Source organism: Camarhynchus parvulus, chromosome 1 (genome assembly GCF_901933205.1).
Source record: "Camarhynchus parvulus chromosome 1, STF_HiC, whole genome shotgun sequence".
Lineage (NCBI taxonomy): Eukaryota > Metazoa > Chordata > Aves > Passeriformes > Thraupidae > Camarhynchus > Camarhynchus parvulus.
The window spans coordinates 3,679,394-3,823,572 of NC_044571.1; the positions used below are offsets into that span (position 1 = coordinate 3,679,394).

Sequence of the window (144,179 nt, forward strand, 5' to 3'; positions counted from 1 at the left end):
CTACAAGGCAGCCCAATGTGTCTCAGTCTGTTGTTGCACTTCACAGCTCAGAAATTAAAAAGTGCTGAGCTCACCTCTCCCGTGACTGGCTCAATTTCTGAATGTTGAGTAAATACCTTTACCTTGCTAAGTGGAAGAGATTCCACTTTGTGAATAAACTGAATGTAGAAAATAAACCTAGATAGGGCCTCTTGAAGTATCAAGCCCATTTCATGCTTCCTACCTCCAGCCAATGTTGTGTGTAACATTAATTCTAACTGGCTCTGTTCAAAAACCAGGCATGCAAGGGAAAAAAGGCCCCAGCAGCTGTGGTTGAGAACTGCCAAACTTCACTTATCAGTCCATAAATATATTTTAAAGAAGGGATTTAGCAATAGTGACAACTCCTGCTGTTCACGGACCTTCTTATGTGTGAGTCCTTACACTGATAAGGGTTTTCCCTCTCCAGCAGACTGCTCTGTCCTGATCCATGCCCTATCCCTGCCCATCCTGCACAGCAGAGGCATTTTTGTGCCCTTTGAGAGAGAGAGGAATCCCAACAGGCATTTGCATGAGGGAAGAGCAGAGATGAAGTGAGTTCATACTTGTTTCCTCTTTTGGCAGCCACTAACTATGCATCACTTGACCTGGTGACTTTAGCTTCCTTTTACTGGAATATGTTATGTGTAATTACTGTCAACACAGCAATAAAAAGGTTTCTGGATAAAGTGGAAAGAAAGGGTTTGGATGTCTCAACTTGATTATTCTTTTTCCTGTAAAATGTCTGGCAAAATTTGGGACTGCTACAACACAAAGATCAGAGGTTGTTCTGGGGGCTGTGCGCTATCTAAAAGATGAAAGACAAATAGGAGAGAAGCTCTTCTGAACCTCAGCTTTTTGCTGTTACAGAGACCAAGAAAAAGAATAATCCAGCAGCTCCCCCAGTCCCAGCAGCACTGCTGGGTGATGCTTGGTGGCTGGGGTCTCATTTTTGGCCAAACTAGCTCTCTGCAGCTGGGGTAGGAGAAAAGGATGGGATCCCTAAGGTCCTCCCAGAGGTTAATACTGATAGGGATGTTACCTCAGCCCTTTTGAAGCTGGGAGCCTTCTAAATCCATTATCTGAACAAGGATTTAGGGAAGAGACTCCCCGAGAATTTGCCCTTAACCTCCCCAAACTCACTGAAGTAAAGTAAGGGAACAAATCTACTTAAAACGTCCTTATCTCTCCACATCACAAGTTGTAATTGTGGATCTTCTAAATCACATTAATTCTCTTGCCTGTACAGAGATTGAAAATTGTTAGCTGGTAATTATGATGTCTTTTTACCTTCTAATTAAGAGGGGAACTGCCACAGGTAAGCGCCAGGTAACATCTGAATGCTCCACATCTTCACATCCTCTGCAGAGCTGAGCCAGTCAAGGACTCAAAGCCCAGAACATTCTTCAGGCTTTCAAAAGTTTAGGGAGTTTGGCTTAAACTGAGAATGGCTTTCTTTACAAGTCTGTCCAAGTTAAGGACACAGCTCTGAATTAAATCCATCAAAACTCTTTGGGCAGACAGAAGAATTGACACATATATTTGGGTGATTGGTTTTTGGGCTGTATTTTTTTAGGATGGAAGATGACTCACACTGTACAGTAAGTCATGTCTTGTAACTCTCCTGAGAAAAGACTCAATTTTTCAAATGATATTTGATATCTTTGTGACAACGACAGCGATAAGATTTTGTTGGTGCCATTGACTCATTCCTCTTGCATGGGAAAAATGGTTAGGCTGTAACAAAGGCCCTCAGGCCCAGATCTTTAAAGGTATTTTGTTGATTAACTACCCACAGCCATTAGCTTCTTAATTAAAAGGAAAGAAGGCATACTAATGGGAGTTCAGCTGTGGAAACTGTCTCTTTAGATTTTTTCTTGGGCAAATTAGCTGATAAGTCTGAGATGACCAGTCATCCATCATCCAGCATCTGGGGCTGTGCTTGTTAAATCTATTGCTACCATGCCTATAATCACAGCATATTCTCTGTGATTAAGGCTGTGATCCAGATTCTCTCCTGATTTCTAGGATTCAAAAGCACACATCCTTCTGAAACAAAAGCTTTCCATTTGAAATCAACGTTCTTGATTTCACCTTCAACATGGACTTTTTTTTTGTTGCAGAAAGTTTGTGTGAAATTGTTTCTTCTATTTAAAAATTCATAGTGTAAAACCTGCAAGAGGCAGAGGTTTCACTTCACTGTATCAATTTCAAGTGCTGGGAAACTTCAGTTTTTGCAGTCACAGTCAAAATTCAAATATATTCTACCAAGCAGAGCAGTTCTGCTCTGATGGAATGTGGAATGCTGTTCCAGGCACAACCATATTTTCATTTTGATCTTTTTGGATTTGATTTGAATCAAATTTTGACTGAATAATACAGCAGTCTGAGGAGAGCTCTTCCCCTGCACTCTGTGGTACCTCTTGAAAGGAGTTTGGAGCCAGGGGAGGGTCAGGCTCTGCTCCCAGGTGACAAGTGACAGGAGAAGAGGAAATGGCCTCAGGCTGTGCCATGGGAGGCTCAGGTTGCACATCAGGAGGATTTCTCCATGGAAAGGATGGTCAGACCCTGGAAGGGGCTGCCCAGGGAAGTTTGGAGTCCCCATCCCTGGAGGTGGCCAAGGAAGGCCAGGAGGTGGCACTCAGTGCTCTGGGCTGGGGACAAGGTGGGCATCAGGCACAGCTGGGACTTGATGGGCTGGGAGAGCTTTTCCAGCTAAAGGATTTTGTGGTTCTGTCTCTTCTGGAGCAATTCTGTGCTTCTGATCAAACTTTGCAGGCACTGAGAGGGAAAGGGGTAGCTCAAAACTAAAATATGGTGCCATCAGACAGCATAAAACAGGGTATAAAGAAACTTTTTGGTGGGACCAAAAGCAAAGCAAGACTGTGCAGTTGTGTGTCGCTGTCAGTGACAAAGACTGAGCACAAAATCATCTCTCTCCTTGTACAAATACAGCACCAGAGGGGCACCTCTCCTGTGAGGAAAGGTTGAGAAAGTTTGGGCTCCTCAGCTTGAAGAGAAGACTTCAGAGCCCCTTCCAGGGGGCTCCAAGAGAGCTGGAGAGGGATTTTTCACATGTAGTGACAGAACAAGGGGGAATGGATTCAAACTGACAGAGCGCAGGGATGGGTGGGATATCGGACAGAAATTCTTCCCTGTGAGGGTGGTGAGGTCCAGGCACAGGTTGCCCAAGAGGTTGTGGACTCCTCATCCCTGGAATTGAAAGCTCTTTGGGGCTCTGAGCAACCTGACCTACTGGAACATTCCATGCCCGTGACAGGGGTTTGGAACAAGATGATCTTTAAGGTCCTTCCAACCCAAATAATTCCAGGACTTTACCACACACTTCTCCAGTTATGGATTGCTCAGTCTGGCACAGAAGAGCCATCTTCAGTCCCCTTAAACAGGTGAAGCTCCTTGGAAGCCTGAGAGCCTTTCTGTTCCAGCACCCAGCTCAGATTCTCTTCTCTTCTCTCTGCTGAATTTTTCAGGTAAGTGGGAGTAAAAGGCAGTAAAATTGCAGTCATATGCCAGCAGACAAGATTGAACACACACTGAGTGCAGACTTGATGAATAAGAAGGTGGTATTTTAATAGTCAATTTTCAGAATATAATGGCTCTTGAAAATAGATTGCTTAGAATATTTTCTGTACTTAGAAGTGCTACTACTTAGCTGTGCACTTAAGTAAAAGCAGAACTTTGGGGCACCTTTAAATTGAGGGATTGCCATGGGTTAGAAAGGCTGACAGGGAAAGGGGTACCTCAAAACTAAAATGTGGTGCCATCAGACAGCATAAATGGCAGGGTATAAATAAAACAACTACTGGAGTTACCTTTATTGTAAGAACCTTTTGAAAAGCTCAGCTTGCTGCTGCATTCCCACAACTTGGGATTTGTCTATTTAAGATGGATTTGGAGGCATCTGTGTGTCTGTGTTTGTAAACTGAATAATTAAGTTCAGCAGGTCCACACTGAGAAGGAGGAGAGCCACAGAGCATTACAGCCCAAAGTTCTCATCTGGACTGCTCTAGCTAGCTACAGAAATTTTCTGCAGTGTATGACATGCAAAGCTGGGAGGCAGGGAACAAGATTTAGAGGGAGAGAGAGACCAGCTGCATCTCTGCAGGTCAAAGGCTTTCCCTGGGAGAGGGGAGCCCTGTGCTCACTCAGGAACCTGTCTGAGGGCAGATAATGCACCTTGTACTGTGCCTGCATGCCACAAAATGTTCAAGTTGTCCTCAGAGGAGTGTCACTGCTTGGAGGGCACTGTCACACCTCAGCATTGTTCCCCTAAAGAGGCACCAGGCTGGGTGCTGTGTTTCCAGAGTGCCACCTCCCAGACACAGCTCAGCGTGCCCTCCAGGGTGCCTCTCTTAAACTGTGACCTCCTCCAAACAGATCAGAAAATAAGAATTTTCTATGTTCTCCTGCAGCATTTTGTGCAAAGAGCTTTCTCTGCTGACCTGCTTCTCGGGGTACACAGCCTGATTTATCACCAGGAGATTTTCTGCTTGGATTTGACACATTTATTTTCATGGTGAAGAGTGAGACCGATGAGATTCCCCTCAGAGTCAAAGAGACCTGAACAGATTTCCTCTCAGTTTTCTGTGTCCCTTCCCATGAGATTGGGAGCCCTTTGATCAGCAATACTCTGTTAATAATTTATGTTAGCATTGTGCCTTGGATCCATAAGCTGACAGACCAGTGGCACTCCTGTCAGAACAGGAATACTAATGCAATACACCCACAATTGCTCTTCCCTGGAAAACGGTGTCACATGAAACACAGCTTCTTCAGGGGCTAAACTTCATCATCATCATCTTTATTTTGGGTCCTCACAGGGCAGCTCCTGAAGCTGCTCGTGCAATGAACTCTTACCATGTTTGTTGCCTGCTTGGGCCACTCACACCAAAAACTGGGACAATTCATGCTAATTTTAAAAAATGCCAGATGCTGGTGGAGGTCCTGGGAATAGTGGTATCAAGAAAGAGGCAAAAATTGTGTTCAGTACCTCAGATTTCCTGTTTTGTTTCCCAGGAGGGTAAATTTTCTTTTCTCCTCCTTTTCTGGCCAACACACTTGTAGAAGCCCTTATTATTTTTCACATCCCTTGCCAAATTCAGCTCCAATTCTGCTTCAGCTGTCCTGATCCCATCCCTACATATTTGGCCAGAATCCCTAAAATATTCCCAGGATACACACCCTGGTTCCTGTGGAGCCTCCTCATCCTCAGACGAAGGAGCCCAGCCGCTCCTGCCTCTCCAGCTCCAAGGGAAAATGTGATTTCTCATCAAATTTATTTCCCTGCCTCTATTAATACTGGCCCTGAAGACAGATGTTGGCGAAGAAATGAGGCTGCTGCAAGGTAGTCCCCGGAAGTGGGAGGGGTTGTCAAGCTTCTTGGACTTTCCAATATAATACTTTAACTTTTTTATTGATTTGAGAAAAATTTGAGGGAGTTAAGTGCATTGCCAGAGCTAATTGAACCTATATTTCTTCACAGATACGTGAGTCAGAGCATCTGAGTGTGTATTGCCAAATATAGCGATTGTGCTCCATCAAAAGACGGATGCTGGAGCACAACAGCACACATCCCAAAGTCTTGCTTTAATTAACCATTCAGAGAAATGATAGAAAGGGCTGTTTTCCGTGTATCTGTGGAAAAAATGCTGTATATTTGAGCAGGAACGGCAGCAAGACTGATGAGACAGAGAGGAAAGGCAGGGGGGAGCAGAGCAGAGATTCTCTGCCTGGTTTAAAGGATCACAGGATATTAAGAGGTTAGAAAAGGATTTTAAAGATCATCTTGCCCCATCCCTTGTGCCATGGGACACCTTCCACCATTCCAGGCTGCTCAAGGCTCCGACCTGGCTCTGAACACTGCCAGGTTGAGGCATCTTTAAATTGAGGGATTGCCATGGGTTAGAAAGGCTGACAGGGAAAGGGGTACCTCAAAACTAAAATGTGGTGCCATCAGACAGCATAAAGGGCAGGGTATAAATAAAACAACTACTGGAGTTACCTCTATTGTAAGAACCTTTTGAACCATCCAAAACCTCCCTGGCCAGCCTGTTCCAGTGCCTCACCATTCTCACCGTAAGAAAAAAAAAAAAAAGTTCCCCATTTAATTTATTCATCTGATCTGCCGCAATAATTCCCCATTGCCAGGCTGCGTCCAGCACACCTGGAGTTCGTGGCTCTCCCTGTGGGGATGCCCGAAGCCTATGGTGCCGGGCACTCGGGGAAGTGCGGAGGGAAGGGGGAGGAGTAGGAAGACGAGGAAAAGGAGGAAGAAAAGAAGGAAAAGGAGGACGAAAAGGAGGAAAAAAACGAGGAGGATGAGGAGGAGGAGGACGCGGGGAGCGCTGCCGGCCGTGAGGGCTCTGAGGGCCGCCAGGGGGCGCCGCGCGCTCTCGGGATCGCGGGGAGCGCGGGGATTGGGTGGGGCCCGCGCGCGCGCGGCGCTGATTGGCCGGCGCGGGCCGGGCCGGGCGCGCGGCGCCGCTTCTTAACGGGCGCGTCGCGGGCGTGGCGGGAGCGCTGAGCGCCGGTGGGGCCGCTGCCACTGTCGCACCGGGACACTGTCGCGACATGAGCGAGGTGAGCCGGGCTGAGCGGGAACTGGGGGAGCAGGACAGGGCAGGACGGAGGGTCAGTGTCACGACACTGCGGGCAGCCGGGGAGGGAGCGCTGCGGAGGTCCCCTGCGGGGGTCTCAGCATCTCCTGTTCAGCGCATCCCCCACAGGTGTGTGCGCACCTGCAGAGCATAAAGCAAGGGGGGTTGTCCTTTGGAGTCTTAATTATAAATCCGGGATAATTTCTCGTACCTACCCAGCGCTTTCCTGTGTAAAAAAGAGGGTTTAATTAAGTTGTGGGAAAGTTGCCTGCTAGAGCTCATGGAAAAAGCCGCTCTGGTTTTGGTTGGGTGCTGATGTAAACTTTGTAAGTAGTGTCCTGAGAGGGATTACAATCGAGGCGAAAAAATGTAAATAGTGCCAAACATGTAAGGATCACTTGTACCCTTGTAAATAAATGAGCTGGAATTTTGCACTTGTGGGGTTTTCTGCTTGCTTTTTTTTTTTTTTCCTCTGCAGTGGAAAAGTTCAAACTAGAAAATTTTTAGTTAAATGTATTGTTAGACGGAACGACTCCTTAGGTTCAGCTGAGAGATCCCACATTCTCCAGCTCAGCTCATTCTTTGGGAGTCAGCAGAGGTACCTGTAACCCAGCACCTATTTTTGGAGGCTGTTTGTTACAAAACACCTGCTACTCCATTAACAAATGGGATTTTCCTTTTTTTAGAAGCAAAATTGAGAGTGACACGGGATAAGCTGTGACTGCTGCTGTGCGGGTGTTACACTCAGCTGTGGAGGTGCAAAGCAGGGATGAAAAGCAGGAGCGGCCTGGGCTGTGGTGCAGGGATTTGTGAGGAGCAGCTCACTTTTTGGCTTTCAGGTCATGCCAGGTGGGGAGAGCAGAGGAAATCCTCATCTCTGCTGCCTGCAGGGATCAGGCACAGGGATCTCTTCATAAGAATCCCCTCCTCTGCTGCTGCCTGTATTTCTGTCACCTGGCTGGAGTTCCTGCAGTGTTGGTTTGGGGTTTTGCTGCCTTTTTTGTTTTGTTTCAGCCGCTGTGACTTTGCTGCCCAGGTTGGCTGAAGTGTGCTGTGAGATGCAGCAGCACTAAAATTTACTTTAAATTTATAATTTGGGGGAAAATCTTAAGAGGAGTGATGCTTGGGTGGTACTGCTGTAACTATATGAGACATTTTTATCCCAGCTTTCTGCTGGTTGTATTTGCTCCGTAATTACTTTTCATAATTTGAATTAGACTGATTGCGTTTTGAATTTGAAGAGACTCAGTGAAGATAAAGATCCTCCCTGCCACCAGCACAGGGGTTCTTTATTCCAGTGCATTTGTTTGTGCCTGACAGGGCAAACCACTGGAGCTGGGAGATGTTTCCCTGGTGCAGAGCTGCGTCCTGTGCCTGTGACTCTGAGCGCTGTCTTCAGTGCTGCTGTCATTCCCCTGACAAAATTGGGGAGTTAATCACCCTCAGCTCCAGTGAAGAAAAGCCTCCCTGCTGTTCCTTGCTGTCAGCTCTTCCCCAAAAGGCAGACGAGAGCAACTACACCACCCCAAACCATCTCGCTGCAAAAGATTGTTAAAAAATGAGGCAAAAAAATACCCTGAGCAGGAGGAAAGCTCTTGGATAACTATTAGCTGTTGGAGGGGTCTCAGTGGTATTAGCTTGTAATGCCGCAACTGAAAGATATTATTTTTGGCTTAATCTGATAAAAAAATAGATCAGAGGATGGGGTGATTGAAAAGAAGCTCAATTAGAGCCTTCAATAGCTTATCCCACATACAGCAGTGTTGGGAGGGTGGGAAGGTGGTTTTTCTTGCTTTATGTTACCAATTGCCTGGATTTGAGGAGCGCTGGAAATGCGGTCACAGAAATCTCAGAAAAGAGCTTTCATCTCCCTGAGTTATTTACCGAGACTTTACATGAATTCTCATTTTATGCTTCAAGCAAAATTAACTTCTTTCCTGTTTATGGGCAGTGATTAGGGTGATTTATGAGTGTGGTGAGGCTCTTCAACAGGTTGTGCAGAGCACCTGTGGCTGCCCCTGGATCCCTGGAAGTGCTCAGGGAGAGGATGGATGTGGCTCTGAGCAACCTGGGATAGGGGGAGGTGTCCCTGCCCGTGGCAAGGGGTGGAACAAGATGATTTTTAAGGTCCATTTTGTAATCACCAGTCTCCTGGAGGAAAAAGCTGAAAAGGAAGCAGTTATTCATCTGCCTGCAGTACATTTCTATTTTCTAGCAGCTAGCTTATATTTTTTTAGGAAGGATAAGGACGTTGCCTGTAGGAAGAACATTACATTCCTTTCTCTGCGGTATTTGTCTGAAAATGTGTTTAATGAGTTCCTTCTGCTGGGCGGAAGTCTGGCCCTGTAAGTAGCCATTGGGAATGTGAGGTGTAAGAGGTGACCTAGTGGCTTTGGAAATTGTGATTTATGCTTCCTGCTGCCTGGCTTGGTGGCAGACATGGATGGGAATTCCTTGGGAATATCAGTGTACATTGAAATGCATCTTTAGCTGTGAAAGTCTGTCCTCAAGTATCTGGGGAGCCTTTTCTGTAGGTCTGTGGCTGTTCTCTGTTGTTTTTAATGAGCCTGGAGAGGGGAGCTGTGTTGAAAAATACCAGCTGCTGTCAATGAGCAGCCAGGAGAGGCAGCCTGGCTTCCATAAAAGATCTCCAGTCCCACAGGCTGAACTGGGGGAAGAGATCTTGGGTGATGTACCCACAGACCAGTGCCAAACCTTTATTCACAGTCAGCAGTTGTACCAGTGAGCCTCTGGACTCACATCTGGCACAAACTCCATTCACCACAGGGACTCCTGTCGTCTGGTCACTCATTTAACTACCCTGACACATTGCAGATGATGTTGGGTCCTGGTATTCCCCTGCCATGAGGCTTCACAAGAAGCATTCAATCACACAGACATTTTTATGATGTTCACTCCTGCCTTCCGTGTGGAATGTTCGTGGTTGTCATCAGGAATCAGCTCTGGGCTTAGGCAGGAGAGCACTTACACAATGTGGTCTCACAGCCCTGGGTGCTGCTCCAGTGGCTCAGGGATGAGGAGTCCCCAGCAGAGATTGCCTTGGATGCATTTATTTCCTTTTGATTTTAAAGGGTCAGAGTGCTGTTGCTGGTGTAGGGGACAAGCTCAGCTTTAATACATCTTATTTAGGTGTGTGACTTCAGGAGAGCCATTTGGGAAATCTCTTTTTGATTGCCTGAGGCACCTATGATTGAAGAACATGTCCTGGAAGAGCCTCATGCAATGTGAGTGAAGTGCAGCACTGATTGCCAGGGTGCTGATGTGCACCCTGTGAGTGGTGTGTACTTTGAGCCAGCAGCCTTTTATCTTTGAGAATCAGCCTGCTGACCAGACAGCAGCAAGAATATTCTGGCTTTCCTTTGGAAACAGGTGTCAAGCAAGCAGGCACATGAAATTCAGAGAGCTGTTAGGGTCTGACTCTTGCTTGGGAAGGTGAAAAGCTGGAGACTTGATGTCTGCATAAATGCAGAATTTTTGGTCAGGCTTTGAAAGCAAAGAACGCTAAATTTTTGCTTCTTTGAGGTACACCAGGTTCTTTCCTTTTGCCTTAGGGTGGCTTTGCAGCCCCTGCTGTGCTGTGCCCACCTTCAACAGGATCATGGAGGGTGTTTGTGCGCCCTGTAACTGGGAGGTGCAGGGTGTTCCTGGGGGATGAGCTGCTCATGCAGCTCTGCTCTGCAGCCTGGAGAGCTGAATCTTTGCTTTGCAGCTCAGACCAGCCTCACTGGCAGGTGTGTAGGCAGCCAGCTCAGCAGAAATGCAGGCTGACATGCGGTAACTCTGGGGTTAAAGATGTTCTTCTGCAAAAGGAGCTTCACCAGTGCCTGGGGTGTGTCTGTAACACACATATCAGCAAGGTGGCCTCCGCCTTCCAGACAAGTGATACCCCATGGTTTGGGCAGTCCCACAGCCCAAAGAAAAAGTGTCCTTTTCTTGAGGGAGAGCCTGAAGCATGTGCCTGTCCCTCTGGACAGGTGTGTTCAGCAGGAGGATGAGGAATGTGTGAAATGTTAGGTGCAAGTGGAGGTTTTTGGCTGGAACTGTGTCTGCTTCAGGTGGTTAAATGGTAAAACTGGGGTTCTCCCTGGGTTGTTCTCCTGAATTCCCTTGAAACCATTCTATTGAAATGGTGTTTAGCATCCTGGAACCACATAAACACAAGGGATGATTACACAACCATAATCTTGATGGCACTAAACCAGAGAACTGTTGTTTTAAGGGAAGAACACACCACATTTGTGTAGAGGAGCTCCCATTCTCTGCTCTGGTGTTTCCAGCCCTGGTGGGTGTCTGAGCCAGCCCCTCACCTTAGCAGGGCCCTTCTGGTTGCATTTTTCAGATATTGCCACGACCCCAATTGTTAATTTTTTCCCTTATCGTACTCCACAGTAGGTACAAACACTGTGCAGCTCTATAAAACCCCAGCAAGAACATGGCAGAGAGGAGGAGGAGGAAATTCTGCAGCTGTTCCAGGATGGGGGTGGGATCGATAAGCACATGAACATCAGTTTTTAATTTTAACTCACATCTATTTATTAGCTGAGTGGTAAATTGCAGCTCAAAAGAGGAGGAAGAAGGGAGAACAATAAGTTTTACATCTGTCACTTTGCCTACTCTTTCCATCAGTGTGGTTTCAGTGGGATCAAGCATCTTCTAAAATAGCACTTAGAAGTGATGTTGGAAATTGATCTTAATTTGATGACACTGGCAGAAGCTCACGGGTTTTCTTGCCATGTATAGAATGCCAACAGATTCAGGCAACACACTAAAAAAGAACATTTAGTTTTAATAGTGTGCTTTGATAGCATGTTTCCTTGTAAAAGAGTAACTTACTCCAACCTTCATGCTGCAGGACTTGACAGTACAATATAATTTCACCAAAGGAATATTAGTTTCTTGTCCAATATCCCTAAATTTGTAATGAATTGGCAAGCTTATAGGAGTCATCATCCAACAGTTATTACATTATCTAGATCATGCTAGTGATGAAATGTGAAGCAGCAGTTAACTTCAGCAAGAACAGCAGTGGCATTTCCATTAAAGGTTTCTGGGTTTTTTTGTTATGTTTTGTTTTTTGTAATTTGAATAAAATATTTGATTTCCAAACTGCCATTTGCTCTTGTCTGTCTCAGTTTTTTGTAGGGATGGCTTGGAAAATGTGTTTGTATGTTTTGCTTCTAACTCTGCTATGGAAGAGCTTGTAACAGGGTGGGCTAAACACTGGATATGTCAATCCTGACATCCCACTGGCTGAAGAGGATGGGGGAAAGCAATTCCTTCCTTCAGCCTCTCACTTGGCAACAGAACCTTAAATTCCCTGAGCCATGTACCACATTCTCTGCACAGGGTCTTCTCATGAAGATAAACATACATTCCCCCTCTTTCTAAGGGAACATCTTCTGTTTCTTCTGTTGTTTGGGTATTGGATTTCTAAATAAATTAAAAAACCATGGTAGATACCTATGAACTAGGTCAAATCATAAATAATCCCTTTTTAACTTTGTCCTCTATTTTTAATTCAGAAAACCAATCTCTAGTTCTCTTATAAGAAAAAGAGGTGGAAGGCAGACTATAAACATTAGTCTTGTTAGGAATATAAATGGCAAGCAACTGCAAAGGAAATCAGTTGTGAAATATTATAAATGACAGGATTTGGGGTCACAGTTTATCCCCACTCTCCGTGTCTGCTTCCTCTAAGTCTTAGAGGTAAATTGGGCAAGTGTCACACAGAGCAGGTCCTTGGCTGGTGCTGTCTCACCTCATCAGTTCATACCAAGAGGGATAAAGCCTTATTTATGCACTAATGTGGAATTTGGAGGGAGAAGCACAAGTTTAGTCAGAGAAGAAATGAAAATTGTCTGCCTACATGACTTGAATATTAGTTACAGCTGAACTGTCTTCCCTCTTGAAGAGAAAAGTATTACTTTATAGACACTGAATGTTCTTGCATTCTCACCTTAGTCTAGAGTGCATGAAATATGACCTTAACCAGTGGTGTAGCTGACACTGTGAGTGCTGTAACAGTAGACAGAATAATGTTAGAGAGCTCTTTTGTGAGAGATGAAAGTAAGAAGCAAAAGGAAAAAGAAGAAAGTAAAAAAAAAAAAAAAAAAAAAAACAAAACTTGCACAATCTGGTGTCCTTCTGTCTGACCTTGGAGACCTCAGAGATCCCTGGGCTGAGACAAGGAGCTCCTGAGAAGGGTGGCATCAAATCTTGGAAACACAGACTCTAGCTCTGCCAAAAAGCTTGGAGGTGTGTATTTAATATCTTTAACATTGAGTTTGAGTGTCCAAATGCCTGACAGGAAGGTCTGAGCTGCTTTGTCACCAGCCTCACCTGGTGTTTCTTGGCTGGCAGTTGGATTCTTGGTGGGTTGTGTGGCCACAGCTACTGAATGGTGCCAGCAGAAGTGGAAAGCTGCAACAGCAGAACCAGAAAAACATGAGATGTGATCAATTTATGATGGTTTAAGCTTGGGAGGAGTGAGCAGGGCTGTGGAGGTTCATGATGGATCACTGCACAACAGGAATCTTCTAAAGGTAAAAGGGAGAGATCCCTTTGGGGATCCTGGCTGGCTGCACACACTGGTGTGGGTGCATTTGTAGGGATTTTGGGTGCACCTTTTCTGGGAATGATGGAGCACAGTTCCGAAATGCCCAAGCCAGCTCTGACCAGGACTGACCCTAGAAATAGGACAAATCCTGCTAAATCAGCTTGAGAGGAGCTCATGGGCTCTTCTGGAGTGAATCAGGGGGTGGAAGAGATCTTAAAAGAAGACTTGGGGTCTGCACAGCTTCAGAATCCCTGGGCAGAGTGTTGGGGAACTGACAGCACCCACTGCTAATATCTGGGGATGATTTTGCATCTCTGTGTCTCCACTGTGACCAACAAAATCAGCCTGGTTACCCAGCAGGTACCACAATCTCAACAGCCTTTTCCCAAAATACAAGTGTGTAACAGCAGGTGAAGCAAAAATTAATAGATCTGAAGACATCAGTGATTTCTTGAGGACTTTGAGAATATTAGACCTTTTCCTAGTGACACTCAGGACATGAAGGAAGACCAGTGGTTTGTGGGAATGGTTTTCACTGACATCAGAGCATTTTCCCATGGAATGTTTGCCTCACCAGGCAGTAGGGTGAGGTTGGTTTGGCCAGGTGAGTATCAGGGTGCAATGCCTAGATAAATAAGAAAACACATTTTAAAAGGCTGAAGTCCATGTTTAGGTGAGAGGGTACAGAGGCAGAAAAATAACCCTTACAAAAATCACAAGTGTGTTCTCCATTTGAATTGTAGTGATTTTCATTCTCTAGCCTTAATGTTTCAAGAAAGAGTGTTCTTTTTTTCTCTTGGGGATCTTTCTCTTTTTCCCTTGGAGAAAAAAGGCTTGTCTTTGCAATAGCCAGCATTAAATTACTCTTGTATTAAAATACTGAGTAGTCTGCATGTTGACTGTAAAGCACATAATTTTAACATTAATGGAAATGCTCTGAATAATGATTTTTATTTGAACTTTTTACTGTAGTGTTCCAGGAGGAAATCTGTACGACATGGAAATCTGTTTCTTGGAATTCTAAAAGAGTACTTATAAAATGTGAGGTCAGAGGATAAACTGGCAGAAATTAGAAGCATTAAGTTGATGGGAAGGAGGAGGAGGAAGGATGGCTGGGCAGGCAGATGACATGGCGGGGGAAATGAGCCATGTGGCTTCATGGCTGCTTCACACTTATCACTGCTGCAGTCAGAGCTGACAGATACACACCCCTGGAAGAGAGCAAACATATTGTTGGCTTGGCACATTTGAGGGTGCATGTGCCAGCACACATGTGCTGCAGTTTAAGCAGGGCAGCCAAATGCCTAAGGCAGGCCAGCTTGATGCCAATTTTAATTTGCCAGTCAGACTTGGCTAGTTATCACTTCTTTCCTTCAGCATATTTTGCAAGCTACTGGAGAGCACTAACACCCAAAGCAAGCTGAATGAACATCTCAGATTACAGGAGATCCTCTCTTTCTCACAGGGCTTTTATTCTGAGCTTTGCTTTGTATTCCTTCTGTGGATCAAAAGCTTTGTGCTCTTCTGTCCTGGAATTGGACTTGGGAGATGCATCTGCAGGCGTGGGAACATTGGTAGCAAAGCTTCTACTTTAATATTGTGAATTGCAGAGAACCCAAATTGCAAATTACCTGAATTCTAGCAATAGGTTTTGCAGTCATGCCATGTAAGTCTTTAATAGATGTTTTTGTCTGACTGCAGTGTGTCAGGCAGCACAGCTGGATCTAAATCTGCTTTCTGCAAGGAACTTCTAAGGAACCTGTGTTCTCTCTAGTCACAGGATAAGTATGGGAGACTATTACCAAAATGCATGACTTTTCTTGTAGGAGCACATTTTTAACGGCATTGCAGGATGTTTTGCCATGTTCATGTGTGAATGAGGTGTAAATGGTTTTTCTTTTATTTCATATGCAAGGCACAAAGTGCAGAATGGAGCCTGGTTCATAGTGTGAGACTGAAGACAGAATGAAAGAGGGCTACATGGAGAAACATGCAAGTTTTTATTGAACTTGAATTGGAAAACACAGTTTATAGAATCACAGAATGGTTTGGGTTGGAAAGGACCTTAAAGATCTTTTCATTCCAACCCTGCCATGGGCAGGGACAGCTTTCACTATCCCAAGTTGCTCCAAGCCCTGTCCCACTTGGCCTTGGACAATTCCAGGGATGGGGCATCCACAGATTCTCTGGCCAGCCAGTGCCAGGGCCTCCCCACCCTCACAGGGATGGATTTATTCTTAGGGCAGGTAACCTGGTCTGTCTCTGCTGGGGCCGGGGAACCTGGCAGCTCTTACAGCTTTTCTGTGAAAATTCCTTTCTTATCTTCTCTGCTGCTGTTAGCAATGAAATGGATTACAGCAACAATTTCCCTGAGCAGCTGCAGGGTCCTCAGAGTTTGTGATTTGTGGAAATCCCAATTTTCTGTCCATCTCTTGGACAGAGGCAGTGACCTGACTTGTCTTCTGCTAGCTACATGTGAGCTTATTTGATCTCTGTCCCTGATTCGTGGCCATTAAGGTGACCTTGTGCCTCACCCTGCCCATTTTCCTTTCACTGTGGCAGATTTCTTTCTAATCCCTTGGCTGTTGTTTTTCCTCCCAGTGCCAAGAGCTCTGCTCTGAACCACATCCCCCCCCGTAACAAAGCATCTCCTCTAAAGCTCTCAGCAGGTCACTCCCCATCCAGATGGGAACAATGCTGGACAAATCCTCTATTGAGCAATGCCTTGCATCAAGGGCACCTCCAGCAGCCCATCCTGGGTCCTGCTGGCAGGGATGTGCCTGTGGCATGGAGCCAGGGGTGCCAGCTTTGTGTCATCCCCCTGGGCAAGGCTGTGCTGCCAAGGCTGGGCACAGTCACCATCCAGAGATTGCCTGGTGCTGGAGTGACCTGGAGAAGTTCCTGCCATCCCAGCAGATGGCTGGGTGTCGGAACCCAGGACACCCCTCTGGCTGTCCTGAGCAGCCAAGGCCCCTGCCAGGGGGCTCAGAGACCCTGGCACAGAGCACAAGGTGCCTGTGGTTTTGATTATGACCTGTGGAGCAAATTACCAGCCTTAGATGAAGATCTGCAAGCCACAACAGTTGAAGTAGAATGATAGTGAATTTATCACGGGGTGAAAAAATAGATTTTTGGGGTTTTTAGAATGGAGGTTCAGGGGGAAAGATGGAGAAATCTGGGCGTGTCCAGCCTTTCTCATGTCAGGCTCTTTAGCTTGTCAGAATGACCCTGAGAAGAGTTAGAAAGTCTCTTTTCTCAGCCTGGTGCTTGAAGAAGGAGTCTGGGCTTTTAATTTCTCAGTCTCAAGGTTGTTTATTGTATCTTATCTGTAAAAATTTTCTCCTGTCCTGCCGAGGTCTGTCCAGCAGGACAGTTCAGGCCCACTGCCTGCCCCGGGCAGTGTTATGTCTTTATACTAAAAACTACGTGTACAATGTTTACAATTACTTCCCAATACCCATCACCTATGTTAGACAGTGAGCTTCTACTCTAAACCAATCTAAAAGTGCCACCATCACAGCAGAAGATGGAGGCCAAGAAGAAGAAGGATAAAGGCTGGACACACCCAGATCCCTCCATCTTGCCCCCTGAACCCCATACCAAAATCTCCAAAATCTACTTTTCCACCCCGTGATAATTTCACTATTATTCTGCCTAAACTGTTGTGGCTTGCTGATCTTCATCTAAGGTTGGTAATTTGCTCCACGGGTCATAATCAAACCCACAGGTGTTTTGGGCTCTGTGCCAGGGTCTCTGAGCCCCCTGGTAGGGGTTCTGGCTGCTCAGGACAGCCAGAGGGGTGTCCTGGGTTCCCACATTCTCCTTCTCCTTCTTGGCCTCCATCTTCTGCTGTGATGTTGGCACTTTCAGATTGGTTTAGAGTAGAAGCTCACTGTCTACCATAGGTGATAGGTATTGGAAAAATTATTGTAAACATTGTACACGTAGTTTTTATATAAAAAGATAACACCTCCCTGGGGGCAGGCAGAGTGCCTTGGACTGTCTTGCTGAATGGACCTCAGCTCAACAGGAGAAAATATTTTATAGATAAGGAACAATAAAAAACCTTGAGACCTAGAAATGAAGAGCTCTGACTCCTCCTTTGAGTGCCGGGCTGGGAAAAGAGAATTTCCAACTTTTCTCGGGGTCACTGTGACCAGCAGAAATCCCAAGAGTTGGGGGCTGCTCCAAGCCTGGGGTGGGTGCAGCAGTGGAGTCAGTGATGCAGAAACATCCCTGCCACTTGGTCTTGCTCTTGGCTTGAAAATCAAAGGCTTTGCCCCAGGCTGAAGGCAGAAAGTTCCTTTGCATGGTGGCTTGAAACTGCCATAATTAATATTTTTGGGAAATCCTGGCTGGCCCAGTTACTAGAGCAGTCTAACTGACTGTGATAATACCTGTTTAACTCTGAAATATGTAGGGAAACAGCAGGGAAGTAAGAACAGATATTTTTTTTTTAATTGTAGAACTGGAAATAAAAACATGCCAACAGGAAAAAAAATAAACCAAGCGCCAGAATTTTTGCAGTCTGGGAGGAAGCAGGCTGTTTTATTAATGACAGCCAATATGATCAGAGATGAAGCAATTTGTCAGCGCTGATATTCGCTGTGAATAATCCAAGCTGGCCCTTGAAGACAACCTCTAACTCAGTTACAGTTGGGTTTAGAGCTCAGCAAATTGCATTACCCAAAACTTCAGAAGGGCTTGGAAGAATAAAATACAAAGTAAATTTTTTGCTACAAAACCACTATCCATAATCAGTTATATTATGCCTAGGCAGGGACTCTGACCCCTTAATTTGCCTAGGACATTCTTCCTATCTGGGGATGCTGATATGAAAGGATACCCAGGATAGTGTCTGTATCCAAATGCTGTTGCCAAATCCCCAAGGATCTCTTGTTCCCAGTCAGGTGCCCTGCCTGTATTTCCCACACAATGGGACCAAGGCTGATAATTTAGGTTGCCCTGGTACAACTGTTTGTGGATCAGAGACATCAACTACACAACTGAAATGATCAACAGAAACAGTTGAAATATGTATTTCTTTTTTTAGCTGGATCATTTCAATGATTATTTTCAACACAGCTTTGCTGAAGAGTTATTTTTAACTTGAATAATTTCAGTGCTCCTATTTTCCGTATGACCTTGCAAACAATTGTTTCCAAAGAAATGAGGCCTTGGGGATGGGGAGGTGTGGCTGGATTGGGCTCTAATGGGAAGAAGGAGTTCTTAAGGCAGGTTTCCTGCCCAAAAATGCCCTTTTTGGAACTGTAATGCCAGGTCTGATGCTACCAATAGATAAGAAATAATAGGAGGAAAAAAAAGGAAGAAACCACCTTAAGACAAATATAAATAGAATAGATAAAGATAAATAAAACCAGTCAGTTTTTATTTATGCCACCTAGCTTAATCAATTTTTATGTAATTGAAATATTCCTCTTAGGTCACTTTGGAAATGGATAAAAGGAGGCCTCAGTGTAATGGGGATATGGGCTGTATCACCCATGTCCAAGGGAGAAATGAGGTCACTTTTTGGCAAGTGGTGTGAGAAGGTTTTTTTGTAGTTGATTTTACTCTCTTTGCCCTTTGCTAAACAAAACCCAACGTGCAATTCAGGGAAATTCCACAGTACCACACTGAGGTTCCAATTCCACTCATAAAAGTAATTCTGCTGAGTTGAAGACAACTCCTTGTCCATATCTGAGTTAGCCCTGTAAATAAACCATGCTGGATTGAATCTTCCAGTTCCTGCAGGAAGAAAAAAAAAAAGGGATTACTTCTCATGGCTGGCATGGTAATTAACAGGATTTGGGAAATACATTCTTGCAGCTGCTTTCAAAATTAACTTCAAAGATTCCATTAATCCCTGCCTCTGAAAAAAAAAAAAAATTGTGATTACAATGTCTTTGGAGAAATAATGTTTTAATTCAAAATATGCTAATAACTTAAATATTAAGCAAGCTACTGTTTGTGCTAATTATGTTGATTACATTTGGTGTTGGTGTAAATATTCAGTTTACAACATTATATGGAATCTGAATACAAAATCAGCAGGTTCTCACTGTGCTGATTTATAAATTACAGCGCAGCATCGGCAAAAGTGGGGCACAGCTAAAGTTCTTTTCTGCGCTATTAGAATATTTAAAACCAGCACTGTAAGTAGGTTCCTCTATCCCAGGCAGTGATTCCCTCAGCCCATTTTCATCAGATGCCTCCTAATTTATCCTGGGATCTGCCCCAGCCCTGGGCCCAGCCCAGGGAGGAGCTGGAGCTGCTGCAGAGAGCCCAGAGGAGGCTCCAGGATGAGCAGAGGGATGGAGCAGCTCTGCTGGCAGGAAAGGCTGGCACAGCTGGCATTGTTCACCTGCACAGGAGAAGCTTTGGCCTGAGCTCAGGGTGGCCTTGCAGGGCCTGCAGGAGCCCCAGGAAAGCTGGAGAGAGACAATTGCCAGGGCATGCAGGGACAGCACCCAGGGAATGGCTCCCACTGACAGAAGGAAGGCCTATATTGGATGTTAGGAAGGAATTGTTCCCTGTGATGGAAATGAGGGGCTGGGATGGAATTCCCAGAGCAGCTGTGGCTGCCCCTGGATCCCTGGCAGTGCCCAGGGCCAGGTTGGACACTGGGGCTTGGAGCAGCCTGGCACAGTGGAAGGTGTCCCTGCCATGGCAGGGGTGGGATGGGATGAGCTTTGAGGTCCCTTCCAACCCAAACCATTCCATGGTTCCAAGTGTGCTCAGCTCTGAAGGACCTCCTGCTGTCTGTGTACACTCTGAGCATTTACCTCAAGCCAGAAGTTCTGTCTGGACAAAAAATTAACAAATCATGCCTCCTAAATTGAAGCAAATGCCCTAAGCCTATGAGCATCTCTGTGATTAAGCAGTGTGCATTTTGTGTAGCCATGTAAATAAAAATGTGTGTTCCACATGGGCAATGGCTACACTGCAAACACCATTTGTAGTTATCAGAGACTCGTTAATTTTGGACAGATAATACTGTGCTTTCCAGGATGACAATGTACATAACCATGTCCCTTCAGTGACTAAAAAAAGTCCCAAAAATCCACTGTCCCTCTGTCAGCTTGAAGCCACTGCAGTTAGAATCCCATCGGCTCCTCTCAGCCCACCTGCGTAGTTTTAATTTATTAAAATAGCTGTAGGAAAGCCTTAATAAAATCAGGAACAATCAGGAGCCCAGTCAAGTAGAAAACTGTCTGACCCATGAGGATAATTACAGGAGTTGTCAGAGTGCCAGGGATCATTTAGCTTTGACAGCCAGTATGGAAAGATGGATTTTGGTGCTCTTGCTTTGGCAACATTGTGCTGCCCTGGCAAAGCAAAACAGACAGAAAACTGGTTGTGGAAAACTCCCTTGGAGTAGAGAAACATGCAGGGAGGAGGGGATACATAGGTGAGGAAGTATAAATTGATAAATAATTTTTCTTTCTGTCAGGCTGCTCAGGAAATGCAGTGTGTGATTTCTCACAGTGATGTGTAAGACAGAAGTAACAGGCAAATTATCAGATATATCCACCATTCCAGCAAAAGCTTGGCTAGGTGTTCTGTACCTGCTGCAATTCTCTTAAATGTGGCCTTTGAAGGACACTTCCATCTCATAAATATTCAGTCCCACATCTATAAAAATGTGTGGAAGAGTGGAGGAACTTGTAAAGGAGGCCCAGGTAGACGAGTGAGGAAGGTTTATTTGTGTAGTGTCTTGTGCAATTTTTATTGCTTTATCCAAGCTCCTGTCAGGGGTTCTTCAGCTCTGGCTGCAGATGTTCTTTAGGTGAGTGATGTGAGTGAACCTGTACGTCACTGAGTTGGTTTGGGATTTGCCATCTGTCTGTGCTGCAGACCAGTTTGGAGAAGAAATAATTAGAAGGAAATGAGTGAAGTGATAGAAGTTGTGCCTGGCTCTCCAGCAGGGTGCTTTATCTCTCCCAGCTGTTCATTTCCATGCTTTCTGATATATAATTCAAAAAATACTTTTTAGTGGTGCTAAAATTCCAGTCCCATTACTGGACTCCCTTGCAACTTCAGCAACCAAAATCTTTTTGTCACAGCAACCTAAGTTTCCCTGCTCTTAATTTTTATTTTTAAGCATTGTGATTTACTTTATCCATTTCTAAACCAAATTATTATTGTGTTGTGGCTAAGAGTAATGTTTTTCACACTTCAGGGTGTGAAATGCTGAGTGCCACAGTTTCAGGTTGGTCCATGACGTTAGAAAGAGGTAGTGACACAGAAATCTCCAGTAAAGGAGAACTTAACCTAAATAATCATATTGAAATCCCAAATTCTGCAGAGTGTAGCCACTCATCTCAAGTCATACTGCTTGCTTCTTGCCCCTACTTAAATTCTGGATTTTCATTTAGATTCTGATGTATCTCCTGATCATTCTGCTGTGATTGGGAAGCTTTCCTTGCTTGGAAAACACAACTCCCTAAGCAGATATTTTCAGTGACATTTTTATTGCAGAAAGATCATAAACTCCATAAATCTTTGAAATGTATTTTTTCAGTACTTTTTTTTCACATTAAGGCTGAAACAGCTGAGGTTTTTTTTTTAATGAAAGCAGAATACTGTAAAAAAATAAGGTCCTTATGAAATAGTTTAGTTGGATTCAATTTATGTTTCTTAAAGAGAAATCTTTGTATGGAGAATGGGTGGTGATGCAGAGGGAAGGCTTGCTTGGTACAGTGCTGGCAAAGCCACAACTCTTTTGTGTTGTGTATTTCCTTTTGTCACACCTTAGAGTATCAAAACAAAGCTTAGGAAAAGCTTAGGATATGCACAAATTTCCCTGCTGCTCCCCTTGCCAATACAGAACATCCTAAATAACATTTCATATGTGTCACCCCTGTCAGCCTACGCTGTCCACTTTACTGAGAATTTCCACCTGGTTCTATTCTTTTAATTCCACTCTTAGATCTTTTTTTTCCATTCTTTTATGTAGAAACACATCCTGTTGAAAATCTGCAGCCTCTGCTTTCCTGGGATTCAGCCCTTTGTACCTTGTTGACCCTGCACTGAGGCGAAGCATCAACATGATGTTATTATCTGGAAGAGCCCATTTGTCAGAACGTTCTGGCAGTTTCATGTCCCTGATCTTGGACTTTTCTGCGGCTCACCATAAAACAAACAACCCTTCTGCCCCCAAAAATTGTCTAATCAACACCTGGCTGCAATCCCTAACACTGAGGTGCTAATTAAAAGCATCGCTGAAAAGGTCAGGCTATTTCAAGACAAGAACAGAATGTAAGATTAAAGGCAAAAATTAGGCTTGGGGGTGCAGCAGGGGCTAGAAGAATGAGTCAAAAAGCTGCTGCAGTAATTTAACATTCTTCTTGAAATGTCCTCGTGGCTCAAAGTTCACTTTTGACCTCAGTTTGCTCGCCTTGGGGACTAATTTAGTACAGATTTTCGTACCACATTAACTGGCCTCAGAGAGTTGAACAAGAAAGCAAACCTGTTCTTTTCTTACTGGGATTTGGAGCATATGGCAGAAATCTTTTGAACTTCCTCTGCTGACAAATTGGGAGTCACTTTGATTTTTGGAGACATTTTTAATTATGTGTCTTTGGTGTTTTGTAAAACCACTGAGTTAAAAATTAATATAGCCCGAAGCAGTCATAAACTCTGTTTCCTCCTACGCAACATAGCAACAAAACTGTTTATCATGTTTTACTGTAAAATCATTACAGGTCTGCACTCGTGTTCATTTCAGCTCTGATGTTTCTTTGATGCCTGGTGGAAAGTTTATTCAATGTTTCTGTCCTGGTGCTTGCCTTAAAAGATGCTGTGGAATTCCAGAAGCAGTCTCTGAAGGAAGGGAGTTGGCTGCAAGTTCTAGGGGATGGGAATCCTCTGTTGGGAGGAAAGGCTGAGGGAGCTGGGGCTGTTCAGCCTATCAGATCCCAGAAATTATTATTGTATTTCAGTGATTTTAATTTCATCTGTTTTATCTGTGGATAATATCTGCTATCCCAGCATTTCATCCATTGCCTCTTGAAAATACCCCCAGTCACTCCTCCTCGTGTTTAGTCCCCTTTTGCTCTGAACCACATTAGAAAACTCAGCTTTGTTCTGCAACCTGCAGTAGCATGATGAAAGGTGATGGAAGAAAAAAGAAACTCCAGCTGCTAATAATACCAACACCTTGAAAATGTTTTGAAAAGTAGGTCCACTGAATGTATTGAAATAAAAAGACTAAAGGCTTTGCAGGAGGATGATCCCATTGTATCTGGCTTTTTCCTGAGTTTCAGTGCCTTGTTAATGAGCAGCTGATTGTGACTTTCAAATCCATTGCAGTCACTTGGAAGACAGCACAGGGCTTATAGATCAAAATCCATCTATAACTAAAGGAAAAGCTCTCAGAAGCTGGCTTGGCAGACTTTCAGGTTTCTTTCTGTACAAGTTCAGTGGTCACCAATCAAACAAATGGCTGCAGAATATTGCAACTGATTTCAGACTTAAAGAAAAATACCGTGACCTCATGAATAGAAAAACCTTAATTTACCAAACCCAAGTTTTTATTCTTTTTCTTTGACAACATTCTGCTCTCCCCGAGGGGAAATCTCGAGACATGAAATAAATGTGTGAATCCATATTCCAGCACTCCATCATAAGCAGACTGAACCTGACAGGTATAGCCTAGGGAGGAAAGAGAAGCTTTCATAAAGCTTAAGTAGCACAGCCTGAAATGCTCAGGAAATAAGACAACTTGGAAAAGCATTTAAAAATATACAGGGGAAGAATAAGGAATATAGGTATCTTTTTATTGATAGGAAAAGTAAAGTATTTTGTAAATGAACACTAAAATCTTCTTTAAAGTGCAGTTTAAAGTTGAAACATGGAATTATTAACCAGACTTTAAATAAAGGCGCAAAGCGAAACTGGCTGTTGGGGGCTGTATTGATTTCTGGCTGTTGGTAACTTATGCTTTTGTCAAAGGTGTTTATCCCTTTAGAATCCCATTCTCTGTTATTGGCCAAGTTTTTGTCTTGGCTCAGAGGCTCCAGGGAGAAAACAAATATATTTCCATTTTCCATGTCAGAGCTAAGAGCACACATGAAGGTTTTGTGCTAACCTCATGATTAGATCTATTATATACAAAAAATATCTTAGAAATACCACTGTTAGGAACGGCAAAAGACAGAAACCAACACAGAGGAGGTTTTAACCAGAAATTTTAGAGAAAATGCCTTCAGATAAATATGGCTGTATGAATTTTCTTGGGAGAATCCACATGACTGTCCAGATGTTGGTAAAAACCATTTGGCTTGCAGTGCTCCTGTACCTGTTCACTTCCCTGGTGCATGAGGATGTGCTGCCTCTGATGGCTGAGTGCAGCCGGATTTATTCTCTGATTTTAATATTCCCAGATTTTTACATGTACAACCCTAAAGGACTATTTCTTTAGTTCTACTTCAGTACCACACACAAGCATGAATAATTTTGCATAAGAAATATTAGTTTTGCCAGATCCTTTAAATACCTTAATCCACCTTGAGGTGCTTTCTCTAGGGGATACAGAATAATTTTCATAGAGTGACCATTCCTAAGCTGGGAAGTTCCTACTATTGTAACCACTCTGGGACTTTGCCCCTGTGAATATTTCTACTGCCCTGGTGGAAATACGGATTTTGCCATCTCTCACTTAGCAGAGTGATCTAAATCTGTTATTTTTCATGGAAATTCAGGAGGCTATTCTTTGGACAAAGTGGATTAAAGTGGGAAATTCCATCTTCTCTTGTGGCCAAAGCAGAAAATGAATCTTCTAGCCAAAATGAGATCTGGAGATTCTCCTTAGCCCTTCTTCTGTTGCCAGTGTATTTCTAGGGAACATTGTTATTGTGTCTTTTTAATGGCATTGTCCAAATTAACTTCAGGCTGGCTTTGACCCTTATAATTTTGTCCCTGCAAAACCTCACGACTTCCCTGTAGTCCTCCTGAGTCATGGAAGGGGAGGCACAGCAAGGAGCTGAAGAAATGAAATGCTGCAGAGTATCTCCTACCCTTGTACTGCTGGGAACCTGATTACACACATACATATCACTCATGGTGAAAATTACATCCAGGGGCACAAGCAGTGATGCAGCTGGACCTAAATCTGAGTTTTTTATATTGGAAAAGAACTCCAGGATCCCAGAGTCCAGCCTTGAAGTGGAACCAAGCATTCCTGGTTCACTAGCAGTGTCTCAAAGCAGCATTGCTTGAGGGTGAATGGATTATCCAATGTATTGAGGAGAAATTACCAGGAATTCCAAGGGGAAAATGCATGTTCAAGTGTGTTCTAACCTCTTGTTTTGTGTTTTTTTTGTCTCCCTTAACAGAGACAAGGAACCGGGGCTACAAATGGGAAAGACAAGACGTCTGGTGAGAATGGTAAGGGTTGTCTTTATTTCTGGATGGAGAATAATGAGTAAAATGGAGCCAAAATACTTTTTACTGTAGTGACAGATGTCTGTAGTGAAGGCTTTGGTATCATAAGTTATCTTTGGATTGTGTTTGAGAAACTGGAAGGGTTTCAGTGGGTTTGTTTTCTTTTTATTTGCACATTTAAACCCTTTGCTAAAGTAGAGTCTCTTTTCTGAGTGTGTATTTCAGTGTGGTTTACTTGTGGTAAACCAAAGGACTTCACAGAAGTCAGAGCAGACACAAGTGGGGCTAAAACAAGATTAGATATGTGTGAAACACCAAAAAACAAGGTGGGGTATTATGAGCTGCTCCATGAATGAGAAAAGTGAAGAGAAATAAAGTTTCAAAGGATTTGCTCGTAGAGTTTCTGTAGTCTGATTAATCCTGCCTATCTGTAGGCCCAGAACTAAGACACCAATGTTAAAATCCACTTGTTTAGAGCTCATTTGAGTGTTGCTAGAGAGAAGCTATGGATGGAGCAGGTCTCATGGAAGGACCAGATGGCAAATTCATCTCCACTTCTCCAAGGGGTGGCTCATGGGACTTTTTCAGACCTTAACAAAGGGGCTTGCAGAGACCAATGTCAGCCCTTTAAGTGGCACAAATAATTCTAATTAGTAATGCTGGGTTTTTTCCCCCCAGAAGGCAAAATGGAATTTTCACGAAAAGAGTAATTGTTTGGGGTTTTATTAGCTGAAATCTCATTTTATTTCTTACAGGAGCAGAACTACTTTACACACAAGTGATAATTGATTAAAAGCTGGTTACCATCAGACACATTTTTCAAAGGAAAATATTTTCAAATATTTTTTAATACAGCGAGCTGAAAAAGTAGCAGCATCAGAAAGAGGATTGAACTATAAAATGTGCTCTCTGCTTCTGTTTGCTCATCCAGTTCTAATTAGAAGAATGTGTTCTGTGTCCATCCCATCCCCTGAAATGCAGGAAAGATCCAAGTCCCTTCTCTGAAAAGGCTTTTCCAATGGGTCATTTCAGCAGTTATCTTGGATATGTGTTTTGGCCTTTTAAGTGTTGGTCGGAGTAGAATTTTTGGGCCATTAGAGGGAACACATACTAAAGCATTAAGAGCTTTCTTTATGGATGGTTTTCCTATTACAGGGAGGTGACTTTCCCATAAGGGCTATTTGCATAATGTTTCAGTAAATGAAATCCATAGATGATGCTCCCACTATGATAAAACACAAATTGGAGTGGAAAAAAAAAAACCCCAACAAATAAATATTTTGGCTTGTTATAATGTCTTGAATTAGTGGGAACAAATATACCCTGACAGCAAAGCAATTTGCATTTTCAAGTTAACAGGGAAGGAAAGCAAGCAAAATTATGTCAGCCATTCGGGCAGCATGGGGAGCATGTTTTTCTCTTTTCTGTTTGAGCACATTATGAACTCAGCTCATTTACCTTGAATTTCTTTCCCAAATAAAAATTTCTTCCTGAATAAAATCGTCCTGTTGTCAAGTTTAGCTTAGATTTACTGATTCTGCAGCCTTTTTAAAAGCAATTTTTTTTTCTTAGTGGGGATTTTGAGTGAGCAAGGGCTGCATCATTAATTCAAAAATATATATGGTTCTAGTTGTAGCATAATTTTATGTATAGCATACACAGACAGATGCACAGTTAATCTTGGGGAAATAGATACCAATTATTTTTTGTAATGAAATTATAGCAGAAAAGCTGTCACCTACATAAAACACAGCAGCAGCAGGGGAGATGGAATAGAGTCCTCTGATCTCCCCAGCCCACATGCTTGCATAAAAATAAAGCAGAATCAGAACTTTGAACCTGAGATTGAATGCTAAATCAAAGAAGCAGAAATGTGTAACTCTTTGTCCTTATTAGCACTGTGTGGTTCAAACTCAAGCAGTGATTTATTGCTCTGAAAATTGGGGTGTGCTGGAAGCCTACATAGACAATATAAATCCTCTGTTCCATGTTTTTCTGGCCAAAAGTCTGCAATATGTCCGTGTCTTAAATGTTATTAGCCTTTTCTTCCAAGTGTTTGTTTCCCTGTGAAAAGGAAACTTTCCCTTTTGTTTCCCTCTTGTTGAAAAGGATGGAGGGAGGAGAAACAAAAAAACTCTTTCATCCTATAAAAAGAAAGGGAAAAAAAAGGAAAAGTCATGCTCTGACAGTGTTTGCAAAGGCAAACTGGTCTGGTTGCTGTCTTTGCTCTTGTTTACAGATCAGGAAAAGCTGCTGAAAACTGGCTCAGACAACAAGCAGAGATTCTTGGCTTTTCTCAGGGTTTGGTTCACACAGTGACACACTCTGGGGTCGAGCTTTCTTCATGCATTGCAGTAGAAAATGAATTTTGGACTCGCCTCTAGGTTAGGTTGAAGCTGAAGAAAATGAAATAATGACCGTGGCAATCAGCAGTGTCCCTCTTTGAGACATGTATGGCCGTGCTGTCACCGTGCAGCGCTCAGGGAAATGCAGTCTCTGAGGATTCCTTTTATAGCAGGGGTGGTTTGGGTAGGCACAAATGCATGTCTTGTTTGACCTTCCTTGGAGAGGAACAGTCTATCCTTAATTGTGTTTAGTTCCTATCCCCACAGCAGCAGTGGCAGCTCTTAGCAAACCTCCCTTCAGCAGCAGGGATTGCTCTGCTGCACACAAGGATGGCTGAGCATGGCAGGGACCACAGAGGGTCACTGGTGCCACCTCCCTGCTCCAGCAGGGCCATCCCAGAGCACAGGGCACAGGGCTGGGTCCAGATGGCTCTGGAATGTCCCCAGGAGGAGCCCCCAGAGCCCCTCTGGTCTCTGCTCAGGGCTGGGCACTGCCCAGGGCACAAGTTGTGCCTCCTGTGCAGGGGAATTGCTGGGCTCAGGCCCTGCCCGTGGCTCTGGGGCCATTGCTGGGCCTGGAGCAGAGCCTGGGCCTGCTCTGACCTCTGCACACAGGGACAGACACAGGGACAGACACAGGGACAGACACAGGGACAGCCAGGGACAGACACAGGGACAGCCACAGGGACAGCCAGGGACAGCCACAGGGACAGACACAGGGACAGACACAGGGACAGACACAGGGATAGCCAGGGACAGCCACAGGGACAGCCACAGGGACAGCCAGGGACAGACACAGGGACAGACACAGGGACAGCCACAGGGACAGACACAGGGACAGACACAGGGACAGTCACAGGGACAGACACAGGGACAGACACAGGGCCAGGCAGGGCTGAGGCCCCTCTCTCTCCCTGGGGCTCCTCTCCAGGCTGAGCAGCCCCAGCTCCCTCAGCCTTTCCTGGGCACGGAGCTGCTCCAGGCCCTTGCTCAGCTCCAGGAGCTCCTGGCCCTGCTGTGCTGAGGAGCCAGAGCTGGGCACAGCAGCCAGAGGTGCCCCCAGGGCTGGGCACAGGGGCAGGGGCAGCCCTGACCTGCTAGCAATGCCCATCCCAGTGACCCCAGGACACTCTGCTGGCCCAGGGACAGCTTGGTGTCCCTCAGGACTCGCACATCCCTCTCCAGCAGGTCACCCCCAGCCTGTGCTGGTGCCTGGAGTTATTTATTCCCAGGTGCAGGATCTTGTATTAGCCCTGGTTGAGTTTCAGACAGTTCTTCTCTTCCCTCCTCTCCAGCCTGTCACAGTCCCCCTGAAAGCCTGCACAGCCCTTGGGGGGACCAGCTGCTCCTCCAAGCTCTGTGCCATCACCCCAAGCTCTGTGTCATGATCAGACTTGCTGAGGAGCCTTCTGCCCCTTCATCCAAGTCATTGGAGAACAAGTTAAACAATCTGGGCCCAGTATTGAGCCCATAACCTCACTGGGACTTTGAAGGATCTCAGTCTACCTGAAACTCAGAAGATTCTTAATTTGTGAAACTGCAAATGTGACCTGTAAACCTGTTCCATAATGCTGTTCTCTGTGGTAGAAAATCCAAAGAGAAGACAGCACTACTGTTCCCACACAGCTCAGTGTGGGACAAGAAGCTGTAATTTCTTTTATGCTCACCTGGTTTGATTAGTTGGGACAATCATATTTGCAGATGCAAATATGAAAACAGAATGTTCCCCCCTGACTATTCTTAGTGAATAAGTGATTCTTCTCTTTGACCTTGGCAATGTCACAAAGTTCCTTTGTAGGTTAACACTTGTCACTTCTTGTTCTGTTTCACATTGCTCTGTGTTGTGTTTTTTTTTCTTGTGGTGTAATTTGCAAGCTGCTCTCATGCAATCTACTCTTTAATAGCCCAGCACAACTGCCAGGGAAACAATTGCATCAGAAGCAATTATTTCTGTTTTCAAATTTAGAATCACTCTTTTTCCTATTAATAGATCTCGCCCTTTCTTCTCAAACTACATAAAGCATGTGATTATTAATTGGTATTAATATATTTTCTTGGAAGATGAGATTTATCATTCAGTAACATGAATATTTATGATAACAAAGTGAGTGTTTTCATGGGATGAATTCTATGCCTTGCTGGCTCTGAGTGAAATGAAAATGAGTAGGTTTTGCATGAACTGAGATGTCATGGTGGATTAATCCAATCACAGCAAGATGGTCAGTTGTATTTTCAGTTTCTTCTCATTCCCAAACACTTGTCAGTGTATGAGCTCTGCTTTAGGGCTTTCAGAAAATTATACATGAATAAATATTCTGTGTTTCATCCTGTCCATGGGATGCTTCTACATCAAAGATGAAAATACAGTATATTTAATAAAGTAAATTCTTATATTTTACATCTAAAGTGGAATCTCTTCAGTCTGAATGCTTCTAGAAAACATGAAGGGTAAGGGTAAGTAATTGCAAAGCAATTCTGTGAGAGAGAATAGAGATCTCTCTCTACGAAGCTTTCCTGGTGTAGGGATGGGCATCTTGAAGTGTTATCAACAGTCCATTCACCCACTCCCTCTACTCAAGAAATTTGGGAAATTCTGCTCACTGCACTCAGGAATAATAATAAAAAAATCTCCCCAGATCTGACAGAGTGAATATTAATCTTCATAGTTATTTATGTAGAGTGCTTAGCTTAATAGAGTTTCAATTCCTGGCTAGAAGCCAGGATCATTATTGTAGTATGGGCTAATATAAATATCTCTTTAAGAACTCAAAATTAATTTTCCACTAATATTCTCCAATGACTGCGTAAAAAAAAATGTGCTGTTTTTGGGAACAGCCCTACAAATAAACTTACTGGTGGAAAAAACGATTCTGAGGAGGGAGGGGAACACATGAGGGGAATTTGTATAAATATTCAAAGGACCTCATGGAACATGGTTTGCTGTATCTTCCCGGGCCTAGAGGTCACATTTTTTTTTAGTCCAAGGAAAGGACAGAGCCTGAAGTGCTGCATTGCAATGCTGCTGTATTTTCTTTCCCACAAAACATCACTTGTGTGGCAAGAGATGAATTTTCAGTATTGCAAGCAACTGCTGAATCAATGTAAAAAAACCCCACCCGACCCTTTCAGATTGCTGCTTTCTGATATTTCACCCCCACAGCACTAATCAGAAATTAGGATGAGGAGTATTGGATGAAGGTAATTAATATTGAGTTTTCCTGGGTGATAGGTTAAGAGCTGGCAGGGAAATTAGCCTTGCCTTGTTGTCTCTTTTCACTGTGGGGTTCTAAAATTCTCTCATCCCTTTTAAGTGGTGCTTCAAGGGATATGATCTCTCAGTAATGCATTCTCTCTTATTCTACTTTCAGCCAAATTCTGCCCTATTTCATCCAGTCTAACCAGTACTAGTGGGGATTTGGGAAGTGTAATGAGAATGATTTGTTGTACCTCATCCCACATCTCTTAAAATAAAAAGTCTGTGCCTCAGCAACATTCCCAGACGTGTCTGCAACCTCCAAATACCATAACACCTTCACAGAGCCTAAATCCAAAAGTGTCTGAACCCTCAGCATGGTTACATAAGTTGTGTTCGGTCATGTACAGATCACTGAGGCTCAGAGAGAGGTGTAAAAATCCTGTGAGAACTCAACACTGTGATCTGTAGCTGAGGGTGGATTAGATCAGAGGAGAAAAAGCCCCAAGTGAACAGTCCTAGATGAATCCCATCTCAAGGCATGGCAGAAACACTGCAGGAAATTGCTGAGTTTCAGTTCAGGTGTTTTCCTGGGCACAGCTGCACATAAAATTTGCCCAGAACCAAACCAAAGATGTCTCAGGTTCCTCCTGGCCTGGTTCTCTTCCTTTGCCCATCCTGGTGTGTTTATCAGGGAATGTTTCCATCCTTTGCCCATCTTGGTGTGTTTATCAGGGAATGTTTCCATCCCTTGCCCATCTTGGTGTGTTTATCAAGGAATGTTTCCATCCCTTGCCCATCCTGGTGTGTTTATCAGGGAATGTTCCCATCCCTTGCCCATCCTGGTGTGTTTATCAGGGAATGTTCCCATCCCTTGCCCATCCTGGTGTGTTTATCAAGGAAGGTCCCATCCCTTGCCCATCCTGGTGTGTTTATCAGGGAATGTTCCCATCCCTTGCCCATCCTGGTGTGTTTATCAAGGAAGGTCCCATCCCTTGCCCATCCTGGTGTGTTTATCAAGGAAGGTCCCATCCCTTGCCCATCCTGGTGTGTTTATCAAGGAATGTTCCCATCCCTTGCCCATCCTGGTGTGTTTATCAGGGAATGTTCCCATCCTTTGCCCATCCTGGTGTGTTTATCAGGGAATGTTCCCATCCTTTGCCCATCCTGGTGTGTTTATCAAGGAAGGTCCCATCCCTTGCCCATCCTGGTGTGTTTATCAGGGAATGTTCCCATCCCTGCAGCAGCCAGCCTGGCTCAGCTAAAGGCAGATTGAGCCTTTAATAAAAAGGCTCTGGGATTGCTCACAGATCTTCCCTGGAGAGGATGCTGAGAGGAAGAGAAGGGAATTATACATTAACTTTATTTCCTCTCCTAGGTGAATTTCCACCCAGAGGGATGCTGTGTGCTTATTTATTTGGGATGATGAAGGATTGTTCACAAAAATTCTGTGATAAGGAGTTTTTGGTGTTAATCCAGCAACAAAACTTCCGTAGTGATGATTTTTATGTGTGTTTGAGATAATGTGGGCACCTTCTGCACTGAAACTTCACCTACACCCACGTGTGTCTGTCCATGTGCACTGACCATCTGGTTTCATGGAGAGGAGCCTCTGGGGGAGTTTAATCAATGTCTGATCTAAACTGAAGTAATACTTCTGAAAGAGTAGATATTGTTATTATTTTTCTGTTATCTGTCAAGTTGGCTTTGGCACTCTGCATTACAGCTGCACCTCATCTGGTAACGAGGAGCTTTCATTTTTTAAAAGTTTAGGCAGAAGCATTAAAAAAAAAGAAAAAGATTGTATTAAAAGTTTCATCAATTAACAGCAGTGCTCTTGTAGTCTGGCTTGTGCCCTGGCTCTGGAATTCCCCACAAGTTTCCATTTTGTGTATCAAAATGATAACCACTCTCATGACTCCCAAATAAGTCCATCTTCCCACACAAAAAAAAAGAAATATCCACATGAAGGATATCTTGTCAGTATGTTGCTATATACTGTTAATTATGCAGCTTTTTCTTGCATGTTTTGTGTTTCTTTTCTTTCTTTTTTTCATGCAGAAGTCCCATAAGGAAAAAAAAAAGTGGAGCAGAACAGCCCAAGAATAGAATAAAAATTTCAGCTTTTTAGACCTGCTTTTTAAGGACTTAAAAATTGGGAAATTATTTCAAAATACAAAGCTTCTGTTATCTGGTACCTTTGACAAGGAGAATCTTCACACAGTACTCATGCTACCAGTGAATCTGTCTAGGTACTTATATGGTCCTCACCACCATAGTAACTGACAGTCTTCCCAGTATTTAAAAATAGAGATAACAATAACAATTCTTGCCCTGGTCCACCTCTTTCTTTCCAGCTTGCCAGGAGAACGACTTGATTAATTTACGGGATCTTTGTTTTGCACACAGTGCCTGCACACAGCTTGGAAACCTCATGTGCCTGCGTGGATGAGATGTTCTCAAAGCCAGTGCATCCAAAAATCCGGCTGCATTTCTAAAAATGTGAGAGATGAGCACATGTACAGGAGTTATATATATTTCTATATGGTCCCTCACAGTCTGCTCCTTTGCAGGAGGTAGAAGTCAGTAGAACTGCAGCATTTCTGCAGTGTTGAGATCAGGAGAAGCCCAAGGAAATCATCATGAGGTGCCTCATTCTGAACTTGAACACCTGAAAGGTGGTGGTAGCCTGTCACATTCATATTTTCTGGAAAAAGCCCTTTGCCCAGCATTTTTCTCCTGGGAAGCTGAGAAGCCTCAGAGAAAAGGAAAACAATAATTATCTGATTTGCTTCTCCTCTGTTTTGCTCATGTGGAATGTGTCTGGAGATTGTTTACCAACAGGTGATTGATTCATTGGTTTCATGTGAGTTGTTTTGACTTAATGGCCAATCAGGGCCAAGCTGTGTTGAGGCTCTGGAAAGAGTTTTCATTATTATCTTTTTAGCCTCCTGTAAGTATCCTTTCTCTATTCTTTAGTATAGTTTAGTGTAGCATTCTTTAATATAATACAGTATCATAAAATAATAAATTAGCTTTCAAGAACATGGAGTCAGAGTCATCATTCCTTCCTGCCACAGGGCACCCCACAAATACTGTACTAGCCCAGCTCCTTTCTGAGAAACTGTCTAGAAAATCAGCCAAGGTCATTAGGGGAAAAAATGTCAGTGATTAGAAATGAAGAAAAAATTAAATTAAGCAAAAGAAAATAAAGCTGTGGTGATGCTTTGGTGGGTTTTGCCTTTTGGATGAGTCATAAATACGCTGGAGTTTCCATCAAGTGTTAACGAGGAAAGACAGAATTGAAATGATGCCTTTGACAAGTGCCATATTTCTTCTGGAAATCAGTCTGTAATTATCAGTGAGCTGCCTGACTGTGCACCAGGGAGAAGGAGCCTTCTTTCCCTGGCTGGCACCTAACTGGCTGCCTTCCACAAATGTGCACTGCCTGGAAAATGTGGGTTTTTTGGGAGCAGGAGCCTTTAGTTGTGCTTTGGTGCTGACCCAGAGGGAGGACACAGCTCAAGCCAGCCCGTCAATAATCTTGGTAACACCTCTGAAATGAATCTGCTCCTGCATCACCAAGGGGGGTTTGGGGTGTGTCAGGATTGGGATATGGGAGCTGGAATGTTTACCTTGGGAATCCATGGAGCTGGGCTGACTGGCACAACTTGGAGATTCATCTCTCCTCGTTCCCCAGCACTAACAACACATGATTAAAAGGCTACAAGAGCTGCATATAGCTGAGCAGCATGTTTTTTTTAATTTAGTGGAAGTGAAAAATGAAAGAGGAACACAATCAATGCCCAACAGTGGTTACCAGGATTTACTGTTGTGGAAACATCACTTTTTTTTTTGACTACACACAGACCTGCTTTACTTCACACCACAGACTTTTGTTTTCTTCTGACTTTGGTTTGTAAATGGAATGAAAATACTTCCCTACTTAAGAGCTCCTCCGTTAGCAATCGGTAAATGATTAATCATATTTTTTTTTCTGAAGGTTTTTAAGATTTTAATTTGTAGCACACAGCTGTCTTCAGGCACTTAGCTCGATGCTCCAAAATTAGCTTGTAATTTGGTGTTATCAGGCTCCCTTGTGTAAGCAGGCATCAGAATTTAGAGCAGCAGGAATGTTACAGACATGATGAAAATGTGGTCCTTTGCTGAGCTGGTGGCCAGAACAAAAAGCAGGAAGGAAGTAGATGCTGCATCAGGAACCAGCACAACACTTCCCATGCTCTGAGTATTTCAGGACCTTATTTAAAATGCATAGGTTGCTTGTCTAAGGGAAGAGAGGGGTGTCTCAAAGCGCCACGTGTTTTGGGTTTCTGTTCCTCTCTCTGTAAGTTTGGGGTGAAATTCTTCATGTCTGGCTCTTTGGGTGCACATCCATGTGAGAGACGTAAAGCTCTGTTTGTTCTCAACAGAGAAAAATGTACTTTTTGGTGACTTTTTTTGTGTTTATCAGAATGATGTCCTCTGGAGAGCCTGGTGTTCATGGATCTTAATTTGATTTAGGCTTCTAATTTGCTTAGCTCTGTCAAGGCTGAGGAATTTCTGGGAAATATTAACATTACAAAATAATAAAAATAATATAATAAAGCACATCATAAATGTAAGAGTTTTTTGTCTATCTCTAGAGTTAAGTGGATGCTCAGAAGGGTATTTAAGAATGTCTGGTTTGTAGCTGGACATTTAACTTTTACTTAAATCCATCTCCATCCTTATTCAGATTTGACTTACTCTGACCATCTTGTGCCAGCTCTCACAGCCATTTTATCTGTGGAAATATGGATGTGAAAACATCCGAATATTTTCTGGCTTGAGGATTTTGTTAGCCAGGATACTGGATTTGATGGAAGCATTTGCTTTAGCCAATCACTCTTAGATTTTTCCCCCAGCCTGCAGTGGGTTAGGAATAGGAAAGACTGAGAAAAATACATATTTTCCAAAGAGGAATTTCCAAGAACAGAAGAAAGTTGAATAGCACCGGATATGGAAAAGGCATTTTGAAAGTCACAGTGGAAAAAAAAAAATAGGTCAGGGTGCTCTGGCAGCTCCTGGGAGATGGTGTTGGGTATTCCAGAGCTGGAAATCAGCTCTCAGCACTTCTCCAGGGTCTCACAGTGACATTATTTAATCACTGCTGATGAATGAGTTCTCTAACTGTATTTTGAGTATCTCATCTTTCATTCTAATTTATACCTAAAACCCCCTGAGACTGCTGGTTGACTCTAGGTGGAGAAAGCATTAATTATTCCTTAGGTTTTAGTGAAACACTGGCACTCCACAGTGTCCAATTTACTACTCCTGTAAAAGCTGCCAATAAAAGATGGACATGTACAAATATATTCATTAGCACAAACTAATTAAAACCCAGGCTAATAGCCAGGAGCACAACACGTTCCTGCAGGATTTTGGAATTCATTATGTGCCTGTGCTAATCCAACAGTAACTATCACTGCAGCTCCTAATCTAAGTTAAAGATCTCATACTGATAGATGCCTAAAATTTAGTTTATAGTGCCCACAGACACTGCAGAGAATTTCTGACCCAGGTGTCTGACAGGAAACAGGGATTGGCCATGGAGCAAATCCTGGGCTGCAGGAATTGGCTGTGGGGAAAATTCTGGGCTAGAGGAATCGTCCATGGAGCAAATTCTGGGCTGCAGGAATTAGCCATGGAACAAATTCTGGGCTACAGAAATTAACTGTGGAGAAAATTCTGGGCTACAGGAATTATGTGTGGAGAAAAGTCTGGATTACAGGAATTGGCCATGGAGCAAATTCTGGGCTGCAGGAATTAGCTGTGAGGAAAATTCTGGATTACAAGAATTGGCATGGAGCAAATTCTGGGCTACAGGAATTAACTGTGGAGAAAAGGTTACAGGAATTGGCTATGGGCAATCCTGTGCTGTTGGTGTGGTAGGAACCAATTACAGAAGGGTGCGGGGAGCGAATTAACTGTGAGAAAGGGCTACTCCTTTGTTGTGTGGGGGAGCAAAAGAGGGGGGGGGGGGGGGGGGTAGCCTGAAGAATTGTTTATTCTTCTGGCCTTTGATTTCAGAGCTGAATGTAGGTTATCAGGTGTGGTGCCTTTGAGGGAAGGTGTGGATACAGCTGTGCGTATTCCAGACCTCCAGCTGCATCCTGAGGAAAGATGGGAGCACATAAACCCCATCCTGGCTTATCCAGGTTCATAGAGCACAGGTGAGGATCAGACAACCTCCTTCTTTTCACCTCTCAGGGGACAGAACCCATCAAGGGAAGGACTTTGAGACAGAGCTGAGCTGCATCCAAGGCTGTTTGGTGTCCTGGAGCAGCCAGCAGAATAATTACCAGCAGAAAATGTGTATTTTAATATCAACTAATGGTTGTATTCATCAAGCAGACAGCTGTATTTGTCACTGGCAGAAATTTCTTGGTGACCTTTCCAATGAATCTGTTCACAACAAAACTCCATGTCTCTGGTGAGAGATCTGTGTCTGTCGTGTGAGCTCTGCCTCTGGCAGGCAAAGATGTGGAGAAATGGGGGGAAAAACATTGCTGGCTTATTTTAGCCAAGCAAGTAAGAAGACAAATGGAAGATGTGGAGGTTTGGACCTTTTCTGTCAAAGGTTGATGGATGCTGTCAGCAGAGGGCAAGACGTTGGCATTGCCAATCAATCATTCTCTCCATCAGCGCCACTTGGTCTCATCTCAGACAAACTTCTTTGGCTTAAATTCCTTCCTCTGTCAGATTAAAGAGAAAGAGATGGCTTTTGTAGACCTCAGTGGGAAGGAGTTTGGAGATTAATGGTCCATAAACAATGGTGTATATTCCTGTGCCATTTACCCAGCGGGACCAGGTGTGGGAGGCTTGGTGGGCATTGTCTGCTCTCACTGCTGGACCTCTTTGAAGCTTTTCCACAGCTATGCCAGAGAAAAGTGTCACAATTCTCGTGTAAGTATTTATGGTTTTCACAGGAGGGACCACAGAAATAAAAAGCAAAAGATTTAAGTCATGAGATGGAATCCTCCGGAGGTTCCTCAGCTCAGAACCATTCCATTATGGAAAAACATCAAAAAGAAAATGTAATTTTTGGCAATTTCCCCCCCCATTCCTCTCCATGCCACAGGCAAACCTTGGGGACAACACAGTCTAGAAGCTGTTCTCAGATGCAGCAGAGTTGTGAAGATTTTTGGTCTCTATTCATCATCTTAAGAAGATTACTGCAGCTAACATTAGCATTTTTGCTATTACATGGTGGACTGGCTGAAGTCCAGACTGAGTTGGAATTAGAATACTTATTTCTTTCCTTTTATTAGTTCTTTTTCTTCTTGCAGTAGAAGATGATGGACACAAAAAAAGCCAGTGAAGAAAGCTGCATCAAGGGATACCAGTGCTTTGTAGTTTCTCTCCACATAATTGTTTATGTGAGCTTTTAATTCCAACTCAGTTTGGTTCTAAGTTCCAAGTTTAAATGAAATTAAATATAAGCACATCCACAACTACCATTATTTTTGAGTGGGTACTATGTGAGACCACTAAGAAGTTACTGTTTTCCTCTCCAAACTATAAATATACCCAAATTTACTTGAAACTTGGCATGAAAAGATTTTATAACTGCCATAAATTTGACCATTGTTTTGAGTCTCCCACAACTCTTTGGACACCACAGTAATTTTCTGTGGCTGTAAGAAGTTTTCTGCAGGATTCTGTAGTACTGTGGTGAATATTTGGGGCTGAATTTCTTGACAGAACTTGCAGAATAGAAACCAACAATTAACCTGAGTTAGAGAGCAGCTGCTTGTGGATTTCTGGGGGTTCTGGCCTGGCAGAGTTTATTTTTTCTGGCAAAAGGCTGAGTTGATTTTTTTTTTTTTTAATTTCAGTGTAATTGCTGAGATAGGGAGTGATGCAGCCAGAGCTGCCAGCCTCATTTGCTGGTGTCAGGGATACCTTTTGTTGTTGTAAGTGATGCTGTGGGAATGTGACAAAACACTTGATAAGCTTGGCCAAGCGTGCCAGAAAACAAAACAAAAAACAAAAAGCAATGTGAACTTCCAGCCCAGGCAGTTTAAAAAACCTCCAGGGTGTTCTGCCCTCATCAGGGAGTTGTTTCAGGAGAAAATCTGATCGATTTGGTTAAAAAAAAAAAAAAAAGAAGAAAGTTTTGCTTTTTGCTAGTCTGGAGAGGCTGCACAGATTGAGGTGAGCACTAGAAAACGCTCAGATCCGTGGTGCGCATTGCCACAGCTCTCCTGGCAGTGCTTTCTGCTGGTTTTTGCAAGGCCCAAGAGACATTCACTCACAATATTGAAGTTTTAACCAGTCACTGGCTTGTGTAAGTTGATATTTTCCTGCCATTGAGGGCCCTTGTTGCAGGTAACAAGTGAGTGTGCCATGGGATGAAGGCCGTGGTGCAGTGGGATGCTCCAGGCTCAATCCAAACTCCTGCCAGGCAGGCCAGGCTGCTGTGACGGGTCAAGTCACTTATTCCTTGCTTTCTTCAGAAAACCTGAGGTTTGCCTTTCATCTTTTCCACAAGTAGGGTCTTCTCTGTCTGCCCCTCTTCCTGTCTCCCTCATTTCTCCTGTCTCACCTCTCATTCCTTCTCCTCCCCCAGAGAATTTTGCGTCTTCCCAGCAGAGTCAGGTCAAGTGCTGCTTCTCCCTCTGACTGCCTCATTTCCCCTCCTATTTTCCCAGGAAAATTTGCAGTCTGGGTCATTAGTAAAGAAAATTCATTTGCCATAAAGAAGGTTCCTGACTAGTGCTCTAATTTGGGTTCATAGTGAGCTTCTCCTTAAGTTTCTCATTCCTCTCCAGTCTCACAAACAATTTCCTAGACTAAGGAAATTAAGGAAATTCAGTTTAAGCAAGGGCCAGGTGAGGAGACACCTGGAAGGTGAGAAACACAAGTAAAAGACAAAGCAATTTTTAAAGTAGCCGAATGAGGAGAGGAGAAGGGAAAGGAAATTTCAAGGAAAGGAAATTTAAAGGGAAGGAAATTTCAAGGAAAGGAAAGGAAATTTGAAGGGAAGGAAATTTCAAGGAAAGGAAATTTAAAGGGAAGGAAATTTCAAGGAAAGGAAAGGAAATTTGAAGGGAAGGAAATTTCAAGGAAAGGAAAGGAAAGGAAATTTCAAGGAAAGGAAAGGAAAGGAAATTTCAAGGAAAGGAAATTTCAAGGAAAGGAAAGGAAAGGAAATTTCAAGGAAAGGAAATTTCAAGGAAAGGAAATTTCAAGGAAAGGAAATTTCAAGGAAAGGAAAGGAAATTTCAAGGAAAGGAAAGGAAATTTCAAGGAAAGGAAATTTCAAGGAAAGGAAATTTCAAGGAAAGGAAAGGAAAGGAAAGGAAAGGAAAGGAAAGGAAAGGAAAGGAAAGGAAAGGAAAGGAAAGGAAAGGAAAGGAAAGGAAAGGAAAGGAAAGGAAAGGAAAGGAAAGGAAAGGAAAGGAAAGGAAAGGAAAGGGAAAGGAAAAGGAAAAGGAAAAAGGGAAGTAGTTGAGTTTCCTGAGCAAAAGAGGAGAAAAAAAGAAGTAATTGGTTCTGTTTACATTCAGATCTAAAATTTGAGCAGTAAAGACAATTATTTGGGTTTTAGTGGAACAGGGACTGGGGTGTGCTGTATACTGTGCATTCTGCCCATGCCAGCACTGTGGAGGCAGTGAGGGATGTGAGTCCCAACGTAAGTCCTTCCTTGCTTGTGTTTTCTGAAGCAGAGCAGATGCATGAAAGGTTTAGTCCTTCTTCCAGATGCTTGTAAGCTTTGTCCTTGTAATCCTCAGAAGCAGGGGGAGGAAGAATGGATCTCTCTGGATCAGAAAACATGGGCTGGAGAGCTGATCTGAGGATGGGCAGCCGTGTGTGGCAGCTCAGATGCTCTTTCTGATCAGCTTTATTGAGAATCTGACATGTCTGTAAATCCAGACAGACCTTAAAAAGTGCCTGTCAGGGTTTAAAGTCACACAGGGGAAAATGTTTTCTAGAGAATTTTTAAATGACTAGCAGAGATAAGTCGAGAGAAATCCTCAACATAGAATGTGTAAAGCCCCACTCAGATTAATTTTTGTCTTGCATGTAATCATTTTAAGAGACTCAACTGTTTTCAGTTTTTTTTCCATGCTTAAATCTTCAAGAAGTCATTGGCAACTCTAAAAACACCAGCAGAGTAACATTCACTCTCTGATTTTGATCCCTTTTAAAGATTTTCCAGCTATCTGTAACTTTTATTTCATTTGGTTTACATTCCTTCACTGTTATTACATGCACTTATTTTGTTTATTGCAATCTGGACTGGTGGCAAGGCCGATTAACAGCTGCTGAACTCTGCTGGTTAAAAGCTCTCTATTCAGTTGTACACAACCTTGCCAAAATCCAATTGCTCAGGCTGAAATTTGTCATTTTGATTGCTTGCCTCAAGCAGAATTATTTTGGAAGGGTTCAGCAAAGTCATTCCAGTACTTTCCAAAAATGAGGCTTGAGCAAAATGTTAGCACATCAAGAAATTAAAAACAATTTTGGGTGGCCTTTTGTCTGACTGCTTTGAGCCTTTGTCACTTTGAACAGAAGTGTAAGTTTTGTCATCTGGGATGTGACTTTTCTATCTGTTATACAAGTCCTACATTTGTGTGGGTTCAGTGAAGCAGTTAATTATTTTTTTTCTGTGAAAACTCAACATCACTGAGCCAAATAGTAAACACTAATGCAATTAAACCAATGCTGTCTTTGAAAGGCTTAAGGAAATCATAGTTTTCCTTAATTGCTGCTACATTGAGCGATGCTTTGGCCAGGAGCTGAAGCCAGAGGCAGGGTCGTGCCCTTTCTGTGCTCCCAAAATCACCACAATTGCTTAGGAAAAAATGTGCCTCCTTGCTTGGGAGCAGAGGGTCCCAGAAACTGGAGCTGGGAGGTCGGAGGATGGGATGACAAAGGAGTTCAGCAGGGCTCCTCAGGAAGCTGGAACCACAGAGGATTAGGCAGGATTTGGTACTTTTGGGATGGGAAGCAGGATTGGGAGGGGGGAATATGGACTGGCTATGTCACCATGTTTCATTATATTAAAAGAAATGATGTAATAAAACTGTACTAAAGAAAGAGAAAGGATACATCAGAAAGCTAGAAAAGAGTGATAATAAAAACCTGTGACAGAGTCTGACACAGCTGGCTGTGATTGGCCATTAATTAAAAACAATTCACATGCTGGGTAAACAATTCTCCAAATCACATTCCAGAGGAGCAAAACATGGAGAAGCTGAGGCTTCTCATCTTGCCAGGAGAAGAAATCCTGGTGAAGGGATTTTTCATAAAATATCAAGGTGACAGGCTGAGAGGAATGTGGACTGTCTGGGCTGGAATTTTGAGGTTAGGGAATGTCCTGGAGCAGTTTTGAGGAGCAGGAGCAGCCAAATAAAGACACAACATTGCTGAGGTTTGCTGGGGGCTGTGGTGACCATCAAGGCTGGGGCAGAGCTGGGATGGATGAGGTGGAGCAGGAGCAGCCACCACATCTGAGAGCATCAGGGTTTTCTTACTGTTCCTTTCTCACCAGCTTCATGAATCCCACCCAAAAAATAGTCAAGGTCATTCCCTTTGCTGCTGATTCAGGAACAGGACAGCAGCCTCCCACCACTGCCAGTTACTCCATTAAAACTGGTGTTGATTTAGCAGTTCCAAGCAGCAGTGCTGAGGAGCCATGTGGGTGTCCATATGTTGCATCAAAATACATTTTTTGTGCTTTAAATCTAGGAAACACTGTGCTCCTAAGACCATGGGAGTTTCAATGTCAAAAATTCAAGTTGCCCACTCAATGATTCAGTTAATTTTGCCTAATGGTATCAGTTCCTTTTTGTCATTTATTAACTTTCTCGTGTTCAGCTTTGTAACCTGAATGTTCTTTTAAGATGGCTTTATGTGTGCAATAAACTTAGAGCTGAAGCAGGAGGGAAACCTTTATCCCCTGGCCTCAGTCAGATTTTCATGTCAATTAGTCTATCTGGCACAGGGTTTAATAACTTTCTAATTGCAATTGCAGCACTTAGCTAAATCAATGGCCACCCCTCCTGATAAAATTGATTTTAAATAGGCGTTGTTAAAAGGCACCAGGTGAAAACTTAGTGAGGTGAAAACCAAGATAAGATTAATAGGAAGCCTCCTTTTCTTCTAGACAGCTCATATTAATAAAACTTGCTTTTTGTTTTGTTTTGCCTTAACATGTTTTTGCATTGAAAAAAAAATTGAAGTTACAGAGGAATCTTTTTGAGGATGGGAGGATTAAAAGGGGGGACAGAAGGAGAAGGAGGCAGAGGATGACAAAGGGGATTTGTTCCAGCTCTGAGGGCTGGAAAGCAGCAAGGCTGGAGGGCCAGTGTGGTACCTCACACACCACTTCTCTGGCAGCTCAGAAATGCACCACACTTCCAGCACGTACAACCTTCCTTTGTGTCCTCAGTGTTCTGTGTGGGTTTGTTAAGTGCACCATCTGTCAGGATAATGAGACCATTTTCACTTCCCTGCTCCATAACCTCCTGATGTAGATGCAGAGCTCAGAATATGGACCTGCTTTCTCTTTCCTTTATTGGAAAAACATGCTTGCTTTTACCCACATTAAAAAAGTAATAAAATAAAAAGGTGTGTGGGTGTGATTAATCAATACACAGGCTATAAAAAGGTGGATACTCCTCCTTGCTACACACCTGAGAATAAGCCCACTGCAAGGCAGCATTAATGATCTACACTTCAGTCAGATGCTTGTCAGAACACAGAGCTGCACTCTTAGGGGAGAACAACCCCTCCACTCTTTTCTGAAATAGCAAGGAGTTCAAAAGAGAATGCTGCTGAGTCAGTGCCTAGGACCTAGAAGGTTTGGAATTCTGTTTTTTTTGTGAGGTGGGGGAAAGGGAAAAAAAATCAGAAGTAGGATTTGAAGTACTGTCGAGTGGCTTTGGAGCCTTATCTTTGCTGCTTTGGAAAGGCTTGGAAAATTACATTACCCTACAACCATCAGTCCTCACTCAATACAGAGGCTCAAGGCCGGGACAAGAAATCCCACAGAGCTTTGGTGTTGACTTGTTACAATTCCAGGCTTCAGCCTCCCTTGCCCTTCTGGATTCATCCCCCCCACTTTTATAGGATCTGCTCACTGCCATTTTTTACTCCCTTATGCTAAACAGTAAATTGTCCTATGTGACAATAGGGTCTTTTTTATTACTCTGGGACAGGAAATTAGTGGAAGAGCAGAGCTGTGCTCCAGTTCTGCATCAGAGCCAAGAGTTGTGTCCACCTCAGCATCAGTTTGCACAGCAGGGGTGGGAAAAGAAGACAACATGGCAAGGATGTGTGATGGGGCTGGATTTCTTCCATTAAGGAATGATGAAGCAGTAACTTTGTGTGCTTTGGCATGGAAGGAACATGTGAATGTGACTGTGCTGTGAAATCAGAGTTCTCTGTTGAGTGCACCCTGTTGGGGAGCTGCTCAGAGAGGTGGTCACTGTGGTTTTCTGAGCTCTGCATGCAGATCCCAGTGTGATATCAGCGTTCCTTGGCTTGGATCAGCCATGAGAATCATGGCAAAACCTTTTAAAGTGTTCTTGTCTTCTACAGATGGCCACCCAGCTCATCTGACACCCACATTTCACTCCTCCTGCATTCTCAGCGCTGTTTTGGCTGCCTTTGCCACATGCTGGGTGCAGCAGGGTTCCTTGGTTCAGCAAGGTTCCTTGGAGCACCTCCACCCCTCAGGATGGCAGCAGCCATCCCCTGGCTCACTCTTAGCTAAGCAGCTGAGCAGAGGTTTGGTGTTTGCTGTAGCTGCTGAATTCAATTACAGCTCTCTCAGAAACTGTCATTTGGCTGCTTGTTCACATGAAGCATTTGATATTGCTTGTGGTGGTGTTAGCTGTAATCCCTTATTAGAGGTATAGAAGGAGTCTTATTGATGTACACATAAAGGCACACAGTGAACACAAAGATTCACTATCTCTGAATTAAATTGAAAGGAGAGTGAGAGTGCTGATACAGTTTTTTTTTCTGTCTGTTCAACTATATTTCTATAAAAAGAAAAGAGTGTATGCACAGCGTTCAGTCAGCTCCTGAGGGAGCATGAGAGGACCCAGATCAGCTCCACAACTGGCAGCTTCCCTGGCCATCTCAGCAGAGGGAACAAATGTTCATTCTGACCCTCTGCTGAAGGTGAGCTGTTCTCTTCTTCTCCATCCCATGGGATCAGAGCACTCGGAGTTGTGAGAGAAGTTGTGCCTACCTTTATTTTATTTTCTTCCTTCCTGGAGCAAACAAGATTTCTTAGCTGCTGCAGTTTCAGTGTAGTACTTTTCATAAGGGCTAAATAATTCATTTGGTGAGAAAGAATTTGTCATGAAATAGCAGATAACTGTGTGCATCTGAAATTCTACAGTGTGTAGTTCAGGCATCACTCAGGCTCAGGCAATGTAACTCATTTAAAGAACAATACCTACATCTGAACCAGTCCCTCTGAGCTGCCTTTAACACTAATGGAGAATTAACCAGTGAAGGAAGGGATTCAAGGGTGAGATTCATGCTGCCAAAAAATGTTGGAATTGCACCCTTGGAATCCTTGCTTTTCTCCATTTCTAAACACCTGCAAGTTTGGCTTCCTTTACAGCTGGACTTGATGATCTCAAAGATCTTTTCCAATCTAAATGGTTCTGTGATTCTAAATTAGATTAAGGATTTTTTCCCCTCCTAGAAATTGGCCAGACCTTTTTACCTAGAACCTGATTTTGAAATATTTGGCTTCATGAGCTTCTGCAGGACATGTAACTTGGCTTTCCAAGTGGCTCTTGGGCACGACAGCCTGGAACACACTCACAGTACCCTGCAGCATTTAATTCCTTCTCATCCTCTTTCAGAGCCACGTTGCCACTGGATCTTAATTTATCTGCCCTGTGCTGCTGTTTCAGTGTTATCCCACATTCTCCTGAGCAGCCCCTCCTCTCTTCCTAAGAAAGTTAAGCAAGCCAGCCTGCAGGGGAAATAAACAGAGACTGTGGCTCTTTGTGTTCAGTGGAGACATGTAAACTCAAATTAATGATTCTGTTCGGGTAACAGCCCAAGCAAAAGAAAACAGTGGAAATTTCCTAGAACCAACCCTCCTGCAACAGGATTTCTTTGCTTTGTGGTGGAAAACTACAGCTGGGTGACTGCTTTCAGGAGTCAGGGATGTTAGAATTCTGTACCTTTTGTGAGAAAACTTCATTCTGTGGAACATCCAGTAAAATTCCTGGTCAGACCGAGTCTGTCCAGCACTCTGGCTGAGCTTGTGGATGCTGGAGTGAAGTGACAAAGCCAAGTGATGCAGGAGCATGTGAGACCCAGTGGCAGGCCAGGTTTCATGGTAAATTGATGTCCATCAGAGTTGCCTGGTCTTTGCTCGGGCTGAACTACCTTGGAGCTGCTCCAGAAGCCTGGATTTTACATCCATCACATCTCTGGGGCTCTCCTGAAGGGATGAGTTTGGTTTTATGGAGGGGTGACAAACTTTGTTTTGCCAAATGCTCTCCAAAAGGAATCTCTTAGAGCAGGTTTGTTCATCCCAGCCTATTTTTACCCTCTGACAATTCTGTTCTGTCACTAAAGGAGTCCAGGTATTTCCTTGGGCATTTTTAACCTCACAAGCTCCACTTCTACCCAAATATTGACTAGTTGCCTCCACAAGCATCCCCAAACTGGCAGGGTAGTGCAAGATGTTAAAAAAACATGGTACATGTATTAAAGCAGTGGCTTTTTTTGTGGTGTGATTGTGCTAAATTAATTTATCCTATTGCATCACGAGCAATGCCCACATTTGTGCAAATAAAAGCTGCATTGTTTGGCCATTATTAAAGTTGTTTGTTCCTTGCACTTAATCTGTGCAGTAGAGTGCTTCTTATTGATAATATTTACAAGGCTTAGAAGATGCTGAAATAGAATCATAGAATGGTTTGGACTGGAAGGGTTCTTCAAGCTCATCTTGTTCCAGCCACCTCTTCCATAGGAAGGGGACATCCACTGTGCCAGGCTGCTCCAAGCCCCAATGTCCAACCTGGCCTTGGACATTTCCAGGGATCCAGGGGCAGCCCCAGCTGCTCTGGGCACCCTGTGCCAGGGCCTGCCCACCCTCACAGGGAAGAATTTTTCTGCAAAATCTCCTTTGCTTCAGAATGAGATATTGAATGGCAAAGCTCAGTTCCTGTACCTTACCTCTGAGTGTGGGATTCAGTCATTTGTAATTAAAAGCTGTGATAGATTTTACAAGAGGAGAGGGTTTTCTCACTGTGACTTTCCAAGTGCTGATAAAGTAGTTTTTATTAAAATCACCCTGTAAACTTAAAATAGTCTCTCATTTGTTGCTAACAGATAAGCTGGTATCCAGTGACTCCAAGAAAATGCCTTTATTTTCCACTTTGAAGATGAGCAGGGCAAAGTTTCACTCTTCTTTGTGCATGGAAAAAACCATCTTCTGACTCCATACCACGGTGCTTTTGATTGATTCCTGTCCTTTGTGTGACTGACAGGTTTTGCTCTGTAACCCGTGCCACCTTCCCCAGCTCCTGTCACTTTGGCAGGCAGGGGTTTGATCCCCCTTTCCTGCCACTCCTGGGTGGCATGTTGTGATAGCTGCCACTTCTCTGAGCTCCTTCCCCAGCTGCTCTTCAGGGAGCATCCCTGGAAAGCAAAGCTGAGGGAGGCACTGCCACACTGGAAGATAAAATCCTCTGTTTTGTGTTTTCCTGGCGAGTGCTCTCAGGTGTCATTGGTCATCCCACAATTAGCAGTGAGTGCCAACTCATTCTGAAGCAGTTCCTCTGCAGTCTGGAGCAGGAAAGGGTTTGGAATTGCTGTGTGGTGGTACCAGTTGTGGTTTCTCTGGGTCTGGATTGAAGGCACTTGAGATGGTGTTTCATGTTCAGACTCAGGTGTTTATTATTTCTTATCAGTAAAACAGTCTCACTACTGTGAGTTCTGCAGCTTTTCATCAGAAGGCACAAAATGGCCAACAATCTCTTGTTCCAAGGTCTTTCAAGACTAAACTATCCAATGAAGAACTGACACCTGGATTATTTTCCCTTTTAACCCAATAACTGATCCCACAGAGCTGCAATGGGGACTTTCCTGCCCAATTACAAAATGCCACCCAAACCCATGGAGAAGGAGGAAGAAGAAGCATGAAGAAGAAACCCAGGACAACACCCTGTGCCCTCCATCTTGCTTCCATCCACAACATACTAAAAATCCCAAAACCTCAATTTCTCACCCAGTGATACACCTACACTGCTCTCTATAATCTGTTTCACACTTTTGTGGATTCTGGTCTATCTTGAAGTCTGGGAAACTTTCTCCATGAATGAGGGTCAGAGTCAGTGCTGCCCTGGGGGTCAGGGCACCCCAGAGCAGGCAGGGAAATATTCCTGGTGCCCTGGGTTTCCACAGTGCTGGGGGCAACATCCCTCTTAGAAAACAAAGTAGGTTGAGAGCCTTTTCTATGGTTTTGATGCAAAGTGGTGCAGAATGGTTTGAATCAAAAGGGCTCAATTCTCCTTCCCTCAGGGATCCCACCCTCTGCCACCACAGTCCCTTGGCAGAGTCTGTCTGGAACAATCCCAGCCATGCCCGTGGCTGCACCAGCTCTCAGATATTTAGGGAAGCTGTGGATGATGCCTGAGCTGTGCTGGGGCCTTGGATAATGTGCTGGTGTCGAGGTAGCCCTGAGGAAGTTCTCCCGTTGTTATTTTAAACGTTACTGCTGAAGACACTTTTGCAAAGGTCAGAGCACTGAGGGGTGGTGGAGGGGAAAGAATTTATTGTTCTGCATTTGTAACCACATTAGGGCTCCCAGCTCGGGCTGGGAGCGCCTACATGCTACCATAATAGGGAAATAACTGATCATATATTAATCGAGCAGTGGAGAGCCAGTCAGGAGGGCAGCTCGCTTCATGCACTGCTGAAATGCAGCTCCCTCCGCAGCAAAGCTGGTTAAAGGCACAGTGTTTAACTGGGGAATGAGACCTGGAAATGGCAGAGGAAATTAAAACCACCTTGTAACAATTCCCATTTCAAACTTGGCTGGAGCCTTGGGCATCACAGGCAGCTGCAGAATGAGACTTCCACAATTCTGGGCTGAATTTGTGAGGAAGATTTTGGCATCCTGACCTGCAGGAGAGGCTGAGTTAGGGCTGGGTGTGTTATCCCTGCTGCTGGCTGTGGAAACCCAGGGCACAGGGAATATTTCCCTGTCTGCTCTGGGGTGTCCTGACCCCCAGGGGAGCACTGACTCTGACCCTCATCCATGGAGAAAGTTTCCTAAACTCCAGAACAGACTGGACTCCACAAAAGTGTGAAATAGATGATAGAGAGCAGTGTAGGTGTATCACTTGGTGAGAAATTGAGGTTTTGGGGTTTTTAGTATGTTGTGGATGGAAGCAAGATGGAGGGCACAGGGTGCTGTCCTGGGTTTCTTCTTCATGCTTCTTCTTCCTCCTTCTCCATGGGTTTGGGTGGCATTTTGTAATTGGGTGGAAAAGTCCCCCTTGCAGCTCTGTGGGATCAGTTATTGGGTTAAAAGGGAAAATAATCCAGGTGTCAGTTCCTCATTGGGTAGTTCAGTCTTAAAAGACCTTGTACCAAGAGATTGTTGGCCATTTTGTGGTGCTTTTCCAGCGCGCTGAGCCTGCTGTGGGCAGCGTGCAAAACTTTAGATAAGAGAACAATAAACAAGAACCTGAAGACTGAAAAGATCCAGTGTGTCTCTCTTTCCTGACACAAGACCACTCCAGGAGGGGCTCTCCTGACAGGGGAGCCCCCTGGAGGGCCCAGTCAGTCCCAGAAGTTGGGGAATTGGTGACAGGTACCCCAGCAGGTGGGATGTGTTCTGCAGGGACCTGGCAGGAGCTGGAATCCGTGCTCCTTGGGGTCCCTTCCAGCTCAGGAAATTCTGTGATTCCACGTCAGTGCCAGCACTTGATCCCCAGCACTATTTCCCTTCAGCTCCCAGAGCTCCCACTGATTTTGCCAGTTTAGCATCCCTCAGACACAGCTTTAGTGGTAAGAGATGAGATTACAGAGCTGAAAACAGGCTGGTTTTGTTTGCTAGGTTCCCAGTTAGACTTGCACAAAGTTTGATCTCTGTGTGGGAATGTGAATTAGGGCCTCTGGTTTCATTCCCAGAATGCCTCCCATGAATTATGTACCTATCTGTGCATCAGTTATGTGTTTGTAAACCATTTTAAAAGGCTGGCAGTGATCCATTAATTACTTTGAAGATGAGGAATAATTGCTTAAACAATATTAGCATTTAAGGAAAAACAATATTTGTCTCTATATTAATTGTTGAGCAAAATCAATTCATCTGTAGTTGGCTACAATCTAGAGAATGCAATTTTTGTAAACTGAATTTCATTGCTATTCCTTTCTGTTCCATTATATTACCCCAATGTACATATTTTTGGTGCTACTTCATTTATCTTATGTCAGAAATAATATTCCTGCTCTCTAACATTATTACAACTAGGAAAAAAGAAAAATTAATCAGACATTTCAAAAGCCTCATGCTGAAATAACATTTTTAAAATTATAGAAGAACAACCATTATTTTTTACAGCAAAACTAATTTTTCAAGTTTGAGATAGCAACACCATATTCTGAAAGTAAAGGTCAATTTGTAAAATAAAAGATTCTGCTTGCCTAATAAGGTCATGTTCTTTATACCAAATTGTAATTTACAGTTGAATCAAATGATATTAATTATTTCTGGCTTGCTTTGAGTGATATTCTGGGGCCAATTGGTGTAGTTCAGATAAAAATAGATGTTACATTTAGTCTTATCATTAATGATAACCTTTATTTTTTTTCCACATGGAACCTTTGAAGTCTCAGGAGGCTGCTGAGCTCCAGGGGTTGCTTTTCAGTTTCAGAGATGGTTCCATTATGGACTTTACATTTCCCCAGCATCTTCCACCTTCAAAAACCTGAAAACAAAAGCCCCTTGTGTAAAGCTGTAATTCCCCATCATCAAGTGCCTCTCTCCTGACAAACCCAACAGGGAGCCCTGGGCTCTGAAAGGCGGCCCTGGAATGTCTGGGTTCATTCTGGAGTGACAAAACAGGAACAGCTTTGGGGATGGGGTCCTTGTCACAAAACGAGCATCTCACCCTGCAGCACTTCTGATGAGCAAGAAGGAAAATTATTGTTGTTACTCATCTAATTAGAGAAAAATTCTGTGCTTATTAATGAAGAGGCTAAATGTTTGAGGCCAGGTAAGCCCCTGGCAGTTGGGCTGGATGAGGAATTGTGTGTCCAGCAGGAGCAGGGCAGGGATTGTCCCTCTGTGCTGGGGTCCCTCCAGGGCTGGGTGCAGTTCTGCTCCTGCAGGAGAGCCCTGGAGGGGCTGGAGCGTGTCCAGGGCAGGGAACGGAGCTGGGAAGGGGCTGGAGCCCCAGGAGGGGCTGAGGGAGCTGGGAAGGGGCTGAGGCTGGAGCAAAGGAGGCTCAGGGGCCCTTGTGGCTCTGCACAAGTCCCTGCCAGGAGGGCACAGCCGGGGGGGTCGGGCTCTGCTCCCAGGGCACAGGGACAGGAGGGTTGTGGGCTTCTGCTGCCCCAGCCCTGGGGCCCAGCGCAGGGAGGAGCTGGAGCTGCTGCAGAGAGCCCAGAGGAGGCTCCAGGATGAGCAGAGGGATGGAGCAGCTCTGCTGGCAGGAAAGGCTGGCACAGCTGGCATTGTTCACCTGCACAGGAGAAGCTTTGGCTGAGCTCAGGGTGGCCTCGCAGGGCCTGAAGGAGCTGATAAAAAAGCTGGAGAGAGACAATTTCCAGGGGATGCAGGGACAGCACACAGGGAATGGCTTCCAACTAACAGAGAGTTTAGGTTTAGGTTAGATACTAGAAAAAATAATTTACTGTAAGCTTAGGGAGGAATTGTAACAGTTTGCCCAGAAATTTTATGGATGCCTCTGGATTCCTGGAAGTGTCCAAAGCCACATTGGACATTGGGGCTGGAGCAGCCTGGGATAGGGGAAGGTGTCCCTGCCATGGCAGGGGTGGCACTGGAGGATCTTTAAGGTCCCTTCCAACCCAGGCCATTCCATCTTTCTATAACTCCCCTAAAACATGAGTCTTTTACTTCCTCACTCTCAGGTAGATACAGAGGGGAAAGAGTGACCAACACCAACTCTTGGCTTTTAAACTCTTCCTTGTGAGGAGTTAAGTGTGGCCTCCACACCTCTGAGCATCCATATGCTTTCTCCAGCTGGCTGGTTGCTCTGTGGAGTCTGGGCAGACAAAATGACTCTTCCCATCACATAAAGATAATGCTGCACGTGGATGTCAACATCCATGTGATTCCTGCCCATTTTGGTCCTCTTTAATAAGGGGCTGTGCTGCCTCATTGGACAGGCTGGTGTAATAGCTTGGGATAAAGATTGTCACAGCTTCAAAAATCTTCGGGCAGTGGGAGGTAATGATCCTGCCTGAGGCAAACACTGCTTCTGGCCCTGTGATTCTGTCCCACACTCCATTGAATCTTTTTTCCCAAATGCTGCAGTTTAGCCCCTGAAAAATGCAGTATTTTTATGAGTGTATTCCATCTTTGGTCTGGTCCCATAATTCCTGTTAGATGTGAGCAGGGTGAGCAGGGGCAGAGCATGGCACCTGAGCCATGAAATGCCAGGTAGAGGCTTCAGCCCATGTGATTTTTCATGCTGAATGGTTTTCCAGAATGTGACGAACAGTTTCTGTTTCATCTGGAAGATGGGAATATCTGACAATAAAGACTGAGTCCCCTTTTCCACCTCACTAACCTTTTCCCTTCCCTGAGCAGTTTTGGGAAGGACTGGTCTGTTTAGGCTGTGTTCAAATGTAAAAAAAGACTGCTTGAAACTTTTGGCCCATAAGGAATAAGCAATGTTTCCTTTTGCCAGCCTTACCACAATTCATTTCACTTCATAGCGGAAAAGTAAATGAAAGAAATAGCTGGAGGCACATTTGTGAATAATTACATTTGAACCACATTTCTTCAGAGTTTGATGGGTAGATTTATGTGTAAGATTTTATTGTTTTCCTTCAGCTTCATTATCCATCCAGTGTTTGCCATGGATCACAAGGCGCTGTAGCAGATCATGGAGACAGCATTCTAATGCTGTTTCATCTGGAAAGGGAAAACATAGATCTTTTTTCAGCTGCAGCAGTGCAAGATGATGGGAGACTTGGAAAGCAGCTCATTAGTTGCTGCTTCAGGCAGTCCTGCTGGGATGAGTGCTGCCTGTGGTGAGGGAAAACCTGTGCCCTATAAATTGTCTCTGACTCCAGCCCTGCAGTGTGGTGGTGCTGGGGTGGGGGAGCCCCTTTTCAGCAGGAATTTGATGTTGGTCTCTGTGGCATTCACATTCTCTGAAAAAAAACCCTTCACCCAGGATTTTTCCCCTGGGAAGCTGAGAAGCCTCAGAGAAAAGGGAAACAATTTTCATCTCATTTGCTTCTCCTGTGTTTTGCTCATGTGGAATGTGTTTGGAGATTGTTTACTCACAGGTGATTGTTTCATTGGATTCTGCTGTGAGTTGTTTTCACTCTTTGGCCAATCAGAGCCAAGCTGTCTCAAGACTGGAAAGAGTAATGAGTTTTCATTATTATCTTTTTAGCATTCTCTAAGTATCCTTTCTGTATTCTTTAGCATAGTATAGTATTCTTTAATATAATACAGTATCATAAAGTAATAAATTAGCCTTCTGAGAACATGGAGTCAGATTCATCATTCCTGCCTTCATTGGGACATTTCCCAGCAAATACAGTTGTTCTCCAAGGAGTTTGCCCCACCACTGATCAGATTTGCCTCAATTGGCACCGGAGCCAGTCCATGGTTAGATGTGATTTTGGGAAATTCATTGGGTAACAATCTTTTGTTGTGGCCAATAACTGCTGGCAGTGATCAGAGCCCAGCAGGGACAGGCACTGGCTGCCCTGGTTTGTCAGGGTGTCAGAAGAGTCCAGCAAAGTATGAAGGAATCTTTCAGGGAAAGCCTTGCAATAGCTGAGTTTAGTGGGAGAGGTTAGGGGGATTTATTTATTGTGGTGCTAATGAAAGCAGATCTCCCCTCAGAAAGCAGAAAATGCAGGCCAGGGCTTATCAACCATCTCTGAATTCTGTAAAATCACAAGAAGCTCGTGAGTTTAAGTCCGCTGACAACAGTTTTGTCTTCCCTGGTTTTCTCCTGGGGGTGGGTGTAGTCCAGGTATCCTCAGATATCCATATGGGAGAAAACATCATTTAATTTAGAAAGTGAAGATACCAACAAAAGGTTGTGTGTGGCAGAAGGTGGGGAGGGAATCCTGATGCACCTTTATTGCCACATAAAGGCAGCCTGGAAGAAGGCGGTTTGTTATCAGAATGGTTGGCCCCCACCAGCAGGAATGAAAAAAATAAAATCCAGGAGTAAAACCTGTGCCATTGCTTACCTGTGCTGTGGCCTGCTGAGAGTGAGAATTTCTTGGGTTTTCAGACCATTTCCAAGCTAATTATCCCTTGTGAAAGGAAAACCAGGAGTGCATGAAAGAGGAGCATTTCTACAGGCTTGCTTTCAGCTCTCTGCAGAAATTTAATGATTTGAGGACTCAAATCCAACAGCCTGTACGCTTGAGATATGTGAACAGCTACTGACAGGTAAAAGTCACTGTGCCATGGGTGGATGTGGAGTAGGAAGGGTGCAAAAAGGCTTCAATCTTTTTATCAGTGCACTGAGGTGATTTCTAGTCTGTGCAGGTTCTGAGCCCAGCCTGGGTTTCCATTGTAATTAATTGGTTAATTCTTAATTTGTAGAATCACAGAATGGTATGGGTTGGAAGGGACCTTAAAGATCACCTGGTTCCAGCTCCTCTGTCACAAAGGAGTTGGAATTCCTGCTCCCAACCATTAAAACCATGTTGTTTGCAGGGTGTGATGCTTTCTAAATCACAAGGCTGATTTTAGGGAAGCAGCTCAAGGTAAAAGCTAAAATTTTATTCCCTTAGACAAAGCCCAAGCTGGCACCCCACTGAATTTTCTCTCCAGATTGACAGTCCATCTGGTAAAGTATCTGTGTTGTGACAGGTATCAATAGGAAATGGTTTGGGGAGAACTCCAAGAAAATCCACTCCCAAAATTTGGGAAATACCAAATCCAGCTCTTTCCAGTTTAATACAGGATTTAAACTCTTTAAGCAAATATCTCTGTGCAATTATATATTAATATATATTCTCTATGTATGCAAATGTGGATGGACCATCCATGTATAAAAAAAGAGAAATATGGGAATAGGGAGAAAGAAAATTATACAGATATGTCCATTATATTACATTACCTACATAGATAATGCACATGTTGTTTTATAATGTATATTATGCACATATGTGTAATCACTATATTTCCCTACCATCTGCTAATTATGAATTTCTTCTTTATTCATATAAATATCTTGGCCCATTTAAACACTTCTAAATTCTTAATTACAAGTCTAAGTAATGGCTGAAAACTTCTTGTCCTAGTATTTCTCAGTGGTGGCAGGAAAAGAGAAATATAGGAAGAGCTCATATGGAATTTTGGTATTGATGTCAACAACTGCAGGTTAAATAAAAGGAAATTAGACCTTAAGATATTGTGAATTATGTATTACAGTTGATTTTAAGGCAGTGATGATGGCATCAAGCAAAGATTTAAGTGCCCTGGAAATTTAGAGACAAATTACACTAAATGCTGCATTTTCTTAGGTGTTAATGTGAGATTGCTGAGTCACTGTTGCAAGTTAAGATAGTGCTAAAACTTGGCTGTAATAGGAAATGAGCTGTACAAGCCAGATTTCTTCAAGAGGTACAGACCCAATTGTGTCTGTTCATCCACCCATCTGGTTTTCCCAACTGGCATTTCCAAAGGACAGCAATTATTCCACTGAAAGGCTAAAATCCATGGATAGACTCCACTTCTGCTGTTAGGTTGCCTTTAACCCGTAAACACCAAATAAAAATCGGTTCCAGTTTCTCCTTGGCTGTGTCATTTCCGACCTTCACGTCCCTTCTCCATGGAAGATAAACTATAATTGTATTTCTGTACTCAGGGTGGTTGCATTGCTTGAATAGCTACACAAACCATGCAGATTCTCAGATTTAATGACATGATTCTGTGATTTAATGACATAAAGTTAATGGATTGATTTTGTTCCACAAAAGTCTTTGTTTTGATAGCTTGGCTTTTGATTAGCCTGTGTAATAAAATTTGGTGAGCTCTCAAGCTGTTCTTTTTATCCAGATTTTTTCTTTCTTCTTTCATTTTCATCTTTCTTCTTAAATGTTTTCTAAATAAAACAAAATACTAAGTGAACATTTATCTTACATTAGCATAGCTGCATTTATTTGATTACTGTAGTTAAAATAAAATCAATATGGGATATTGCAAAACCTTCCCTTTAAATATTTCCTCACTTTAGAATAGAAAATGGACACAAAAACTGAGTTTTGAGTAACAACAAGAAGTAAAGCCAAGAAATCCTGCAGGACTCATGCTAAAACCACGGAATGGCATCCCTGTTTTCTAGTGTGCAGGACAGAGACTATGGGGGATAAGTTTATTTTCATTTTAATAATACATTGAGTGTGTTGCCTTTATTTGCATTAACACTACTTGGGGATGAACATCCTGGAGATATTCATGTCAAGAATTAAGAGCAAAGTGGTTCAAAATGGGTGAATTCCCCCAAGCAGAGCTCCCTGCAGACTCCTGGTGTGACGTGCACTGCAGGCTGGCACACAACAGTGACATCAGGGAGTTTTACAAACCAGTTTATGGTGAAAAACTCAATGCTGTGACAAGGTTAGTGGGGCAAACGTGCTCCCACCAACTCAGTCCAGGCAGTTTAGTGTTATCTTTGCAAGCAGGGCAGGATTTTTCCCAGGGCTGCGCTTTTAACTTGTAGGTGGGTGAAGGAAAATTCAGCAGAGTCAGCTGGGCTGTCCACGTGGAGGCCGAATGCAGCTGAAGGGAGAGCTGGGGCCTGGGAATAAAGGAAGGCAAAGAGCCAAGGATTGAGGATGAAAGACAAGAGCAGAGCCTGGAGAGAAGTGAGGGAAGCAGCACAGTGGTGGAGAGATTGGACATAAATGATTCAGAGGGGAAGGGATGTGCGTGTTGGAAGGGATGAGGCAGGAAACGAGGGGAAAGGATGGAAATTAGCCTTAGGAAGTATTATCTCTTCCTCTCATGTTGGAGGTGTGCTAAGAACAGTGTCTTAATGCCTCTACTTTAAAATATTTTAATCTGCCTCTTTTTTTAGAGTAAACATAGAATAATTTAGGTTGGAAAGGAACTGTTAAATTCTCCCTGCTGGGCGGCACAGAGGAATCCCTCTGTCCCTCACCGTTGGCTCCCTGGACTGGGGGGACTTGCCCAGATGCTGGATGAGTGCTGAGCACCCTTTGGACGTTGCTCCTCAGTGCCCAGCTCCCCAAACTCTGTCACTGGGAGGGGTTTGATGTGACTTGTGCCAGGTTTTTTCCCTGAATCTGCTCCCCCTGGCCATGGCTGTGTCTATTGATGCCTTTTCCTTGGTCTGAAAATTGAGATACGGTTAAGAGATAAAGGACTTTTAACTCGGTATTTAATAAGGATCTTTAGGAAGAAGGAGAAAGCAGCAGAATTTTCCACCTATGGTGTTCAGTGATCATCCCTGTGTGAAAAAGCTGTTGATGTTTTTTGTTCTGTTTCCTTTGAGCAGATGGGCAAAAGAAGGTCCAAGAGGAGTTTGACATAGACATGGACGCGCCAGAGACAGAGCGGGCGGCCGTGGCGATACAGTCCCAGTTCAGAAAATTCCAGAAGAAAAAAGCTGGGTCCCAGTCCTAGTAGCTACCTCACAGCTCAAAACAAAGTAATCCTGAGATGATTTATCAAGATCAGAAATAACACAAAGATGCATGTACAGAAATTATCAATATTTAAAACCCCATTGGCAGATTACAACCCATGAGCTTGTGTGCGACTTCATCCCAGATGTTTCACGCCCATTATCCTCTGTAACTCACCATTTTACTTGATGTTGTAATAAAAAGTTAGGGTGAAGTAATTAAAGTGTCTGCCTTCATCTGTCTTTCCATATTAATCCAGCAAGTGCAGCGTTACAAATGAACCCAGCCCAGATGCCTGTTTCCCTCTCCACCTAAAGCTCAGAGTCATAACAGCACCGTATGTTGCAGGGATTTTTGCTGAGGGATGAGATAGATGCATCTCAGCCCTGCTTCCCTCATTTGGAGAATTCCAGCTGCCAGCAAAATGTGAAAATAAAGTGACTTTCTTGTAATGAGTTGAAAGTAAATAAAAAAAAAGAGAAAAGTTGCAGACAGAAGCTGGCATGAGGGGTGTAGGAAGCAGGGAGCAGTTTATTTTTGTCTTGCAAGTGTGTCAATAAAGTGGTTTGAGTGGGGAAATTGTGCCTGTCCTTCCTCTTTGCATGATAACATTCAGAGATCTTGGACCACATTGACTGTTACGGAAAGAAAATAATAAACCAGACACAAAATACCTTTGGAAGTTTGGGATTGATTTTTGTCTGTAAAAATAGAAACTGACCGTCTAAGCTCTATTTCCTCATGTGGTTTTTCAGTTTCTACATAATCAGCAACTGTTTCTGTGTCATCTCTTTATTTCCATATTATTTTCAGTGTTTGAGGAGTAAATCATCCCGGGCTTCCTGTGTCCATTTGCACTGTTCTGTGTTCAGCTTTGAGCCCCTTTATTGCTCTTTTAGCCCAGCTTTGGATCAACAAAAATCAGCTACAACCTGTCTGAAGTGGGGAAGTGAGCGGTGACAGCCTGCCAGCCTTTCACCCCTTCAGGGGGCACAGATCCAGGTGTCATTCCAGCTCTGCCCAGGGGGATTCTTTTCTTCCTCTCCCACCTTGCACAGGAGTGTTTGATCACCAGGGCAAGGGACAAATGCATCATTAATCACATTTAAACAGAAATCCAGAGCAGGGGGCAGGAGCAGAGGGAAGGAGGGATCTCGTGGCCTTCCCAAGGAGCCCATCAGGGCAGCAGTGCTGGGGGATTTCAAAGGAAAAGGAAAAATCTCTTGCAGGTTAGGGCACTTGTGGTGCTGGGCATCATTTTAGAGGTGGTGCCAAGAGCTCTGGCCCTGTGCTGGTTACAGGGAGCCCTCAAGGGATGCTGAGCAGGAGAAATCCTGTGGGCAGAGAAGAAAGCATGTGCAAAATCATTTGTGAGCTGCTTGAGGCTGGGTGGGAAGGCACAGAGAAGTTTTTTAGAAGTCATTTTGGGGGGAACACCCAGACCCTGTCTGTGGCACCTCTTTCTGTGTGTGTCAGGTCCTAGGCATGACTTTCCCACTCATCACCTGCAAAGTCAGCGTCCTCCAAGCTGCAGCTCAGTGCTTTCAGTATTTATTTTTTTATCAGCACTGTTCCTCTGCATTTAAGAATTTCACAGATAAACCTCAAATAACAGTGCTGCTGTGCTCAAAGTGTGGTTTGTGGAGGCCCCAGTTCCCCCACTTGTCTTTCACAGCAACTGCTCACCATATAATGATAGCCTAAGCATAATAATCTAAAAATTGTAATGGCTTTGGATTGTTTTGGTGCCATTTTGTTTAGATGAACATATATTTGTAATAAAAGACTGCATTTGTGTTCTGCATTATGTCATTTGAAACAGCATGAGCTCTGTAATGGCTACTTAATTGAATAAAAACTATGGGTAAGCACTAGGCTTTTATATTTGATCTGACATTCCTTGGACTTAAATTTCCTACACAACAGGAATAATCATATGGTTGGGACACAGAGAAAATGATTGCATTATTGAAGCGCAGCAACAGGGGCTGTTAGTAAATGAATTATGGCTCTTTCAGCAGCGGGGCTTTTCTTCAATGTGCAGTTCAGAGTGCATCTTACAGACACAGCCCCAATGTACAGAGAAACATAATGAGGAAACAGTGATCTGGCATGAAATTTGGAATAATTGTGGCTGCCCCTGTCAGACAATTTCCTTTTCATGTAAATGTGTTTGCACACAGATTCATGTTCCCAGGAGAGCTTTCCTGCTCCTGAGTCTTGCTCTTCACTCATCTTTTGCCCATATCCAAGGTGACAGCTTTTAATTTCTTTTCTTACCACTAACTTACACTTTTCAGAGACCTCTCTGGGTTTGCTGAGGTGAGAAAAGGAGTTGGATTCAACCAGGATGGGTGAGGGAAGACAGTTAATATTCCAGGGATAATGTGGGTCTTTTAATTTCCAGACAATGAGCTCTGCCTAGCTGTGAGTAATGCAGTAATGGAAAGAAAGATTAAATTAGGGGGATCTCTGTGCTGATAACCCCAAAGTTCCCATAGGTAACATGGAAGAATACTCAGAGCAGTAGATTTTGCAGGAAATGGGGTTATGGCTCCCACCACTGACACCCACCCCCTCCCCAGACACATCCATGCTGCCTCTGCTCCAAATTGCTGCCAGATTATCCCAAAAGAGAATAGCCTACAGCTGAGTGATCAGAACAATTGCCTGAGCCTGTGAAATCCTTAGCTCACATCGTTGCCTGGACTGTAAAATAACCTGTGGAAATAAACCCAGAGGAGACCAACAGGAGGAACCAAAAGCCACAAAAAAGCACAGGAATGCCCATACGAGGAAAACAGCAAAGAGTGTGGAGTCTGTCAGGTTAAAGAGAGAAAAGCAAGCCACAGCCAAACCTGTGGGGGAAGTGGGGAAGTGGAGGTTTTACAGAAAGTAGAAATAAGTTTTGGCTTAATGCCCAGAGCAGAGGCTCCCACAACTCAGTCAGAGTTCGGAGCAACCTGGCAAAATCACAGAATCTTAGAATCAAGCCATGGAATGGGTTGGGTTGGAAGGGTTCTTAAAGCTCAGCTCTGACATTTTCTATAAGAAGGGAACATCCACTGTCCCAGGCTGCTCCAAGCCCCAGTGTCCAACCTTGGGCACTGCCAGGGATCCAGGGGCAGCCCCAGCTGCTCTGGGCACCCTGTGCCAGGGCCTGACCACCCTCACAGGGAACAATTCCTAATTCCCAACATCCCATCTGAACTCACCCTCTCAGTACCAACAAATGAATACCAACAAATCATCAGGAGTGCGTGAGGTTCAGCCATGGCTGGTGGAGGAGCTCAGATGCACAACATCTGCCTTGCTCAAACCATTCCTCCCCCTGGCCTCAGCTCCAGGGAAAATTAACAACATATTTTAGAAATGTCATTTAGAAAGGGCTCTAGCAGAATTCAGGGATTTCCAAAGAGCAACTTCATTAGGAGTCTTGAGAGAGAACAAAAGATGTGATCCAGCCATGATACATCATCGGCCACACGGCAGCTGTGATTCCAAAACCTGCATCCCTGGAGATGACAGGTGGGAACTGGGAACCCAGGGAAACCTCGATTTTCCAGAAGTTTTAACAGGAATCCCTTGAATGCCTCTTAGAGGAGCTGAGGTGTGGGAACAAAGGTCCCACAGAAAATTAAGTAAAGTGACAATTTGTTGTACAGGCTCCCCAGGGCAGGGGGCACAGCCCCAAGGCTGCCAGAACTCAAGGAGTGTTTGGACAGCACTCCCAGGCATAGGGTGGGATTTTGGGATGCCTGTGCAGGGCCAGGAGTTGGGCTTTGATGATTCCTCCCACTCAGGATATTCCATGATTCTAGATTTCTCAGTATTAGCTCTATACAAGTGTTCAAAGCCTGATGGGAAAAAAGCAGAGTGTACCATCAATATGATGAAATTAATATTTAGCCATCTATCTCCTGGAAGCATTTAAATGCAAATATCCTTCTCAATGTGAAAACAGCAGAAATCCCTTGTATTGGTTTATATGATCAAGACAATCTTCAGAGGGGGAACATCCAGGAACTTCCCCTCAAAAGAGAAGCTCTGCCATTTGTAATCCATTAAAGTCTAGTCACGAATGGGTTATTTAGCTCAATTCTTAAATTAAGGCAGTGCATTTTTTTTTCTCTGTTTTTTTTTTTTTTTAAATCCCCAAACTCTCCCTGACAGATGGTCTCCTGCCTTTTAGTATCTCTAGTGATGGTAAGGCTAAAACCTTCCTTGGCAGCTTGTTCCACGGCTGAACTTTTCTTAAAGCTACAAAGGTTGGTTTGTACTTAAAACCTAAATCCCCCCTCCTGCCATTTAGATTAATTTGTTCCAGCCCAGCTATACCCAGTTTCCCTAATCTTATCTTGTAGGTCTCCTTTTCAACCCTTTTCCTTATTTTTTGTAATTCTCCTTTGAACTCTGCCAGTTTATCTGTGTGCCTGGAATGAAATGCAGCCATCCAGATGAAATGCACCCAGTGCCAGGCACAGCAGCACAATTATCTCCACTATTTTACAAGTGATGAGCCCCCCACCACAAATCTACACAGCTTGTGGCATTTTTTTGTGACAGCATTATTTTGCTGGCTTGTACTCACAACACCATTTCCCAAGAATATGGAGCTGTTCTGTGATTTCTCTGGCTGGTCAGGATTTCACCTTTTTTTTTTTTTTTTCTGCAAAAGACTACTCTGGTTGTAAAACACCTTTATTTTTTAAGTTTTGTAATCCCCTTGCACCTCTGCAATACTGGGATGACACAGAAATCTGGGTAAATGTCTTTATCTGTAGCACTTTTTCCTTCAAATAAGGCAGGAATTGTAATAGTTTCAATTTTTTTTTTTTGTGCTTTCCCATTTTCTATTCCTAAATAATTGCAGTCAGGTGCAGAGGCTTCAATGATCTCTATATCAACCTTTTTTGGAAACTCAGAAAAGGTTTCAATGACTTCCTATTTTATTCTGAAAAGTTAACTTGCCTTTACTGGTGATGACTAATTATTTGATAAGAAAAGTCTTCATATCCACAGCTAAAAATAGCTTTTGAAATAAGCCTGAGGACTCTTGTCCCTTCTCAGTGAGTTGTGATTTAATGATCTTTTCACAAAGGCCAAACTCATACTATTACTCACATTCAGTGGTGGTTTCCAGCACAAATATTCCTGCAGAAATCTTCAGGACTAACGTGACAAAGGGAGGGGGTGTGAGCACATGATCTCTTGGCCTCATCAAGTACACAAAGTACAGTGACTTTCTGTGCTTGGCTTGCAGATCTTGGCAAAATTATATCCCTGTATTCCTCTAGCCCTTGTAATTTCTTGTTGGGAGCCAAGCCTGTATTTAATAGAGTGAATTATTGAAAAAAACGAAATAACCAGCAGATGATGGCAATGATTAATAACAGATACAATAATTACTACAGCAAGGGGAAAATTGACAGGTTTCCAGAAGTCTGGTGAAAGGACAAGGGGAAAGAAGTGGGTTTAGATTGGATATTAGGAAAAAATTGTACTCTGGGAGGGTGGGCAGGAGCTGGGATGGAATTCCCAGAGCAGCTGTGGCTGCCCCTGGATCCCTGGCAGTGCCCAGGACAGGTTGGAGCAGCCTGGGGCAGTGGGAGGTGTCCCTGCCATGGCAGGGGTGGAATTCCATGATCTGTAAGAACCCTCCCAACCCCAAGCATTCCATGACTCCATGACAATAACACAACTATACATCATTAAACTTTTCCTTAATATTCACACAACAGTTATCTTTTAATTGCCAGAGCCAATCATCTCATTATCCATCTACAACACAAAACACCAGCAAAAAGGCCAAAAGAGGCATCAGCATGAGAGCTTTGGGGCTGTGGTGTCACCACCCTGCCCTAAAGCCCAGAGCAGCCCCAGCATCAGGTACCACTTGGCAGGGCAGGGGATGGCAAAATTATATCCCTGTATTCCTTGAGCCCTTGTAATTTCTTGTTGGGAGCCAAGCCTGTATTTAATAGAGTGAATTATTGAAAAAAATGAAATAACCAGCAGATGATGGCAATGATTAATAACAGATAGAATAATTTCTACAGCAAGGGGAAAATTGACAGGTTTCCAGAAGACTGGAAGCAAAAAGAGGCATCAGCATGAGAGCTTTGAGCTGATCAGCCACGGGGCTGTGGAGTCACCACCCTGCCCTAAAGCCCAGAGCAGCCCCAGCATCAGGCAGGGGATGGAGTGTGGGGAGATGGCAGCAGAGCCTGGCAGCAGGGAAGGGGATTTCTGCAGTGAAAGGGGTTTGGAAAAGGTGCAGGGGACAGGTGTAAGAACAGCTCTTTGAGGGGAGGCACAGGGTGTGGGCAGAGAGCCTGGCAGGGATGGGAGGGAGGTGATGGTGCCACGGAGCTGCAGCTCCTCATTCCCCACTCACTCTCGTGCTCCAGAGCTTTCCCCTTTGGTTATGTAAAAGGGGCCACGTGGTGGTGCCTTCAGGGATACCTGGGAGCAGCACTGAGGTCTATCAGCGTGCCCAGGTTATGCAAGGCAGCTGGCAGGCAGTGAGGAGCACAGCTGTGCACTGCAAATTCTGGCAGAGTTAAAAATAAAAGCCTCACTCTTTGATCAGCCAGCCTGGAGTTTGCCCTCTAGATTTCCCCCTGACATATGGTGCCTACAGCCTCTGGAGAGCACCCAAACCACCTCTTGCATCCAGGGCTTAAAAGAATTGGGAGACATCATCTGTGGAGAAATTAAAATCATTGTTTGCGGGAAAAGCAATTTTATTCCGCTAGAATTCTTGTGCCATCGATGCTCCCCTGTTCACAAAGGCCTTTTCTTTACAAAGGATAAGCTGAGGCAATCAATTGTTTTTATCTGGTAAATGAAAATGAATAAAATGCAATTTGGGTGTAGGTAAACAGAGAAGTCATTTTCCACTCAGCATTAGCTCACATCTCAATGGACATTAGCCCTGTGTTTATTGAAGGACAGGTTATTGCCTGGGACATTGGGATTTTAGTGGAATGGAACACAAACTCCAGTTTATTGACATCTGCTGCATAGCAGAAAGATGGATGATTAGCTCCTCTATTTCTGCTCTTTTTCAGAACTGCTGTGTGGATGCCCACAGGGGGAAAGCTTGGATTATGCATCATATTCTTCACACTTTTGTACAGAAGAAGTTAATGGTCCTTTCATAGAAGCACTTTCCATTAAAACAAGTTTTCTTGGCATCAGAGATCTACCTCTTTTGCTTCTTTCTCACAGATGTACATGACTTAGTGCCTGTCATCTGAATTAAAAGTCCATTATCTTGATTCTGTGCTGCACATTGAAATTGTAATCCTGCACACTTTGTAGTCAATAGTACTAATTTCCAATAGTACTTTTAGTTTAGAGCTGCCAGAGCTTCAAGGACTAGCAACAAAGCAGAAAGTAAAAGTAAAAAGAATAAAGGAAATCCTGAAAGTATCCAGCGAGGAGGGGAAATTCTCTCGATGACAGTTGGTTGGTTTTTTTTTTTTTTTTTTTGCCTGCACAGAAGCAGATAATTCTCCTTTGAGGAAAAAAAAAAAAAGAACCCAAATAATAAACATCCCTTTTTCATCTGCACAGCATTTCCTTCAGTGCCAGTGCACAGTCAGAGCTCAGGCTCTTGTGCACAGCAGCAATGAGCAGCTGCTTCCCTGGCTGCACCAGCACAACATAAACCTTGTTCCTGCCCTTGATTTTGATTTTCCTCAGGTGCTACCTCACTGCAGGGCTGCAGCACGAGGGAGGATGAGCTCCATAAAGGTGAGATACAACTCCTGGAGCTGCTGCCTGGCTCCTGCTGCTGGAAGTTATCACCTGAGGATTTATACCCCGAGGCTGAGAGCCTGGTGGAGCTCAGCCCCCCTTGCTGGGCAGGGCAGGGGGCTTCAGGATGGGCCAGGGCAGGTCCAGGCTGGGCATCAGGAGGAATTTCCTCTGGAATTCAGGTCTTCCAGCTGAAGGGATTGTTAAACATTGGGACAGATGTTCAGGGTGGCAGTGGGGCCCCCATCCCTGGAGGTGTGCAAGGATGTGGCACTCACTGCTCTGGGCTGGTGGCAGGTGGGGATGGGTCCCAGGTTGGATTCAGTCTTGGAGGTGTTTTCCATCTTCAGTGATTCTGTGACTCTGCAGGCACAGGGGGGCAACCCTTGGGCTGCTTTGGTGAGTTCCCACCCAGCCAGACCTGAGTGAAATTGTAATACATGATACCAACCAGAATATGATACACATGCTACACACCCTCTGTGTGTGTGGAAGCCACTGCTTCACCCAGAAAGGATAATGCACCAGAAAACCTTGAAGACATCCCCACCTGCTTGCCACTTCTGTAGTGTCCCTCTCCCTCTCTGCCCTGGAAAGAGCTGACAATAAGCAGGTGATGGATCTGGGACTTGCAAAACGCCACCGAAAAATGTTTTGCAGCTCAGGAATATAAAACCACACGGCCAAGGAGGACTCAGGCACACAGAAAGTTTGGTTTCTCAGCTCTTCCAGGCTTTCAGGGCATGCCTTAGTTATCATGGCATGAGCAGGCATGCACTTGTGTTGCTTGTTCTTTGTCCTAGCAACCGAATTTCACTCTCAGTTTTCCTGCTGCTCCTTGCTAAAGCATTCCCAGCTGAAAAGATTTTCTCCTGATACTCTGCATAAGGCTTGATTGGGTTGCTGGAGTCAACATCAGTATTTTTAGACAATGGTCCACAGCCTCTGATGCAAATCAACTTTAAAAGGTTACTTTTGTTTGTGTGCTTTAGGCTATTCTGTTCCCTCTTGTACCTCCTTTTTCCTGTGCTCTGTCAGCAGTGATATACTTTAGGTGAGATGATTAGTCAAGCCCACTTAATTCCTTTTGCCTGTCTCTTCTCTGACATAAAACTTGTTGATTCTCACTGAAAAAAAATCTGATCTGTTGGCTGTTAGGAACTTTTGTATTTGTCAGCCTTGGAGTTATTACTGTTAAAAATCCACTTTCCAGTCTGATCATTTAGTAAAAAAAAAACAAACAGAAAAACCAGTCATTTTTGTTTTCCCCTTAAAGTATCAATCAAATTAAAACAAAAGCAAGAGTTGCCCAGCTTATGTAAAGCTGGATTGCACTTCAGACTGTATTTTTGTGCATTATTAAGTTTACTGAAGTCTCAGGGGATGAAATTTGCAAAAGCAAGTACCATTTAAAGTCATTGGCACTCGTGCACTTTAATCCCCTGGGTGCTTTTGCAAATCTTTCACAGACTGTGTAAATGTGCCATATTCAACTGCAGCAATTCCGTGATGGATGAGGCTTCTGCCAAGCAGGGAGATTTAGCAGAGCCTCTTCCTCGTGCATTTCACTGTTCTTAACAAGCTCTCACCTACAGCGAAATAAATCTGACTTAATTTGCACCAGCTTCCAGTTATTAGCCATCCATTTGTAAATATAGCTGCAGTGACATCTGATTATTGTTTTTTGATATGTCTGTTGCATCAGAAACAAAGCCAAACAAATTCTGTCTGGTTACATATCAGCATCTATTATCTGCTGTGCAGGAATTGCCTGCAGAGAGAGTTTGGAGGAACAGGACCTTTTCCTGGTGCTGAAATTCCCTTTTTTGGACAGCAAACCAAGCTGACCCACTGCCTATTTAAGCCCTTCCTCAGGCTTTGGTCTGGCTCCCAACCCTTGGAAGTGTCCAGCCTCCTTCTGCAGCAAAATCACCTCAGTTTGGTGAGACAGGGAGGAGTTTATCCCATTTCCAGATGGAGCTGATCCAATCCACTGCTCCTTCCTTATTTATATCATGGATCCACACTCACTGCAGCAGGGTTTATGTTAGAAATGCCCATATGATACCAGAGCTAGAGTTAATAGACTGGAAATTCACAGTTAATGGAGGCTTGGAAGCTCATCCAATAAACCCCTCAAGGACAGGGGCCAAGTGTTGGAGGTGGGCTCCTTGCAAGGCAGTTTTCAGCAAAGTTGGGAAAAAATGAGGAATTAGTAAATGATGCTGAAGACATCACTTTTAATGAGGATGTGAGGCTGGGTTATATAACCCAGGGTATTTATGACTTCACGGCAATTTAGGGATTTTCATTCTGCAGTCAAAAATTAGTTGGGAATCATAATTGAGAAAATTGACGATTTTTACAGGATCCTTCTTCCTCTAACCTGAAAAGAAAGAAAAAGAGCTCATTGCTAGAGCCTGACACAGCCTGATCACTCCTCTGATTAACTAAGGCCAAATATTTCAGAGAAATCTGGTTCTCGCCTACATACAGTCAGCCAAGTTAATTGATCTAAGAGAGATTTCTTTCTAAGTACCCTGTTCAGCAGAATAACTGTGTGCAGCAGAATAACTTAGTGCAACATGAGGGATTCTGGATTTAGCTGAACTTCTAGAAAATTGCACTGCACCTCTGCTACCTCACCTTGGTAAGAGCTGCATTGCTAAAATAAGAAACAAGTTGCAGTCTCTGGGGTTCAAAGATCTTTTTCTCTTGTTGTTTGTGGGTTTTTCTAATTTTTTGTTTACTAAAGTGGCTTCAAGACTCATGTAATTTCTCCTAGAAAAAAAGGAGAAGCCACATTTTAAAATTTTGTTGAGATGTTTGTGGAAGTTGGCTGTCCTTGTTCTTCATTAACAAAACAATTGAAGCAGTTGGGATTTTTTCTGGGCACTGGGCTGAGCCCCTTGTCTTTTGTCTTGGAACTGTGCACTTGGTAAAGTCAGAGTGGGGAGAAAACCAGGAGTAATGCCTTTCCTGAGCTGTGGTATTTATCTTCAGACCTCCCAGGATTATCTAGTTAAGCTCATTAACTGAACTGTCAGTCAAAGCACAGGGTATTTCCAGCTCTTTTTTTCTGGACAACCAATCAATTAAAGATGATGGCAGCTCTGAGATATGAAGATACCAGGTGAGTTTTTGACCAGGGCATCCAATTGTTGTGTTCAGCCCCAGATATTGCCCATGTGGCCACAAACAAATGGACATTTAAAGAATTCTGGGAGATAAAAGCATTTTGGTTTGGTATTTTGATTCAGCTCACGTTTTAGGGAAACTAAGTGAGCTTCTGCTTTTCTTGGATGAAAAATAGGGGATCTGGTGGAGTATGTTTCCCTTAGCATCCCAAGACGATCTTTTTTCCTGAATTTTCCTGTGGCAGTGACATCTAAAAGCCAGTTATTAGAACTTAACTTTCTTGTCTAAGATATTATGTAAGTTCAGTGTAGCTGTGATGCATATTTGTATTTCATAATCATTTCTTGAAACTTCTTTGCAAGTGTGAGCGAAGCCTAAGCCTTAAGGGATTTAATATTTAGCATATTTCTGCAATCTGGCAAGGTCATCTTTCTGCTGATATATTTGAGTTAGGAATTTACACAGCAAATGCCATAACTATTAAGTGTGAGAGAAAGCCAGAGTCCTGAAAAATTAAGATGTTTGAAAATAGAACCCGACCTTCTCTAATACAGGATTCCTGATGCCCTCCCCACACCCTTTACTTAATATTTCAGTTCCCATCACACATGGTACAAACAAACATAAATCAATCAGGAGTTTTCCCCCGTTTGCAGACGTCAACAGTTTTCAAAGTGACCTTTTTCCTTCCTTCAGAAACTACTTCCAGCAGGGAATGAAAATTTCCCTCCCAGAAATCAAAATGTGAATCCAGCTACTGGAGAACAAATGTGTGGCAGTGAATTAAATAATTTTATGGGTTTTTTTTTAGAGAAGTTTTACTCTCCTGAACTTTTCAGCTGTACTTTGTTGTAATTTAACCTTCAGCTAGTATAGTGTGTCAAACTTTAGCACATAAAAGATGAGATTGTTCTAATTATAAGATTGTCATAGTTTTTAGTATTAAAAAAAAAATCTGCATTTGCCCATCTGCATCTTCACCACCTTTAGGAGGCTTAAGAGTCACAACTTAGCAAATAGAAATGAACATTAAAGAGTCATGTGCTGTATCTGCAGAACGTGCAGAGCTGAGCCCTCTGTGCCTCAAAGCTTCCCCTTTGTCAAGGCTGACAGGAGCAATCTGCTGGCAGGGAGGGAAACGTGACAGAAACCTCCTGTCCTGTCTTCTTTAGAAGCTGAACTCCTGTCTCAGAGAGAGTGTGCTTGCTGTTCCTGCAGTGCCCGAGCTAAACAAGCACTCAGTAATTCCCTTTTTCCATTTGAAGATGCAGGGATCTCTTCAAAAGTTGATTTTAGTGCTACCAGCTGCACAACCAAAACAGTTTGATGGTGCCACAGTGTTTGTGTTTGCAAACAGTGCTGACCATCCACTCCAGTCTTGGAAATATTTATCCAAGCCTATTCCCTTTTGAAATAATTGTGCACCAGACTCTGGGAACATTTTGACATGGATTTGAGTCAGCAGTGGCCACACCAAACCAAGCTCCCCTCTCTTCAACAGGTCTTTGCCACTTTCTCAGCTGGCGCATTGCTGGCAGTGCAAGGAATGCACTTCTTAGCAAGGTTTTTATTTTTTAAGGTGTGTAAAGTCCTGGAAAAACAACCTTTTGGCATTGTCTAAATAAAAGATGAGATCAAGCCTGGACAACAGCAGGCTGTATTTTTTATGGTACAGCACTCATGCTGCCTGCTGTATTCCCACATTTCCAGGCAACAAAAGTGGGTTTTGGATTGTTGCTTTCCCAGGCTCTGCAGGCTGCCTGGCAATCAGCCCCCCTGCTTCAGCCCCACTCCAAAGAGCTGCCAGTGCCTTCAGCTGGAAATCTGCTAAATCTCAGGGCTGTTCCCTGCTCTGCCATGCAAACCTGTCCACATTTGTGCTGCAGGAACTGCAGGAGCCCTTTCTCCTTTCAGGACGTGCTGCTTGCCTCCCTGATGGGCCATTTCTGCTTTTAAAAGTCACCCAAAGCAAAAGTTTCTTTCACAGTCATAGTACAGAAAAGGATGTAGTTTGACCAGCAGACATAAATAAATAAATTCTAGCTTCCAAATTAGACAGTGGTTGTGCTGACTGCTCTGCATCCCTTGTGTGCTGGACTAACAAGTGGCTCCAGATGCTTTGCCACACACAGCGAGTATTTATTGCCTGGAAGAAAAAAATAAAATTATGGGATAAATTGATCATCAAACACAAGCCACAGTAAAATGCCAGAGCAATCCTAGCCTGGCCTGCCAGGATAAAGCTGGCAGGTGCTTGAGCAAACTGCAATCTTCTGGAACATGATTAAAATGTTTGCTCTTTGCAGTTGCAGTCCTCATGGTGGCTGAAGGCGTATTTATATAAATTAATGGAAATAACTGACAATTCTTTGGTGGCAATACGTAAAATTTTTGTGATAACAACCTAGAATTTGTTCTCAAGCAATGACCTCATTTGGGGGAAACAAAGCAGCAGGTGGTGGCCAGCTCAGACACTCAGGAGGTGGAGAGAAACAGTTTGCAAGGACATTTAGTGACAGAACAAGGGGAAATTGCTTTAGACTGAAAGAGGGCAGGTTTAGATAGGATATTAGGAAAAAATCAGGAAGAAATCTCTGTGAGGGTGGGCAGGGGCTGGGATAGAATTCCCACAGCAGCTGGGGCTGCCCCTGGATCCCTGGCAGTGCCCAAGGCCAGGTTGGACACTGGGGCTGGAGCAGCCTGGGACAGTGGGAGGTGTCCCTGCCATGGCAGGGATGGGCTTTAAAGTCCCTTCCAATCTACTCCATGATTTGTGGAGAGGTGGGGGAAGCTCTCACCATCACTCCCTGGCTCATCCCAGGTCCCTGCCCCTCTCTGGAGTTGTTCCAGGGCTCTATCAGCCCCAGGCTCAGCAGCAGGGCATGGCAGAGTGTTGTCATTATATTACAAAGGTTCCATATTGTTGTTTCCTTATTGCAAGAATTTCATACCTCCTTGATATTTCTCATGGGCAGCTTCTCTAAACACTGACTCTTCCTTCTTCTCACAGCAGCCAACTGACTCTAGTTCCCCTCTCAATCAGCCAACCCACTCTTTTATAGCACTCTTCTCATTGCCTACAGCTGTGGCCTGTTAAAGTCAGGCCTGTTCCTAATCTCTAATAATTGGCTCAGCTGCAACTCCTTAGGGGTAAGATTACTTTCTATACTACCTTTATTTTCTTATATTCTATCCCCCTACAACAGAGGCCCCAGGGGCCATAAACCCACCCCCCTATCCTCTGCTCCCTCCTGCCTGAGGGTTTCTTGTCAGAGCCCAACTTCATTCCTGCCCATCTGAAGTTAAACCTGGGGCAGGAAATCTGCTTCAAGCATGGCAGAAAGCAGCTCTCCTCCTTTACCCCAGTCTGGGACTCCAGCACACAACTCCTGGGGAAGTATAGGGCTCACCTATTTAAATAACTCCATTTTGAGCTTTTCCTTTGCTGCAGTACTTCTTTAGTCCCAATACTTGAGGTAATCCATGTCCCTCAGGGAGGAAAAAGAGGCAATTTGATATAAAATGACAGCAATTCCACACAGTTTGGGCTTTCATAAAGGTGAGATTTTTTTCCTTTTCTCCTTCTCATCTAATTTCCATCTCTGCTCAGCTTTTGGCACCATCTTGTCCTGCCAGAAGAGCTCCTCCATCCCTTTTGTGCCTTCTGCTTGCTCTGCACTGTCCCTTCTTTTCCTGTTTTACAATTTGATAAAGTCATGACATTAATTACTGAGCAAAATCATGTTTCTCTCTGTGGTGGGTAATTTCTAGAAAAACCACTTTCTATCAGTAGCAAGTTCTCTGCCACATATGTCCCTGCCTGTTTGGGACTCCAGGAAACCAGCCTGAGGCAGTGTTTAAAATCCTAATTCAGCTGTAATTTATATCTGCAGTTCCAGGTACTTCAAAGCAATTTTTGTTTCCATCGGCTGTGGGAGGAGTAGGATGATATGAGAAAACACAGATGCCTCCTCTGAATTTCCCCAGAAATCCTGACAGAGGTCGTCTGGCTCTCCCTGCAGCCACTGTCTCACTGTTTGCTGAAGGACAAGCAGAGGGAAAATCCCTGAATTGCAATCCACCCTGGCTGATTTCTGTCAGCAAACCTCCCTCAGTGCAGGCAGCACCCAGGGAGGGGGACCTGCTGCATCCCCAGCTGGTGAGCTGCTCATCCATCAGCTCATTAGCAGGGTTCCTTTGACATCCATCCTCATTTTGCCTCTCTTTTCTCTATTTTATGGAATGAGGGAATCATAGAATGGGTTGGAAAGAAACTTAAAGATCATCTTGTCCTAACATTCCTCCCATGAGCAGAGACTCTTTCCATTATCCAAGGTGGCTCCAAGCCCCATCCAACCTGGCCTTGGGCACTGCCAGGGATTCAGGGGCAGCCACAAAATCTCTGGGCAACCTATTCCAGTGTTTCACCACTATCACAGGGAAGAATTTCTGCCTAATATCTAATTTAACCCCATCCTCTGGCAATTTGAAGCCATTCCCTGTGTCCTGTCCCTCCAGCCCTTGGAAATTGTCTCTCTCCAGGTTTCCTGGGGCTCCTTCAGGCCCTGCAACTGGGCAGGGACCTGGGATGAGCCAGAGAGTGATGGTGAGAGTTTCCCCACCTCTCCACAAATCATGGGGTGACTCAGCTCAGGCCAAAGCTTCTCCTGTGCAGGTGAACAATGCCAGCTGTGCCAGCCTTTCCTGCCAGCAGAGCTGCTCCATCCCTCTGCTCATCCTGGAGCCTCCTCTGGGCTCTCTGCAGCAGCTCCAGCTCCTCCCTGGGCTGGCCCAGGGCTGGGGCAGCTCTGCAGGTGGGAAATCACCTGAGGGGACAGAGGGACAGAATCCCCAATTCTTGCTGGCTACACTGGGATGAGCCCAGGATACCATGGGCGTTTCTGGGCTGCCAAGCTGGGACATGTCCAACCTCTCACCCTCCAGCACCTCCAAGTCCTTCCTGGTAGAGCTGCTCTTGATTTTGTCATCCCCACCCTGTGTTGTTAGCAGCTGTTGCCCCAATCCAGCTGCAGCACCTTACACCAGCTCATGAAACCCCATGAAATTCCCATGGATCCATTGATTTCCCACCTTGAACCCTCTCTTGGAGGGTGAAACCCTCTCTGAGTATTGTATTTATGTGTCCCCCAGATGAAGGAAGGAATGATGAATCTGACTCCATGTTCTCAGAAGGCTAATTTGTTGTTTTAAGATACTATATTAAAGAATGCTATACTATACTATAGAATACAGAAAGCTAAAAAGATACTAATGAAAACTCATGATTCTTTCCAGAGTCCTGACACAGCTTGGCACTGATTGGCCAAAGAGTGAAAACAACTCACACCAGAATCCAATGGAACAATCACCTGTGGGTAAACAATCCCCAAACACATTCCACATCAGCACAACACAGGAGAAGCAAATCAGATAATTATTGTTTTCCTTTTTCTCTGAGGCTTCTCACAGCTTCCCAGGAGAAAAATCCTGGGTGAAGGGATTTTTCAGAAAATATGAATGTGATATCTGAATGTGCTGAGGGCTCTCAGGGGCCCTGTCAGGACGGAGGAGTGCTGATGAGAAGCAGCACTCAGCCCTCAGCCATCAGACACCCTTCTGTCCACATAAGCAGGAAACTTTTCCCAATCCGGGTTTGTTTATTGCCTGAGCTAGCTAAAGGCCACCAAATGCTAATGTTAACGCCACGAGCACATTACTGCCTCTTTAATTTATTTCAGCTACCTCCTGTGGATGGCATTTGGATAAGCTAAACTGCCAGTTGAACTGAATTTGTTGTGCAGTTCGATGTAAAAACCGTGCTGGAAATAGATCTGCATTCAGAGGCATCTAATTAGAAAAGCATCATGATAGTCAATGCAAATGTTTTCCAAGGCTCTGCATCTGTGCATCAGTTGTGCACTGAGAGTGCAATATCCATTTTCCAAGCCTTAAAAGCCATCAAAAGAGGAAAACATGCACTTCCAGCCTGCCTTGGTGAAGGAAAGAGCAAACCTTGTGTTTTAGTGCTTCGGCATCCACGTGTAAAGTTCCCCAGCAAAATCAGGAGGAAAATAGGAAGGGAAATTTGCAGGGTGTACCAGGAGCCTGTGCAATGTTTATTAGCTGAGAGTTGTGGTTTGCAAATGCCCAGAGCCTTAGGCTGCACATAAACACTGTTGGATATGCAAGGATACAGCCCAAATGCATCATTTTTGCAGACCAAAATTCTTTGAAGTAGACTGAGGATGCTGACCTGTGCTTCCCCTATTTTTCCATGTTTTAACAACAGTTTTTGTATTACAGTTCACATGGACATATGAATATAAATACTCATATATGGATATAGAGATATATGGAATCATGGAATGGCTTGGGTTGGAAAAGACCGTAAACATCGTTCAATTCCATGGGCAGGGACACCTTCCACTATCCCAGGGTGTTCCAAGCCCTGTCCAGCCTGGCCTTGGACACTGCCAGGGATGGAGCAGCCACAACTTTTTTGTGCTAGGGCCCCCAGCCCTCACAGGGAACAATTTTTTCTCAATATCCCACCTAACCCCACTCTCTTTCAGTCTGAAGCCATTCCCCCTTGTCCTGTCACTCCATCCCTTGTAAATAATCTCCACTTTTCTTGCATCTTCTCTGTTTCTTGGCGAGATTTTGTAAAGTTTTTAATGAAAGCATTTTAAAATACTTTGAAAGCATCATAAGTGCAGCAGAATGCTTTTCCCTGTGCCTCTGAAGTGTTATAAAAATCCTTAAGGATCTGTGCAAACTCTCTAAAAAAATCTGAATTTCCTTCTAGCATCTAAACCTGACTAAAAATAACCAGTCCATCAAACTCAAAAGAACACAGAATTTTATTCAAGTTCACCTAGGGATTTGATTATCCTGTTGAAAATGGCAAAAACCAGCAATTATGAAAACCTAGGCAGAAAAACAGATTGATCTCCTAGGTCTGTTTAGTTGCTGTCTTTCAAAACAACAGATACCTCCCCCTTTTCTGTGAGTAAGTAAATAATTTCTGGCTTCTCACATCTATAGAAAACTGCTTTTCTTGAGGAATTTATTAAAAAAGCCACTGCAGCTCTATTTGTAGAACAAATGGGTCTTTAATGATTCGCAGTCTCATTTGAATTTTCGTGTTAATGTGCATTTTTTTTTCCATTTAGGAAATAATCATAACCAAGGACTCCCATTAGCTGCAAAATGCACTTCTTTAGGAAACTAATTTCCATTGATTCTTGAAGAGATTGAGGGAACTACCAGCATCAGTAGGGAAATTAAAAGCACCATATGTCTTCTTCTACCTGTCCTAGGTTTAGTGTGGACAGGATTCCTGTGGTGCTTCCCAAGGATCCTCCTGCCTGTGGATGTTAAACATCCTGACTGCCCACCATGCTTCAGAAAGGACCACATGAGAATGGAATCAAGAATGCTTTGGGTTAGAAGGTGTCCTAGGGCGATGTTGTGATGCTTGTATCCCCAGCTGTTGCTCTGTTTACGCTGGATATTATGTTCTGTACCTTCAAGTCTGGCTCTGAAGAGTGAAGCTTTGTTTTGTTTTGTTATCAGTTATCAGTCTGCTCGCTCCCCCAAAGGTCAGTGGGACACAGAGATGGGGCAGTGTCAGAACCCAGGACATTCCTCTGACTGCCATGGATGGCTCAAGACCCTGGCAGGGGGCTCAGAGACCTTGGCATGGAGTCAAACACACCTATGCCTTCAATTTTAGCCCATGGAAACAATTACCAACTTTGTGTGAAGATTTACAAGCCACAAGAGTTTGAATAAAATTGAAGTGAATTTATCACAGGGTGAAAATGTAGAATTTTTGGGTTTTTAGAATGGGGGTTCAGGAGGCAAGATGGAGGAATCTGGCCGTGTCCTGTCCTTCCTCCTGTTTCTTCTTGTCCTCCTTCTTCTGCTGTGATGGTGGCTGATTTGGACTGGTTTAGAGTAGAGACAGACTGTCTAACATAGGTGATAGGTATTGGAAAATTATTGTGAATAAAGTACATGTAGTTTTTAGTATAAAAAGATAACACTGCCCTGAGGGCGGTCAGTGTGCCACAACCCAACCTGCTGGACAGACCTCAGCAGCTCAGAGAATGTTATAGATAAGAAAAAATAAACAACCTTGAGAACCAGAGCTGAGGAATCTTGACTTCTTTGGTCTTGGGGCTGGGGAAAAGAGACTTTCTGACTCCTCAGGGTCATCTTGACACCAGAGACCTCATCAGGGCAGTACATAGTGCAGCCTCTGCTTTTTCTTTGCTCTTCCTCCGGCTTTGCTCTTGCTTCTGCTTGTTAGTTAGTTTAGCTAGGCAGTCCAAATTTTCCCTGGACTGTTTTTCTTTCCTGTCCTGGTTCAAGACAAATTTGGGAGAGAACCCCCAAAGGGGCTCCTCTATGAAAGCAAATTCAATCAGCCCCTCCCCACAACTGGTTTGGCAGAAAAGTGGAAAAAAACTGTTTATTAAACAATAAAACCTAAACAATATTAATCAATAAACCCCCTTGCTACTCCAAAAGAGATGACAAACTCAGAAAGTCCCTCCATGGGCTGTAGCTCAGCTCACTCAGTCTCTGATCAGTGCTGGAAATGTCGCAGGCCAGGCCCGGCCTGGTGGCCACAGGTGGAGCTGCCGGTGCTCTGCTGGTGTTCAGGCCAGAGCAGGTTTAAACAGCTCCAAAGAAAAGGGAAAATAACCCACAGTCCAGAGAACTTGTTTGCCTCAGCTAGCTAAACTAACTAAAAGCAAAGGAGAGCTCTGTCCTGCTGTCTGTCCATCCGCAGACAGCACAGGCCAGGAGCAGGAATGTGGAGGAGCGAGTGCAGTGTCTGAAAACAAACTGCAGCTTCTTCTCTCCCCCCTTCACTCTCTGGAACGAGTCTTAAAGATGCAAAACTTACTATTCAGCATAAACAGAACAGACAATTGGGGATAACAGCATCATATAGTCAACCCAGGACATTTCCCTTTCTTGGAACCACTTGCCTGCTCTGGCCTGGGGCCTGGGAACACCGAGAGCTTGCACTGTGTGGCTGCAGCAGCTGCCCCAGCGCCTGAGGGACTGATAACAGAGTGACCACTCCCAGGAGAGATTTTCTGAATTTGTCATCTTTTTCAGAGCAGTGAAAGAGTGGTGTCATCCTGTACTGTTCATTCTGTGTGCTGGGGGATGCTGTTAAATAAACAGGTTCTTTCCACTTCTCTCTGAGGAATCCTTCCCAAACCGGTTGCGGGTGAGGGGCCGTGTGGGTTTGCTTTCTGGAAGGGCCCCCCTGGGAGGTTTTCTCCCAAATTTGCCCTAAAGCAGGATAGAAGGGACCTTAAAGATGGTCTTGTTCAAACTCCCTGCCATGGCAGGGACACCTCCCACTGCCCCAGGCTGCTCCAAGCTCCAGTGTCCAACCTGGCCTTGGGCACTGCCAGGGATCCAGGGGCAGCCACAGCTACTCTGGGAATTCTATTGCAGCTTCTTCCCACCTTGCCAGGGAACAATTTCTTCCTAATATCTGATCTGAACCTGAAAAATATTCAGTTGGAAGCCATTCCCTGGGTGCTGTCCCTGCATGCCCTGGAAATTGTCTCTCTCCAGCTTTCCTGGGGCTCCTGCAGGCCCTGCAAGGCCACCCTGAGCTCAGGCCAAAGCTTCTCCCGTGCAGGTGAACAATGCCAGCTGTGCCAGCCTTTCCTGCCAGCAGAGCTGCTCCATCCCTCTGCTCATCCTGGAGCCTCCTCTGGGCTCTCTGCAGCAGCTCCAGCTCCTCCCTGGGCTGGGGCAGCTCTGCAGCTGGGAAATCACCTGTGGGGCACAGGGACAGACCCCTCACTACAGATCTACTTAGAGCTGTACAAAATGCTAATAAAATATGAGGGAAAATGAGGAAGGAACAAGATGAAAATGGAGAATTCCAGCAGCTGTTCTCACTGAGCTGGGAGAAAGCATCAGGATTTCTACAGATCCAGAGCCTTTACCATGATTAGAACTTACTGAAGACAACAATTTATGTTAAAGATCTCAGTTTTCCACAGACATTTGTTGGACCATCCCGCTGGAAATTAGAAGAAAACAAAAATTAAACAAATGTTTGTGGTAATAGTTTTTGACAGAGCCCTATAAATCTTTAGTCAGATACAAACTGAGTGTGGTTCTCTGCATATTTTACTTATTTCCTGATAGTAGCAGCAATGGAAGATATATTGGAACTGTCTTCAGGGATTGTGTATTTAAATTTTCTTTATTAAACAGTTCAGTTGGTAATGTGTATTTACAGTTTTTATTTCCTTTCTAATTAATTGTTTTAGAGATAGTTAATATTTTCTGTCATATATTAAAGCAAGAATAAGGGAAAGAGAGAAAAGAGAAGCCCTAAAGCCTTTCTGCATCATTATCCATTTATTAAAGCACTTAGGAATGGGAGTAACACATTTTTATGTGAGATCCATTACAAGGAGTTCTGCCCATCCTAAATTAATGGGAGCTTTGCCTTGGAGACTGAACTTCACAGCCTGGGTTTTGGGCATACCCTGCTTTTGCTCAGTGATCTGGGACTTGTGGTTGCAAAGCCCAGAAGTTAGAAGCCCTGCAGACAAAGCTCACAGGGCTGGGAGAAACTGAACTGCAAGCAAGGAACAATTGGAGAAAGTAAAAGTTCTGCTGTAAAATGGAGGAGAATCAGAGCAGCATTTTAGCAGGGCCTGTTGCAGAAGGACAAGGGGCAGTAGCTTCAAACTCAGAGTAGGTTTAGATTAGATAAAAGGCAGAATTTTTTTATGATGGGCAGGATGAGGCTCTGGAACAGGTTGAATGCCCCATCCCTGGAAAAACTGGAGGCCAGGTTGGATGGGACTCAAAGGAATCTGGTCTCTGGGAGATGTCCCTGCTCATGGAACTGGGGGATCTTTGTGGTCCTTCCCAAACCATTCTATGATTCCATGAGTTCTGCCATGCACAGTCAGCTCTTAAGGCAGATGGTGAAATATTACTCATTAAAATAGTGACCTGTGCAGAAAATGGCAAAGGAGAGGGAGAATCTGATGTGTGACACAACAGTCAGAGCACATTTTTATTTATCAAGCCTCTTGCAAATAAAATATTGCAACTTAAAAAATTTTTGTTTGTTCACCAGGAGCTCCAACTCAATTCTCTTCTTTCTCCAAAGAGCATTTTACTCTGTGTTCTTTTGTCCAGCAGATTATTTTGCTGACAAACTCACATTTTTGTCCCCTAATAGGACACTTAGGGAAGTCAATAAGATTTGGGAAACCACTTTGCCCTGTCTGTACTTCAGCCAAATCACAATGATGTTAAATGAACTGCTTTTAATAATTCATGGCAGCAGAATCTGGTTTACTTTTAGCCAGCTCTTAGAGAAGGAGAAAGGCTTCAGCTTCTGAGCTTCATCTTGCAGAACTGATGAATTTCTCCCAGGCTGTTCCCAGATGCTTTCCCAAAACTGGACAAATCCACCCATTTTCTCCCCTTTTCCCTCTGACTCCCAGAGGACAATTCCTCCCTGCCCTGTGCCAGCAGCCCCAATACAGGAGGTGACACAGGAACAGACAATTACTTGTGTATCTTCCCATTGCAAAAACAAAAAAAAGGGGAATTTTCACCTCCTGATGGACAGATTTAATTAACCCTTGTCTTCCCAATCATCACAGAAATTAGCAGATCTCAGGCCTCAGGTAGTCCCCAGACAGAAGAGCTGTGCAGCTTCTGGGATTGTGAGAGGACAAACAACCCAAACACACCCCAGAAAAGTTAAAAAGAGAGGAAATTTGGGCTGTTTTAGGCTTGTGATATCTCCAGGAGAAAGCACCAATTTGTGCTCAGCCCTGAGTAACCAGGATGGGTTAAGGCTATGAGGTGAGACAAGGATTGGGGGTAAAATATACAATTATTTTTAGCTTACCTAACATTAAAAAGGGAAGAAAGACAAGTTTGGAGGTACAGGAGCCCTGAAAATGACCTGAAGAAAACTCACCTGCCTTGAAACCTCTCTGTATTTCCAGCCTTTGGTCTAACAAAAGCTATTCCCCATACACTTTACCTCAATTGTTTTTATGTATAAAGTAATATATTACCTAATACCTGCTTGTGAAGACTTGCTGTCTATGTTACAAGCACAAATAAGTTTAAATATGTGCGCATACATAGGTGCCTGTAACTTAAAGAGTGAAGGTTGTACAGACAAATACAAAAATATTTCATTACCTGTAGGCAGATCCCTCTAAAAAAATAAAATAAAAGGAGGAGATTGGTTTTATTAGTAGTGTAAATCAATAAATTGTCCTCAGCTGGACAAGAAGTGCTCAGTTTTACCAGCTGGGGATGTGGTTGGCAGCCTGAGCTCCCATTTGATGGGATACAGGGAAGGGAGGCAGGGATCTCTCTCTGCAGGAGCTATTCAGGGAAAGCTTTCTTGCAGAAATTATAGATTTTTGGAGGTTAAATTTGAGACAGAACAGCTGTGAACAGCCCCCAAAAGAGTAATGACAATTATTAAAGGTTTCATAAAACTTGGAATAGCCTCATTGGATATTCTCTCATATGATCACATGGGTTTAAAAGATTTTTATTTGCTCTTCCCTTAGTCAGGAGCTGTTTTTTGGGATTTGACAGATGCTCTCTGGGCTGTGAGGGGTCCAATTCAGCATTCAGCATTCTGTAGCATTTCTGAGCAGCCCCAGGAACAGTGCCCAGCTCTCAGAGGGAAAGCAGGGCACCCCAGAGAGCAGTAATTCAAATTACACTTTGCCTTCAATTTGTCAGCTGCACCACCACCAGCAAGAGGAGAGACATGGAAATGTCACAGAGATGGTAACCTTTAAAATGTTTTTGCATTTAAAGAAAAAAAAAAAAAAGACCAAAGCACGTGGCTGTAGCAGCCTGCAGCAGCATTTCCATGACTTCAGTGAGTTCCCCACCTCAGCCCCTCTGCTCTCTGGGGGCTCCTCAGGGTGGATCAGCCAGTGCCACCAGCAGCAGCTTGGCACCACTGTCCCATCCAGCATCCCTGGAGCTGAGTGCCCAGGAAAAACCCAACAGCACCACCCCACTGGGACATGTAATGCTGGAAATCCATCATAAATACAGATTTGTGTCTGCAGCTGGAAGGCATTTGGGCTGCATGTGTCAAAGAAATTTCTGTCTTTGTCCTCTAAATCTTCTTCTAAGGTGATTGCTCAGCTGTTTGAAGAATGAAGTTATACCTGAAATCTTCTGATGTGACCAATATTTGAAAATCCTGGGATGTTTTCTGTGTAAGTGAAAATGTTATTTTGGATAATGAAGAGTACTGGAATAAAGGTGTCCTGCAGTAAAAGACTACTGAATATACCCTGAATACGTTCACAAGATATTCTGGTTATGTTCTTATACTGAATGTTCTGAATATATTCAGACAGCATAAAAAATTACTTCCATAAGGCAAATAATGCCTGTAGAAATCATGTAGTAAATACTGTAACAAAAAAAAAAAAGAGAGATGGATAAATAGCAACCTTTTCATAAAAGTACAGAAAATATTTCAATTTTTAAAAATAAGTCAAGCTTGCAAGTTTTTCTCCAGCATAACATACTTTGTCGCTGTTTTGTTGTGATTTTTTTTTTAACAAATGTATATATGTATTGATATTTTCCAGCACTCTGGGGAATGTTGAGATGTAATTGGCATCCTTCACTTCTTTTTTAAAGTTGACACTTCTTCACAGAGAATATATTTAGGTATAGACCCAAGACTACCCTGCTGGTTGAAAACCTCAGCTCTATAAAAGTTATCTGAAAGTCATTAAAATACCATCAATGATCTTTTCAGGCAAGGTCATTGGTTAGGAACCCATCAGAAAGTTTCTGCACACTATAAAGCACATCAAAAATAACTGGGTTGCAAAGGCAGCCATCTGAAGTGGAGAAAGGCCAGAATTAGATACCCCTGCAGTATTAATGGTTCTTGCTCTTCCATGATGAAATGTGTTATGACACAGGTTTTGACTCCACCACCCTCTGTGTCCCCTCCCCCAGCCCACTCCTATTCATAGGAAAAGGGACATTTTTCTTTTCTACTACCTGTATTTTGTTCAGAATTCACTGTTCAGAGGCTGAAATGAACATGAAATTTATTCATTGTCTCCCTGGAGATTTCCTGACTCTAATTTCACCTCACGGACGCTGTCAGATGGTGTCTAAGTGTTCCACAGAGATTCCTGAGCTCCTCTGCACGGGGTCATGGTGAGATGAGGCAGCAAATGCCTGCAGGTGAAGGACAAAATCCCACCTGGCTTTTGGGACCTCACATTGGCTGGGAAATACTTGGAGCATTCTTTATGAAAAGCCAAGGTAAATAAATGGGCTGTAACAGATCAAACAGGGCTGGCCAAGATCACCTCACTGCCAGCCAGTGAGGCAAGAAGAGTCCTGAGAGCTGGCATGGAGAACATCCTCTCCTCTCCTGAGAACTGGCACTGGGAACTCTCTCCTTTCCTCTCCCTCTCCCTCTCCCTCTCCCTCTCCCTCTCCCTCTCCCTCTCCCTCTCCCTCTCCCTCTCCCTCTCCCTCTCCCTCTCCTCCCACTCCAATTCTCCTCCTGGAATCATGAAACCATCAAGGTTGGAAGAGACCTTTAGGATCATGGAGTCCAACCATTAACCCAGCACTGACACTGTGACCCCATAACCATTAAATCACCCAACACCACCTCCTGATACCTCTTAAACACCTCCAGGAATGGTGACTCCACCACCTCCCTGGGCGACTTATTTAACCATGCCTGGCCACTCAATAGTGATTTTTATTTTTTTAATATATGATCTGAATTTCCCCTGTCTCAGCTTAAGGCTCCTTCCTCTGGTCCTCTCCCTCATTTAGCAAGCAACTGCTGGCACAGGTTGCCCAGAGAAGCTGTAGCTGCCTCATCCCTGGAAGTCTCCAAGGCCAGGTTGATCTTTAAGAGATGGTCTTTAAGGTCCCTTCCAACTCAAACCACTCCAAGATCCTGATATTCTTTGATCTACAACTTCTTTGGGCAGCCTGCCACCAGGTTCAGGCTGAGCCAAATCTCCCCTGTGTAAAGCAGAGAGGGCTGAAATCTCGTGTGTCCAGAGTGACCTTGGGGAAATCATCTGGTCCCTGCAGCTTTCCCTTCCACCACCATCATGTGGGGGGCCTGTAAGGCTCCTGAATTATTTGGTTATACTCCTTTACCTTACTTTACCTTCACTTTACCTTTACTTTGCCTTTACTTTACCTGCAGCTTTTCCCCTCTGAGGTCTGCAGCTCTTGAGCCTTTCGTACAGGAAATGTTGCTGTACTTATACAGGATATAAGTACATATATATATATATATATATATATATATAAAATGTCACTCTCAGGGTCACATTAATATTTAGCACTGCCCCTGTTACTAAATGCTGAAATTTTTGATTAAAACGGCAAAAGATAGAAGCTGTATTGTCTTGACACAGACATTACCTGTGCACATCTTTGTGAATTTACAGTTGTGGTGAATTTTACCAAAGCCTTAACTCCTGGTCTCTGCCATTTTTTTCCCCGAGGTGGGTCACTTTCTGTCTTTATCACCCACTTATCTGCCTGCTTCTCTCCTCATAAACCTCTACTAAAGACTTTGGGACTTCAGTGACTGTGAAAATAATTTGCCTTGTCAGAGCTAGACGTGTGTTTTACTGGGAAATAAAACTGGAAGTATGCAGGCTTTGGAGATGAGTTTCTATTATGGAACCACATAAGAAACAAGTCAATATTTTGCTAGGTAATGGGCAAGACTTGCTCTTTTCTTACATGATCCAGGCTAATGCTCTTTATTGAGCTGCAAGGACTGCTTCAGATCTCATGGGCTGGAAATGGTTTCATTCTCATGCACATAATGTGCTGTTTTCCTCCAGAAATTCTGCTTTTTTTTGTGTGTTTGGAGGTTGTCCCTGGGACTGGGATGTGCTCTGAGCTCTGTGGATCTCAATCTCCCTGCTCAGTTCAGACATGTCAGCACCAGATCCAGCTCTGCTGCTTCAGCTGCCTGGCCATTTGGGCAACTCTTCATTTGCATGGCAAAATTTCAAGCCTCCTTCAGCATGGACATCTAAAAAAAAAAGCTCCGCTTGGGAACCCTCACTAAGCTCCAGGAAAGTTGTTGGTACCCTGGGCTCAGTAAGGGTTGATTGTTGTTACCCTGGGCTGATTTCACCAAACCTGCTGAGCCCCAGGCCTTGCCCAGCCTTGTCCTGGCTGCTCTGGTTTCCAGATATCTTAGGCTGGAAGATGTGGCTGGGGGTGTGTGTTCTATCCCCATCTGTCAGAGCTGGGGCAGTTCTCTGCTGTCCATGGGGCAGTTTTTTCTTTCTCTCTCCCACAGCCAACCCTCCCTCCAGGAGATCTCTGCTGTCCATGGCCACTGAGTGTCCCTGCAGGGCTGATCCAATTCCAGCATCCCATGGGGAGATGCTGCGCCCAGGGGAGGAGCCAAGCATTCCTACCTGGATCCAATCTGAGCCTGGCACAGCACAGCAGCCTTTGCCCACTGCATTGGCAGAGGAGCAGCTTTCTGCTGCCCTGCATTGCCAGAGGGAGCCCAGGCCCATCTGCAGCAGCCCTGGAGCTGCAGAGGAAAACTCCCCCCTTGTGCAGGATCCCTGCTCCAGCAGCAGCACAGCTGGCACTGCAGGAGGGCTGAGCCCCCATGGGATGGGGCTGTGCCACCCCCTGACACACAGGGGGCAGGGCATGGTCTGACTCTGGCAAGGTTGTTTGGTATTACTGCATTTTTAATTTTATTTTTATTTTTTCCTTAATAACAAACTGTTATTCCTATTCCCATATTTTTGCCCTGAAAGCCCCTTAATTTCAAAATTATAACAATACAGAGGGAGGGGGTTGATATTTTCCATTTCAGGGAAGGCTTCTACCTTCCTTAACAGACACCTGTCTGTTCAAACCAGGACAACAGACAAAGCAGCACAGAGAAAATCTGTCAGTGTGCTCATCACTGGATGTGGCCAAAACCACTCTTTCCTCTCAGATAACGGGAGTGCTGGGAATCCTTTGTTTGCCTCTCAGGGAAAAGAGATCTGCAGCTTCCCAGGAGAATGGAAATCCTGAAATTTGCCTTACTTCATTTTATAAGGAAAAAACTGCAAAACCATAAATGCAAATGTTTATTTTCCAATCCCAGCCTGTTGTGGCTACAGATGGTGGCTTGGGCTGCTTCCTGGAAACTCAGGGAAGTGTCCAGGGTCACCCAAAGGCTGGAGATTTGCCTGGGTGCTGGGAAGGGACTCCCAAAGGCCCCACCTAGAAGCTGAAACCCCACAAGCCTCTCCTGGACCCCAAATCCAGAAGAAAGAAGCTACCAACAGGCATCTTTGGTAGCCATGCCTTGGAATGCCAGGAGAGGTTTTGTTGGCCTCAGAACCTCAGATGAAGATAACTTTCATTTATCTTGAGCCTGCTGATTGAACTGGAAAGAAACCAGGTTGTTTTTAAGCTGGTTGTTACTGAAAATGGGAGACTGGCATGGAAATTTTATGTCCATTGTGTGGACTTTTCCAGTGAGATCCCTAAACATCAGGCTGTGCTGGAACAAATCTACTGAGAATAGTCACAATTAGTGGCAGTAATCTTTGTACCAAACCTGTTGTTCCTGATACTGGCAGCTCTGGCATAAAGCTTTCTGCATTTTCCTGGGGTGGAAAACACTGACCATTTCAATGTGCCACCTATGGAAGTGGCTGTGGGGCTCCTGTTTGCTCTGGAAGGGATGGGACAGCTCTGAATGCAGAAATGTGAATGTGACAATTCTCATCAGAGATGAGAATGCGGAATGTGGGCCTGAAAAGTGATTCACAGCTGTGAGGGGAGATCATGGGCTTTCTATGCCTTTAAGGTTTGATGCAGAAACTTCCTAGCATTTAGACTTCAGCCAATTCTTTTTCTTCTCTTCCAGTTCTACTCAGGGGAAATTACTCCCTTCACCTTGCCCTGAGCTTTTGTCTCTCCAAGTCCCTGACTTGTGATCTGCTGCTGAATGGATTAAGGAGCTCAACTTTATGCTGGGAGGGGGAAAGAATAGAATAAAAATTTATGAAGAGAACCAGGGGAAATTGTCTCCTGGACAGGGCAATGCTGGCTAAAGGGTGGGCCAGAAAAAAATCAGATTTTCCTGTGTACACACACAGGGCTGAGACAAACCCTGGGGAGTGCTGTGGCTGGAAGGAGCTGCTGCTGTGGTTTCAGCATCTGTCCCTGCTCCCTTGCCCAGCAGGGCAGGGCTGTGATGGTCACTGTGACACGGATCTTGGCCAAGAGCATGAGTGCTCTGGGGACATGCCCACACCATAATGAGCCAGGTGTCACCTGGCTCTGCAAGGCCAGCTTGAGCACAAACAACCCTCAATCCCACCCCTTCCCAGTGCTCCAACTCCCCGTTTGCCCTGAAAACCCCATCCAGCTGTGCTGGGCTCCAGGGCCAGGGAAGAGCAGCCTAAATCCCAAACCCACCCCGCGTGTTGCAAGCTGACCCCCTTGTGGGGTCACATCCACTCTTTTCCAGCTGCTCAGTCCCAAATCCCCCTCCAATAAAACCTGAAACGAGCTTCACCCTCTCTCTGGAGTGTTGTCTTGGCTCTCTTTGAAGTGACAGGAAAGCTGCAGAGTTATTTTTAGCAGCACCTCATCAATTCTGTGTTCCCGAGCGCGTTGGCTCCTCCACCCGAGGTGATTCTGCTTACAAATACTGGAGAGGGTTCACCTTCAGAGATGATATTTTAATTAGAAGTGCAAAGAGCTATGGCCCAACGTGTCAGAGACTAATGAAGGAGCTTTTGTGGTTGGTGGAGAGAGCAGCTTGCCAAGGTATCCATTCCCTCCTGTACTGTGTAAGATGAAATGCAACTGAAGCTGTTACCATTTTAAAAGGAAAATCTTATTAGAGCACAGGCAAGGATATCAGAATAAAATAAATGGCTCCTGGTGCTTCTTCATCTATTTGTATGTAGGTTCAGGTGTGATTATGTAGTCTGTTATCAACTTTAATTAAGCTTTCCCTTTGCTGCTGACCTTGGGGGCTTAAATATAATTTGTTCTATAGGAAGAACAGGTGGCACGAGCTCAGTGTTTTAAAGTTTAAATAGATTTAGGTTACATTTAATTCAAATTTCTTTATGGAAGCATATAATTTTACCATTACTAATGTTGGAGCAATTACACAGAGGTGAGGAATCTGGTTCAGAGCAGAACCTTACAGCTCTCTAATGCTTCTATTCACGAGCAGAAATGTCCCTGCCTTGTGTTTTTTGGTAGAATTTTATTTAAATCCACCAGAGTCCCAGTGAGTTCCCACTTTTCCTGCTCATCTCTGGCAGACCAGAGGTGACAGTGGGACCTGCCCAGAGCTGGGAGGGCTCCAGCAGACCTGCCCTCACCTGGGAATAGAGGTGAGGTCTTTGACATTGCCTGGCTATTTATCCTCTCCAATAAAACAGGAGTGCTTTGCTTGGGAGAGCTGGGAGCTGTTGGCCAGGAAGGCACAGCTGGCTGTTTGACTTCCAGCCTCTGGACAGACCCTTCTCCATCAGAGCTGAGCTGTCTGTGCCTCAGGCTCCAGGATTTTTGGAAATGGTCTGCATTGAGACTTGTCCTGGCCATTGGGAGCCCCTGGCTCCACTTTTGTGGTTTTGCAGAACAGGGTGGTGGGTGCCAGAGGAAGGGGCACCAGGGGTGCAAGAGCTCAGCCTGGGGTGTGAGAGGGACTGGGAGATGCCAGCAGAGAGGAAGGGAAGAAGAAATTCCATAGGATCCAGAGGCAGCTGCACTGAGGTTCTTCAACCCTCTGAAAAGTGAGGGCAGGATGGGATGGGGAGAAAGGATGAGACCTGGAAGGGTGTGGGAGGAGAGATGATTGTCAAGCTGTTCGTGTGTTTTCTTCAGGGAAAAGCTGCAGGATCAGCCACAGGCAGTGGAAAAATGATGGCAATAAATGTTTCAATGTGTGCTCGTTATTTCCGTGCCCCTGCTGCGAGGCTCTCTTCCCTCCCCACACCACCCAAAGCATCCACTGCACTACAAATAGCCCTGAAACTTCTGCTTTCCCTGCCAAAGTGTTGAATCAGGTGATTTTGCTATCCCACTGAGACTGGAGCCCCTAAAGAAAGCATACAGGAAAACTTTAGGTGCAAAGAAAAGGTGCAAAGATGTGGTTTGATTGAGCTTGGGCAATGTTCCAAAATCATATTACTGCTGTGATGACAAGGTGCCTTAATGACAGCATTTCTTCAGGTTTCCCACCTTTTCTTGCCATTGTGTTGTGGATTTCTCTCACCATTATGTGCTATCTTTTTATGAGACACCTATCTTTCTCACTTCCAATTAAATAAGAGTCCAAAGGTTTGAGCTCTGGAAGGGGTGGGTTGTGCTTTCTGACAGGCTGAGAGGATGAAATATTGGTGATTCCAATGTAAAAACAGGGACTTTGCCAAGTCCTCTCAAAGCAAGTTTTTTAGTTTAGGTACTGTGAGAAACTGGTGTTGGCATTACTGTCCCATGGGCAAGGGCAGGAATCACTTTCTCTTGTGCTCAGTCACAGAGATTTCAAAATCTTTCATGTGCACATATATCCCATTAATAAAAAAAAATAATTTAAAGGATCACTGGCTAGAAATTCTGAGTGTGTGTCCAGCAGCACCAGGACAAATACCTGCAAACACTTTGCAGGGACACAGGCCTCACATGGCTGCTCCAACAGGAGGGAAATCCGTCCCCTCTCACCTTGGCTGTGTTCAGTCAGCTCTGTCTCAGGGTCCTCCCTGTCACTTGTCCCCTTGCCCACCATCTGGACTGAAAATCAGGTGCCTGTGAAGGGCAAAATCCTTAATCTGGGAAGGCAAAGCCAGGAGGAGAGTGCTGCAAGGTGTGGAGCCCCCATGCCAAACTCTCCCATGCTGAATTCCTGCTGGGAAGCTTGCAGGGCTCTTGTCAACCCTGAAAATAGTTATAGAGCCTTTTTTTGTCCATTCTAGCACCTTCTGTCCTGAAATCCTGAAACCAATGAGCGCACCAGTGACTGGGGAAAAAGGAGGAATGGTTGGGAAAGTCCAGCCCCCTCCCCAGGGAGGTGCCCTGCAGGACCCCCCAGCAGCGTGAGCAGGATGTGCTGGGCTCCTGCTCTTCCTACAAAGGCATTTTCATTCTGGGCAGGGAGGGGAGCTCTCCCCTGGGAGGCTCAGGCGAACTCAGAGAAAATTAATGGTGAAAAGCACTCTCTTTTCCCTGCTGGAATGCTTCATAGTCAACCAAGAGAGCCCATTAAGCAACTGCTGTGACCTAAAATAACCTGACTAGCACTAAAACTATGAGCAGGCTGTATGTTTTTTTTTTTTTTCCTTCTTTTTACCTTGCCTTCCTTTAAAAAAAAGCTTCCTTCCCTGGGAGAGTTTTTCAGCCTGCTCAGGAAAAAGTGCTGGCAGAGTCTGTGTGTCCAGCTGCCCCTTTTTCCCACTTCTTGGCTGTTCATATCTTCAGAATAAAAAATACACCCCCAAATAAAAACCCAAGTAAAACCCAACCTGACTGTGCTGCCAAAGTGAGTTTTGGGTATCAAAATTTGGAGACTTTTACCCCTAATCACTGAATTAATGGATTTGAGAAGAGACCTCTTGCCCCTCTGCAAGCCAGGGATGGGTATCATCCCTCCAGCTACCTGGGAAAATGGGAAGTCTGGTTGCACAAAGCTCCTCTGGACTCTCTTTTGTCCCAAATGGCAGCCCGGGGTGGTTTTGTTTTTCAGCTGTGTTATTTGGTGGAATAACACCTCACCTTGCTCATAACTCCTAACTTTTCTTAGCTATGGTACCAGTGCTGTGGAGCTCACCTGGCTAAAACTAAATGACCAAAAGATAAACACTTAAACAGCCAAAATTTCTTTGGTTCTGGATAGGAAACGCAAATTTCAACCTGAAAGCAAGGAGAGGGAAAAGCTCTACTGAGTTAAACTGCAGTTGTGTTAATCAGACAATTTAAATGAAATGGTGATGGAATAAAGGATAAAAGGGTTCTTAGAAAAGGCAGGAGTGAGGGAGTTGCTAACTCACTTGAGACAAAAAGGGAGACTTAATTGCTAGCTGTGAGTCATTAAAGGGTTAGCTGAGGTTGGGGTATGAGGAAAAGTGTAATGTGGAAAGGAGTGAGTCTCTCTCAGGAGGTCTGATTTCTAGGAGACAGAAGACAGGAAAGAATTTTAGTTCTTAAATTCATCTTTTGAAGTAAAGTCCCCAGTCGCCTTGGGGACCAAGATGGAGTCACAGTTTTGTGCAAGAAGTGCTCACACTGATACCTTGATGTTCTGATACCTTCAGTGGTTTTCTTTGAGAGCTCCTGCTGATGCCAACTGCTCTTTTCACTTCAATGAATATTTTCCAAGAGGGCATTTGGTGCAAAGGGGGAAGTGCTGAGCCCAGGGGTGCCCAGGTGGGCAAGAGGCCCCTGGCAGCTGGGCTGGGTGAGGAATTGTGTGTGCAGCAGGAGCAGGGCAGGGATTGTCCCTCTGTGCTGAGGTCCCTCCAGGGCTGGGTGCAGTTCTGCTCCTGCAGGAGAGCCCTGGAGGGGCTGGAGCGTGTCCAGGGCAGGGAACGGAGCTGGGAAGGGGCTGGAGCCCCAGGAGGGGCTGAGGGAGCTGGGAAGGGGCTGAGGCTGGAGCAAAGGAGGCTCAGGGGCCCTTGTGGCTCTGCACAAGTCCCTGCCAGGAGGGCACAGCCGGGGGGGTCGGGCTCTGCTCCCAGGGCACAGGGACAGGAGCAGAGGGAACGGCCTCAGGCTGGGCCAGGGCAGGCTCAGCTGGGACAGCAGCAGCAATTTGCCCATGGAAAGGGAGCTCAGGCCTTGGCAGGGGCTGCCCAGGGAGCTTTGCAGTGCCCATCCCTGCAGGTGTGCCCTGGAGGTGGCACTGAGTGCTCTGGGCTGGGGACAAGGTGCCCATGGGGCACAGCTGGGACTTGATGGGCTGGAAGGGCTTTTCCAAACTTAATGATTCCACAAATCTAAGCATATAACATGCCAGGATGCAGGCATACGGGATCCATGGATTTTGATGGTTCTCTTCCAGTGTTTAAAATAGTGCTGGCAGAGACACATCAGCTCTTTTCCTGTCACCTGGGTCCTGCAGCTCAGGGCATGCAGCAGGAGCTCAGCTGCTCCTAGCTGCCCTGATCCAAGAAAAGATCCCTCTGTCTGGACTGGATGGGAGTAGAACAGGCAGTCCCTCTGAGCCCCTGCCCCATGTTTATCTATCAGCTGGGAAGATGAAAAGCCAATAAAAGCCCTAAGCCAAGGGAACCATGTTGTGTGTCTTAGGTTGGAAATGGGGGTGTGTGTTCTATGCCCATCTGTCAGAGCTGGGGAAGTTCTCTGCTGTCCATGGGGCAGTTTTTTCTTTATCTCTCCCACAGCCAATCCTCCCTCCAGGAGATCTCTGCTGTCCATGGCCACTGAGTGTCCCTGCAGGGCTGATCCAATTCCAGCATCCCATGGGGAGATGCTGTGCCCAGGGGAGGAGCCAAGCATTCCTACCTGGATCCAATCTGAGCCTGGCACAGCACAGCAGCCTTTGCCCCCTGCATTGCCAGAGGAGCAGCTTTCTGCTGCCCTGCATTGCCAGAGGGAGCCCAGGCCCATCTGCAGCAGCCCTGGAGCTGCAGAGGAAAACTCCCCCCTTGTGCAGGATCCCTGCTGCAGCAGCAGCACAGCTGGCACTGCAGGAGGGCTGAGCCCCCATGGGATGGGGCTGTGCCACCCCCTGACACACAGGGGGCAGGGCATGGTCTGACTCTGGCAGTGTTGTTTTTTGTCTGTACTGTTGCATTTGTATTTTTATTTTTTCCCCAATAAAGGACTGTTATTCCTATTCCCATATCTTTGCCTGAGAGCCTTTTAATTTCAAAATTATAATAATTCAGAGGGAGGGGGTTTACATTTTCCATTGGAGGGGAGGCTCCTGCCTTCCCCAGCAGACACCTGTCTGTCCAATCCAGGACATTGTGTTTGCAGCTGCTCGCGCTGCAGATCCGCTGGGATGCGGGCACCGAGCCAGGCTCCCGCTGCTCCCGGCCTCCTGTGGGAAGCAGCAGCCTGGTTCCACTCTGATTTCAACCAGCAGGAGACTTGCAGTGGATTTATTTGAATATGAGCCCCCCAAAGGCATCCTCAGTTCATAAGGAGGATGGATATTAGCAGGCTCATTGAATACAGATGAGGAGGAAGTCTCATTAAGTCAAGGACGGTTGACACTTTTCCAGATCATCAGCCAAATGTAGATGTCGGGAGATGTTGGAATATTTCCAGTATCAGCAGGCACCAGGAGTTTAAAATGTGGCTGTTTCCTGCCTCCATTGCTGGTTCATTCTTGCCTGTCACTGAAGTTTTGATGGGCAGCCACAGGACCCATCACCCCTGTGCCTGAGGGAAGCCAAGAGCCACAGGAACAAATGTATCAAACCTCAATTTTTGTCCAAAAGCTTTTCACCTTTTTGCAGAGGACAAGGAGGAAGCTTTGAATATACAATATGAAAGTGTTAGGAGACTCAAAAGTCCTGAATGCTACAGAGTAAATCAATTTTTATTTCTACATGCAGTGCTAATGCCCCATCCACCTCAAGCTGAGCACAGCAGAAAGAGTTTTGAGGGAATAAAATAGGACTGAATTGCCCCAAAATCTTCTATGAAAGTTTCATTTTCTGTGCTTTTTCAATGGGAAATAGTAAAAGAAATTCCTTTCTTCATGTTTTAATTAGGTTCTTATTAACACCATTTTTTTCTATGGAAAAAAGAAATAACACATCAAACTAAAGCAAATGAATAGCTTAATTTTTTTTTTCATGGAATTAAGCTTGGAAAAGACCTCCAAGATCATTGAGCCCAACCTTTGATTGAACACCCCCATATCAACTAAAGCATAGTGCTGACAGATAGCTACTTCATTCTGTTTGGAAATACTTCATGGGTAATTCTTAACATTTCATTTTTAATTTCTGGTTTGGAGGCAAAGGGTTAGCTGTTGCTTTTTTTTTTCATGTTGTTTGGGGGTTTTTTGGGGGGGAGGGTTGGTTTGGCTTGTTTATTTTTTGGTGCACTTAAAAATTAATGTTTTATGGCCATATTGGTCAGACATGCAGGCTAGATGGGGAATGATCCCTTAACTGAGTGACATCTCCGCAATCTGCAGGTCTAGGAGAAGTACATACCTTGAGGATGTCTTCATCTGGCCTCTTCTGTTCAGCTCTGTTCAGACCTTTAGCCCTTGGGCTTGGCAAAGCTATGGGTGCAAGCACAACCTGGTTCATTCCAAGACACTTAAAGCACTTGGCTCACTTAGTGCCATTTCAACAGCACAATCCCATTAAAAACAGTGACAGAACAACCACACATTGCTGCACTTTTGTGTTCTAGAACAATCTGAGCTGAGCAGGGTGCAGAAATGTTTGTGCTATCAGTGCCACAGCCACAGAAATCCTGGGGAGCTCCCACCCTGCCTGAGCACTCCGAGCTCTGCTGCTGCCACAGCACAGCTGGCACCTCCAGCCAGTGCTGAACAACATTTTGGCACCAATTTGGGATGCTCTGCTCCGTGCTGCCTTGGCCAGGGCACACACAAATGGCCAGGACACACACAAGGAGGCACTTAGCGAGTCTTTTGTGCTAAAAACACTGACTTTGGTACTCAATCATTTATGCTCTGCATAAAACAAGCAATATCACTTCTCATGGAATCAGAGGATGCAACAAAGTAATACGAGCTGACAGCTCCCACGTAACAAGCTTTTTTTTCCTCTAGAGAAAGACCTGGAATAATTTTTTCCTCCCATTTTTCCTATTATGGGAAAAGTTGTTGGTTTTTTTCCACCCCGGTCCTTACGTAAGCAAAGAATTTCCATAAGAGCTGCTCCCAAATGGAATAAAGATCCATTTCTAAGGAGGAAGGAAAGTAACGTCAATGCATTTCTTGTGATCCAAAAAATATTGAGGCTGAACCAAAGCCTGCTGGTGTGAAATGGAGCAAATGCTGAGAGTCCAGGGTGGGTTTGGTTCAGAGCACTCAGGGCTTGCACCCTCTTTGCCCCACGGCAGAAAAAAATGTGAATCCCAATTTTTTTCCAAAAAAAGTGACCCCTGAGTTCCTTTCCTTTTTTCCCAAGGCACCAGAAGACATTACTCAGAGGATGTCACTGACATGATTATCATACCTTGGGAAAACCACAGCAAAAGGTGATGGAAGCAGACATCACAAATAAAGGCAGAAGACCCTTTTATTTCGCATAGACAAAATGCAAAGAGTGTCTCATTAAATTAATATTAAAAAAAACCCAAATCAATCTCCTCACTCCACTGACACCACTCATCCTAATTAACAACAAAAAAAGAACAATCAAGGACCCATTTTCTAATTAAAAAAAAAAGTGCAAACATGACAAAAGACTTTTCATTTTTCCAAATCAATGTTCCTGTTGAATTCACAAAGAGGGTGATTTTCTTTTTTTTTTTGTGATTTTTTTTCCCTTTTTAAATCTTGTCTGATGGAACTTCCAGTTAAAATGTTTTTGTTAAGTCTCCATGCACTTCGTAGAAAATCAGTAAAAACACAAACGCTTGTGAAGATCAGAAAACTGGACTCTTTTACCCAAAAATTCAGATGTCCAGTCAGATGAAGCTCACACTCAGACAGAAAAAAAGCAAGAGAGTCTTTGCACTGTCTGTCGTTCATATTATTATTTTTTTTTTCAAATATTTTGGCAATCTTCTTCTTTAATTATAAATATTGGAATTCAATAAAAAAAAGGTAGCTTTCATTGGACTTTTTTTTTTGTTTTGTTTTGTTTTGTTTTTCAGTGTAAATATTTACAGCCACCGTCCAGCCATGCTCTTTTCGTTATACCAGGGTGTAAGACTTTGCGTAGGGATTGTTTCCTTTCAAGTGGCCCCGGGAGTCCAGCAGGGATTCTTGGGAGCTGCTCATTTTTGCTTGAGCCTGTCCTAGCTCAGCTCCTTCTCGCTGAGGTAACGTTGCCACAGCACCAGGTTGCCATGACTGGACATCTCTCGTGGAGGATGTCTCCATGGGGATCGGCTCCAGCACGGTGGGACGCTTCAAGGTTCGGCTTTTCTGTGGCTCCAAGCAGGCTTGCCCCAAACCCAGGTCTCTGCTCGTGCCCTGCACGCCACGGTTCAATAAAAAGTCCATCCTAAGGTAGGGTGGCAAATGCATGAGATCACCTGGGGAGGCAAAAGAGAGAAGTGAGATTTTATTTCAGGTCGTGCGTTGCGTGGCACTCACCTGGCGGGAGCGACTCGAGGTGGTTTGGCTGCCAAAGGGGAGGATCTGTGATCAGAGTTCATCATTGATAGATTATTTGTCAGCCATTTACTGTGCTATGATCTTACAGAATTGTGCAATAAATTCCTTTTGGGCGGATCCACAAGAATTCGCTCTTAATATTTGTTTTCACAACGGAATGAGAAGTGCAGTGTTTATTACATGCACTCATGGCATGAAGGAGATAAAATGAAAAGACCAAGAGCTTTTTCTCAAATCTGAAAAGAAAAGTTTTCCTTTGTCAAAAACTTGGAAAATGTGAAGGCTCAGTAAACTACTGATTTTTATTTTCCATTTTAAATAGAAACCTTTACACAATTCCAATTAATGAGCCCCAGTCTTGAGCAGAATGACTAAACTATTTAAAATGGATGCAAGAGTGTTAAGGCTGTAGTCTTCAAGAGATTTCTGAATAAAACAGAAACATTCTTGTCCTCATAAAACAAAATTTACCTGTCAGCCATCATTACTGTGTTTAATTCACTAATAATTTTTTACCACTGTGACCACCAAGATGCTTCTGGTTTTGTGGTAACAAAATGCACTGGGAGGCACCTGAGCTCTTGCATCAACTTTCTGTTTTGTATTGTCAAGAAAACCTCTTATTCACTATTTCCCCCGACTCCTGGGCCTGTTAGGCATTCATGATGTTCCTTCAAGGAAATGAGAGGCAATCAGGCACATAATGACATTCCCTGCTAAAAATATTTGATGGTGTAACCTCACCTATGTATGAAAAAAAAAAGCAGTTACAGGAGAATTCAGAACAGTATTTTCCTTTCTTTAGAGATCTCTGCAGGTATGGAGCTGCTTTTTTTTTTATGGTTGATATCAAACCCAGAGCCTCATCTACAGATGGGATGCATCCTGAATGTTTAAAGCAGGAGACTCTTGGCACCACACCACCTGTGTAGCTCTGCATGAGCTATTTACAGCAGGAGAAATTAAGGCTGACCTGTGCCAGTGGCATAAACAACAGACCAGGAAAGCAGTTCTTCATAATAAAACTATGTATAACAATTTTGTTCTTTCTAGCCCAGCTAAAAGCTGTCCAGTGATTAAAATAAAACAGGTCCTCTGCTTTCCCACGTAAGTCAAGGCACTGCAAGTCTTAGCTAAAAGACCAACAGCATCTGCTCTATCTGTAATTCCAGGTCACAGAGAGAGAATTGCTGAGGAGTTGCATTTGGCCAGAATTCTTGTTTATTCCTATAGAAATCCCTCAGGCACAGTCTAACACCATATGGTTTTTTCTGGATGCATCTCCAGCACAGGCTCACAGCACGCGGTGTTTTACCCCCGTGGAGTAAGATGGGAGTATGTCAAGATGAGCCTGACACACACCGTGGAGTTGGAGGGAGAGGGGGAGGTTTGTCATGGTAATCACACTGATTGCCTCTTGAGAAATGGGTGGTGTTAACTTTAATGGGTTTTACTCCTTGGTTTGCCTGATTCTCCTACAGTTCCTTTCATGCCAAGCACAATTGTGCGTGTCAAGCCTGTTTCAGCTGAGACAGCAACGTTGCTGTCACTCCTGGGGTGAAGGACAGCAGGACATGGACAGGGCACTTGGTGCTGTAGTCTAGTTGAGGTGTTAGGGCATAGGTTGGACTTGATGTCCTTAGAGGTGTCTTCCAACCTCATTATTCTGTGATTCTGTGATTCTGTGTGAGCAGGGAGGCACCAACTCACTGCACTTCTCCCCAGGCATTGAGCCAAGCTGCCCGTGGGCACATCCGTGCTGTCCAACACCTGCTCTGTTCCCTTGGCACCCAGACCCTCTGGTCACATCACTTCTTCTGCTTCTGCATCCCCTTGTAGTGCAAGTCCTTCCAAAATGCAGGTTTTGGGTTGGTTTGCTCCAAAGATCTTTCCCTGTGAGGGAGGAGACAGCCAGGATGGGAAGTTCTTGTGTCACTTGCTCCCTGTGGCTGTTCCTCGTGCAGCACTGTGATATTCTGGAGAATTATGTTCTGTTCCTACCCCACTCCTCCCCAGAGGGAGAGAGGCAGGAGTGTAGGAGTGAGAGTGATGCTCCTCACATCTCTCTGCCCTCTGTCCAATGGAGGTTTTGAGGAGCTTGGTTTGGCTGTCTCAGGGATGAGAGTTTCACTGTCAGGGCCAGAAGAATGCACCTCTGAGATGGCAACAGCAGATGTGAGAGCTTTGGGACTAATTCTAATGCCAGGAATGTTTAGAGACTGCTGGGGTCAAAAAGGGGGAGTTTTTCTCCCACTCCCATGCACCACTGGAGTCCCTCAGCCCCAGCAGAAGAGGAAAAATTTTCCATATTGAACCCAGTCCTGGAGCACCTCTGCTGTGGAGATAGGAGGGGAGAGCTGGGGTTGTTCAGCCGGGAGAAGACAGGGATCCAGGGAGACCTCAGAGTCCCTTCCAGTGCCCAAAGGGGCTCCAAGACAGCTGGAGAGGGACTTGGGATGAGGACATGAGGTGATAGGATAAGGAATAACGGCTTTAAACTAAAAGAGAGTAGGGTTAGATGGGATATTGGGAATTAGGAATTGTTCCCTGGCAGGGTGGGCAGGCCCTGGCACAGCTGGGGCTGCCCCTGGATCCCTGGCAGTGCCCAAGGCCAGGTTGGACACTGGGGCTTGGAGCAGCCTGGCACAGTGGGAGGTGTCCCTGCCACGGCAGGGGTGGCACTGGGTGATCTTTGCCATCCCTCCCAAACCACTCCATGTTTCCATTTCCCACAACAACTGGCCTTTTCCCAAAGGTGTCTGTCACCCACCACTGCCTGTGAGGGGCTGCCACTACCTTGTTAACACCACCCAGGACATTTTACACCTGCTCCCTCTTTCTAATGCATTTTCTGCTTTGTTTTTGGTTGGCTTTCCAGGAAGGAGCTGGTGTGGAGCAGCAGCTGGAGCGTGGCTCACTGACAGCTCCCCGTGGGTCCCTCACGGAGCTGATTCTGTGCCTTGGCACATTTGCTGCTTCTTGAGAGCCACGGGTATCAGTGGACTACAAAAAAAAAATAAATGAGCATTGAACCTTACAGAGATGGAGGTTGGTTTTCAAGCTGCTGTCTAGACATTTCTCAAGTGTATTTAGGAGCTTGGAGCTATGTAAAAAAGATCTTTTCCCCCCCCCTCTTTAAATCTACATAAGAAAGCATAGTCAATAATCTGTGTAAACAATATGCAGTCATTTTACTGCAATTTTCTAAATGTCTGGGGGCAAAGTTCCAGCAGGATTTCAGTAATGAGAAACCACAGAGTGTAACTTGTTCTCCAGAGCTGGGTACTCAAAGCACAATCTCTGCCATGGCTTATGCAGAGCCCTCATTATTTGACGTGATGTACACATTTTCCCATCATAAAAAGCGTCGGTGCTCCTTCTCATCTGCAAGGAGCATCTCTCCCTGCAACTGCTTATCAAACAGGGCACATTATTAAAATCACTGGCAAAGAAAAATTTTGAGAATGGAACTCTTTTTCTTCTGTGCCAGGGTTGAAACGTTGCAGGATAAAAAAAAAAAAAAAGAAAAAAAGTCTTTGATTTAGAAGAACTAATGGGTTTCTGACTTGAAAACACAATCTTTGAAATGTAACCACAGGGGTTCACCTTTGCCATTCCTACATCAATTCTGAAGGGATTTTTTTGAGCAAAGGAAAAGGTTTCTTGCTGTATCTCTGGAGCTGCTTGGGAAGACTTTGGTTCTTATCCTCTGGACACAACAGTGTAGGCATTTTTTTGGTTCCTTGCTGTTCAGCTGAATGATGTTTTTTTGGGCAAAACATTATGAAGTTTCAGGATGGTTCATTGCCTTTGATGCTCTAATTACCTCTTTTCAGCTATGTTTTTGCCTTATTAGTAATGAAAGCAAACCTTTCAAGTGCATGAGCACTGTAAATGAGCATGTTTAATAATTCATGCATTTTGGCTTAATTAGTACAAAAGACATTCTAAAACTACAGTTTTCTGATGCATTTTTAAAAATGGGATTTGGACTGGATGATCTTCATAGGTCCCTTCCCACCCTGACCTTTCAGTGATTCTGCAATTTTTTAAGAAAGGAGGATTTGCTGTATAAGAACCTTGAGTTTGTACAGAAATAATAAGCACCCAGTCAAATCTGAATGCTGCAATTTAAGCCACAGCTACCTCAGTCTTATTTTTTTCTTAATGGCCAACCCACTAATGAATTATTTAGTATAGTACATTTAAGAAAATGTTAGTTCAAATAAATATTTGTAAACAAATGCTAAAAATCACTTACTGTGATATTTACAATAAGCAACACATTCTACCAAGAAGGGAATATTTTCTGCATTATTGTGACACTGAATAAAAATAATTTATCCTTATTTCAGTACAACTAAGCTGATATGAAACACTTTGCAAAAAAAGAAAAAAAAAAAAAAAACGAGACATTTTTAGCCATTTTCCAGAGGTCAGCTTCAGGTGTGGGAAGGGTTGGGATGAATTTGACAGGCTACATGCAGGGAAAAACATCACTGCTGAGTTTTTCTTGGATTTTATTCAAGATAGCTGTCTCATCTACAGAACTAAACCAAGCTGAGAAGCACTCCTTTCTCCCAAAAGATTTACCTCATTCCTCTTTCAAATGCCAGAGAGCTTGCATGGTGTTTTTCTTTTTGCTTTCATCTACTCCAGAAAAAAGAAGTTTCTAAGGATTTGTGCTATTTTCAATACAAGGATCATCACAGACTGCAAAAAAAGACGCTCTTACCAAGTTTTTACATGAGAGGTCAATGCATTTTCTCATGAATCAGAGCCTCCACTAAAGCAAAAGCAATTTGTCTTCACAACACTCCAACAGAGATACCATCAGTGAGGGTGACAGCCTGAGGGTTTTCAAGTTGTGGTTGCCATGTGGAGGAAATTCTGTGCTATTTGAGAGATTATCTCAGGAAGTTTTGAGAAGCAGGGCTGCTGACTGTGACAGGGTGTTTTATTTAACAAAGGTAAGGATGAGACTGCTTGAACAGGGCATTCGCACATCCTGCTTCAAGAGGTGAGTGGGCAGAGAAAAAGCTCTCAGAGATTTCTCTGTGGGATGATTCCATGGGCTCAGAGACCATGCCAGGGTTGAGTCCCCACAGCCCTGTTAGCTTAGGGAAGGTGCTGATGTAATGATGTTGATTTAGGAGCAAATTATGACCTTGTGCAGTGCTGGGGGTGTACAAGTGCTGTGCAGATGGAGCCCCACTCTGCTGGGCATCTCCTGGCTTTGCTGACTTTGGAAGGGGAAGCACTGATGGGATGTTGTGTTTTACTTTGAAAGGAAGCACAGGAGACAGAGCTACTGATGTAGTTCCAAGCTCAGGTTTATGCTGATTAAAAAATTACAGTTGGTTTTTCCAGCTCACTAGCACAGTAAATAAATCAGTGAAGCCTTTGCTGCTACTCACAGGCTGTTTTTCAGGACAAAGACTGCCTATAAGGAAAAACCTGCATTAGAAATGAGGAAAGAGTGAAGAGTTTGCAAGGACAAGGTGAGAGGTTTGCTGAAAAAAACGAATGTAAGCGATGCTCAGAAGCCTTTGTCACATCCAGAACTGACACACCATTAAGAACTTAGCAGGCAAAGCTTTCTTGGACAGCAGCAGCTTGGTCTGAAGCCAGGCTGATAGCAGCAGTAACATTTCTCACAATTGCTGCTGTCAGTGCTGGAATCCTGCTGGTGCTCCCTCCCTGTCCATCTCGGGTCCGCAGTGCGCTGAAACCATCCCCTCACCTGCAGGGCTCTGCAGCACCAGGGACAAACACACTTAATGAGCAATAAAGCCAATTATTTGCTTGGCTTGGCCCTGTGTCCTGCTTTCAAAGAAGGGGGGGTGAAGAGGATCAGTCCTGCACCTCCTTGCTTGGCTGATACAGCTCCCAAGATCTGCTCAGTGTGGAGCTGCCTTCCCAATTATGATTAAATGATTAAAGTGCTCAGCATTTGGGGGGTACCTTTAAACTGACTGAATGCAGGACTCATTTCAGCTCCCACCCTGCCCTTCCTGGCTCTCTGACCCAGAGCATCACATCCTCCTGTGCTTCTCTCTGTGTTTCAGCAGGCAGGAAAACACCTCACCCTTATGCTGGTTGCATTTTTTACCTAAATAGCTGAAAAAATGCTAGAGAAATAGCCAGGTTTCCCATTTCTACCTGCAGAATTCCCTGTCACCCCTGCAGGGCTGTACTTTATAACTTTCTACACAAAAGCTGGACCCTCATGGATGGTTTGGAGATCCACAACACCTTGTTAAATGTTTCACATTGCAGTCTGCTAAAACTGGCATTTTCATAAAAATACTCAAAATACCAGCTGTGATTCACAGAGCAAAATAAAAACAACAGTTGCTGTTGACTACAATTGTTGGAATTATCTCTTAAAGAACACCAGGGTATCAGGAAATCTGTAGTTCAGGAGCCAAATTTGCTTCTGCTATAAATCACTGACTCTATTGATTTCAGCAAGACTTTAAATTGATTTCTACTTACTGGAGATTAGGTTTAAGTGACTGAAAATGAGGATTCCAACTAATGTGGATTTTTTTCTCTTTTTTAAAAGGTGATTCATTTTTGTTATTTAGATTTAAGCCTTCTGATTCCAAGAAAAAGCCTTTGATCAGGATGTCTTAAAGCAAACGCATGACTGCTGTAGCTGAACTGAGATCATCCATCTGAACTCCACTGACACAACAGACTGTGCAGCTGCCTGAGAGGATGGCAGGAGCCTTGATTATCACATTGTTACCTCTTCCTGGAAGATCTAATGGAACAGGAATTGAAGCACGTTTTCGGTTTGCATTTCTCTAAGCGGAACTGGGGTCTCTAACACAGTGCTGCACTTTCAAAAGACCTGCCAAATGCTTTGTCCTTTCCAGAAGTAACTTTCAGGAGAACTGATATATTTTTAAGGGCTTTTCTGACACTGAGCTGAGTAAGGAAGGAAAAATTGATGAACTCCAGGGGTCAGATAGATTTAGACCCTATGGATAAGCCATGTGGATGTCCAGCCTCACAGGGCTGCTGCACCTGCACAACTGATCCCTTCCTGCTTGGATTTAATGAGGTGTCTCAGTTATAATAACATGCAAAAGGGGCCTCACTGTGTAAATCAATACCCACCCCAGGACTAAAGGCAGCAAATCTGTCAATAAATAATGAAATGGTGACAGAAAAGGTAAGGCCAGGAGTGCTCCCTTCCTGTCTGTGCCCTGTCACGCAAGCGGCCTCATGCATTTTTAAGGATGTTCTGAGACAGCATCTCCTGCCCAGTGGCTGGGAAAACTTGGAAAACTGTGCTGAAAACGTCAGTGAGGTGCCCCTGGTTAGCAAGGCTGGACTTTTAAAACTCATTTGCTGCTCCTGGGTGCAGTGAACAGAAGCTGCTCAATTATACATCATTTCAGCTGGGGGTTAAATCGATGGTGGCTCCATGGAAACAGGATTATTCCTGAGATGGGTTGGGAGCCTGGAGTCAGCACAGAGGCTGGACAGGTGAGGAGCTTTCAGGGGTCACTGGAACCAGCAGGAGCTGCTCTGTTGACCTCTCCAGGTGTGAGAAATGGATTTGTAAAGGACTCCCAAAACCTGACTGAAAGCTCACAGTCTCATACATCTGTATGCAAACTCTGAGATAAGGTGTGCTGATTAGGAAGGCCATGGAATAGAGATGACATGGTTGAGAGAGAGATTAAACTAGAAACAAGTTTCAAAAGATGGCCTTGCAAAAAGACCAGATATTTTGGAGAATTAGAACTGTGAAAGATGCATTGTAGCAAGACCACATGGGGTAAAATAATAGGTGAACTATTATTTATAAGGTCCTAATGAAAGGACCTTAAAGCAGGGCTGGACCTGTTCTTGTCTGGATGGAAACCCCTGCTGCTGATTACCTTGGGCTGGCTGACAGCAAAAATCACACACTGTTTCCCAACACTGTGAAGGTGAAATTATTTGGCATTTTCAAAATAACAGGTGGTGTTAGAAGTAGTAGCAGCATTGTGTGGCAAAAGCTAATAGGCTGAAATACATTTATAGGGTATTGTAACCAGGAAATAGGGTGGCTTCTGATAGAATGGTGTTAAGTTTTACATCTTTTGTGTCTCACCCTTCTAAAAGACTGATAATGGAATAGAATCTTTTAAAATGCCTCTCAGTTGCCCTGTCTCTGTAGAGCTGGGATTTTCCAATATCAGGCTCTGAGCCATCCCTGTGAATTCAGGGATAAACCTGACCATGCCACAGCAACAGGAGAGCAAAAATGCTGCTCATAGAGCTGGGCAGGTCAGGCTGCAGCAGGGAAACCAACATCAGCACTGCCCTTCTCTCTGCTGAGTTAGGGGGGAACTTCTGTAGGAATTTCTGTGACTCAGTCTCCCCAAGTCCATTGGTCTGAATCCCCTGGGTGATGCTGACGAGGTGCAGCATTGCATTTTTGTTAATTAATCCCCTGGGACCAGGGGCTTCTCACAGCTCTCACATTTAAATTAGGGATGCTGAATATTTCCCTGCTGAAATCCACCTGCAGAGCTGTGCAATAAAGCACACAAAGCTCTTCCATGGATGGCACAGACCATCACTGCAGTCACATTAGGACTGTTAAAACGAGAGTTTTTTTCTCTAGTGATATGATTTCCTGCTTTACTTTCCAAGAAGAGCACAAGCATGACCTTTCCTGCAGGTAAGGTTTGGTTTCCATTTTCAGGTGTGGTAGTGCCAGCTCTCCTGTAGAGCTCAGATTACACTCAGGTCCTCTTGGCACAGGAGAACAACAGAGCCTGACTTAATTGAATCAGGAATGGCTGTAAATGTCTGCAAGGACCTTAAAGCAGGGCTGGATCTGTTCTTGTCTGGATGGAAACCCCAGTCTTGAGCTTACTGACAGCAAAAACCACACACACTGTGTCCCAAAACTGCAAAGGTGAAATTATTTGGCATTTTCAAAATTAAAAATCTAATTTTATAGAAGTGAGGTTCAAGTTAGGGACACTTAACAGAAGTGTTCTAAAATATCTGTTGTGTTAATTGAAGGGGACACAGCATCTTTGGTTTGATTTGGAACTTTTGCTGGTAGTTTTAACAACTTGATATTCAAGTTACAACTGTAAGAACCTGAAGGTAGCTGAAAATTTACTGATAAATGTAATCCTTGCTTAAGGCATAAAACTCTTCAGTAACTACAGCTCAATCAAATGTGTCTAAAGCTACAGGCAACATGGGTAGTCTAATAGCTGCAGCTTTTATATTTTTATATATATAAATATATATATGTATACATATATGGACCACAAAGCAAATAATCAATTTTAGAAAACCAAAATTAAATTAAAATTTTAAAAAATGCTCACTTTTAATAAGATCTTTTTGCTAATCAAAAGATAGAAAATGGGCATTCTTAGGGGGAGGGAGGGGTTTCCTTAATGTGCAAATTTTAGTCTAGAAAAAATAGGGAAAAAACCCCAAGAGTATCCTGAACCAACACAATTTGGGATGCTGGTTTTTTCCCCAAAGTCAGTGTTAATTTTGAAATCAAAATAAAGAATAAATTAGGAAGAAACAGGAAAAAGTAATTTTTTGGCTACACACTCCTCACAGTATTTTTGAGGAATTGGTAGCACTTGTTTCTTTCCTCTAATTAAAATATCTCTTCCTAACACCACTATCACTGATTCAGAGGTGACAATTGCTAAAATAATTTATATTATTTAATCACAGACTCACAGAAGGGTTTGAGTTGGATGTTAAAGATCATTTAGTTTCAAATCCTTCCACTCTCCCAGGTTGTTCCAAGCTCTGAACACATCCAGGGATGAGGCAGCCTCAGCTTTTCACTGGAAAACCTGTTCCAGTGCCACCAGTGACTTGAATTTATGTTGCAGACATCTCCTATAGTACCTAAAATGAGACTTCCACATCACAATTGCACAGAAGCCTTGTAACTGAACAGCTGTCCTATTTAAACTCGAGATTCAGACTGATGTTGTTTTCCTTTCTGATCCCAGAATATTTCAGCTTTTGATCTGAATCTGTTTAAGTTCATTTTTATTGCACTGGCATGGTTAAAAAACTTGCAGTGTGAGCCTTCCTGTCTGCAAATCCACCAGAATAAAAACCAAAGCCAGTGATATCAAGTATGTAGTCACATCAAATTAAATGCAGAATTAAATGGTTTTCATCCCTGCAGAACATTCAGCTTTTCTCAGCTGAAGGAGAGAAAGCTCCTGATACTCCACAGAAATAAAAGCTGAGACAAGATAAAGGCAATTTCCTCTCATCACTGATGTGCCATTTCTAGGATAAGCAGCAAATGGCACAGTCTGTCTTTCTGTGATGTGCTCCTGCTTTTTCCAACAGTGCAGCAGAAAATAAAGAGAAGGTGTTCTGTGCACAGAAGGATTTCATATGGAAACACTAGAGATGCTCATCTAGGGGAGTCATTTCAGTAAATACATAAGTATATATACAAATTAGCAGTCATGCTAAGAGTATTCACTACTGTTAAAAGTGTAGGCAAGAAGGTTTTTTCCCCCACTCTGTGCCTCTCCTTCTGTTTTTCCACCTGCTTATTTTGATTTGTCTCCTTATGTACTTCTCTCTAAACAGGAGCTTGGTCTCCCACTGTAGAGTCAGGATGGGGATTTCTCTGTTCTGTATACACATCATATACAGTGTGTGCATATATATTCATATTTTTCATAGATATTCTATTTCAAATATTTCATATATATATATATATTTCATATCTATTCTGTATTTCAAACCAGACAGTGCAAATAGAAAACCAGAACAGAAAACAACCCATAATCTCAGCCTTTGTGCGCTTTGCTTTGTGATTTCTGAACAACAACAGAGAGATACATAGATTCCTCTACATCTTCAAGAAATTCAGTTTTGGATCTGGAAACCATGGAATTCATGGAATTATTCCCCATTTTCAGTCAGGATAACAGAGCAGGCATGGGGGAAGGAGGCTAAAGGTGAGCTGTGAAGAGTCCCAGCCTTTGCTGAATCCCCTGTGCCCAAATTTGTGTTGAATTCAGTCACAGCCAGTGGAGCTCTGTCAGCAGCTTTCCAACAAAAATCCACTCCCTAAATGGACTCCAGTCCCTGGGTCAGAGGGAAGGAGCTCCTTCACCCCTGAACTCACAGAAAAAGAGTTCACATCTTGGGGCTGACACTGGAAAAATACTGTGCCTTCCACTGCTGCCTGCTTCTTATTTTTCTCATTATGCTAAGCAGCTTATTTTTAGCTGCAGCGACTGAATTCTGGAAAAGAAGATTTGTTTCTCGACTTGGCTGTTTAAAACAACATTTAGGCACTGCAGGTGATATCCAGACTGCATTTAAGGGACCCTTGTAAATCTTTTAATAAAGTACTCGCATTCTTTAGCTCAAGGCTTGTCTACATGTTAAGGCTTTGCTGTTCAATCATCAGGATTAGTCAAAACAGCGAGAAACTTCTAAATTGGGTCAAAAATGCTAATTAAGGCATTTAAGAAACTGAGAGAACCTGATCATTCAGCAAAGCTGGAGAGGTTAAATCAGTGTTTCTTGCTAGTTAATATGCAGTAGGTTGAAGGGCTAGACTTGGGCTGCTGGACTGAGGTGCCCAGCTGTAAAAACCCAAAAAAAGTGCCCAAATCTGGATGGTGAGGTTGACAGCAGGCCTGGCCTGGCCTTGGGCTGATGTTAAAAGGCAATTTCAGCTGGGCAAATCTCCTCTGGGACATGGGGGCCAAGGAGAAGGGCTGGAAAATGGAGAGGAGAGAAATGTTCTTGCCCACAAGGACAGCAGGAGGAAAATCCCAGGAAAACACCCAGGTTCCTTATGGAGAGTGGGGTGTCCCTGACATCTTCATGGCTGTGAAATCAGTCCCTGGAAAATCTTTTTTTTTCAGAGTTTGCCTCTCCAAAAATGCCATTTGTCCCCACTCATAAGCAGGTTTCTTTCCAAACTGGTTCCTTTCACCAGCTGAAAGTTTGTGGAGGAAGTTCTGAGATATAAAATCTTGGGATGCTTTAAATGGATTTCCAAATCTACTAGTCTGATACACCCCCTGAGAGACATTTCTTCTCTGGAATCATATTTGGGATGCTTTAGTCCTTCGTGTGACCTCTCCCCACTTTTAAGGAGGTGGGATGGTCAAAAATGACCTTGAACTTGTTTTGTGACCCCAGGTAGAGAAATTCCTGGTCCAAGTCACACAAACCCTTAAGGGCAATGTCAAATACAATTAAAGGTTCTTTTTACTGTTGATTAGCAAAAGAGAAAAATATAATTGGGGGTCTGATTTTGCAGCACCCCTGTGGGAAAGGAAGTTTCTGCAAATTGAAAGAAATGAAAATTTTCCTGATATTTCCCATTCAAGCCCTTGTGTGATGTTATTCCTTCCAAGCATGAACTCCATTGCCAGGGGATACATGTAAGTGGTCTGTCCACAAAAGAACCTCAGACATAAATAGCACTTGGGATGCAAAAATATCAAAATATTTCCCAGTTAATAGTGGTTCTTTTCTCCAGCACAATAATTTAGGAGTAAAGAGAAGAAAAAACCCAACAGGCTTCTTGGCGGAGGCTATTACGGAGATTTAAAATTATAATAATGGGAATCTATTTTTAATAAACTGCTTCAGCAATGTTTATTGCAGTGAAGAATAATTGTTATGATAACTCAATTTGTGATTATTATTCTTAAAACAGAAAAAAGGAACATTATTATAAAACTCCTTGAACCTCTACAATTATCTTCCATTTTTCTACATTACAGACTCTTTGATGGCACAGTGGGATGTAGGAAGAGAGTGCATTTCTTTCCAATTTCTGTCCCTTTTTTGGAGGATGAAGGACTAACTCATTTGTCAACCTCACAGGTAAACTTGGGTTTACAATTGTGGAAATTTATGAATATTTGTACGAAAAATTGCCTCACTTTTGCTCTGCTTAAATGATTCCTTGAGGACCTGATCTTACTAACCAAACTGGTCATTAATGACAGCTGTGGGGAGGAGAACAAAACTCCAAATCCCAAATTTCTGGGAGTTTTGATGCTGGGAAAGAAGCAATGAAACAATGTGTTGCCACCATTTTTACAGCAGGAAGGATTTTAACACTGCACAGGAGCTGAGAGGACAAACTTTTGTAAAGGATGGGAATTATCCCACAGCTTTAAAATCCTGCTGTGCTGTTTTTACTGCTTCAATTCTCTCTTTTAAGGTGCCTCCTGGGACACCTGACTATTCTGATGGCTTCTTGGAAAATGTCACCATCTACAGGAGGTCACATTCAAGGTCTGGGCAGATGAGGTCTGACAGTCCACAAAACAGTCCATGTTTTTGTGCAGCCCCCAACACCTCATGTGCAGGTCTGCATCCATGCCTGCACTTTTGGGAAGCTGTGCAGAGGCTTTGTCAGGCAGCAATTCCAGTTTGCTTGGCAGTTTTTAATGTGACACTATAAAAGGGAAAATAGTGGCGTTGTTAATGGTGAGGCATGAACTACAAATAATCACAGAATCCCAGAATGGGTTGGGTTGGAAAGGACCTTAAAGCTCATCCAGTTCCACCCCTGCCATGGCAGGGACACCTTCCACTGTCCCAGGCTGCTCCAGCCCCAATGTCCAACCTGGCCTTGGGCACTGCCAGGGATCCAGGGGCAGCCCCAGCTGCTCTGGGCAATCTGTTCTAATCTTATCTTTTTTATCTTTTTCCAAAAATCTGCTTGGGGTGTTGTGAAGATTAGAACATATGCGTGGGACATGCTTTCAAAAGACCAAATGTTGGAGTTAATTAAAAAAAATCTTACTTCCATGTTCCATTTCCTTTTGAAAACTCAGAGAAATTCCTGAAGTTTTTTTTTTTTAATTAATTAAAGACTGCTTAAAAAACTGTTTTCCATATACTTCAAAGTTTTGGCCTGGTGTGAGGACAATGATGCAGAGAACATCTACAGCTGCTTGTACCATCAGCTGAAGTGCCCTCCTGTCTAGGAGAGCTGGTTGATGTCCAAGGATCACCTTCTCTAAGCTCAGTGAGCAGAAACTCAGGCAAAAATTCTAGGAGGTCTCTATGGATGAAGAAAAAGCTCCTGGCAAAACTCAGACACAGAGAGGGAGTTCCCAAGAGGGTGGAAGCAGGCAAGAAAAACCCAGAGGGAATACAGAGACATTGTCCAAACATTCAGAAATTGTGGTTAGGAAAGCCCAAGCCCAGCTGAAGTTGAATTTGTTGAGGGATGTCAAAGACAATAGGAAAGGGGAAGGGAAGGAAAGGAAAGGAAATTTCAAGGAAATTTCAAGGAAAGGAAATTTCAAGGCAAGGCAAGGCAAGGCAAGGCAAAAGATCTTCTGCAACTTTATGGTGACAACAGGAAGACCAGGGAAATTGTGGCTCCACTGCTGGGTGGAACCTGGTGACACAGGAAGGACATGGAAGAGGCTGAGACCCTCAGTGCCTTTCTGGCCTCAATCTTCCCTGGCCACAGCAGCCTTCAGGAATCCCAGGTCCAAGAGATCAGTGGAACAGTCTGGAGCAAGAGACTCAGCCCTGGTGGGCAAGGATCAGGTCAGGGAATGCTTAAGCAAGCTGGATATGTGTAAATGCATGGACTTCGATGGAATGTGCCCACAAGGGCTGAGGGAACTGGCAGATGCCATTGAGGCCTCTGTCAATAGCCTTTGAGTGATCATGGTGATTGGGAGAAGTGCCTGAAGTCTGGAGAAAAGCAGAAAAGAGAAGGACAAAAAGGAGGATGCAGGAACCAAGAAGCCTCTGAGCCTCATCTCCAAGTCCTCATTCCAGCAAACTCCTGAGAGTTACCTTCTGAGAGTTAATTTTCAGCTTTGCCATTGGGTGGATTCATTTCCAAATTCCCCATTTATCAAAATAAGTTTTTCTCCCAGTCTTTCTTCAGACTGTCTTATAATTGTTGGGAATCATTTTGAAAATCAAATAGTACTTATTGCAAACTCTCAAAACTTTACTGCACCCATAAGATGCAACGGGCAGCAGTTTGAAAAGGGAGGACAGAAATGAGGTAGAAGAGGCAGAAGTGATTGAAAGTGACATTTTCCCAGGAAAATTGAATTGGCTGAGAAGAAAAGCAAAGCACCATGAAAACAGGTGAAAGTTCTCTTGAAAGAAAAGATTTACTTCAAGGAAGAATAAAGGTGTGCTGAAGCAGCACAGTGATTTAACTCAAATGTTCTTGTCTACTGAAACCAAATACCTGAAGTTTTTTTTATTTCTTCACCACATCCTTAAATGGAGAATGACTTTGATTAATTGTATTTGAATTAAAAATTACCTCTGGCAAATTTCTGAAGTGGTGAGTAAAAGAAGAAAGATGCCCAGTAAGTGTTTCCTCACTGACTTGAAAATTAAAATATTGGTCTGTCTGCTACTGCTGGAAGTTCTTTCTATCCATATGTTTTGTTTAAAACACTTCATAAAGTGACCTTTAATAATGCATTATTCAATATTTATGGGCCAACATTCAAATTGCCCCACTGGAACACTCAATTATTCTTTCAAGGTAATGAAGCTAATTATTAATTTTACAATATATTTAATTTCCTTGCTGCAAAGGAAAGCTAAAGCTAATAAAGACAAGTAAGGAAAAAAAATAAAGCCATTAAAAATAACAGAGCTAAACATGAGTACAAGTCTGTAAATCACTGGAGGGGCCCTAAAGCTGTTCCAACCCTGGAAGATTTTTTACTCAAGCACAGGGACCAAATTTTGGTTCTATCTGCCCTCAAGAAAATCAGCTTTATATGGAATATATTAGAATATTTTCAAATACTAAATATGCAAAAGTAATGCAGTTGGAACATGAAAGGAAAGATAGCAAGATATTTGTTAAAGAAATGATAAAAAATATCTGTTGACTGCTTGGAAGGAAAGAGTTCAGTTTTGACTTAGCTGTGAATGCAGATGCTTCCCTTTAGCAGAGCAGGGACAAATATTTATCTTACTCCTTTGGAGCCAGAAATGAAAAGTATTCCTATCTTTATCTATTTCTACAGCTCCTGGGTTTGTGGTTCTACTCTGTGACTACACAGAAATCAGCAATTTCTCCCACTACTTTATTTCATACTTATTTTCCCTCTTATCTATCCGTGTGACACACTAATTTCCTGCCTGGAGTATTATAACTGTCTCTCTTCTGCTTGGGCTTTTTCTTCCCACATTTTTCTTTTAGCTTTCTCCAGCCCAACCCTTGATGCTTTCTTTTCAGTGTTCCTGCTTTTGAATGGCCCTTCCTGATCCTCCCTTCCATTCCTCTGTCCTCACAACCACTGCTTGTTATGCTGACTATTGAACAAAAGACCCTCCAGAGATTATTCACTCTCTTTTTCACATAGGTGAGCATCTCTGATTACTTTCTGTGGATCTGAGTAGCAGCATTCACACTGGCAAAATTATATAATAAAATAAAATAAAATAAAATATACAAAATAAAATTAAATGATACAAAATAAAATGAAATAAATCATGTTTTCAGAAAGCAAACAAATATAATTATGCCTTTTCCCCATTTGAATCCTACTCTGCTGTGTCACATCCTGTATCCTGTAACAAAGACTGACAAATCTTCTGAGATTTTTTAACCTGCTTGATCTCAGAGTACCACAAATAACCTGCCTGTGCTGTTGGGAACTAAGGTATCAGTAGAAACACCATATTTGTGATCTGTAAATTTGACTAAGCCCAAGAGTTGGATGTACCTCAAGTTTACCTTTGTGGGAAATTTAGGATTTTTGTATAACTGATTATATGATTAAGTAGAAGTTGTTTATTGTTTATATGATATATATTTATAGATTTTATAAATTATTAAGTATACATTTTTATTGGTGTTTTTGTTTTGTTTATTTGGTTTTTGTTTGTATTTTTTGGAGTATATGATTTGCTATAGTTTAGGTGTTTTAAAGTTTTTTGTTATTTAGTTTTTGTGGCCTTGATATTTGGTTTCTTAGTCTCTTCTTTTTTAATTTAGTACAATTTATTTATTATATTTTTATTATATTTTATAATTTTATTATATTTTATAATTTTATATTATTTAATTTTATTATATTTTTAATTTAGTACAATTTATTTATTATAATTTAGTACAATTTTTCAGTAGCTTTGATGAATTCTGGAGGCTTCGATAACAAATTTAGAAGCAGGCTGGCTGGTGCACACCATGGCTTAACCCTTGTAAATACATTTCAACATACCTTCAGGCAGCAAGGAGCTGAAGCCTTAATTTTCTTCTTTTTTTTGTTCCCTCCTGATTTAGATATCCCAAGTTTGATATTAGGTGATGTCAAAGAGAGAGAGTGGAACAGCTCCAGGACATCACCAAAGGGTTGTTACAAGTCTGACAAGCCACAAGGCAGAAGGGACAAGCTCATCTCCTGCAATCTGTCTTTATCAGCTTTTAATGAGAGCCAACTCTGGCTCCCAAGCACGAAGCAGCACAGAGAGACAGGGTTTATTAGAGCCTGGTTGGAGCTGGAGATGGGCAGATGCACCCACATATGGTCTTATTTATCCCAGGAGGGTCAATGGCCTGATGGCTGCAAGTGTGAGGAGTGGGTTTGATGGCTCAGCCAGCCTCTTCCTGCTCCTAAATTCCCACATTTTCTGTGTGTGGGAGAATATGCTCACATGTTCCATTAGCTGGGATTAGGATTTTAGCTTTTCTATTTATCATATATTTGTAATCGTGCAATTCTTTGGTGTATAACTCTTAAACTCCATACAGAGTATGAGCCTCTGCTTCCCCATGTTGGGGGAAACATAAATCCTCCCTAGGCCTGGGAATCAAGGACACCTCACTGTCTCAGGCCCCAGGAGATGGAAACAAAAGTGAGTTTGGGGGGACCAAACTTGGGGTAAATGACTTCATTACCTGAAGCTGTAACTGGAAGATTAACCCCCAATATGCAAATGGGCCAAACTTATAAAAGTGTGAAAACCATGACCCATCATCCATTTTGGGTGTAGCCCCTGGAGGGGCTTTGTCTGCCCAAAATGTACCTGAAGGCCCTTCAATAAATATAACTGGGTTTTATTCCCTAATTTTGTATGGCCTCTTCTTTTTAGGTAGTCCCAAAAAGACATCAGCACAATCCCCAGGGTGGCATTCACATTCTCTGAAAAAATCCCTTTGCCCAGGATTTTTCTTCTGGGAAGCTGAGAGGCCTCAGAGAAAAGGGAAACAATTCTTATCTCATTTGCTTCTCCTGTGTTGTGCTCATGTGGAATGTGTTTGGAGATTGTTTACCCACAGGTGATTGCCTGATTGGGTTCTGCTGTGAGTTGTTTTGACTCATTGGCCAATCAGTGCCAAGCTGTGTCGGGGCTCTGGGGAGAGTCACGAGTTTTCATTATTAGCTTTCTAGCATTCAGTAAGTATCCTTTCTGTATTCTTTAGTATAGTATAGCATTCTGTAATATAATATAGTATAATAAAGTAATTAATTAGCTTTCTGCTTGGATTCTGGTGTGAGTTGTTCTAACTCTTCTGGTGTGAGTTGTTCTGACTCTTTGGCCAATCAGGGCCAAGCTGTGGCGGGGCTCTGGAGAGAGTTACAAGTTTTCATTATTATCTTTTTAGCATTCAGTATCTTTTCTGTATTCTTTAGTATAGTATAGTATTCCTTAATATAATATAATATAATATTATAAAGTAATAAATTAGCCTTCTGATTGGATTCTGGGATGAGTTGTTCTGACTCATTGGCCAACTGGGGCCAAGCTGTGTCGAGACTTTGGAAAGAGTCACAAGTTTTTATTATTATCTTTTCAGCATTCAGTAAGTATCCTTTCTGTGTTCTTCAGTATACAATAATATAGTATAGTATTCTTTAATATAATACAGTATAATAAAGTAATAAATTAGCCTTCTGATTGGATTCTGGTGTGAGTTGTTCTGACTCTTTGGCCAATCAATGCCAAGCTGTGTCGAGACTCTGGAAAGAGTCACGAGTTTTCATTATTATCTTTTTAGCATTCAGAAAGTATCTTTTCTGTATTCTTTAGTATAGTATAGTATTCTTTAATATAATATAGTAAAGTAACAAATTAGCCTTCTGAGAACATGGAGTCAGATGCATCATTCCTGGCATCCCTGCAAATACAACACCCCAGTTACATCTGTGACTAGTAACAGGAGATATTATGATCCACCCTCTTCCCAGCCTGGGCGTGGTGTCAAACCCTCCCTGGGATGACCCAAACATCTCCCTGCTGCCTCACCTGGGCGATGTGCCTTGGGAACTGCCATGTTCATCACCCTCCCTCCGTCCTGAGGCTTGGGGGGGGAGGCAGTGAACCTGCAGATGCCCGACTCGGACGGCGTGCTGGACGTCAGGCTGTCCGTGTAGTCGTTGGTCCCTGCCGTGAGCTGCTCCGAGGACGTGTCTGATATGAAGCACTCCGTGATGGTGAACTTGGCGTGCCTCAGCTGCTCTTCCATCTTGGCGTGCTCGTAGGCCCTGGCCAGCTCTTCGTAGGTGGAGGAGGCACTTTCTGTGGAGACCATGCTGCTCCTCGCCCGGTCTGAGCGGCAGGAACGGGATAACGGGAGAGAGAAAACATCTGCACAGTCTGGTTTTAGGTGGGAAGCCACGAGCATGATATTTCAGAGTAAAGCAGAGAGCCCTTGAAATTATCAAGGTGATTTAAATGAATCTGCTTCAAATGCCTGCACAAGTGTTACTTTAGTCAGGAACTCGACAATTACAGATAATCTAAAGTGAAGCCTTATCCTGTGAGCAGCATTAGGTGCCTTAGCATTAAATTCATGTTTCTTTTATAAAAAATAACCTTTACTACATGAAAAATATTACTTTTTCAAAAAAAACCCATTTCTCTAAATCTGAAATGCCTTCAAAAGGTTTCAAACCCACAAACCAGATTTTGCAAAACAAGAAACAGCTTTTTACATTATCTTTTTAATGCATCTCAGAAATATTTCACCGGGGCTGTGTATGGGTGAGAAAGGAAAGTCTTTTTGTCCTGTTTCCATCATACATAGATATATATTTTTTTTTTCTTTGTTTTTGGGAAGTGCTGAGAACAAAGGTCAAATAGGAAGGCAGGAGCTCTCAGATATTATCTCTCTAGACACCAGGTAAAACACTAACTCATTTCATTCAGAACAAAGGTCTTCAGAAAGCAATATTTGGCAACTACAGCCTGCAGTCATCCAGTTGCCTTTTTTCAGTGCTGCTGAAGCTAATGAGGGAATTCATATTTGACACACAGGTTATTAGGACCTACAAGCTGTTCTTTTCTGCTGATGAGTTTCTGAGAATATCAATGTTTCTTAAACAACACTGTTATTGAAGATGTAAATGGCTACTGATACATTAAAAAGCACTCTGGAAATGCAGGGCTCATTTCTGCAGGGACAGAATTGCTGAGCTGTTGCACCCACCGTGTTTCTACTCCAGTGGGCTGGAAGAGCAGAGGACTTTGAAAAGTTCCTTGGGCAGAAGTCATGTTTCATCACAAGATCTGTGCAATTTCAGACATTGTTGGTGATGTTCAATAAACAGGCACAGTGTAATAGCAAATTCATAAAAATGGACCTCCTGCAGCAGCCAGAGGCAAGCGTGTCATTATTGCAAATCTTTATCTTTTTTATTGTGTGCCTGCACCTCTGCATCAGTTTTCATTGTGCACAAAGAATGATACTCCTGCCACTTTTAAACACGACCATCCATTATTTAAAATGACAAGTACTTCTGCTCTAACTTGCTTAAGATTTGGAGCTGACCAGAACTTAACAGGGTTTCTTTTGATTTTTCTTTCTTTTTGCCTTTTTTTTTTCCTTTCCACCCACAGGAAACATCATTCTGTTTTTCACATTTGATTTGTACAGCAGACCTCAGTGATGTCTCCCCATATTTCTGGTCAGCTGGAAACTCCCAGGAGGCAGCAGCTGACCAGTGCCATGGAGCAGTGCGCGTGAATATCGTGGTCACACAAAGGTCACAGCTTCATCCATTGTAGCTCAGGACCTGCAGCTTCCCATATCCCATGCCAAGAGGGAGAATATTCCAGAACCAACCTGTCTAAACACCTACTTTAGATTTGATGGAAGTTTATCCAAGCCCAGGGTGAACTTTACGAAACTTCTTGGACTTCATGAATGCAGATTGATCAGGAAATTTCTAATGGCCTCTGGTTAGAACATCAGAACTCGGTCACAGCTATGAACTGTTGCCAGGCATTTCTCCTAAACTCAAAAGCTGCTGCTTTGTAAGCCTGGAATTGTTTTGATAAGTGCTAAATTCTGCCAAATATCAACTGCATCAACCAGCTCCTGAAATCTGAACTCCAGATTGGAGAAGCGATCAAATGTGCACATTAGCTCAATTGGTTCTTGAACACATAATTTGGCTACATATGTTTATTTGAAAGTTTTAAACTTCTGAAGCACTTAAATTAAATGGACTCTACTCTTTTCCCAGAAACCAAGTGCTGTAATAGAGTTGCTTTTTGGCACAAGAAAAGCTTCCTTGATCTAAAGCTTGCTATCCCTCACATAAATCACCGTGAGCTCAAAGGTAGACACAGAGTAGAAAAGTAGGCTTGTTAAAATATAGATTATAAAGTCTGTTTACATAATTGGATGTAGTTTATCTACTAAACCACACAGTAAATTTAATTTCTACCCTTTGCCACACATATTGGAAAATATCCTTGGGTGACAACAGGTTGGAACACATCCAAATGCACCTGCATCTGGAGTGTCTACAAAAAGGGTTTGTGAGAGGAGATTTTTGATTTATATTTAGATTTGTATATTTAATAGCCTTAAAAATTTATGATAATTCTACCTGAAGGTTGTCAGCTGGCTGGAGGAATCTGGTGACTGCCATAACCCCGTGGAGAAAACATGGGGGTTTAAGAGGGTGAATTATGAAACACTGAGATCTCCAGGCTGTAAATCACTAAACATGAGTGAAGTCAGATACTTGTTCTTATACAGAAAACAAACCAGTCACATTGGTTTTTATGGTGAAAGGCCACTCACATCCACTGCTATGTAGCTCTAACACATCATGAACACCTTTCTCCTAAAATCAGGAGAGACAATTGGCAATTCCTTCTGAGGAAGCAGAGCAAGCCTGGCTTCACTTTGGTCAGAGTTCCCTTCGAGAAATATTTTATCTTTATTCTTTTTTAACCTTTATTAAATTTACTTCATGGTGCATCTTCTAGTTAATAATTTAATAATTTATTTGATTTTTTTTTTTTTTTTTCAGCATAGGACAGTGGAGAAAGCTTTTTTTTTCCAGTTGCATTTATGATGTGAAGGCATCAAGAAGACATGAGGGCTGCAGGCAGAATATGTGTTCAGTGTCTCCCCATTTGTCTCCTAGAGGAATAAACCCCATGCTGTTTCCCAGGGAAATCGTGGCCAGCTGCTACAGAATTCAGTGCTATGAATGGATTTTTACTTGGACTCTAATTCCAGAGTTTTCCCTTTTTTTTTCCCCTTCTCTTTCCCACTCAGAATGAACATATTACATGAACGGGAAAATAAAAATATTAACCGAAAGGTTATTCAAATCCTAAAACCATTCCAAATATGACTCAAGGATATTCTTGCTGATTAATATTGTCCCTTCCTAGTCAAATTCCTCTACTTTTGCTTTTTGGTTCAGGAAGGTACAGGAAAATTTACCACCTTGTCTTTCAAAGGATGTGTGTGGAATGAGGAACCAGAGGCACAATATTTGTTGTCATTATCACTACAAGCATTTTTGGCACCCCTCATAAATAACCTACAGAAAATAAAACCGTCCTGGCAAGGGAAGAAAACAACACCTGAGCTCCAAACAAGGCACACCCAGGAACAGAACAGGTGGCACAGGCTGCCCACACAGGAGGTGGAGCTCCGGGATGTTCCTGAGCAGCCAACCCTTGCTGACCCTGCTTTCAGCAGAGGGGCTGGACTGACCAGTGCCCAGATGTCCCTCTGGACCTCAACCTCTGATCCTGTGACTTGGGAGGATCCTGTCAGCAATGGGATGAGGAGCTGTGGGATCCTGTCAGCAATGGGAATGAGGAGCTGCTGGGATCCTGTCAGCAATGGGATGAGCAGCTGTGGGATCCTGTCAGCAATGGGATGAGCAGCAGCTGCTGTCCGTGTGTCCCTGCAGGGAGCCCTGTCCGTACCTGTGTCCTGCGAGGGGCTGACGCTGTAGCTGTCACTTTCCTTGTCCACGGATCCTGCTGGCCTGGGCGTGGGCAGCCTCCAGTCTGTGGTGAGGGTGTGGGCTGATATGGTGGGGTGGGGTCTGTTGAGGGTCCACTGGCTGGCGTAGCGGTTGCGCGCGGTGGGGCCGGTTTTGGCACTCCTCCTCGTGGTGGGATCTGTGGGGGATGGCAGAGAGGGGTGGGAAGGAAACCAGCCCTGTCAGAATCACAGAATGTCTTGAGCTGGATGGGACCCACAGGGATCATCCAGTCCAAGCCCTGGCCCTGCATAGACCCCCAACAATCCCACCCTGGGCATCCCTGGAGCGGTGTCCAAACACTCCTGGAGCTCTGGCAGCCTCAGGGCCATGACCATTCATCCAGCCACCTCTGGGTGAAGAAAATCCACCTTCTCCTAAAATCCAACCCAATCTTTCCCTGACACAGCTCCAAACATTTCACAGAATCACAGAATAATGAGCTTGGAAGAGACCTCTGAGATCATCGAGTCCAACCTATGCCCTAACACCTCAACCAGACTATAGCACCAAGTGCCATGTCCAGTCTTTTGTTAAACACATCCAGAGATAGTGATGCTACCACCTCCCTGGGAAGACCATTCCAGTACTTTATTATTCTTTCCATGAAAAATTTTTTCCTAATTTCCAACCTACACCTTCCCTTCCTCATGTCCTGTCCCTGGTCAGCATAGAGATCAGTGCCTGGCCCTTCACTTCCCCCTTCCAGAAGGGGATGGCCACTGAAATCATCTTTGTTAATAAAACCCAAACTCAAGACATTCTTTTTTGGGGGAAAAAAATGAAGTGTTAATGCTGATCATTACCAAACTGCTGATGCTTTTCTAAAACTACTCTCTTTCTAATGAAACTCTACATTTCATCAAGGGTGGAACTGAAGAGCTGAAGGCCCCATCATTCTTCCATTGACACATTCATTATCCCTTTACTCCAAGACAAGCAGTTCTCCAGCACCAAAACCACTCTGAGAACTGAAAGAGCACAAGGCAAGTAGATCTGGTCAGGGATTTCACACCACACCTCAAGTGAAGTGCAAATTATCATCACAGATGTGGCCACAGGAACACCCTGCACCTGCTGTCAATTTTGAAATAGATGTGCTCAGAAATGTGGGGCTATAATTCCCTCTTCTGGACACACTGTTCTATATTACAGTATTGATCAGCTACAGATTTCCCATTTTAACAAGTGGCCAAGACATAAAACATAAGCTGTAATAGTGCCATCAGAGTTTCAGTGGGAACAGGTTCATAAAGATCTGACTGCTTTGGAACAATTAGTAAATTAATACAATTTTTCTAACTTTAAAAATCATCTGCTGCTGGTTTAAGGTCAGCAATGTTGTACTTTTTAAATTAACTTAGAGATAATATAGTGACCAAGATTGTAAAAGCAAACTGTGTGCCAAAATTGACCTCCTTGAACTTATTAATAAAGAGTTCTGCCCTGAAAGTGAGTCTAACAAAGCAAGGGCAAGAGAAAAATCATTATGTGGCAAATAGAGAATAACTACATCAGCACTGAAGGACTTCTCTTCAAAACTTCTGAAAGGATATCACTAACAATAGAAAGGGTATTAAAAATGAAAAATTCAAATCTATTCAAAATGTTCTTTGACATTCAAATAGTGAAGTTGTCAGTCTTTGAGGTAAGAGACTTTAGCAGAAGAAATGGAAAGAAAAAGCAATACCCAGATAATGACTCTGAGCACTGCTTCTGCCTAAGCATTCCCAGTGAGAATTTGTATTCTGCTGCTTCAAAGAAACAAGGCATTTATTTACAAATAATGGTCTGATCCTTCTCCTTTTCTTTCCTTTCAGCAGTGGAAAAATTAGAACCTGGTGCCACTGATAATTGTTCCTCCTGGTAGTGCAGCACAGAGCTGCCTCACATGGACAACATCCAAATCCATGCTCAGCGTGGCACAAACCAACACTTGGGAATGTGGCACGTGGCTGTGGCGTGGCCAGGAGTGAGCCTCATTCAAAGGAGAATGTGGGAATCCATAAAATCAGAGGGTTTGGGGAAAGCTGCAAAAGGCAGGCCCAGAGACAGCAGAACTGTGATTAGAGCTAAGCAGTAACCATGAGATTGGTGATCAGAAAAATTATGTAAGAAGTAGAAAAGTAAGGACAAATAGAACAATGGTCTGTGTATTAACGCTTGTCTAGAATAACTCCCTAAGCTGCAGAAAAGTTTATCTAGTGAGATATTAGGAAGTTTTAAGCTTAATAATGGAGCTCTGTGCATTGTGTTTTAAGGCTTACATGCAGGTATTGTATTTGAAATAAGCAAGCACTGTTTTAACCAAAGGTACGTGTGCTTATAGTGGTTGGATAGAACTACTGTCAGCGTGCTTTTGCTTTGTGTGATGGGTCAAAAAACTTATAAAGTAAGTTGTAACATTAAGTTCTTGGTCCGCTGCCTGAGATGTGAGCTGCTGGCATCTTCCCATTGTCATAACCATGTAATGAGACTGATGCTGATGGCTCAAGACACAATCCTAGCAGTCTCCCCCTGTTTGTAATTTGTACATAGCCCCCAGCTGGAGACAGAGAACATGGAGAACAGAAGGAGAGTGCTGGTGAGAACAGCTTCTGGCTGGGGAAGAACAGCTCCTCCTGGGGCTGCCTGGTCTGGAGAAGAGAAGGTTTGGGGGAATGCCATCAATGTATGGAAATACCTGAGGGGCAAGAGGACAAGAGAGGACAAGAGCCAAGTTTCTGTCAGTGGTGCCCAGTGAGAAGACCAGGGGCAATGGCCACAAGGAGAAACATGGGAGCTTCATCCTGAACATCAGGAAACACTTTAATGTGAGGGAGACTGAGCCCTGGCACAGGCTGCACACACAGGAGGAGTTCCCATCCTTGGGGACACTCAGAAGTCATCTGGGGCTGTTCCTGAGCTTAGGATCTGTGCCCAGCCCTTGCTGACCCTGCTTTCAGCAGAGGGGCTGGACTGACCAGTGCCCAGATATCCCTCTGAACCTCAACCTCTGATCCTGTGATTTGGGAGGTTCTTATCAGCAATGGGACTGAGCTGGGAGAGCCTCTGCCAGCCCACAGGAGCTCAGTCCATGTCCTGATGAGCAGGGCTGAGCTGTGCCTCTGTGAGGGGCTGTGCAGCAGAGGCACAGCAATTCCAGAGCTGGCAGTGGGGTGGAAACACAGCTGGTGCTCTGGTTATGCCAGCTGTGCTGTCAAACACCACTGGAGAGAGCTGAGCTCAGCAAGGCCAAGGTTCACAGAGCAACTCTTCCATAAATCAGTATGTAAGGACAAGAGAAGAACTTCAAATATGCTGTAAAGGAATATTTGTCACTCAGTGAACGTGAGTGGGCTCAGACAGGAGGGTCCATAACCTCTGAGCCTCCCAGCTGGGCTCTTCTCCTCTTCACAGCACAAGTGGTGGCTGTGACAAAATCCCATCACCCAGCCTGCAGCAAAGCTGGATTAGTGTTTTAAATCCAGAGAACGTTACCTGGAAGTCTTTGACCCAGCCCTGTGCACTGCTGCGATCAGATCTGTACTGCTTAATAAAAGTGCTGGTGGATTTTTACTTCCAAGCAGGGCTGGACACAGACCATATTCTTACACGTGAGTTAAATCCACATTTAATTTGAAGGAATTCTCTCCCTGGCTGCAGAGGAATCAAGAATTGCACACAAAGAGGCATTAGAAAGGAAGGTGCTATGAAGTTCTGTGGTATAACACAGGTGTGAGGTTTTGGGGTGATGCCTCTTTCCTTATTAGAAAATCTAATCCTCAAGGAATGACCTGAAAAAAGATGAAAGGGCTAAAAAAGCACCAAGGCCACGACTACAACTCCTCTTATTTAAAAGATTGTGGTGGAAATGGATTTTTCAAATTATCTGCATTCTAGCAAGTTCACTAAACTCAACAAGTAAATTCTGAAACAACCAGGGGACAGAAATAATCCAAGAGATTTCAGAAATTGCACACTGCAGTGAACTACATTTTGGGAAAATTTCTAACTCATAGCTAATCATTCAACCCAGTATTTTTTTTTACCCATTTACATAGATAAGGAACATATTCATGAGAGGAATGAGAAGAATGGATTGCATCAGTATATTAATTTATGATAGTATTTTAATCACTAGAAGAACAACTTGGCATGAATATATCTGGGAAATACAACTTTTTCAGAAAAAGTAATAATGAGAATTGCTTTTTTTTTTTTTTTCTGATGGAGAGGTAGGAGGAAAGTTGCTTTTGAAATACAATAAAGATTGATCACAGAGAAAAAAAAAGTGTATTACACACTAAAAGCCATTAAGGTAATTTACCCAATAAATTCTGGAAATTAAAATCTAGCATGCATTTGCTTTAATGAAGGCCAGGTATGAATTATTTCAAATTACACCTCTATTTCAGATGCATATGCAATTTCCCTCATATTGAATCACTAAGTGCAATAGTTTAAAAAATGTCCTCTGCTGACCTAAAAAGATTTCTCTCCACTCTCAGACAGAAAGATGAGGATGCAAATACAGGAGCAGAACATTTATTTTGTTACAGCTTTCTCCTCTCTAAAAAAAAAAAAAGTATTTTTTGATGTGCTTACTTGTTCCTGGCCGGGCATCAGAGACATCCACCAGTGGCCCTGTGGCTTGTGACACCGACTGGTAATGGACAGTGTGGGTGACAGTCAGGGACTTCTGCTTGGACGTCTCTCCAAAGTCAGCATCAGTGAGCAGAACTGTGGATCTGTCATCTGTAAGTGGGGAAATAATCAGAGAATGAGCACAGAATGTTGGGTTTGACCCCATCCGAGCGTTGCAGCGAGTGCCCAGGTGTCCACAGCCCAGGGACACCATGGGCAGAGCAGCTCCTTGTCACTGTCACGTTTCCTGAAAAATCCCCTCACCCAGGATTTCTCCTGGGAAGCTGAAAAGCCTCAGAAAAGAATGTAAACAATAATTATCTGGTTGCTTTGGAATGTGGTCTGGAGGTTGCTTACCAACAGGTGAATATTTGATTGGTTCCATGTGAATTGTTTTTAATTAATGGCCAATCACAGCCAGCTGTGTTGGACTCTGAGTCAGTCACGAGTTTTTATTACTCATTCTTGTTAAGCCTTCTGATGTATTCTTTCTCTTTCTTTAGTATAGTTTTAGTATAGCATAATATAATATAATATAATATATAATATAATATAATATAATATAATATAATATAATATAATATAATATAATATAATATAATATAATATAATATAATATAATATAATATAATATAATATAATATAATATAATATAATATAATATAATAATAAATCAGCCTTCCAAGAGCATGGAGTCAGATTCTTATCTCTCTCACCTCATCCTGGGGACCCTCACAAACACCACAATTAGTGACCCTGAGTGTGTGGAGTTGAAAAGCAGCTCCCTGCTCTCTGCAGGGCCCAGAGGGCTTTGAAGGGAGGGACACTCTGGGTTTGAACTCAAATCCCATATAAAACTAAAGAATAACTTTAATTTTTCCTGGTGATTTTACTTTAGAGACGTGCAGCTGGGGCAGACTGTTAAACACCCTCACAAAGAGCTGATCTGTGTGTTGTCACTTGTGGCCCCAATTCCTTCATTCCCATCCTTTGAACATTGCCCTCTTCACTTTCAGAGAGCTCGGATGAGCTTTTCAACCTCACATGCTGTTGATGTTTTCAACAACATATTCCCTTTATTTCTTTTATCAGCATGATTAGCAATGTCCTCAGTGGAACCACCTCCAATATCGCAAAAGGAGGTTGGCTGGGGGTGGTGCTAACCAACCCTCTCTCCCCTTTTTCTGCAGAGACACGGATGACCCTGACCCAGGACTGTTGTTTTATGCAGCTTCAAATAAAAGTGTGAGGTTAGGCCTGACCTTGGGAAGGAAGGAAAATGTGAGCACTATCCTCTCCTGCTGTGTAGTTCTGCTTCTATTTCTTCCCTGTGGGGTAGGATATATTCACCAAATTTCTACACACACCTTGATCATTGCAGTGCTATACAGCATTTGCTTCCTTTTATTTATTTTTTTTTTCCTCCAGTTGTGATCTCTGTACCATATTTTATTTTTTCATTTGCTCCAAGGAGGAATCTGGTCCACTTGATCATGGATGGTTTAATAGCAATAAATCTTTCACTGCCTTTGTGCTTGCAGAACAACTATTTGGTGTGCTATCACACTTTCTTTTGCATTCTTTACAGTCTTTTTATCCATTCAGAATTGCAAGAAAAGCCTCAAGGAATTCCTGCTGGGCTGTGCTATATAGTTTTGTAATGTGTTCTAAGGAACTGGCAGCAGCAGGACTTCTGGGCATTTACTTGTCAGCAGAGGTTGATCCACTTCTTTTAAGCATTCCTGGGTTTTGTTTTGGATTTTTTTTTTTAAACTTGACAAGACACCATTAGGGTGAACAGTTCTGCACAGTAACAGAACACACATTTTTTACCCAAAGAAGGCTATAAATAGAATAACATTAGGAATCAAATCACTCTATCTCTGGCAAAAGATGAGCTCTTATTCAGGTTGGGAATAAAGCCTCTTGGCAGCAAACTCTGTCAAACCCTGCCAAAATCCCTGCTTATTCTGGGTGGAAGCTGCCTCTTAGCAGGGCCCTGATGGCATTGCTGCAGTTCAGGCTCTAAGAGTGTTTCCACTGGAACCCCCCCTGCTCAGCAGCTGCCACTCAAAAGTTAAAGCTCTCTTTAGAATGAAGCCTGGCACAAAGGGCAGAGACTTTGGGAAGCTCAAACAATGATTTTAGAAGGTCTGTAGGTCTCCTTTTCAAGCTAGGAGATGCAGAGATGCTGCTCTCAGTTTGCTGACTTTTCTCTCTGGCCACACCATCCCTGGATGCTGTTACGTTGTTCTTTTATACAGATTTTTATCCAAAAAAATGTAAAGTTAGAAGTCTAACAAGGTCAGTCAGGAGTCACAGTGTGTGCTCATACAGTCACAACATCAGGCTGCATTTCTATTCTGAGTTTCCAGATATTTTTAAATTATCTGGGGACAAAAAAAAAACCCCAACACCAAACAATTCAATTTCTCGTGACACTTCAGTTAAGTACCAGCCCCATGAGAAATCTTGTTTTCTGTGTCATCAAACAGTTTAGATTCGAATTTTGCATGGATACACAGAAGCTGAAAACTGATGAAAATGTTGAAATATCATGTGCTATGAACAGGTGGATACAATATGCAACATGTGAGTTTTAAAAGTTAGCTGTAGCAAATCTTTAGCTACTGGGAGTGCAGTTTCAGAATTTCATTTTCCCTTTAAGTAATGTCAGTGATCCAACTGCCTAGGCAGAGCCAAATGAGAAATCAGAATGAAAATCATAAAACTGCCAGTCCTCAATTCCATTTTCTTCAAGAAACTCTTTCCAACAGTTTCATTTTCCTAATGCCCTGCATTGTTTTAGATCCTATACTGAGATTACTTTTAGTGGGAAATGACTGAAAGGGGAGGGAAGATAAACCCAGTTCAGTTTTCAAATTACTTTGTAGCTCTTTTCTCTTGATGTGTGCAGCAGAGAAAAGGTGTGGAGGAAAGGAACTCCACCTAAAAGAACCTGTTATATTAACCAGGGGGAAAAAAGCTCAAATTTACCAATGGTCTCCATGGTGTCCCTCTCCTCTATCAGCAGCTGGGCTCTGGGAATGTCTATGTGCATCCTCAGTGTTTGCTGCTGCTTGTTAAGTGTGTCTGATGTCCTGGTGTTCTTGCTGAAAACAAAAGAGAAATGAAGACATTAACATTCAGCCTAAATGAAAAGATATTTGCAAACTTCCTCGCTTTCAATCTGTCCAGCTCAAAAACACCAGTGTGACCATAATCAGCAGAAACCACTCATCCATTTGATTTTGCCCTCTTCAGAGCAAGTGTATTAATTTATTGCACGTGGCCAGGCATTAGATGAATGCACAGTGTGGAGGGATGTGGTCTGTCCTCCATCAGCAGGAACCTGAGAATTTCACACAGTTTTCTTCAAGGGCTGTCATAATGAAATTAATAAAAACACTTTGGAAGATGGATCTTTTCTTTCACTCTTCATGAATCTGAGTAAAGCAACACACAGCTGATCAAACAGGTTGGTAGGAAAATGATGTCTTGAGTAATTTCTAATTGTTTTTTTATCTTTTCATTATTTTTAATTAGCTAAGTTTCAAATGTCACTTCCACTGATAAATGAAAAAGCAAATTAATAACTAAGCATACTATTAATAGATTGCATAAAATAAATAAAGGCTTTAGTCCCATTGATGTTCCAAGACAAAAATTGCAAATCTTGTTTACATTTGTGGATTATGTCTAATTGATTGATGCAATAATCTAAAAAAGAACATAAAGCAATTATTTTATCATCATGCAAATTGAAACAATTTTATTTTGAAGTTTGTGTACCAGAAAATGACTTCTTAAATGAGCTGTCTACCAAAAGCAAATGAAAATGGATGGTAAAACCAAGTGCCACAGTCATTTCTAGCACAGAGCTTGCACCAAAAATCCTTCAGATTGCACAAAACAGGAACATTTTGCCCTTTTAGATGTAATTAATCTCTGGATGAAATGAAATATTTGCAAATACTTCACGCAGGCAGGCTGTGGAGAGTTGAGACAAATCAGCCAGCAGCGTGATCCAGGTGCTCAGGCTTCAAAGAGCTGTAAGATCCAAGTGGAGGCCCATTTTCTCATTTTGTAGCGTAAAATAGCTGCAGATCACTCAGTTTAATTCTGCTTTGGCAGTGAATTATTGCTGTTGATGGAATCAGCAGAGGACTGTTAAAGGGATAAGCTCAGTTCTTCTGTGAGCACAGGAGATTAATCCACGTGTGATGAGCCCACAACTCCAGGAAATCTGTGTTAACTTCCTGCTGTGTCTCCATGCCAGCAAGCCCTGATTACCTCAGGTTTGGACATTCTCCTAGAGACTCTTTTTGGAGGAATTTTCTAGCCATGTGGTCAGTGGCTGTGCTCCAAATCCAAGGGTGAGATCCTCAAGGCACCTGGCAGCACCTCTCCGATTTTCACCTCCTGGTTTCCCTGCTGTTGTGGTCCCCAACATCATTAACACCATCTATACAACCCAAATTTAATGTCCCTCTTCTCCTGGGTGATTAGATGGTGCTGTTCCCATCACATACACATGGGTATTTGAAATGCATCCAAAAAGGTCACAACTGGTGCCTCATTCAATCACCATGGGAGCAAAATATCAGGAGAGCCTCCCAAGGGCTTCCAGATTTTCTCCATATATAATCAGGGGAGAATGGTCATCACAGGCTCTTACTAAAAATCATAAATTTTAAAAGACATGCAGTATTGGAAAATGCAGGTAAATTCCACACTGGTGTTCTCTAAGTCTCTGCACGGAGTGGATGCCACTCAAGTTGCTGAAATGTTAAGAGAATCAGACAGTAATATTTTATCTGCATGCCAAATGTGCTTGGATACAGGCCCTCGGGAAGTTGGACTGCTCTGGATTTGCCCAAAGTTGTAGAAGAGCAAATGTAGAGCACCTGTTCCAGTGCCTCACTGCCCTCTGAGCAAAGAATTTTTCCCTAATATTTAATCTGAATCTGCCCTCTTTCAGTTTAAAGAAGGAAACTGATTTTTTTTTAATGTCCAATTTCAATAATCCAATAGTTACAGGATGCACAGAGTCAGATACATCTGTGCAGTCCATAACTGAGTCTGGGAAATGCATCCCTGCACCCCTCTGCACCCACTGGGGATGCAGGAGACCAAGGGATGGGATCAGAGTCCTGCTCAGAGAATGCAGATCCCAGAATGCCAGAGCTGGAGCTCCTCAGCAGGATGAATGCTCTGCATTTCCATTATTAGAAAGTACTCAACCAACACTGGAAGCATCGTTTGGACCACAGGGAGCAGGAGCAGAGTTTTCCCCAGATTTGCAGATTCACTGCTCACCTGACAAGAGAGAATCCCCAATCCCAACCTTGGCTGCAGGGACAGCTCCATGCAAAATATGTGGGAGGTTTTTCAAGCCAGAACTGGAACTCAGGCCTCTCTGTATATTCAGGAATATTCCCTGCTATTCTTGAGAGTTATTCCTTGGTTTGTGGGCTGTCTCTCCTCCTCCTTGCTGAGCTAATTAATTCCCCTGCATGCAGCAGTGACATGGGGTGTCCAAACACAGCACAGGCACTTGGCAGAAGCAAGGGGGTTGTTGCTGATTAGGATGCTGTCTCATTCTGGCTCAGGGAATTTTGAATTCTTTTTTTTTTTTCTTTGCAGACCACAACAGCTCAGCTTTCAAGTTATAAATTCCTAAAGTGCCAACAGCAATGAAGAGCCTCTAGGGCTTGGAAACAGGGCAAAGAAGGTTTCACTTTTGAAGCTTCCTAAACTAAATGCAGGCAAAAAATATTTTAATGGTCTGGTGGATGAGGAGTCCAATGATTAATTCTTTAAAGGGATAAAATGTATCTATCTTTATTTTTTTAATATTTACAGACATAAAATCCCCAAACATAAGCGTGTTGGTTTTTTTGGTTTTTTTTTTTTTTACTTATCAGACCTTGTAAGGATCTGTGTAAAATAGAATTAATTCCCTCTGGTTCAAAGAATCTCTGAGCTCCAAATCATTAGGCACTGGGAGCCCATCAGGAGACTGGGTCACAGAATCATGGCTTGGGTTGGCAAAGACCTTAAAGATTATCTCAATCCAACCTTATGCCACGGGCAGGGACACCTCCCACTATCCCAGGGTGCTCCAAGCCCTTTCCAGCCTGGCCTTGGACACTTCCAGGCATGAAGAATCCACAACTTCTCTGCACAACATGTTCCAGTGCCTCACTGCCCTCTGAGTAAAGAGTTTTTTCCTAATATTTAATTAAACCTGCCCTCTTTTAGTTTAAACCCCTTGCCTGTCACAGACACATTTTATGAAAAATCCTTTGCCAGGATCTTTTTTTCCTAAGAAGCTGAGAGGCCCCAGAAACAAAATGTAAACAATAATTATCTGCTGCTGTGGAATGCAATAGGTGAAGCTTTGATTGGTCTCATGCGGTTGTTTTTAATTAATGGCCAATCACAGTGCAGCTGTCTCAGACTCTCTGGTCAGCCACAAGATTTTATTATCATTTCCTTTCTATTCCTTTCAAACCTTCTGATGAAATACTTTCCTTCTATTCCTTTAGTAAAGTTTTAATCTATCATTTTCTTTTAATATAATATATATCATAAAATAATAAATCAGCCTTCTGAAACATGGAGTCAAGATTCTCATCTCTGCCCTCATCCTGGGACCCCTGGGAACACCACCACACTTTCCCCTTTTCCTGTCACTGTCTGCCCATATCAAAGTCCCTCTCCTTTTCCTAAGCTCCTTCCAGGAAATGAAAATGCCTCAATGAGATCCCCCCAAAGATTTTTCCATCCTGAAGAATCCCTCAGTATTCTCATTAATTTGCTGTGTTCTTTTACTCTGCTGAAGTTCCTGCTTTTGTCACTATTTAAAACAGGTATTTGGGCAGGTATTTGGTCTGAGTGCAGCTTTTATGTTGAGTCTGTGGATAAAAATGCCTTTTCCACAGCAAGTACATTGTACAGACATTTTGAAAGAGCCCACAGTTTGTTGTAAAAACATATGGGAAACTAAATCAGAACATTTGGGGATAGAAGATTCTTCACCTTGTGTTCAAAATTTGAAAATTCACTGAATGGCTAAACAGCTTCACAGTGAACTGTCACACAGAGTGTGGCTGGACTGATGCTTTCACCCAAAAGAAACATTAAAATCTGTGCTTATCCAACAGCAGGGGTTTTTATTTGTGAGTGTAAGGTATCACCAATGAGTTGTGCAATTCCCATTAAACTGCTGACTTATCCTGCTCCACAGACATTTGGCTTACACAGCCAAAGCCGGGGACTCTCAAAGCAAAGGCTAAAGCTCCATTTTTAATCCTCTTTACACACACTCATGAAAATCTCCTCAGAGGGAAAGATACACAGAGCTCTCTCCAGGCCTCACATCTTCCTACCAAGCAGGGAATCATCTTGTCTGCCCTCTCTCCAAATACTCCCTTTCTTGATAGTTTTATCAGAGCAGATTTTGGTGAAATCATAAAGATAAAATGTATCAGGGGCTTTATCATATGTGACTGTTGTTTTGGAGAGGGCCTATTATCATTTGATTATTCACATGCTGCATCTTCAGGAACATCTGTTGTTTGTGGGTAGCTCAGGTTTCGTTTGAATTTATTTCACAGATTTGTCACAAATGAGAGTTCCCAGTTCTGGCATGTCTGTAAATACAAGCCTATACCCCCCATTTCCTCTGAAGTTCTGATTTAACAGTTATTTGCCTTTGTTCAAACTTTTAGAAAAGAAATATAAAATATGCTTAAAGATTACTTGTTAATAAATGAGGTGAGAGGAACTGGTTTGACGACCATGTTTCAATGCTGGTGAAAGGAAAATCCAAATGGAATGGTGGCAGATGAGTTACCTGGAAAAACTGCTCTGAACCAAGGACTGAGAGGGGACCTGGCTGCTCCCTGAGTACATCAGGCAGGGAGGACAAAAATTCCTTAATTTGGTAACCATCAGCAAAGGAAAGAGTGGGTAAAAGCTGGGCACTTCTGAGGGAAGTTTGGTGATGTTTTCTAAGTGTCAGAGGACTGAGGCTCTGCAATGGCCTTGCAGAAGTGGTGGCAAGGCTTGTGAAGGCAGCCAGGGTGGGGGCAGAGCATTACCAGCTTTGCAGGGGCTCTGAGTGGCTGTCCCTGGGACTGAAAGTCTCCATGCTGGGGTTTCAGCTGCTCCCTGCTGGGTTTCTTCAGGGTGATGCCTCACGTTTGAGCTTTTCTATGTTTCACATTCTGTTCTGCTTTAGTGTGTAGGTCTGGGCTTCGTATTATGGGATGGTGAGCTCCGTGCACAGAGCAGGGAGACAAAACAATTCCTGCTCCAGCTGGGCACCAAGGACAAATGACCCAAATCTCAGCCCAGGAGCACAAACCCCGTGGGCTGGAGAGAGAAAAACAAGCAGGGTGGGACTGCCTGGGCTAAAGCTGGAATGGGACAATGAACTGCAAGGTGCAAATGGAGCAGAACTGATCCCAGGGACAGACCCCGTGCCCGGCCGTGCATTTTGGGGCCATTTTGAGTTCATCTTGGGTTCATTTTGGGGCCATTTTGGTTCATCCTGGGTGCAGCCCTGGCTGGGCTCTGGTGCTGCCCAAGATGCATCCATGGAGGCCTTTTCATAAATCCCTGCTTTATTCTTTAGCTCTGCCCAGCCTCTGCTCAGGGTCAGCCTTCACAAGGCATCAAGGGAACAGACTTGCTGTGTGTGCTGATCTGTGCTGTCTTCTGTGCCACCAGAAACCACCAGGGCAAATGTTCCTGAAGCTGCTGAACCCCACAATTTTCTGCCACGGGCAGCCAGGGAGGGGATGACCTGGACTGCATGACCAGTTCTGTTAACATCACTGGGTTTATTCAGATATGATGGCATAGAGCTGAATTTACACCAAACCCATCTGTCACCGTGTCTTTGCTGAGTTCATTCTTACAATAGAAGTGAAATTTATCACGGGTGAGGAAGTCTGGAGTGTGGTTCGTGTGGTGAAATATCTATGACATTCTCAAATTTGTTGCTGGAATATAAAAAATATTTTCTAGCAACCCCAAATTCATTTGAACTCAAAAATAATCCCTTGGCAATCCCAGTTTCAAATATATGCAGTGGTTCTAAAGTTCAATATTTTCCCTAGACAAAACAATAAACACTGAAGTTATGAAATTTCCATCTTTGAAAGAATTGTGGTGCCAGAATAGTCATTATGATGCAATTCAACAACTGGATTAGATTTCTGAATGCTGAACCGATGGAACAGAAGTGAAAAATAATAAATGGATTTACCTGCTCTTTTATACCTTTGGGTATAAGCAGCTAAAAACAGTGAATTACATAAACAGAGCTGCAAAGTTTAGAGATATTCACAGCCAGGAATTTATGGCCTTTAATCAGATGATCTCTGAAGAGCAATTACTTTGATACATATTATGAAAATATTTTTTCAGAGTGGGAAAAATGTCCAAATGGACCTACATAGCTTCTATGATTTAATCTAACACGAGTTATCAGGTTTTTTTATCATTGTAGCTCCTCACATTATCCACAAAGTGTTTTCTTCCTCTCATGTCTGACCACCAGGGCAAAACAGTTCTCAAAGGACAGACAAATGGTGTGTTTTGGAAAAGGGTTTAGGAATAAAAAGTTTACTTCTCCTTTTGTCCCTCTAGCAATTCTGAAATATGATACTATAATTAACAGACATTTTTCAGTTTAAAAAATACAATAAAATTCAATTTGTTCTTACCTCATAAGCATTTCAGCCAAACTCTTTGCATCTAGAAGAAAATAGAGGAAATGTCATCACAAATCAAAATCTATTTGAGAGATGCATTATTAACAAGTGATTTGAATCAGCCATGTGTAACACCACAGTTGTTTCTAGATCAATGGCAAGAATAAAAGTGTCTCTAAGTCTCTACTTTTGCTGAAATTGCATTTCTACTCCAAAGTCCTGTTTAGTTCCTCAGTAGCAGCAAAGATGATAAGAGAAATACAAGTTACCATTGGCTTAACTAGAAAAAAAACCCTACATAAACATATTAGAAATAGGAACAATTTAACAAATAACGAAGAACTCAGCTCTTTTGTGCTATGGGTAGCAAATGAACAGGTGAGGGAAGAAGAAAAGGCTCAAGACACTGGCAAGGGGCTCAAAGACCTTGGCACAAAGTCAAAGACACCTGTGCCTTTGATTTTAGCCCATGGAAACAATTCCCAACTTTGTGTGAAAATTTACAAACCACAAAAGTTTGAATAGAATAATAGTTAATTTGTCACAGAGTAAAAAAGTAAAATTTTAGGGATTTAGAATGGGGGTTCAAGAAGCAAGATAAAAGAATCTAAGTGTGTCCTCTTCTTGTCCTACATCTTCTGCTGTGATGGTGACACTTTTAGAATTGTTTAAACTAAAGGCAGACTGTCTAACATAGGTAATAAGTATTAGAAAATTATTATAAATAAAATACACGTAATTCTTAATATAAAAAACTGACACCGCCCCAAAAGTGAACAGTGTGCCACAAACCAACCTGCCAAACAAACCTCAACAAGTCAGAAAAAGAACATAACAGATAAAGAAAAACAAACAACCTTAAAAACCAGAGCTGAAAAATCTTGACTTCTTCTTCGATCACAGAGCTAGGAAAAAAGACTTTTTAATACCTTGAAAGCCATTTCAAACACACAAAACCTGAAAAATTAGTAGTTATCAACCTGTCAATTCCAAACCAGATGTGAGCAAGGGAGAGCTCCAAGGAGTCAATTTAGAATCCCAGAATCCCTGAGGTTGGAAAAGACCTCCAAGAGTCCCAGCTGTGCCTGGTCCCCATCTTGTCCCCAGCCCAGAGCACTCAGTGCCACCTCCAGGGCACACCTGCAGGGATGGGCACTGCAAAGCTCCCTGGGCAGCCCCTGCCAAGGCCTGAGCTCCCTTTCCATGGGCAAATTCCTCCTGGTATCTAACCTGAACTTCCCCTGGCACAAACTTGCTTGGTTGCACTCAAATATGAATATTTCCCCACTAGCAATAATTCAAAATACTGCTGGGTGTTCAGAGTATGGCTACACATGAAACAGAGGATGGTTCATTCCCACATGGATCAGCGCTGCAAAATAAGACACTGCTGAAGGAAAAATATTCCTCCTGTTCTTGTCGTTGCTGCTATTATTAGCAGAGAATCTTTTGGGGCTATAATTATTTCAATACTTATCAGTTCAAAAGGCACAGCTGAAGTTTGGTTTTTCAGGTAGGCTTCTGTAAAACTCTATCAACATAATACATGAATTTCTGTGGTATCATCCAGCAGAAACAGGCAGCTCTGCTTTGTTCTCCTGCAGTCTGCTGCTAAACAAACTCACTCAAAATGCTGATTCCCAAGTCCTTAAGTTTATCACACAGCAACAAAGCAGCCTTTTGTGCAACCAAGTGAAGCAAATCTGAGAAGAAAGCAATTCCAAGTTCTAAGTCTTCAAACAACTCTTATATGGAAGTTTACATTTCTTCTTTTATCTGCTTCTTGTAAATCTACCAGCACCTGCCAAGACATTTACTGAATTTATCTTTGTTTCCTCCATCCCACTTTTTTTATTCCTCAATCACCTCTTGGGTCTGCAACACCTACAACAATTTCCTTACTTGTGATCCTATTAAATATCCTGCTTTTAAAATGCCAAGGATGCAGGCAGAAACAAGCCACATCTTAACACATCTCTATAGCTTGTCTTGTACTCCTTTTTAAAAGGAATGGACAGAGGGCTCTTTTTATTCATTAAAAAATCTCAGCAAAACCCTTTTTATCCACTTTTCTGAATTGTATTTATCTGACACAGTGCCAGCTTGCCTCTCTTAGGCTTTATTCCTCACCTACCACTGGAGAAGCTAGAATTCTGTGCTCCCTCTAGCTTTGTTTGCTTTACTTTTTCATTTTTAACCTTCTTCCATCCCTTTCCAGCACAAAGCATGGAAGATTCATGGTGGAGGGAAGGATGGTTCATCTGGAGTGTCTCATCTAAAACAAACATTTATTTTGGGCACTCAGAATTCCTATTTTTCACCTGGAATGAGATTCTCTTTGCCATTAACACCTGGAAGTGGCAGTGCCTAACAGATGACAATATCTTTGCCATCAGTCATAAACCAAAAGACCAACACTGCTGCTCCCAAAGGAGTTTTGTTACTGACTTCCAAAAACCCAGGAAAGGACAAATTTCTTCAGAAGAATACAAAAAAGCCAAACAAAGACAACACAATAATAATAATGACATTGGTTGCAAGTAATGGGGTTGTTTTTAGCAAATTTTATGATGCTTCTTGCTATTCTAGCAGCACCAGGATCATGAAGACCCTGTGTACACATTCTCCCTCTGGCATACATAATCAGGGTGGTTTAATATGCAAATATTGTTTTCATTCAGCCAGCAGCTTTTTGAAGCAATTGCTGCCTCCTTAAGTGAAGTCTGTGGATATTTGTGCAAGGAATTCACAACTCAAGAAAAGCAGAAAGGACAAAACTGAAAATTATTACAATGTACGTAGCTATTTTTTTTTATTTAAAAGTTTTCTTTTTGTAATTTTTTATCAGGTTTAAATGGCAAAAAATCTCCCTCAGATGTTCTCAGGTGCTGCACAGCACACAGATGATTTCCATGCTGCACCTGGAGAAAAATTCACACCAATTCATGCACGTGGCACAGAAGTTCTTGTTAACACATGTTGATCCTTGGTTAAAGAGATGCACAGGAGACTGTGCACCTTCAGTAAAAAATAACATGAGACATCAGCAACACCATGTATAGAGTCAAAAGCTGAATGAGGAAGTACTGAAGGGAAAAAATTCAATCAGCTGACTTTAAATTTGTTAATTATCCAAGTAGGGTGAGCAGAACTGCTGGAGTTAATGATGGGCACACAGGTTGGTGTGGCGTGGGACAAAAACAAAGCTGTCAGGAATATGAAGGGCTCCTCTGTATCCATCAAACCAAAATCCAGAAGCCTAAAAGTGAATATCACAGAATCACGGAATGGGTTTGGATGGAAGGACCCTTAAAGATCATCTCATCCCATCATCCTACCTCCTGCCATGGCAGGGACACCTTCCACTGTGCCAGGCTGCTCCAAGCCCCAGTGTCCAAACTGGCCTTGGGCACTGCCCAGGATCCAGGGATGGAATTCCATCCCAGCCCCTGCCCACCCTGCCAGGGAACAATTCCTCATTCCCAAGATCCCATCTAATCCTACCCTCTGTTAGTTTGAAGCCATTCCCCCTTGTCCTGTCACTCCAGTTCCTTGTGAATATTCTGTTTCCATCTTTCTTGTCAGCTCCTGCAGGCCCTGCAAGGCCACCCTGAGCTCAGGCCAAAGCTTCTCCTGTGCAGGTGAACAATGCCAGCTGTGCCAGCCTTTCCTGCCAGCAGAGCTGCTCCATCCCTCTGCTCATCCTGGAGCCTCCTCTGGGCTCTCTGCAGCAGCTCCAGCTCCTCCCTGCGCTGGGACCCCTCTATAAGAACATCATGTGTCCAAAACATCAGCTCCAGGAGAAATGTTATTGTCACAAGCCAATGACAGAGATTTTAATGTGCTTTTCCTGCTTTCCCTTTTGATCAGCTGGTTGATGATACTTTCTAAAACAAGCCAGCATCCCTGGCTGTGTCCTATCACCTCCCAGCTGTGAGATGGTGAAAGCAGGGCTTGGGAAGGGAGCATGGATGACAGAGGGAAGGAGATGATCTCTGCTCCAGTCAAGCATCACTTCAGTAAAAAAGCCACAGCCATCACTTTTCTCTGCTGGCACAGCCACCTTTAAAATTCTTAACACACATTGCCCCCTGGGAAATCAGGGACAGTGATGGAGTTTTAAATTGCATCCTGCCACTCCTGAACCATCACGCCATCCTTTCTGCTTGTGTTAAGGTGAATTGGATTCAAAAACAAGGGGAAAACCATTCCAGGAGTAGCAGAGCTGGGTTAATGGCCAGAAGGAGCATTAAACCATCAGGCTTCCCTTTGAGAATATCTGCTGAACTCCGGAATTTGTGACCTTTTTGTGTCACCTGGCTGGTGGAACAACTAAACTGGGCAAAAATCAGGACTTTGCTGAGAAATCTGTTTTCTTTATAAAGGAGGAAAAAAAAATGTTTAATTGTCCCCACATCCAGACAAGTGGTAAAAGGATCAAGAATAGAGAGGCTGCTGTTCTTCAACAGAAATGGGAACTCAAACCCATTGTCCATAAGCAGGGACACAAATGTTTGCATGCAGAGGACCCTGCAAATAAATCTGCAATTCCCTCTCCCTCTTTGTCAAACAGGTTCAAAAAAACCCACACATCTGCAGCCACAAAATCAAGAGTTACATCTGTAATTCGCACTAATTATTTTAGAAGGTCCCACTGTGGAGATTATTTTTCTGATGTAGACTAGAGGAAATTCTGATTTAGGAAAAAGGAATATTGTGCCTCAAAGAAACCCCACCAGGTCATACAAACCAAATGATAATGTGATATTTCTCTTTCAAAAGTTGTATGAAAGTTAATCACAACAAATACTAGAGAAAACCATTTCTTCTTTAGTTAGGAATTCAGAAAAAACTTGCACACATTTGTTTTAGAAAACTTAGTAAGTTCTCTGGAACACCAATATTATTGTCAGGAAAGCTTTTAGAACATGAAGTTTCTGCTCCAGAAGAGCAGAAAATGTCAAACATGGGACCAGTCTTCAAAAAGAATGAGCAAAAAAATTCTGAATTACTTAAGTCCTACCAGTTTGATCTTGGCAATGCACAAAATAATAATAAAAAAGAATTGAGTGGAGCTTAATGAAAAGAATTAAAAGGATAATTGAGGCCAATCAATACAGACTTGTGGTCAAGCAGCCATGTCAAACAAAGTGGATCTTTAAAAAAAATGAGATTAAAATTTGCTGAGAATTAATGACATTGAAAAAAGCTCTCATTGGGATATGATTAAATCACAGTAAAAGATCATTTATGTTTCCCTAAAACAAAGTTTCAGTAACTCAAACTATTTTAACAGAAAGTAGCATGATGCAAAAATTAACACAGTAGCTATTTAAAATGGATTTCAACATATTCAGACCCAAAATTGAATAATTCTTCAGTAATTTTTTTTGTCAGGGACATTTATCAGTGGTCTGGAGTAAATAAAATAATATCTGATAAAAGTTTGCAAGTGACACAAGAATTTGGTAGCTAAAATATAAGGAAAATGCCAGATCACTAAGAAAATAATCTGGATTATAAAGTCATACATCAAGATCACAAACCAGGGCTGTACAACAGGGAATGTTTTCCTGTTTCAGAGCAATCAGAGAACTGGCAAATGATCTCAATGAATAAAACGTTAAGGATGTAAAGGATGGGAAAATTAGAGAGGAAAATTAAAATATATTCATCTGTTTCATTTACCAATTAAAGCATTAAGAAATGACTTGGTTACCACCATGTGGAAAGGATATCCTTGGAGACTGAAAATGATACACAAAAGAACTTCTGTACTCTAGAGAAGACAGGACCAGATGGGATGTCGAGCTGTAGTGTGACAAATTCAGCTAAGTGAGACACAACTTTTACAGAAATGGTACTTAAATACTGATGTCTTTTATCAAAAGTACTGATGAAATCTTTTCCACTGCCTGTGTTTAAGTGAAGTTCCAATATTTTTCTAAATTCCTAATTTCTGAAATAGTTCATAGAAATTTTATTTTATGCAAAAGCCACCCTGGTCAGTGATCATCATCCTTCCTCAAGGGACTGTAACTCAAGATTCTATGAATACCTGTAAATTAACCATGAAAAAATAATGGGCAGAAACATCATTTTCTAGAGCCAAAGGGCTCGAGATGTCCTACTCATTACTGGATGGAATTCCACAGTTTTTCTAAGAAGATAAGATAACACTTTCTTTTTCTTTACCACATTTTTTTAAATGAAAAAACCCAAAACTGGAAAGGTAAATGGCTTCCAAGGTTTTGAAGGAAAAGTGATTATACAAGCTAAAGCATCCACATGTCCTGATTTCCAGGGCTGTGTATGAACCATAAGGTTGGTTGTCCTTTTTTATATATGAATTTGTCCATGCCTTTTATCTTTTTTTTAACTCCAGAATATTGTTAGAAAGGACAAAATTAGACCAGAAAAGAGAGAAGCAGGAAGGTCAGAAGGAAAACATAGCATTGGCCGTGGTTTTAATAGGTACCATAATCACATTTTGGTTAAAATACAAACAACTAATCAATTTCGTGGCTCCTGGAAAAGATTAGGCTTATTTTTTGTAGATGAGAAATTGTTTTACTATTAATTCAGGTTTGGATTTGAAAGGATTTTCCTGAATACCTTCAGAAAATACCTTCCCAAAATACCTTTTCCAGTGCAAAAGCTACAGGGCAGCAGTGTCAGACAGCAAGGGTCAAAAACTTGGCTGTGGCTCAGCCAGGGGTTTTTGCTAGAAAATGATGAAGCTGAATGAATTCACAGATCTAAATCTTATTCACATAACAAACAACAGAATTTGAATAAGGATCAGAGGAAAATGCAGATCAGCAATAATGAAAAGTCAGTGAACAATGAAGTGTTGTGTAAGTTCTATTATAAAAAATCATGGGGAAAATGTGGTAACAAATCTGAGAAAATCTGGTTGTGTGTTCTATCCTACTAAAATCTGGCTACTTTCATTTTATAATTTGGAAATAATGGTTAGCATCTGCTGGAAAACTGAGATTCCCTCATCTTCAGAACATCTGATTTCATCCTTCAAAAAAAAATCTACTTAAGGGTCGTTGAGGGAAACAAACAAACAACAAAAAAAGGAAAGCAAATCAATAAGAAATATCTTCCTTTCCCCCATGCAAAACAATAACAATGTACATATTAATAAATTTTTTAGAAACTTCTGACCAAATGAAAAAGAAGGAATTTCTACAGAAAACACACACACTCTGTTCTGTACTGCACGAAAATGATCCCAGCTGGGGATTGCACACTTTGGTCACGTGCAGCCCCACTCCTGTTTTCATGTTGAGAAGTTCCACAGACACCCCCTTACCTCGGAGCCTCTTCAGCCTCTGCTCCCTCCTCCTCCTCCTGACGATCAGCAGCATCACAAAGAGCACCAAGACCCCCACCAAGATACAGGAGATGGTCACCAGCATCTTCAGCCCTTCGTTGGTCCCCAGCCCTTCCTCACTTTGCACAACCGACTTGATGAGGGGAGGGATTGTACCTGCAAACAGGGTCATGGCATTAGAGGCCTCTTAACCAGGACAAAAGATTGAGTTCTCAGGGAATAAAGTATTTTGTTGCTTCAGGTGCTGGCAGAACCCTGAGCAGGATTTTTCTGTTTGGGGTGGAGGCTACATTTGTGTGTAATGGCCACGAGCACATAACCAGGCTCATGGTAATGAGGGACTGACTGCAGAGATTATCAGACATCCAGAAGAATTGCATTCACTGATTAAGGAAAACCATGCCTGATATGCAGTCAAATACTATGATTAATTTGGAGTCCTATTAAATTATTAAAAAGCTGTAAGAGAGCTCAGAATTCCTCCCTATGTCTATTATTCCTTATTATGGTGAAATAGCACTGCTGTGACATTTCTGCTGGGCTTTGCTGTGCAAGGAACTCATTTGACAAGGCTCATTTTGTGCCACATACATCAGATTAATCCTTTGCACAGACACATTCTGCTATCAGTTCTGAGGGTGCAGCAGTGATAGTGGTCTGAAATTCAGACAGCCAACCTGATACTAATCTGCTAAAGACTGTCTGACATTATACTCATCAGTAAAACAGGAGAGTAATGCTGGATAGAAACAATCAAATTTTGAGAGGGAAACGAGGGAAATGAATCTACCAGCTACTGGCAGGCAGCTCACTTTTTCATTCTGGGACATATTTGCATTTTGAATATACCCAGCTTCCTGGTGATATATAATACTTGAACTTTTCAATTCTTTTCTTCTTTACCTCTAAGGGACGTGAGAAGAATGCAGCACCTTCTGCGGAAGGCTGTTTAGTCATGGAAGACTTCTCACTCATTTCCTGATTACTATTAAACTGCTGAATGCAACCACAAATGAGGTTATAAAATGCAGATTTCCTTGAAATGCGTAGAAACACGTAAGTATTGTGAACTGTGATGACTTTGGATGGAAGCTATTAAATTTTAACCAGCTACTGAAACATAAAAGTGGCTACTTACTTGCTAAAAGGAAAGGAGGGTGAGAGAGAAAAACAGGCACATCCTTTTTTACATTTTAATTGCTGCATTAAGTGATATAGTTATATCTCATTATGTGCTATACAGTATCAGAATAAAAACTGAGATCTGATGCAGTACAGTGTGAGTGCCATAACCACAGCGAAAATGTACAATCCCAAGTCTTGTTTTTTTCAGAAGAGCTATTTCAGCTGCATATAAAGAGAAGAGCAGCTCCCTAAAGGGACAAAGATAAAAAGAAAAACTACAAGCATCCAAACCTATATTAGGTACTTTGGAAAATTTGTTTTCTTACAATTGCATTTGGAATATTTTTCTAATGTTCCACTGCAGTTCTTCTCCATAATTTTCCTTTTTTTTTTTTTTTTAATTTTCTGTTTCTTGAACACACAGCAGGATACTTTCATCTTGCCCTGAGATGCACATTTTGTACTACTTTAAAGGCAAATAAAATCATTAGATGAAGAAATGGAAAGAACTTCAAGCTCCTGGAGGTAATACTAATAACTGTCTCTACGTCCTCCTAAACCCTCCTGGATACTAAAGGGCCAAAGTTTTCTCTCAATTACAGTCACAGAGACCATTAGGTTCAAGATTGCCTAAAATTGTGTCTTTGATGAAAATCAAATGATGAGTGGCCCTTATGTCACTTAAACCTGAAGTGTTTAGATATGTGATTATCACTATCCATACCTCTCTCTAGGCAAATGTAAACCTCATAACATTACAAACAGGCAGTTGGAGCTTAATTAAAAAGTCATACTGCATGTTTTCACATCACCCCTTTGCTGCTTTTCAGCAATTGTGTTAGAAATTACCAAAAATTACTCCTGGTATGTGTGGAGAAAACACCATTTCAGTGTTTGCTGTCATTCTAGGTGCCTGCTGGGAGCAGAATGGTCAAAGCTTTTTTCAGGACTCAGTCCCAGACAAATGGGGAGGGTTTGTTTTGTTTTCCAGGTCGGTTCACCATCACCCTTTGTTAGCCTGATTGGTGCCTCACAGAAACTGCAATCTGAATATCTCTGACCCCTTTTTCCCCTTGGCTGCAGCATCTCCCACTGCACCCTGTGGACTCAGGAGGGTTTCCCTGTGTCCCGCAGGGCAGGGAGTGCCTGGGTGGGTCAGAATCAATTAGCAGAGTTTAGAGCTGATCCGATTTAATGCCAGGGCTACCCAGGAGCTGATCCCCGAGCTGGGAAGCTCCTTTGCAGCTCTCCACAACTGCAGCTGCACAGGGCTAAAAATATCTCCTTATGGATCGTGGGCTTCTGAAAAAAACAAGGGGCAGGCAGGTCAGCCAACCTGTAAGCTGGAAATTGTTGCTGAAATGCCCATGACCAGAGAGCAAAAAGCTGCACGTAGGTTTGTCATTAACCCTCTGACCTGATTCAGCACAGGGAGATTTGAGGGGGAGGATGCTGAGCCATGATATTCCTCCCACACACAGCAAAGTGACCCAAAACCACGTAACTCTGGGATTTCTGCAAACTTTACAAAGGCTTTATCTTAAAGCTGCTAAAGCTTCTAAGCTTGTTCTTAGCGTTTGGCATCCCAGAACTTTCATACACTGCATTATCTAATCTTCAAAGTGCTACTCTTGTATCTGCTCTATCTGAGGGGCAGCTGTGACCCCCGCAAGCTGGAAGGGGCTAATCTCACATCACAGGGTGAATCAAAGGCAGAGGCAGGGACAGAACTCAAAAGTGGGGCTGGCCAACAAGTTTCCACTGGTTTTCTGCAAATAAAAATTCCTTGTCTAAGGAAGCAAAAATTTCTGTATCAAATACTTGTAAGAATGATAATCCTC

At 43.3% G+C, this 144,179-nt stretch overlaps 2 protein-coding genes across 2 annotated transcripts in view; one reads left to right on the top strand and one right to left on the bottom strand.

Moving 5' to 3' along the window:
• Positions 1–6,500: 6,500 nt before the first annotated feature.
• On the top strand, positions 6,501–59,870 carry PCP4 (Purkinje cell protein 4). The gene is made up of 3 exons (XM_030957851.1): positions 6,501–6,618; positions 25,551–25,602; positions 57,870–59,870. Exons 1-3 carry the CDS (start codon positions 6,610–6,612, stop codon positions 57,995–57,997), a joined length of 189 nt encoding a protein of 62 aa, XP_030813711.1. The 5' UTR covers positions 6,501–6,609; the 3' UTR covers positions 57,998–59,870.
• A 35,331-nt stretch (positions 59,871–95,201) lies between these two features.
• Positions 95,202–144,179, bottom strand: part of DSCAM (DS cell adhesion molecule) — a 471,606-nt gene continuing 422,628 nt past the window's right edge. The window contains exons 27-33 of the mRNA XM_030957750.1: positions 141,193–141,369; positions 133,881–133,911; positions 127,138–127,253; positions 124,102–124,251; positions 119,456–119,653; positions 115,520–115,822; positions 95,202–96,183 (exon numbers count right to left, since the gene is read on the bottom strand). Coding sequence (XP_030813610.1) covers positions 95,840–96,183; positions 115,520–115,822; positions 119,456–119,653; positions 124,102–124,251; positions 127,138–127,253; positions 133,881–133,911; positions 141,193–141,369 — 1,319 coding nt within the window. The 3' untranslated portion in view covers positions 95,202–95,839. The remainder of the gene's footprint in view (positions 96,184–115,519; positions 115,823–119,455; positions 119,654–124,101; positions 124,252–127,137; positions 127,254–133,880; positions 133,912–141,192; positions 141,370–144,179) is intronic.

What these genes read in the sequence shown, in the direction of transcription:
- PCP4 (XM_030957851.1), top strand. An exon ending in CAAGACGTCTGGTGAGAATG is followed by an intron (nt 25,603 to 57,869) that starts GTAAGGGTTGTC and finishes TCCTTTGAGCAG; the next exon opens with ATGGGCAAAAGAAGGTCCAA.